At 37.8% G+C, this 144,179-nt stretch overlaps 1 protein-coding gene and 1 long non-coding RNA gene across 3 annotated transcripts; one reads left to right on the top strand and one right to left on the bottom strand.

Moving 5' to 3' along the window:
* Positions 1–56,623: 56,623 nt before the first annotated feature.
* LOC146443337 (uncharacterized) lies at positions 56,624–66,591 on the bottom strand. The gene is made up of 4 exons (XR_014846902.1): positions 66,467–66,591; positions 61,823–61,886; positions 60,805–60,895; positions 56,624–58,022 (listed from the first exon to the last, which is right to left on the bottom strand). It is a non-coding gene; the product is annotated as an uncharacterized LOC146443337 (long non-coding RNA).
* MDFIC (MyoD family inhibitor domain containing) lies at positions 64,366–116,755 on the top strand. 2 transcript variants are annotated; one of them, XM_085042844.1, is made up of 7 exons: positions 64,366–64,457; positions 65,219–65,413; positions 66,552–66,707; positions 78,092–78,223; positions 100,104–100,379; positions 107,496–107,622; positions 113,205–113,395. In XM_085042844.1, exons 2-7 carry the CDS (start codon positions 65,323–65,325, stop codon positions 113,242–113,244), a joined length of 822 nt encoding a protein of 273 aa, XP_084898970.1. In that variant the 5' UTR covers positions 64,366–64,457; positions 65,219–65,322; the 3' UTR covers positions 113,245–113,395. The 2 variants fall into 2 exon arrangements, with proteins under 2 accessions (XP_084898970.1, XP_084898963.1); XM_085042837.1 differs by lacking the exon at positions 107,496–107,622 and having other exon boundaries at positions 64,369–64,457; positions 113,205–116,755.
* Positions 116,756–144,179: the final 27,424 nt, after the last annotated feature.

Genomic DNA, 144,179 nt, shown 5'->3' with positions numbered 1-144,179 from the left:
GGATGCTCTCTAATAACTTTATATCTTTCTTATATTGTGGCATGCAAAACTGCCCCCAGCACTCGAGGTGAGGCTGCCCCAGTGCAGATCAGAGTAGAGCAGGACAATCCCCTCCCTTGCCCGGCTGGCAATGCTGTGTCTGATGCCCCCAGGACAGGGTTGGCCCTCCTGGCTGCCAAGGCACTGCTGACTCACATTCAATTTGCCATCCACCAGGACCCCCTGGTCCCTTTCTGCAGCACTGCTTTCCAGTATCTCATTCCCCAGTCTGTCTGTACAACCAAAGTTCCCCATCCCAGCTGCGAAATCCAGCACTTTCCCTTGTTCAACTTCATATGGTTGGTGATTGTCCAGACCTCTAATTTGTTAAGATCTCTCTGCAGGGCCTCCCTGCCTTCGAGGGAGTCAACAGCTCCTCCCAGTTTTGTATTGTCTTATCCAAAATCACAGTGTCTCATGCCTGGATGTCACAGGGCAGTGAATATAATTCTGTGTGTCTCAAAATGCATTTGTTTAAAGGAAACCCAAGTGGGAGCTACCATTTGGTCGAGTAAGACTTCAGCCTTGGTAAGAGTTTCAGGAGACCACTGTGACAGAAACACTGACTGATGTGCCACATCTTTTGAGTACTCCAGAACTGCATCTTTTTCTTGCTACTATGAGCAAGTATTAATTTATTATCCTTGCACTTCTCTGAGCCCCCCAATATCTTTTTTTGTAGTCCAAAATGTGAAACTGAATAGAGGTAGGTCTTATTCACAGCAGGATGTGCTTTACTTATTCTAGCAAGCTAGCTATGTATGCTTTGTGTTTTTAAATTATTTAGACCTTCCAGATAAGTCAGAATCTGTTTTATCTGAGCCTTGTCTTGTACACTATTTTTTCATCCCACAATACTGCCTTTAGTCATCACAGCCTAGCTTACAGGCTAATAGAGACCTTTGTTCACCTTCTAGCATTGGAAATGCTGCCTTGAGCCTTTTAGAGCACTGGAAAGTCTTTAGAGACATTTTCCAGTCCTCCAAGGCTGTTCAGAAAATTCTCTGGGGATCTGCGAAATTAACAAGACCATACAAGATAGATGAAATTTCCTATAATCATTACATATACTAGGCATGCACTCTGCAGTCAGATCTAGGTTTCTTCATGTGAAAGTGACTATGGATTTTCACTTGTGAAAGTATGTTAAATATTCACAATGCAAAACAAAATGGATTTTACTGGACCCCAAAATAAAATAAGCACCTATAATAATAATGGCCTCCTACTACTGAGATCCTAGAAATATGAATTTGGCTGTCCTGAAGGAGCAAAGAGAAGGCTGAGTTGTTGCAATTGATACCATCTTAGAGCCACAGCACACATCAGTCAGGCAAGGATTCAATCAGAGTCCATTTGCACTGCCCTGGTAGTGTACAGGAACTATAAAGCAGTCCTAAGTAGGCAATGGAGCATTCTGGATTGGGCAGTTTGGGCTGCCAGTGGGAGGTATATTGCTATGCTGCTCTCTTCTAGTTGGTGAAATGGGTCCTCAATTGACTCGTGAATCCTTGAATACTGATGGTGTAATTCAGGGCATCTCTTTCTGCGGCAGCGCAGTCTCGCAATTCATGGCAGCCACCCCACGCCGCAATGTGGAGGGAGCCACCTGGGGCCAAAACATGCCAGGTGGGCACATGGCTGTGGCAGGCAGTGGAGCTGCTGGGGATGCGAGTCACCGTGGAGGCATGGTGATGAAAGAAGTGCAGGATCACCATCTGAGATTTCCAGGGAATTTATTAAGGTCCACAGGGGAGGGTCTAGGGATGGTGAAGAGGGAAGGAGCGGCAAGGGAGGATGCAGGGTGCTGGAAACCCGAGATGGCAAACCCCGAGTCAGGCTTTCCCAGAGGGTTATCGGGAGAGAGAAGAGGGGCGTAGTTAACTCAGAAGAGCCAACCAGGGAAAGCCAGAGGGGAGGAGCCAGAGGGGAAAACCATACACCAATAAGCTTACAGCATGGGATGATACAAATTTCTGCCAGAGAGAAATCTCTGGAACAACATCAATATACAAAAAAATCCTATTAGCACACTGCAACATCTTTCTTCCTTGAAAAGTGGAATTATGTCTTGTGCATTTACCGTTAATCTTGTGCACTTACCTTCTCCTGGTTCTGTAATCTCATGTGTTGTCAATAGTTTCTGGATAGATAAAAGATGCCCTGCTAGGTGCCACATCCACAGCTACAGGCTAGCACACATAGCTGTGGCTTTCTTGTGATCCAAGTGCAGCTCTGTCTCAGCCTTCAGAGTCAGTTGGCTTGCATAAGTCTACCAAATGATGTTGTGAACTGCAGTAAGACCTGAAGTTGTCTCTAAGAAGCATAAATCCCTGGAAAATTCCAGGGGACACAAAATAACTTTGGGTGTAAGGGCTGCAGCTACAAAATGGAAAACTGCAAACTGGCCATCCTGAAGTATGAATGTCCTACCTTGAAAGTATTTTGTTGTTGGACATGATGTTGCCTGCTGAAGGCACACACTTCCATAGAGCAAGGGAAGGCAGTCTTGAAAGGACAGTGTTTGGCCTGAGCAATCTGGTATGCTCGAAAGGAAAATCATGCCCACAGCAGGAAAAGCCTTGAAAGCATTTTAGATGCATGAAAGCATGTTAGATACCTCTGGAAGGCACTTTATTAGTTTTGTGAAAAGCTAGTTTATACTTGGATCTGCATGAGACTTCAAAATCAGTTAAATAGGAAAAGCCTAGTGTTCCCTCTCAAGGTGAGGGCATCCTCTCCTGTCCCTCATTTTTGAGTACAAACAACTGCCACTTGGAGACAGGCTGCCTTTCAAGCCTTTCCATTCTGGAGGGCCCCTTCAAGCCTCCCTGTCCTTCTCCATGGCTCAGCAGCATGACCCATGCAGGAACTTTGATGGTGTGTCCCAGGGTGCCAGACCTTGTGGGATGTACTTGCGTTGGAAGACACAATTCAAACTGAGGAGAGCTCTGGCTCCCTTTATAATTCAGGCAATGTACAAATATCAAAGTGTATCCTCTACTGGTGGAAAACAAAAGAAATATCTCTGAGTATCCAGATGGTAGAACACTGTCTGTGGTCTGCTGACATAGTAAGCTGTACTTTTCATGATAGTTCATGCATTTTATCAATTTAACAGTAAAAAATGCTGGAGTTGGTTTGGGGTTTTTGTTTGGGCTCGAGTTGGCCTCAGCCCCAGTCCCCATCTCCTTTTTCTTTGCTTTAGCTTCCTAAAAATACAATTAATTTTTTCAAAGGAAGGTTAGTGGTTTATGTTTCTGAGATCAATCTCAAAATACAACAGTTCAGTATTCTTCTGTTGTGTATTTTCTCTGTGGTATGGCAATTCCTGCATCACAACTGCTTCCCAGCACTGCTGCTCCCCATAATTTTCTTATTCCTGGCCATCTCTTATTAAAACATTTCATCTTAGTAGGCCCCCAAAAATGAAAACAACCCAGTTGTTTGCTTTTTTTCATGTAACTGCACACGAGAGGGTTGAACATCAGCAGCATAAGGCTGCAGTACTAGTGCTCAGAAAACACCACAAAGCAGAAATAGCTACGTATGTTGCAGACACTGGTTCTCTGTTCTCATCAAAGTAGCTTGGGCCACAGACCAGGAAATGGCACACATTCTCTCTCTTCCCAGGAGTATTAAGGTCACAAAGTAAAATATGAGCTCGAAAATTAACCTTTGAAAAGAGGGGCTGAGAAATGACTTATCATCTCCTGTCCCCATCCTCTCCACAGTCTGAGTACCCAGAACTGCCATTCTCTGCTGGAGGAAGGACCTTGCAGACCAGGGGGTTTCTACCACTGTGCTATATTTCAGACACAGTGTAAAGTTCTCAGCTTTAAGCGAGAAGTTATTAACGCTGTGACATTTGTGCTGCAGCCATCGATCAGCTATGGTGTGATTTTCTTAGTGATTTCCCAGTCAAGCAATCCCCAGATAATGTAAGAAAACATAACATAGTTGTGCTTCTTTTTACGGCTTATGTGACATGACAGTTTTATTCAAGGATAAGATCAACACCAAAACATACCCACTGTTCTATCCAGGTTTTGCCAGTAAATGCATTTTTGGTCTGTAGGTTTTTATTTCACCAATAAGTCTATAAAGGCAGGTTTTGTTCCCTATATGCTGTATATGCTATTTCTCTGTCAGACCAGCAGGTGTATGTTAGATCTGTAAGTCTGTAGATCTTTCAGTCTCACTAAATTCAGGCTCTCTGGGCACACTTGGGTTTGGATTTTTCTGGTTGCCATGCCTGTTTCTTTTCTTTAGAGAAAACACAGCTCAAAATCTATATAAAATTAGAGTTCCCAGTGGGAATCTTAGCTTTCTTTCCAGTCATCATGATGGTGGCATTTTCATATTGGATTCTGCTTCCATTTTAATAATTCACAGCCTGGACAACATAAGTCATCCACCAGTTATCTTTACTTACTTTGTATTTTGTGCTTGTTTAATTGAACCTCTTTGCCTTTGAGGGAGAAAAAAAGTGAGATTTCAAACACCAGACAGGCTTTACCTTTGTTATCAACCTTCACATTTGATGTGGCACTTTTGGCTTTCATCAGGGGAAGACATATAATGTAGGTACAGTCATATACGAAAAAAATAATTAAAAAGTGTGTGTCAGTGGTAACTGGTAGTCTGAAAATATTTTGGGGGAGTTATGTCCAAGGGGTGAACATTTACCTGGAGTGTTTGTAGTAGTGGGCACAGTTGTGTGGTGCCTGGGAACAGACCAGACAGCCTGCAAGAACTGTTGGTACTCACATACACTGGAAGAGCAAGTGGGATGAGGAACATGAGCCAAAAACCTGCAGGGCAGATATCCCTGACACAATTGTACAGCAAACTCATAAATCAAACTTATCTTAGAGCTCATACAAAGCGTGCTTAGTTCACAGTTTTCAAGTTAAATTATTTCAGCTGTTTAATTTGGGGTTTTGTTATTTTAAAGTAAGCAAAGGTTTTTATCTGAGGAGCATGCATTGTCAAATGAAAGTAAAACTTTACACAGGTAGTTCCAGAGGAGATTGAATGTTTTCCATTTTGTAAAATCACAGTGCTAAAAGTATTTATTCCTCAGTACACTTTTGCCCATAAAATAACAAACATATCTATGGTATTTCAGAGTTTATTGGTCTGGATAGACTTGGATAAAAGGCCATATGTTTCTAGTAGGGTCTCTTCAGACCCATAAATGTAATGTTGCTTTGCTCATTCAGAGCAGTGAGATTCAACTACATAACCCTTTCAGTTTGCTACAGAAGCTTGCTATAGAAACACGCTTTTATCCATGGTATCCTTGCTTTGTTTCCATAATGCTAATAATGTCTTCCTTCTTTCTGGGAGAGTTTAAAGATGATTATTACAGCTGGCTGGCACAGCCTCTGAATGCCAAAGCCTTCTCAGCCCTCTTAAAAAATCTGCATTGGGTATTATTCATTTAGTTTTTAATTATTAGCATTTATATCTGTTTTTCCATCTTTTGCATATCATTCAGCTGTTCAAAGGCAGTATTCCCATGCTGCCAGTCTGAAGAGCTTCTGTTTGAAGGCACCAGCAGCCCGGGGAATCCTCTCATACGCTGTCTGTGGCCAATCCAAAGAGCTGCCAATTCGGTTCTACCAGTGCACATTAAACTGATACCATTTTGGAGTCACTTTATCTATGATCTTTAAATAACGAGCTCAAAAAGATTATTTCAGTGTCTTTCTAACATATTATGCTTGCTTTGCTCTCTCTGATAATTCCTTTACTCATTTATGCTGTATTTTCCATTACATATTTACCCTTTACAACCTGATACTCTATTTTCCAAGTAAGCCCCAGGCTGCTGTGATTGCTATGGCTTGAAACCTCCTCCAGAGAGTGTTGTGGTTTAGGGGACGTTAAAGCAGACCTTACCCTAGAGCTTCTCTACCCAGCCCGGTTCAGCGCCTCAGTGCTCCAAACCCTCTGTCCCAGGGCTGGACACTGTGCTCTCACCGGCTGGGTAGCCATAAGGCTAGCTCTGGTTCGTCTGCTTCCACAACCAGCGGTGATAAAGGAGGCGAGGAGGGTCTATGCGTTGTGTCCATGGAAGATGTTTATTCGCATGGTGCAGCAGAGGCCAACGACCTCCCCGAGGCAGAGGTGCCTCGAGGGCGAAGGCCTCACATGCACAGCCACACGTGGTATACAGACATGTGCTGTATAGACACACGTGGAGCATAGACAGCAAAATGGTGGAGGGTGAGGGATTTTATAGGGAAACAGAGAGGGGCAGGGACAGCACACAGGCCCAGTGACCTCTGGGCACAGGGGAGGTACAGGGGCGGAGTTAGGAGTACAGGAACCAGTAGGGGAAACCCGAGGGAGTGGCCAGGGCCATGTGGGGTGGGGAAGGCAGGACAGTAGGTAACAAGTACAGTCATTAAGAAAGGGGTGTGGGGAACTTGCAGCTATTATCACAATAAGAGAGTTAAAGTGCAATTATCAGCATTAGCTGAATAACATAAAAGTTGTGTTAGATGACATCTACAACACTTTTATAATAAATTACTCAGCATTTCCACTACTCCCTCCTCCAGTTTCTTTGTACTCAGAGAAAAGTAATTTCATCTGTAGCTTAAATGGGATATAAACAAAGTTTCTGTGAATTTCTGCCTTGGTTTCAGGGTCAAAATTAAGTTACATTCTTTAAAACTGACCCTTTGATATATACCTGTATATTTTTAAATCCCCAAGGACACTCTCTCTGCTAAGTCTTTATTTCCACTATTCTAATTTATGCTAGTGTCTTTTGTTCTCGTTTTCATCCTGTTTTCCATAGACTCTGCTCACACTGTGTGTGTATTATATATATGGGAGATCTAAGGGCTACAAAACCTGCTGAACTGATTACCTGCAAAAGCCTACCACTTTCATCAAAATACTTTAAACAGATCCTGGTGATTTCTCTAGTGCAGAAACAGCTGCAGTTACAGAAACTTATTTTGTATTAGACACCACAGAATCAACAGTTAAGTTGTAGGAAAGAAGGTAAGAACTTTTTCTAAAAATTAAATACTTCTACAAAACTGACATTTGCACCCTATTAAAAACCAAACAATCCTATCTTCATCTATATTTCTCTGTCCTGTGTAGTCTTTATTTTCTATTGGAGATCATATCTTGACACATATTTCTGCTATGATTAGGTCATTGAGCTATTTTCCTCCATATGGATTATTTGATATCTAGCCTTGGCTTACACTTCAGCCTTAATATAATTAAGCAAAAAATGTCAACCAACACAATTTCTTTTGAAAGCAGTCTGTCTTAGTTGCACAGTTCACACAACTCCTTAGTTCCTTCTATTTGGTTTCCAATTGCCTCTACTTCTTGAATCCTCTAGTTTGAGCTTATATCACATTACCATGCACAAAATACAAAGCCTTTTCTGTATGACAAGTATTTTTTTCTCGACATTTCTTTTAGTATGAACAGTTGAATAGCTTGTCTGATGTTTAACACAGAGTAAGTTTCTACATGGGTGTTACTTCAGAGTAGTTAGAGAACCACAAATGTGCACACCTGTAGACCAAACTCCCATGTGAACTGAACCCTCTTCATAAAGAAATATGTTCAAAACTTATGTATATATGTTTTTGTTTTGTTTTGTTTTAAATGTTTTTGTCCTGAAAATTTTTTATCAGCTACACCTAGTGACTGAATTTGCAGAATTGCATACTGCCTGTGTTTTGCTTCTTGGTTCCTTATAGCTTAGTGACAGAGTGTTCTGTGGGACAAAAGAGTCCTCTGTGATTTCAGAAAATTTTTTGTGGGTGTTACTGCCTGCTGCAGTTGCTGTGCCTGCATAACAAACTGCAAAAGCCCTGCTGTGTGGGTGCAGCATAGGTCAGCAGAATTAGATTTGTTTTTGATGAACTTCCCCCAGTTTCCTGAAAATATGTTGAATTCACTTCAAACAATAAAGTTCTGTCAACTATTTTTAGGATTTTGTTCCCAAAGTACACTTGTAGCTGTAGCATATTTATGCAGCCTTGCTCTTTTTATTTGCTGTCAGTTAAGTATATCTATTCATAAAAATTAAACCCAGCTGGAGTAAACATCAGTCATGTCCAGTTTTTGGTGCATTCTTTTGTACTCACAAGGAAACATCATTAGAAATGCTTTTAAGATCAAAACTTAGTGTCTTTGCATTATGTTAAAGATATCTCTGGTAGTTTCATGTTGCTCAGAAAGCCCACTGGATTTCTGTGTCGACGTGATCCACTTAATGGTTTGCAATGAACAATGCTTGAGTGTCTGGCATGTGCCAACGAAATGGTGTAGAACCGCATTCTTTCTTTCTTGAGCCACTAAGTGCTGTATTTGTCTTCACAACGGGTAGCTCTTCTGCTTTTTTTATGCTTTCAGAGATAATTTTTTGAAAGAAAGATCCTATTCAGAAGCTATTCATTATTTTCATTATTACTTTTTTCACCCTATGACATTCCAATATCAATTTGAAATGTTTTGTAACGTTGCGACAAGTGACACCATGCAACATCTTTCAGAAGAGACAAATCGAAAGTTAAGTCTTAAGTACTAAATTAGAAAAAAATTAATTGAAATGTTGTTTTAACAGTTTTGGATACATGCTGTTGCTTTTACCTGTCTTCTTTCAGGGACTAATGCTGAAGAGGGAATAAATGTTGAAGACTTTCTTGAATTCTTTAGCAGTGATGCCAAACCAGATTATGCAGAGGAAAAAAAAAATCACATTACCATACCATATGTTATCTCTGGTACATATATACATGTAGACATAGTAGAAAGAATAGAATAGAAAGAGTACTTCAAGTCCATACAGCAATTAATGGCATAAATGGTACCTGCAAAAGGTTATGGTTCTTCTTAGTTTCCACTCTGATATGTCTAATTCTATTGTGGACATTGATAGAGAGGAAGATGAGGAAAGACAAATATACATACCACTCAAGACAGGATATGAAAAATACTGGTAAACTGAAGCTTGAGAAACTATTTGAGTTTAGTATATTCTAACATGAAAAAGTAGGAGATGTGATGCAAAGCTGTTATAAGGGTGAAAGCCAACAACACGTAGAAAGGAAAAAATATCTCTAAGAGGAACTGGCTCAGAAACATCATTTACTGTGCCTGGTTAACTTACTAGTGCTTTGAAAATCTGAAACATGTGATGCACACCATCAAATAGGGGATTTCTTAAATTACAGTTGTATGCTAATTACTCACTTTAGGCAGTGGTTTGTCTGAAGCAGCAAATGATCCCAGACTTAGCAAGAAAAAAAATCTTACCACTGAGATGTTGGGGACTGTTAGTCACCAGTGCAAGAATTGCCACTTTTCTAAATCTTGAATAGAAATGAATTCAATAAAATGAGACATAATGACAGATTTATAAAAGCAACGTTCCTTTACATAATGGTTTTCTATTCTAATGTTTCCTTACCATAATCCTTTAAAATTATGCAAAAAATTTATTATTTAAGTGATAGTAAAAAATTAATTAAAAGATTAATAGTTCTGGTTTACCAATTCACTTACCAGGTCACTTAATTATTTAGTTCATTAATTCTGTAAATGTCAGGCTTACCATGAACTCTAGTGATTTGCATAAGTAAGGTTATAGTTCTGTGAGCAATTGCCATCTAACAACTTCAAACAAGAATTTGGCATTATTTTTACACATTTTCATATAGAGATGGGAAACCAATCTAACTGATTGGTCAAGAAGATAGCCTCCAAATTAGTTGATATGAGTGGAAACTTTTTTAGGAGCCACAATTCTCATGAAATAAAAAACCATCTTTGAAGGAAATATGAAGCCTTCTAAAGCTTTGTTTATTTATTTATTTACTTAAAATTTTACTCTTTGGAATACTGTGATGATGGTTCATTGTAATTATCAAAATTATTCTAGTTCTGAGGAGACAACTAAAACATTTACACTATTGTGTAAATTGCTATTGTGATCCAAACACTAGAACTTACATGTATGGATTTGTATGTAAACATGTACATGCACACATATATGTGTGTAAACATATCTAGAGGTACTAAAGAAATACCTGTCAGAAAACTGGAAATAGTCTGAGTAGCCATTAGGTGTTATTTAATCTTTCGTAGTAGCCATCAAAGCAAGACACTGTACACGATGGCACGATGAACCTCCTTTTAGCATAGGTGAAGTTTTCCATTCACTTGGTAAGCCTGAGTGGAGAACATCAATAGCTGGTCATTATGCACCATGTAAAATAATTTGAAGTCCTGTGATGCATAGAGACTAAGTAAGGCCATCTTAAATAATTTTTATTGTGGAATGATTTCTTCCATTACAGATTCTATGCACTGTAAAATAGCATGGGGCTGTAACAGTCACAAGCCAGTGTGTACCCATGTATCTTGTTGCAGTGAATGGTTAAATGTGAAAATGAATTCTTTCTGGCAGGCTAAACTCACGGCCCTCTGTATTAGTGGCATCTGCTATGGCATGTGAATCAGCCTTGCTCTTAGTGGGTGTATGCCAAGCAAGTACAGGTTTCTAGGGGGTAATACATAATCTGTTCAGACCCACTTCTACAGCCCCCATGAGTGGATCTATTAAGTACAATTAGTCTCGTAATTAAGGGCCACAGTATTAGACACTTCAAGGATTATTTTTTTCTCTTTTTGACAACACAGAATCAATCTTGTGACGGCTTCCCTGCCATACAGTCTTAGATCTTGATCAACAAAGAGCGAGGATTGTAGTTAAAATTATGTGAAAGTCAGCAAAGCATGAGATGTTTTAACACGAATTATACTCAATCAAATCTGTGGAGTAAATAGGTATAAATAGAAAGTAAGTAAGTCAGTCGTCTATATACACAGAGGAGGTATAAAGGTGTAAAAAAAGCAAGTTTTAAAGACAAGAATCTTTGGCTACTTTCATCTAGGACACCTACATGTATTGGATATTTCCTGCTGGAATAAATTGCATCTTTTGCAGTATCAGTAATTTTGGGAGCAGCAGTGTGAGTTTTTTATGGTCATGGGAAAAACGCCGTAGTTATAGTACAAAGAAATGTAGATTGGAAGTTTTGTGGATTGATCAGCTACTACGTGATTTCCTGGGATTGCCTATGTGTGTTTACAGATAGAGAGGCAGGGACTAGACTGTTCTCAGTGGCTTTGTAAGACAAATGGGTCATAAAGTTCCTATAGCCTTGAAAAAGTTTGATTATGTTAAAATGGGGACTCTAAAGGAAAATAGCTGAAAAGGGAAAAAAATGAAACAGTGTCATATAATTTAATGTGAAATAACACAGAGCTGACTGTGAATAAGATCCAGAGTTTATGGACATTCAACAATGTTGGGGGATAAACTGAAGTGATTCTCAAAAAATGGCAGATGTTCTATAATCTGCCCATGCCTTTCTTCCATCTAAAAGGTCACAGTTTCATCTGTTTGGTGGTACACAATACTCAAATATTTTTATTAGCTCTGAAACTTTTTGGGGAGAACACAAACCCAACCATACTGAAGCATTTAAAAGGGCTCAAACATGTTTACTTATAAAATACTGTAGCAAAAACAGTTTCAAATTTAATTCTATATTTTAAAATTTAATCAATAACTTTATTGCTTAATTGGGCACTCACCCAATTGATACTGGAAATCTGAGGGTCCAAGCGAACCTTAAATCATAACAAGTCTGAAGATCCTGTAAAAATCAACTACAACAGCAGATTTTAAAAATCACCACAGAATCAGACACAACATTACAGTACTAGTGGCCTTGTTTGTCCTTCTGGTGCTTTGGTTCTTCATAGGTGTTGATCCTGCGTTATCAGAGAGGTTCTTTATGGAATGATATGAACAGTAAAGCATTTGCTGAATAGGACTGATTTTGTTAATGTCAGATTTAAAATTAAACCAGCTGCCTTTCCTCAGTGTCTCAATCATCAGGGATTAGGCAGATAGAAGGATGGACTGATAACAACCTCACCCATTAGATGAGAGAAAACAAGACAGCCTCCCAGCTGCTTGCGGATGCACCTGGTTTGAGTTGGAGGCTGCAGCTGAAGATGAAGTGTGGCTGGATGCAGTTTCTAGTTCCAGGCCAGAAGCCCAGCTGATGTTTACTGGCACACCTCTGCTGAAGTAGCTCTGGTAGCTTATACCAGTTAGGCTATTGCTCAACAGCTTTTCTTGTGCACTAACTTCTGTTGTTAGAATTTGCCTTCATCTCTCTTCTGAACTAAATAAGATAAACCTGATTTCTTAAAAATGCACCATTAACTTTCTAAATGCAGAAACTGTTTGTATGTGTGACTTTATCAAGTATAAAACAAGCTGTCAAAACAAAAATGGTACTTCAGGGATACAGAACCCTCACACAGTCACTTTATATTGAATTATCCAGAGGTCTGAAAAAAACAGTAGTGTTTGGATTAAATGTGTTGTAATTTGTAGGGTGTATTTTGAAATATGGTCTATTTTGAAGGCAGTGGTCATAGACATATCATCAGCTTTCTATTACTGAAAAAATTGAGGAACCCTTAATGACTTTTAACAGCCAATGAGCATATATTCTTCACTACCTACTGGTCGTGAGATTATTTTGGAAATATGCTTCCATCTAATTCAGGAATAAAGATTGGGTGCAAGCTCTGTCTTCTCCATTACTATGGTCAATATTAGGCATTTCTGAAGAACAGCTACCCTGATCTAATAAGGCTTTGAAGGGTGAAGATTTAATAATGCTTGTAAACATGTTGTATACAAATATCAATGTGATAAATTGAAAATTGAGACCATTTATAGTTTTATAAATGTCTGCATGCTAACTGTTGTCATTGTGTTCTATATTGTGTAAAATATGTATCTCCTCAACACCTACTTCCTGTCGTTGGTGTAAAAGTTTTAAATTTCTTTTAATATGAAAACTGAAACCTGAAGCAAAAATATTTGTTCTGAAGAAGTGGAAATATATATTCAATTCTATTTGGAATGGTAGAGCACTACAAAATAATTGTTGGATTAGTATTCAGCCTGTGACTATACACACTATTGCTCAGATAAAATGACAAAAACAAATGTGAAAGTTCTATGAAAAGATATTCAAGGCTGGGAAAGCCTAAGTACAGGGGACATATTCTGTAGTATCTATTCCCCATCTTTCTATGGTTTAATCAAATACCATGTTAATAACTTTGATACTGTAAGACCTTTTACTAGCTTGCTCTGATGTTTTTCTGTCAAGGGCTAACTAATAGTTTTAGCTCTCCAAAGAACAACATAACAAAGATAAGGCAAATGCCAGGAAATGTATTCATTAAATAGTCAAGAGAATGCCAAGGACAAGCTCACTGTGTGTTAGGAGAACATCAATATTTGAGAAAAGGAAGATGCTGCTGTGGTATAACATATTTGTGGAAACTGGAATAAGCATGTTTTAAGCAAGGCTTCTCTTTAATTATTGTCTGAGTTTCACATAAAGTCTGCTTCATCAACTGGATAAATATTTGACTGCTGTTCAGTAAATTGCATTAGTTTACTTTAACTGTATGCTCAGCCTTATTCAGGCATCCTACATTAGGCAATGTAGTGTGTAATGCATCTCTGCAGGTGACCAGAGCTATTCTCTGTATGAGGTAAATTAAAACTCATATTTTAAAAATTAAACATTCTTGCACTTCATGATTTCAATATTTAATTATAACCTGTGTCAGGGCCTAATCTCTGACTGAGTCAGGCATGAAATTAATCAAAAACGAGGCACAAGCTTAGCAGTTCCACTGCACTGTTAAAATAATTTTTTCAGCATTTCTGTGATTCTTACAGAAATTTTATCAGAAAGATGCTGGTGAACATGTAGTTAGGGCAACAGTTAAAAGGTTAGTAAGTAGCCAAAATAATGATGATTTTTGTTAGTTGCCTTGGAAAAATCCTGGAAGAACAATTTAATCCTGAGGTGTGAGTGCACTGAGGACATTGTAACATCAAAGAGGTGATCCAAGAAAAGAAATTTCTTACACTTTCTAAATTGATTTTAGGGAGAAAAGCCAACTATTAAAAAAAAACCACAGCTTTGACATACAGGATAATACATATAACACAGGAGTAGATTATTTTATGTGGAGCTAAGCATACTGCAGCTATAGAGATACACTTTACTTTGCTAAGTTCTTGAGCAAAATATTTTGCTGTAAATGAATTATTTGTAATTATATTTTTGACTGATGGAAAAAGATGCGGAACAGTGAATTTCTTTTTGACTTTACATAATAACCTTATCTTTCCTTTAATTCATTCAGTTCAATGGCGAACTTTGTAGCTGAGAAACAAAGGAAATGGTGAGGTACTGAAAAAGGTTGAAAACAATTCTTGAAGTTGTACAAAATTCAAACTTTTTCTCCAAAGTCATGAGATTGTGCTTTGGTTTTACATGAAAAGTAAAGGTTCGATTGGTTTTGGTTTATTTTGATGGAATTATGTATTTTTTGCAGTATCAGCACTTCCAGAAACAAATCATCCATAAAAACAGGAAGTGCAAATGTGGCCAACAACAGTGGAAAAAATTTTAAACAGGGTCCTAAAAACTGACTTAACTACTTTTGGCATAATATTATACAGGATAAAAATATGTAAACAGTAACTTTCTCCCATCCTGGCACAAAGCTGACTGGTTTCTGAAGGCAGTCAGGTAGCAGGACCCATACTTATTTTATTTAGCTCAGCTTTCTATTCTGTTTAGACATGGGCTGCCTTTGTGATTTTAGGCTAATCATGTGTAACCTCCTTAGTCTTACCTGTTGTTAAACAGCTCACATTGCTAATGATTTGTCTGAGAATTAGGAGGGTGTTTGGTGTATGAAAAATTTCTTATTATTGCTGGAAGATTTGGAAGGCAGTAGCTGGGCACAAACTTGACTGCTGGTTTGTTTATTTAGGAGAAGGAGCTATTCTATCAGGCACAGAAATTGAAGTGCTGCATTTCAAAAGAAAAAAACATTGCAGTTTATTCACAAGAATCTGCTGCCCAAGATGGTCAAGAACAAGGCTAATCCTTGGTGATAGTTTGAGAACCGCCAATTTACATCCATTTTGTCCTTTTGTTAAGACTATTCCTTAGCACTTGAATCCCACTGGAACTGATCACCAAGAATATTTTACACCTTCTAAGCTACCTGGGCTAGCTGCAACTAGAAACCTAGCTGGCTTCACCTAGCCAAGCCAGTGTTCTCAAGGAAAGCCTCTCTCTCTCCCCAGACACACATGGTATGAGGTAGCTGGTCTTGGTAGCATGCTACTATCATTGCTTTAAAGGCAGATGGGATCACTGCTTTCATTCACACCAAATAATGTAAGTAGATGGAGAATAAATATTTCCATCCTGTATTCAAAAGCCAATTCATTCGTCCTCGGGAAGCCAAAACTTGTGAGGGCTGGCATGACTTACCAGGTGGGAATTACCAGACCTAACTGGTTGCCCAGCTTTAACTGAACCACACCACCTACACAGGATTTCCAGTCATTAACGTACATTCTGATGAATCTACCAATAATTTTAGTGCCACGTACTCATCCTTTGAAAGTAATTTAATTTTATTATAACATTTCAAAAAATATACAGAAATACCACATGAAAAACAAGCTATGTGATCTAATGCACTGGTAAAATAAATTATTATAAAGTATATTTGTTTTTAATAATGTTGGACAGCTTCCATTATGTGACATGAATATTACATATAGTTGTTGAGCTGAATCTGTTAAGAAAGGTTTAGCAGACATGCTGAATATATGTTTCTAATAGACTGGAGTAGAGTATAGAAATTCAGAACAATGGTTTCGGTTTAGAGTATTTTGGTGTTGTTAATATATTTTTCTGACTTCCTTTGGGAATTTTTTCTGGTTTTTGAAATCTGGAGTTTCTGTTGTACTTTTGCTTACAGGATAAAATACGTTTTTACAGGATAAATAGGTTTCTAATGTGTTGTGAATGCAAATTATTTCAATCAGTTTGGTGGGATTATATTAGCTGGTGAAACTCCTACTGTCACTCAAGGCTCCCCAGATTTTCTTTGGAGATGCCTCAGCTATTGATCAAGCAGAGTTCATAAGGGGGAAAAAAAACTTAGACCCAGGTTTTATCTCAGAAAAGAGATATTTACCCAGTATGTTGAATAAATATATCAGCTTAGAACAGGCCCAACTTTTAAGTGAACTCAAATAATTTATTATTTTGTAAAATAATGAACATTATCATTTGTCTTTAATTTTTTTAGAGTTGAGATGTTAAAAGTTATTGCAGTGAATGTATGGTTGGTTGCATTTTGTGAGCCTTACACAATTACATTTTTTAAAACTTATCCTTTTTTAAAAATTCTGATTTTTAAGTAAATAAAGTACACTGTATTCCAAATGATAGCTGCTTTGCTTATAAAGCAATATTTACAACAACAGGGATATTGTAATATATGTAGTTATTATTAAGCAGGAGAGAAAGATAACTGAAAAAGTGTCCACTCCCCTTCAAGCAATTCAAAAAGGCTTTTCTTAGCAACCTGAGGTTTTTTTGGTGTAACACACTATTTACTGGGAAACTTCCATAATTTCACAATATTTTCATTTCTAATAATGGCTTAAAACAATTATAGTTTTAGAACTTCTGTAGTCCTCACTGCTCTAGAGGTTTTCTAAATATTTTCATTATCTGATATAAAATGGCTTTCTGCTCAGTATACCATACAAATCTGACCATGAAGTTACTTACTAGGGTAAGTGAAAGGTGTTGGTCTGTGCTTTTATTGCCCTATTTATGGAGTGATTGCTAAACCCAACAGTACCTTATAACCTCATGAATAAATCATGGAATCAGTCACTGTATTTATAAAAATGTCTAATACTTCTTTCCAGTTTCCAGCATCTGAACATCTTTCAGTGACTGAAATATATATTTACTAAATGGTGATCAAATGAAGTTATCAGGGGTGGCTTTTGTCGCTCGAAATGACTGCAAGCAAGGGCTCCCCTGAATTAAGGAACTCTGAATGTCAAAGCTAATTCATCTGTGTTTACACACACATACATACATACACACGTCTGTATTTTCACGCCTGTCTGACTACGAAGTTTATGGGGTTTTTTTTCAAGTGCAGAGGTAGCCTTGAACTGAGCAGCAAAAATCTCACCTTGGAAGCTGTGTCACAGAGCTGTGCCTCCTACTTAACCCTCCCCTCCCTGCACAGCCTTTTGGAGCAGAGGAATGAAGCTTACACACACGAGCAGTGCAGGGAGTTCCTTTGGCAGCAAAGCAGTTCCACCATGGGGCAATGCCAGAGCTGCTGACTGCACCCTGGTCTCACCATGTGCCAGCTCTGCTGTGCTCCCCAGCTCCATCCTGCCCCATTATGTCAGGGGACAGGAACTGGCAGGGACAGCAGTGGGGCTGCTGTATGACAGGACTGACCTGAGTTCATGCTCCTCGTGCCCTGTTGAACCTGGCTCCATCTGAGGCTTGAGTGGGCAGCGAGATCTTGCTAACATGTAAAGGCACAATCAGAAGCATGGCATATGTGCTGGGAAATCTTAATGCCAGCTCCTGAATGCTTTATCATGCTTCCTTCAACACCTTGATATTGTCAGCTATTTCCTTACAGCATGTCTGTGTACATCAAGAAAATGGCTATTTTATCTGCCATTTTGTCAGATGTCATACAAACATAATGCTGCATTAATGTCCCAGAGACTCATAAACTACAAAGTGTAGATTCAGTGCTTCTGATAGGCACAGACTGTTCCTTGGAGATCTTGTAAACAGTTTCTCTCTGATCTGACTTGCCAAATTCTTTATCTATCTCCAGTACTTCATGAATTGTTCTACTCTTCATGAAACACTTGCTCTGGTTCCATTTTGAGAATTTTTATGTCTTCTGCATTATTTTATTGCATATTTCAGGTGCCTGAAAGTAAATCTCCAGAACACATATATTAATAAATGAAAGTCTGGAGATATAGATATATATAGATATAGGGATATATATATATATGTACACACAGAGATAAAGAGACAGAGTACTAGAATTATAGATAGATAGATTCACAGATAGATAGATAACTGAAACCTGGACTTTCACACCATGATAATTTTGTGCACTTCTGTCATGTTTTCAGTCCTTTTCAGACATGATTTTTTGTCTTTGTTAGTAAAACAGGCAGAAATTCAGTGAAAAAGTCCACATTTGCCCCCCACACCCTCTAGTAGTATACGTGTACACTCTAATATTAAACCTAATGACTGATTGGTTTTGGGAGCATTGACAGCATTCATTCTCCACCTGATGGAATCTTCTCAGTGACAGTTTCTGTGCTATAGGCATTTTTAAATAGCTCCTCATACATGAGATCAGAATGGACTCCAAATATAGACAGTTTAAAATGTATGAAGAGAGAGAGTTGCCTTCACATGTAACATTCACTTATCAAAACATCAGGAATTTATAAAAGATACTTTGCAACTAACTGTAGTAGTACATGTAGGTAAATGTATAATTTTCCTTGTAAAAGAGGAGAAAAACTTTCTGTTAGTTTCAAGCTTATTCTCAGAGAACCAGAAGTTCACTTTCATTTACATAATTTCAATTACTTGTTAATATTCTGTTAATATTTGGTGGGCAGAACCAGTATGAGGGGCAAATACATTTTTCTCAGGGTTCTTCATTATCACTGCCTTTCATTTCATATAAAATACCCATTGACAAAGGAAAAGGGAGATTCAGAAACCAATAATGATTTATACATCATATATCCTAAAAGAAAGAATCATTGCATGACCATATGAATCTTTGTTATTAGTTTCTTCCTGTGCAAGTGTCCATTCACACCATGTGGGCAGCCTATTTCTGCTTTTTGGCTGATGGCCACCTGTACCTGCAGTGTCAGTGGAGAGATATTGGAGATTAGCTCAGTTGGTAAGAACATGGTGCTAATAATGCCAGGGTTGTGGGTTTGATGGTTATGGGCCATTCACTTAGGAGCTGGACTTGATGATCCTTGTGAGTCCCTCCCAACTCAGAATATTCTGTGATTCTGGGAATAAACTTAGGGGCTAAATGAGTCTATCTCCAGTTCAGACCCAAAGGCATATTTGCAAGGTAGAGTGGGTGAGCTCCCAGAGGCAAACAAGGAGTATGTCTCTCATATGAGAATAAAACCCCAGAAGATCTGAGTTTCAGAGCCACATTTGGAATGTTATTTGTACACTTGGGCATATGATTGCAGTCTTTCAGGGGAATTTTTTCAACATGGGAATACAGACCCATAATCAGGTTATCTTACCTGCAATGTGTCTGATTTATTTTTCTCTGAATGTGGATGTGATTGCATCATGCTGTTAGTACTCTCCAAAACCTCCAAACCATTCTGGTGCTACCAGACCTTTGGAATACTAGATGAAACAGGATGAAACTGACCCAAGCAAAATTTATTGTAGGAAAATCACCAAGACTAGGGAAACTCAGACATATGGTAACCTTGCTAAAGTTCTTGTTTTTGCTTTAGAATGTTTCTGGTCACATACTCCGGTAAGGAAAAAACAGAATTTCAAAACTTATAATTCACATTCATATGAAATAGCAAAACATAAAGAAATATACCTTTATGTGACTTAGAGAATATTAAAACTTCCATTACCCGTAATTTCTTGGAGAGATCATAATCTACAAAACAAAATTACTATGATGTGATGTGGTAGGTACTTCATTTTACTTACTTAGAATATTCAATGAATAGCTTCATAGAGAAGCACTTTTACATCTTTTTTGCTATGTCCTCTTGCAATGAATCTTGGTTAATATTTCTGTGGTGACTGCAACAACAAAGCTTCAAAAAATAGTTGTAAAGAAAAGCCTGTAATTTATGTTTAGCTATTTTAATGCAGTGGCACTGCAACACATGGAAGGAATCAGGCTGAAAAATGTAGGTTGGCATGAAATAGTATTTAAGAGTGTGCAGCAGTCAATCATGTTTGCTTCAATTTATCTTATAGCTGTTTGAAAATCTCTCTGAGTAACTTGCTTGTCATATGCAAGTGCTGTCTGTGTGAGAGCAATAGAGACCCTGTGCTGCCTGGGGGCTGCTGGGGTGGGCGCTGGAGCTGAAGCCAGGGGTGCTGCCAACCCCAGGCGCTTGTGCGTGTGACCACTGCCACTTTCTGACTGTAGCAGTGGCTCCTCCTCTGTTGAAATATTCCTGGCAGTGTTTTATGCCTTTTATTTTTCTCTAACAAGTCAACAGACAAGTTTACAGACTGGTCAAAACCTGACTCTATGCACAGGACATGTAAAGCAGATTTAGGCACTTTGTCAGAGGTCTCTAATGGGCTTCATTTATCAGCCAAATAGTAAACAAGTAATATGCTGTGGGCAACGTTTTGCTCTTGGCTTTCAGTTTAGCTTTTTAATATGTACTGGCATGAAGCACACTAGAAGACCTTACTGCTTGCCAGATTGGGAATTACTATCTAATGGTTATAACAGAGATTTCAGAAACAGGACATCTGGTGCTTCTTCCTACTATTTTCACTGGCTTTCTGTATGACCTTAAGTAAATAATTTTCCTCCTCTCTGTCTTAATTAACTCACCATCTATATTATAAAGATAATAATTCCTACCCATCTTGGCCTAAATATCAATTATTATTATGCTGTGGCTTTTTTATGAATGTGCATTTAATAAGTAAGGGATATTTCATAAATAAAATTATTTTAATGACTTTTGTTTTGTGCTATGTCAGTTAGATGCTCTCCTCAAATCTGAACATGGTTGATTGTCTCCTATGTCTTAAGTGATTCCTCTGACTTAATCAAAAAGAGCTGTTTCAATGATGATTAGAACCCCTTCATTTGTCTCTAATAGGACCATTTTTAAAATTGGAAAAGCTGTTAGTCCCTCTTCCCTGCAATCAAACAACCTTTATAGGCCATTTGGTATCACAAGTAGCAGCTTTCTTTATGCCTAGAATGCAACCAGTATCTTTTAGTAAAAGAAAGGAAGTTTTAGCCTTTTCTTCCATTTTCTCTGCTTCATTTTCACTGAAGAGATGGGTGGGATACACCCTTGTTCTCACAGATGCCATAATGCCTGAACTTGTTATCCCTTGTATTTTCAAGTGATTAGGTAATTCCTTCTCCTCAAATCAAATTGGACAGGTTTTCATAATACCATGATATAGACTGGCAAATAAACCACAGGATGCTTATTTTTCTTTTCTTGTTTCAAAGTGAAATTCAGTTCAAGAGAAATTCAGTTAATAGACTATGCAAGGGGGTTAAGAACACCTTATTTATCAGACTATTTTTTCAGGAGAATAAAAGTTACATGCATTTTTTTTCTTTGGTTGTGGGTGGCCAATTATGAAGACCCGTTCTGGCTGAAAGAAACAGGGGGAGAGAGGAACTTGCCTAATTGAATCCACTTCATGCAGAAATATTTTGCACTATGGATCATAGGCTCAGGTAGCTGTTTGTTAGCTGTGTGACAACCTGTTTCAGCCGGTGAGCAAGGTGGGGTGTTGATGCTCCCAAGTCCAAAAACTTAGCACCTGTCTAAACACCAACAAAATGCTCTATCTTGAGTCCAAGACACAGGCTCAAACTCCAGAACTCAGACTTCAAATTCTCAGACCTTACAGGAGTTGGACACTGTAACTGAAAATATCTGGAAAGAGACACTGACTTGGCATGAGTCTCAATATACCGGGCAAGACCTCCTTAAGATGCTGCAAATTTGTAATTTGAAACAAGAATCTGAAGCCAACTCTCCACATCTAGTGTCTCTAATGTTTTTACCATCAGGCATCTTGAAAAGAAGGCAGAGTTTCCTCAGTATTTCCTGTTAAGGCCATTAAATATTGCTTTAAATAACTAAATGTGGACTAGGAGAAAGGTTGAAGGCATAGGAAGCAAGGAAATTCTCCCGGGACATAGTAAACTTATACTCATGTACCTGTTCCAAAGAATGCTTAATTATTGCTGGTCACTTGGTAGAGAGACTAATTTTCACCTAATAATTTTCAGCTAAGCATACTGAAAGAGGGAAGTCTGAACAGGACACAAATACATTGTGTTGTCACTTCAGACCCTGTGATATTTCATCTGCTTGTTTGGAAGGTAATTTTCTTTTGATTAAATGGTGAAAAATGAGTCTTTTAATATCACCCATTTAGGATGGAAATGATTTCTCCCCACCCTCTTTTTGAAATAAAGTCGAATATCATCCTGGTGTTACATGGAGGGGCAGCAGGAGCTCTGATCTGGTAAACTAATTTCATTCCTCTAATTTAGATTTAGTTGTAATGCTTTCTTGTGGAACTGGCACTCCCAGTGAGTAATCAGGGAAAGATGGTTTACCTTTGAGTTTAGACCAGTATGGCTTAGGCTGAATAAATGCTAGGTGTGCAGAGTATCATCTAATTGTCTAGTTTTCCCTACAGGGGTCTATCCCTGTTAGGCAAATGCTGTGCCAGCCCAGCAATGGCTTGAACCTAACCTGGGTAATAAGTGCACATGAAATTTAGTAGCTCAGCAGAACCCAAAGCTTTTGACAATCAAATGGTTAACCCTTTCACAGATCTGTTTCTTGGGAATTGAATAAATGAGGGTATTGTAATGTAAAGAACATTTGTTGGCTGAAGGCCACCATGAGGGAGATTAGTGGGGGGTATTAAAGATGAAATTATAAAGTCTCAGTGAAAGAGATTCAGTTGAATTCAATGATAAATGACAGTGAAAGGAAGAGAGGGATATTTCTGAGATGAGCTGTATTTCCCTAAAGAAAAATACTTGTGAGATCAGATTTTTAAAGAAGGAGTATTCTTTTTTTATTATTGAAAAGGTTAGATTATATCATTTTTGAGAGCTCTGTTCTACTGAATGTAATAAAAATTGACATGAAGTGTTTTAAGTTTGTTGATAATTCCATACTATTCTGACCCACTTTATCTGAATATCTTAAAATTCAATTTCACTTGTAGAAGGTATTCTCATATTATCCTGCTATATAGGCTACAAAAGGCTGGTAAATCCATAGATGTTCACGACCACTCATGCAGAAATGAAATATTTAACTACAAGGGTATCTTGTATTTCACAAGTTATTTGCTGACACTTCATTCTCTGATCCTTGTAGTCCATACAAAATGATTTGCACATAGGAAATATAAGTAAATGCTTTACAAATTGACTTTTTGAATATTTTCTCACTACTTCTAATAGATTTTATTAAGTGCCTTCTGCTCTAAAATGTTTCAAATGTTGTGGGGTTTTTTATCATTTAAAAGCACATTGCATGTATTAATCTTCTTAAAGGATTCCTCAAAAACAATTAAAAAATAGGTTTGCAGGTTCTCATAAAAAGACATATGAAAGCTGATGTATATTTATTATGCTTATTAATTTAACTTTTGTTAAAAGAAATATTAATGATCATGCTTTTTTTTTGCAGGAAAAATCCTTACATATTTTACCTATGTCTAAACAGGTAGAAATCACTGATTTTTTGCCTAGTTTGGGTGGTTATGAATATAGAAATCTAACTAATCTTCCTTCTTTAACATTTAGAACAAATTACAGTGCACATTTCATCCAGTAAAAATGCAGTATCATGTCATTCTAAATCACATTAAGAATCAGCTGAAGTTGGGTAGGTGGATGTTGAACTGTCAGATTTTAGAAAGAGTGGAAAAACTTGAGATCAGATTTTCAGCCTACAAATTCAGATGGAAGAATTTAATCAGCCACTTTCCGTGTGCTTCACTGACTATCAGAAGTTCTGTCTGTCACATACAGATGTGGATGTGAATGTCTGATGTGTGTTTCCCAGCTCTACCTAATTGGATAACTACAGAACTGGTATTAGAATAGACAGTTCGTAGTCAGTACTGTACACTGGACAACAGCCACATTTGGAAGAGAAGATATGTATTTTCAGTGTATATTCTGTGTCAATAAATTGGAAAAAATATTTAGCAGTGAGTCAGCCTTTATGTATTGGATTTTAGCATACAGTTTTTATTACAGAAAATAAGCTTCCATTGTTTGTTTGAAAGCCTAACTCTTCCATTTCCATGTATATTAGATAGCCTTTATTTTTATTTTGTGCTTCCTGGAATAGGAGGAGAATAGGATGACCCTTAGCAAATGCTAAGAAATGCTATGAACCACCTCACTCCCAAGATTTTCATTCTTAGTCCTGCCCCGGTAACCCACAGGGAGTCCCAAAGTGTTAGTAGCCACTGTCATGGATAGAAATGTGAATATTACAAAGTTTACCACTGCAAAACACTTTCTGAGCCTGCCTCCTGTACTATGCAAAGGCCATTACCCCATCCAACTCTGCAAACAGACTGTCCTTTATTATGTGTGTGATAGCATTAGCATCACAGACACTGTTCATTTTCTTACCAGTCCCCACTACAGGACATGAAGAATAAAGCTTCGTGATTGAGGCCGATGCTGTTCAGCAGGATTTCAGCACTGACAGGGCAGGTTGAATAGTAACATACATTTCAAACATTATATTGTAAAATTCCTGTAACACATCTGGTCAGTGCTGTTGCTAGAAGTCACAGCCTGACTCCACTGGGCACACTGTTTTGCCTCAGTTCAGTTACTTGCATTTAGATACAGCCTAGGCAGAATGGAAAAGCAATGAGATTTTTGAATAATTTGCTGGAGGGCTTAAAATATCTTAGTAGAACAAGATGACTATCTAAAAAAAATAATTCTCCTGGGTGGCACATTCATGGCTTCATGACTAATTTGAGATGGCATAATTTTAGAGATACTATGACGAGGACAGAGCTGCTGCATCCTAAGACTTCAACCTACTGTCAAAATGTGAGGAATATAAGGACTCCTGAAAGGACACAATACTTGTCATTTAAATTAAAAGTGCCAGGATGGTTGTCCTGTTGTTGAGCTTCTGAAATGACAACATCTCTTGTTTTGTTTCAGATGTTACCAAAACCCATACTTTCATCAATTCAGCTACGGATCATTTTGGAGCCTTTCTGGAATATACATTTCAAATCAAATTGTTAAATAAAGCAGGAGATTAATTGGTTTCTGGTTTCTATTTGGTTTTAGATAGAATTTAAACTTTTTGGTTATGCAACCCTAAACAGTGTGACAAGAAGTTACTTGTGGGGATATTACCTCTCTGTGAGATTGATTGCCGAAACTGCAATTGGAGGATGTATCATGTAAAATTTGCTCATACGAGCAGGGGCTCTGGTACTTGGCGCTCTCCAAAGCAGTTCTTCAAGCTGATTTTTTGCCTAAGTCTGAAACAGTCCAAACAGACCAGTTTTACAGTTTACAGGTAACACAGAAAAAACAAATCTTAGATTCTGATGAAGGCAAATGATGATGTGGAACAGCACTTTAAGGTATGATAGAAAACTGGTGGGATTTTTTTCCTTTTTTTTACCTGTTGTGGAAAAAGCACCTAACAACTTTTTCTTTCAAGATCAAAACAACAAAAAAAAAAGATAAAGAGATGTTTACATTAGCAAGGCCTTCAAGCTAACTTTTTTAAAAGTTAGTTTATTAAGAGGGAAGGGAGTAAGGGTGTTGTAGGCCTTCTGCCCACATTTAGTGCTCTTAAGTATTACACGTACAGCATCATGGCTTCTTTGCCGTGGTGTCCCAGCTATCTACCTACGCATTCCTTGCCAAGCTCACTCTGCCTGCTTCTTGAACCTATTCGCATTTTACTAGTTGTGAAACTAAATGAACAAAGAACAAGTATTTTTAGGAATTTTCTGGAAATCCAAAGTGTTCCAGATTCTTGACTTTTGAGTCAAGACTATTTGAGAGTAGGCGGCGTCTTACCTAACTACTGATTGTACAGAGTGTGTCTGAAGTCTTGATACCTAGGCCTTCCAAGCTGCAGCTATATTTTTACTGCATGATAAAAATAAATTAAAAATTATACTAAGTAGCATTGAGTAGTTTCTGTTGGATTATTACAGTTCTAGGAGCAAAATGGGTTGGATGTTTTGTTTTACTGTCTTACAAACCACCAGGACACAGCAATGCCAGATGGTTGGGGTTTATAGCCAGCAATCTATGCACATTAAAAAATATTTAATGACACTCTAGTCATGCTTATAAGAAGCCTGGATTTAGAAATATCTCAGCCACCAATAACCTGCAAACAATGAATAATCCCTGAGAAAGACAGCCAGAAAAAATAAGAGATTGTGTATACCTTCTTGGAATTATGAACAGATTTCTAACTTGATGGAAATTCAAATGTGTCAAAAGTTGTGCAAAGGAAAGGTGTAGAGAGGCCATATATATAATAACCCAGACACACATCTTTATTGTATTATATTTAAGTTTAGCATGACAAGAAATGTGAAGAAATTGAGTTGAAGTGCAGCTATATATGGCGATAGTGTCTCACTGAAATTTTTCACCTCCTGCCTGGAAAAGGTCTTTAGGAAGTTTAAATAACAAGAAAATGGCACAAATACTATAGTACTTGAGTCACACCAGCCTTGAAGACAACATTTTCATGTCTTCTGAAAGTATTAGAGATCTTGAAATTTTAAGTAAGGAGATGAGAGCAGAGAAGACAGCAGAATAAGTATGTGGGATGTAAAAAATTAGGCAAAGACTGTTGTTTTAGAAAAGCTATTTGTGTACAGCCTGTTTACACTCAAATAGAGAGAGCTCATCAATCATTAAAACTGATTCATGATTCCCAAAATAAGTGCCTGTTTTCTTTAGTTGTAATTTTGTTAAGACTGAATAATCTGCTCTAAAATTTCCCATAAAGACTAAATTTTTGGAAAATTTCAACCCCAACAGATATGTTTCCTCCAAGAATAAGATTAGACTGAAAAATGTGATGATTTACCCAGTAACATGATGGAAAATTAAAAAATATTCACTTAGCCTGCACCTTAAATATTGTAGCACAGTGGCTAAATCACAAGTTAGCTCTTCTTTACAAATCACCAATGACATATGTTTCATAATTCAATGCCATTTACCAAAAATCTGTGCCCCTGGAGAGAAGCACTTGCCAAAGTGTTTTGGGATTTTTTTTGTTTGTTTGTTTTTTGGGTTTCTTTTTTATATTAACCCCTCCCCACTTTAAATACATAATCATGGGAAATTGCAAGAGCATAACTAAGTAATTGTGGTATGTCTTGGCTGCAATATGTTGCTAGTTATCAGGATGTGATAATGTGAAAGCTAGAAAGGAGAGAATTGATCATGAAAGCTTTTTTCTTCACGTATTTCTCATTATAATTAATGACCATAAATAATACAAATGCATTTTTAGTTGTATAGCATTGGAAAATTAGAAACTGTGTCAGAACATCATGGAGCTGCAGAATTACTAACGTGGAAGGTTTTATTTTTATCAAAAGAATGTTAGTTACATCAAGAAATTTCAGTACACTTTCGAAAAGAGCCATCTAGAATTCACTGTTAATGGAATTAGAGAGGAGCCTCATGTAAACCCCAAATTTAGCCCCCTCTGTTAGAAGGAAGCCTGGATCATGAGCCTGGCTTCCCACTTTGGGCGCATTTCCATAAAATTCAGAGGGGTTTAGTTCAACATACACTGTTTAAGATGCATCTAATTCAAATAGCCTTCTGTAGAGAATCTTCAGTGCATTCATCCTTCCACAAAGAGGTTCTCCATAAAAGCTCTCTCTTTCAAGCCAGATAGCTCCTGTACATGAATAACTTTCACCATAGGAACTCACTGAGGCAGCAAACCCTGATCTTAGTGTCTTTTCAGAAATAACAGGCTCTTGGAACAATATTCTCTTAGTCCCCTTCAGAAGCAATTAACTGCTTCCAGTACACCTGGAGCGTATTAAGCCTGGGAGAGGCCTTAAAGCTACAGTTCACATTTCACTTTCAGTCGGGTAAGAAATCAAATAAAAGGAGGAATTTAAGAAGTCAGGTAATGCTTATTCCATATTTCTGGCAAACAAAATATTCATAGAAGGTGCTTGCTTCCTTTGGCAAGAGAAACCCTATTTCCAGCCTAGGAAGCTTCATATTATATGAATATTTAATTTCCCTTCACTTTAACTAGAGAAAATGTATAGTATAACATTTTAAAGGCTTTTCTCAGTTTCAAGCTGTGTGATCTATACATCAACATAAAGAACTATGGCATCTTCTAAGACTACCTGCTTTCAGAAATGACACAGGTGTAGCTATGGACACCAGTTCATCACGTATCAAATTATTAAGTGATAATGATATTTGATTATATACATTCATTAAAACCACCAAATCAATGACAGCTGTGTCTCTCTACATATTCCCCTTTTGGCTTTGAGTCTGTTCTCTGCACATGGATGATTTGGAGAAAAAAATCATATAATTATTTAGTAACCTCTGTAAAATTCCTGTATACCCTCTGCTGAAGTTTGTGCCCCTCAGACTACACCAATTCACAAGGGCTGGCTGGATTTCCCCTTCTCTGAGAAGGTGGGGAAAACCAATCAAACACAAAATTCTCTGGAGAATTGAAAAGACAATAAAGAACATTGAGAACTTTAGCTTTCTTTTCAAACTAGGATAAGGTTTTTGGACGGTCCAAAGTTCTGGCAGTCAAAGAGGACAAGAAATGGCAGGAATAAGCATATCTGAGTAGGTGGCATCGAGCCGACAGTTTTCATATGCTGATCCTGACAATGACATCCCTGTCACATTTAATCATGCTCTAGGTAAAACCACCAAGATGTAGATGAGATAAACCTGAAATAAACTTTTTGCTTTGGTAAAACTGCAGGAATCTGAGACAGATAGTATCCATCTAATTGGGATCTAGCAGAAAAAGTAAAATACTGATTTCTAATATTAAAGAGCCATGACTTAAATGCAAGCACAATGCACTTCAGAATGAATGTGCCCATTCAATGTGGTTGGCTTTATTAGCTAATAGATGCAATAGACAGCAGATCAGCCTCTTCCTGGTGAATGGATGAGAACTGACCTGCATTTCATTCTTGTTCCACAGTTTGCCTTGCAACTGGCAAGGAGCATTTATACCTGTTTAGAGACTGATACTTTTTTTTTTTTTTGGTGGTTTAAAAGCTCCATATGAGGTCCGAATTATGTTCTGTGCAGTGCAAAATCAAACATGACTGAGGAGTCAATGACACTAAAAGAACAAAACTAAGTTGGGAGGAGCTGTTGACTCCCTCAGGGGCAGAGAGGTCATGCAGAGAGACCTTGAAAAACTAGGGAGATGGGCAATCACTGACTGTATGAAGTTGAACAAGGAAAAGTGCCAGATTCTGCACCTAGAATGGGGAAACCCTGGAGGTACAGACAGACTGGGAAATGAGATACTGGAAAGCAGTGCTGCAGAAAGGGACCAGGGGGTCCTGGTGGATGGCAAATTGAATGTGAGTCAGCAGTGCCCTGACAGCCAGGAGGGCCAACCCTGTCCTGGGGGCATCAGACACAGCATTGCCAGCCGGGCAAGGGAGGGGATTGTCCTGCTCTGCTCTGATCTGCACTGGGGCAGCCTCACCTCGAGTGCTGGGGGCAGTTTTGCATGCCACAATATAAGAAAGATATAAAGTTATTAGAGGACATCCAAAGGAGGGCAGCAAAAATGGTGAAGGGCCTTGAGGTGAACTGTGTGAGGAGCAGCTGAGGTCCCTTGGTCTGTTCAGCCTGGGAAAGAGGAGACTGAGGGGAGACCTCATTGCAGTTACAACTTCCTCATGAGGGGAAGAGGAGAGGTAGACACTGATCTCTTCACTTTTGTGATCAGTGAGACGACCCAAGGGAATGGCCTGAAGTTGTGTCAGGAGAGGTTTAGGTTGGATATAAGGAAAAAGTTTTTCTTCCAGAGGGTGGCTGGGCACTGGAACAGGCTCCTGAGGGAAGTGGTCACAGCACCAAGCCAAGAGTTCAAGAAGGATTTGGACAAAACTCTCAGGCACATGGTGTGACTTTTGGGGTGTCTGGCACAGGACCAGGAGTTAGACTCGATTATCCTGATGGATCCCTTTCAAGTCAGCATATTTTTTCATTCTATGATAGAGATATATATAAAATTTGGGTAGATAAACTTTCATCTGGCATTCCCTAATAGGTAATCCTGTCTGTAACACTGGCTATTCAACTTTAATGTTCTTTGAACATATTTTAAATAGGCACAATATAAATGATATTCCCTTCAATTGGCACTTCTCCTGTGACATGCATGCCTTAGAGCATTTTTAATAACTTACAGACATTACATGAATGTAATGGAAAAATGTCTATTGTTCTTCCACTGGACAAGGAACACCTTACCTTTATAAGAGTACCACAATATTTTGTGACTCTCTCAAAAAAGCAGCTCCAGAAGGCTAAGAGCAGAAAAAATATTAAGGCGACCAGGGCATTTTTTTCAATCTTAACAATCTGTCAGGCTAGGCAAAAGCAAAGGGCCATATCACAATATGCACATACTTGTCGACTAAATGAAAATATCAACTTAGCTCAAAATATCTGCCACTTATCAGCATCTCTTCCAAATTTGGCAAGAGATTGCTCTGTATGATTTCAGCACGCTAAGGAGAAAACAACAGTCAGTTTGGAAACATTGGTGAGAGTGAGCACATGGGTCTCAAGGGTGAAACTGAGAGGTTATTCTCTGAACATGACTGGTAGCTTAAAGAGCAGCATCAGTCTTGTACTTATATAATTTCTGTTCTCATCTCTTTTCCTGGTGTTTCAGCAAGGTAAGTAGCTGAGCACTGCCAGTGCTGCCAATGGAAGTGTCCTGAAAGTACTGCTAAGCTGACTCCAGCTCACATCTTCTCCATATTATTGTGTCCTAAATTTAGAAAGGATTTCCTTTTTTTAATCAACAAGTAAATAAAAATGGATAACAATTTCACAGTTTTTTTTGGTTCCTGATGTATTGGGTAGCTAATTTTAAAGACTTACCATAATCCTTTAGAAATTCATTGTTTTAATGAAAGAGGAATACAGCCAAATACTTAAGATTGTAACAGAGATATTGTATAGGCAAAAGAGTGGCACATGAGCAGTACAAGAGATATAACAGAAACTGGAAGAAAAATGTTTTAGAGGCCTGCAAATTAATTTCACTACAACTTTAGGAAAAAATTATATTTTTTCAGGATTCTGAATTTTGCAATTGAGACAGAAAGAGAGAGCTTATATATTTGACAATTAACTTTATCAACTGTAAATGTTTGCATTTACAACTTTGAAGAGAACTTTTCCCTTTGGAACTGTTAATCTACAGTTCAGTCTAGTTGATTGCTAGACAGAAGTTAGACTATTTTTATGCTCTAGTATAATTATAATTTTACATTTCCCTTATAATTTATTTCTTTCTTTTTGTATTAGGTTTGCTGGAATCCCTCTTTCCCAATGCATCAGATTAGTGTATTTCTGTTTTTTAAAGCGACTTTAGCAGAAGAGAAGAAGGTAGTTAAGATGTGGTCTCCGTGAAAGTGGTTTCACTCAGTAAGAAGTTGTCTTCTTTTAGCTTGCATTTTTATACTTATGCCAGGAAGCAAAAGGATGTGGTGTTAGGATTTGAAGATTATTACTTTCATTTTGTCTGCTTCATGTGATGCTTTGTAACATTTTTGAAAAATCATGTACAAAATAAAATAGGTTTAGTGCTTATTTTGGGTACTGACTTTATGTCTTAAGAGTACCTAGCGGACACTTTTTCAGTACCAATGGATTTTTCACCAGTCTTAAGCTTTAATGCTTCTGGAAGATGCTCTTTGGGTAAGTCTTAAGGATGAAATCATGCCAAGGCCTATTCACTTCAAATAACTTGCAGATGACTAATATTTTTGGCTAGATCTTCAAAGTTATCACTCCACTGCTTTTGTATGAGTTCAAAGTGCTGTCTATGAAGTACTTAAGATAAATTTCTGTATATCACAACCAAACAATGGTTAAACACCAGAAGATTTCACAAATTCATCTTTTTTGCTTCTTACATCTAATCATGTTGATAACTTCTAATTGTATTTACCATATAATTACTTACATGAAAAATACTTACAAAGAGGTTGTTTTAGCACTCAGTTGCTCTAACTCTCTCATGGGAAATGCTCTCCAAAGACCTGAGAGACTGAAGAGTTCCTTCCTCAGAGGCAGGATTTGTGTGTGGGTCTTGTGCAGCTGAATGCTCTAGTTGGGTTTACTGCATTATTTACACTCGCTAACTTACTACTCTTGATTCTCTGCTGTGGTCATGGGCATTCACCTGTGTTAAGCACCTAAAACCTGAAGGGAGTTCACATCTGAGAACTGCAGAAGGGAAAAGAGTCAGTCAGTGTCCAGCCAGGAGACAGGTGTGTCCCTTGCCTGGGAGTGCCGACAGATACCCTTATGCATTTCCTACTCCATGTCACTTCCCTGCTTTCTGTGGATGCTATTCTCACATGCCTATTTCTTCAGAAGCTTCAAAGTAGCAGGAGCCCATGTGCCTGTCACAGGGTTACAGATTCCACAGAGCAGCAGGGTAATTACTTTCAACATTGCAACAATTTACTTTGAAGTCCATTAGGTGGACAGAGCCTTGTTAGTTTATCTCTGAAGACTGGAGAATGGCATACAGGGATAATTATTACGAATGGTGGAAAAGACAGCCCAAAAAAATAACACCAGGAAAATTAGAGGTCTGAAAATAAAGGAAGTGACCTTGTAGTGTATAAATAATGACAAACAGTGGAACAAAGGTTGTGCTTTTATTTTGAGAAATGAGAAAAAGACCTGACAATACCCACAGATAAATAGAAGCATAACATCCACAGGAGCCCCAACTGTCAGAGGTCATTCTGGAGTCACATTTTACAAGTTACAGGCATCGAGCCTTCTTTGGTAATATTTCAGCAAATAAAACAAAACTGAACTTCCAAGATTTCTCACTAACTGTAGCAGCTATTCATCATTCTAAATCTCTACTGGCACTTTCAGAGCTTTTCTGTCACAGTCACTGGAGTGGCAGGAAATTCCTGTATGGAGCTTGTCTTTTCACCCAGCAGTTCCAATTACTTCGGTCCTTGACTGTCGCTTTGACAGCATCACTTCTGAGCAATCCAGCAGTGTGATAAAAATTAGGAAACAACAAAAACAACACGTGGCTTTTGAATAGGGTATTTCTATAAAAGTGTTTGAATATGTGTGAGTTAATTACCATGCTCCATGGTCATAAAGCAGAGTGGATTTGGTCATTTGTATTTCTTTTATCTGTAGTCAAGCGTTTCTTCTGCAAGAACTGTCACAATAACTGATTCAATTTCCCCATGTCTTCCTTATGAGGCAGAGTTGGAATTTTTAAACCCTATTTGAATTAGCCTACACTTCATAATGAGAATAAATGGATTTTTGAAATAAACAAGTATGTTCAGAAATTTCTTGATGATTTGATTCACCAACACTCCTATCTTAAATTTGAACAACTTTAGGTATATGTAGAAAACTCTTTTAAAAATATTTTTATACTAAAAACCTGAAATAGAAAGTAGTCTAATTTTCATCAGAAAATACTGTTGGCTGTATGTGTATGCCACACATATGCTATCAATTAACAGCCTGTGTTTTGAGTATAGTCATAGCCTTGCTATTTGAAACAATTCCTTGGAAACAGTTTTTACAATAATAAAATTTATTAATGTACTTGTGTTCACCAGGCTTGTAAAGACCAATTTTTAGCAGAGTCTGAATAAAACAATGACAGTCCTGCTGAATTCTGTGAAGTCTTAAGACTGAGCTTCCCTTTGTTAAAAATCAAAATGTGTCAGGAATCTACTGACTCAGAATAAAATTGCAGGTTACAATTTCACCCTTGGGCTTAATCAAACATGTGGTGTAATATCAAATTTATTGTGTACTTTTGCTTTGAGCTTTGCTGACATTTCAATGCCATCAGCAGTAGAAATGTCGAAAAATGTGATTGTCTTTTTCTGCATTTGGATATGGTGCCACAGTTCACCTTGGCTTTAACAAGTTTCATGATATTGTCCATTTTTAAGCTGATAGAGGCCATTTTAAAGATCATATTTGTGTATATAAAGAATCTCATATCACACTATGGTTATTATCATGAACCACTAAAATACTACTTTTCACATTCTGCTATAGGGTTGATTTAAAGTCCACAGTCCTTGATTACCATATTTATGAATGCAAAGATTATGTGATGGAACATGATAAATATATAAATAATATACTAGATACTTTTTTTCTTTCTGATATTTAATTGCTACATTTTAGACCCCAAAGCACAATTTTTTTAATCTTATTTGAGAAAAGAAATACATTTGTACAAAAAAAGAAATAAACCTGCACAAAATGTATATATTCAGTATAATTTTGCAGATATATTTTGGTTTTTAAGCAGTTCAAAAGCTTCCAAGTGGCTAGGACATGTGCATTACGCCCATGCTTTGGGTTAATGTATATATATTGTTTTACTGTATGTGTATAAAAATAAAGAAAACGTTTGAAATCTTATATTATTCCTGTATTTATTTTGTGAAAAATACGAATCTTCTATATCTGGAATTAGTGTCGAATTTTCTGCTATTAATGCCTAACTTTATTCATGCATCTCAATTTTGTGAAGAAATCTTATTATTTCTGCAAGAATGACATCCTTCTTGCATTTGATAAATAAATAAAAAAGTAATTCGTACTCAAATGCTCTTCTTCAAGTACCTCACATAAACTGGAAGTTTATTTTTGCACTCACTGCTGAAGTAGTTATTATCACTGTATTTTAAAAACACAAGAGGTGAGACACTGTAGGACTATATTGTAATAGCCTCAGATCCAGGTGTCTAACTGCATGTCTGTGTTGGAAGTCCTCTCACTCACATGCTCACATATGGAGGCTATGGCAATAGCAGCTCTCCTGTGCATGGCAAACCCTGAGGCCACTGGAACAAGAGACATGGGGTGGCATCTCCTTACATTGGTGGTGTCCTTCAGGACCCTTTGTCATGAAACCTGTCATGATAATCCCTCATCTGCCGTCTAATCAGGGTGGTGCTTATACTCTCTAAGAGAAGTTTCCACCAGCTAAGTTACCCAGGCACCTGTTTTCACCTCGGCTTGTCTCTATACTGTTGACCAGTGGACATCCCATTACTGCAATATTAAAACTGAAAAATGTGTTCAAGCACAGCATTTGTAAAGAACTGATGCAAAATTTGCTTAAGCATGCACAGGATCTTAGACAATAACTGAGAAAATACAGCTCTCCTGAAAGCCAGTGCTAAAACTTCAGAACTGTGTTTTCTTCGTATTTTGTTCCTGATGCTCTTTAGGAAATCAAATTCTTTATTTTCTTTCTGTAACTATGAAGTCCATATGAAATGCTACTTATTCAGTGTCATGTGAATATCAGTGATTACCTTCTAACATAAGTGCAATTCAAAAGATTATTACACTCTGATTAGGTCTTGTTATTATTGTTTGTTTCTAGGATCCTGTTTTTCTGTAGATCCTTATCTGCTGCCTACAGAGAATGCTGGATAGAACATGAAACAAAAATGAGCTTTAAGTGACATTTACACCTCCTAATCTGAGGTATTTGCAATTATTTTATAATCTTACAGGAGAAGCATTAACAGCTGATTGAGACTACAAATGATGCAGGTAACAGCCACAAGGATGAGTCATGGAGAGCCCACTGTGGCAGATCTGGCTGGGATGCTTCAAATTGTAAGCCAAATGTTAAACATGCTGATGACTGACTAAATTCTGAACTTCTCTTTGGCAGTCCTCCTCCATATGGAATGACACTGTAGCAGTGAGCATTGAATGCTATCACATCAGCCAAATATCTGTGTCCAAATTTTGTCTTGCCTATAAGGTGAGTAAACTTTAGCACCCTGTCAGACACTAACCATACTGTATCAACCCCTTAAGTTTTATTTAACCTTTCTGAATAAAAGTCAATGGCCATCTCTGACCCATGTAACATTAGTTTTGTCAGCGTACTCCAGATTTCCTCTTTATAGTCAGTGTTGCCTGCTGTATTGGTTTTCGTATTTTGTGCTTTCTCACAATTTAATCTGTTGGGGTCATTAATTAATTGTTCCACCTGTTGGGGTCAGAGGCCACATACAGACTCTTCTAGGTTGGAGGATCATCTTGACATCTGGACTGCAGGTTGGCTGTGCTTATGAAAGGCCCAATACAACAATTTCAGCCCTAGCATGCAGTCCTTTATTTCTCTTTAGTAGCCATATTTTCTGCACCATGTGCAACCCACCACCTCAGCAAGCAGCTCTGCACAGGGCCTCTGCTTGTCACCACCACAGTGACCTGACTGCCCCAGTACAGTGTGGCTAGACAATGTATATCGGAGGAAGGTGTCAAAAACAAGGGGAGTTCTGGGAGAGTTGAATGTGCTGTCATGTGTGGCAATATCCAAGTGGTTGCTCTGGGAGCAATCATCTGTTCATCTCTGGGCCAGAGAATTGAAAGCTGATGCTGACAATGTCCTCAGCTCAGCAATACGCAGGGCACATTGTCCCACTGCCACTGGCTGGAGATGATGTGAGGGTCACTTGCACTGAGTCATACTAGTTTTTGGCTACTGTCACTCTCTCTATCTTTGGAACAACCAAGAACAATTTTAAATCCTAGTATATTATCCTAATAGTCTTGTACCACGATCTCCCACTATTTCCTTACTAAGAGCATGTCCTTTAATAGGTATATCAGGAGTTCATTTAATTTCTCCCTCTATTGAAATAAAAGGTGTTAATGTAAATGTTATTGCAAGCAGAATGATAGCAGGCTTTAATTTTTTAGTCTTGTTTTGCAATCAACAGAGAACACTTCGAATAGAGTGCCATAATGTACCTAATTTAAAAATCACTGACAGAAAAACAAAACAAAAAACCCTATTAATTTTGAAAAAGGAATTACAGCAGAATGAAGAAACTTCTAAAAAGGAAGAAACTGGAAAGGACAGACTTAAGAATTAAGACAAACTTGCAGAAGATATTAAAAGGTTTTTTCACACATATATATAGAACAAGAAGCTTGCAAGAAGTAAACAAGAGTTTGTAGAGACATTAAACAGGGTATTTGGAAAAAATAAGAGAGAAGATAAAGATGAAACTACAGCTTTTTGTGTCTGTATTAACCCTGAAGAAACATGGTATCATGTCTGAAGCCCTTGAAAAACAGCTTCTGACATCAAAGCATCTGTTCCAACAAAAGAGTTCATGGAACAAAACTACAAAATTAAGATTAAAAGATAACAGCATGTAGGAAATCAAGAAATTCAGAGTAATTTAGGTATGAAGATGCCAGATTCTTTACCACAGTGTGCAACCTTTTGTTTTGAACTACTTTGCTACCCAATGAGTGGAATTTACATATACATTGCTGTTCAAAAAAAGAAAATTCCAAGGAGGCACAATGAATATTTTTTTCCATTTGAACAGGGCAGTTACAAACAGAATAGAAGAAAAGTATTAGTAGACATGGAAGAAATATGATGTGTTTGAGGGCAATTAGTGTTGCTTTTGCAAAGCAAAGTCACATCTAAAATTTTGCATACAGTTCACTGGAGGAGTCAGCAACCACACAGACAAGAGCAATCCAGCTGCCAAAATTGTCTTGCAATGCCAAAAAGATTTTTCCAATGATCCTTTCCCTTTTTAGGATGTTCCTCTAAAAAATATATGCTGCCACTGAGTAACAGGGAAGGTCTTTGAATAGATGGATAACTGCCAAAAATTTGGAGACAAAATAAGTTTGTACAGTTGGTTTTCTCAGTTGAGGGAGGGTACTAGCAAAGAACTATGAAAGTGCATACTAGGTCTGTGCTCTTAAACATAGTAGAAAATGAAGTGGAAAGGGGAGTGGAAAGAGAGGTTATAAAGTTTGCTAGTAATACTAATTTTTTCACTACAAGAAGGATGAGGACCAGCTGAGAAGAGTTGTAGAACATAATCATTGTTAATAAAAAGCAAGTGAAATGAAATGTAAATAAATGTTAAGTGAGGTTCATGGAGAAAAATAACTTCAGCTCTAACTAGATACTTAAATCCTAACAACATATACAACCTTTTACTCAAGATTGTTATCTTCAAGTTATAAAGAGTAGATAACTGTAGAGAAACAGCTCTATGGAATTGTCATCTCAAAACAGAAAATATTGTTGCACCCCTCTGTAATTCCACAGCATGCCCTTGTCTTGAACACTGTATATACTTCTCATACAGTTTCTTCTCCTCCCTCCCCAATCAGAAAGATACTGAGAAGACAAGGATGATTAGAAATATCAAACCATTTCAATATGATTGTAAATTAAACATCTTATGACTCTTCAGGCTAGAAAAAAGACATTATGAATGTAACAGCAGTTTACAAAATCATCAAGGTTATTAAGGAGTGAAAAAGGGGATGATTGTGTACTCTCTTTTCTAGAGAGAAAAAGCAGCTATCAGATGAAATTTGAATGAGGCAAGTTTGAAACAATAACAAAAAATCCTCTTCATGTAATCAAGTTATTACAAGACATTTGTGGTGTTAAAGTTGATATAGGCTTGAAAAATAATTGGAAGAATGAGCTACTCAAAAGAGCTACTGAATAAGAACAATTACCAAGGTCGGCTAATAATGAACTGCAAATATGTGTGACCTAGCAGAGTAGACTCAGGAAATAATAACTTTCTCCACAGCCCTGCTAAGGAAGACTTGGGGGTGATGGTTGACAAAAAGCTCAACATGAGCCAGCAGTGTGTAGCTGCAGTGCAGAAAGCCAACCAAATCCTGGGCAGCTTTAAAAGCAGCCTGGCCAGTAGATCAGAGGTGATTCTCCTGCTCTACTCTGCTGTTGTGACACCCCATCTGGAGTATTGCATACAGTTGTGGTGCCCCCAACATAAGAACATGGAACTGTTGGAGCAAGCCCAGAGGATGGCCAAGATGCTGATAAGAGGACTGGAGCACTTTCCCTATGAAGACAGGGTGAGAAAGCTAGGACTGTTTAACCTAGAGAAGGTTGTGTGGAGATCCTCATAGCAACCTTCCAGTATCTGAAAGGGGCCTGCAGGGAAGCTGGAGCGGGACACTTCATCAGGAACTTTAGTGACAGGACAAGGAATGATGGGTATAAATCACAGAAGCCCAGAATAAACAGTTGGGAGGTACCCTGAAAGGTCATTGAGTCCAAATCCCAGTGCAGCACAGGACCATCCCCAAGAGTCACAGCATGTGCCTGAGAATATTGTCCCAATGCATCTTGAACTCCATTCAGGCTTGGTGCTGTGACCACACCCTGGGGAAGTGCGCAACCACCCTCTCTGTGAAGGAACTTTTTCTAATATTCAACCAAAACCTCCCCTGACACAACTTCAGGCCATTTCCTTGGATCCTGTAGGGGGGAAACTGCAGCTATTATCACAACACCATAGAGAAGAGATCAGTGTCTGCCCCTCTTCTTCCCCTCATGAGGAAGTTGTAACTGCAGTGAGGTCTCCCCTCAGTCTCCTCTTTCCCAGGCTGAACAGACCAAGTGACCTCAGCTGCTCCTCAATAGCTGTCCCTCAAGGCACTTCACCTTCCTTGTGGCCCTGCTTTGGACACTCTGTAATAGCTTTATAAATGTCTTATATTGTGGTGCCTCAAAGTGCACAAAATATTCAAGGTGAGGCTGCCCCAGTGCAGAGCAGGGCTGGAAAACCCCCTCCCTTGCCTGGCTGGCAGTGCTGTGCCTGATGCCTCTCAGGACACAGGTGGCCCTCCTGGCTGCCAGGGCACTGCTAACTTGTGTTCAACTTGCCATCCACCAGAACTCCCAGGTCCCCTTCTGTGATGCTGTTTTCCAGCATCTCATTCCCCAGCCTGTACATACATACAGGGTTGCCTCATCTGTCTTGGTTTGAAAACAAACCAGTGGGAGATCACAAGTCAAGACTGAAATTAAAAATAAGTGAAATAATACAAGGAAAAGCACTGACAAAGTCAGATACAACCTAACACCCTGTTAGGATGGTAGTAGCAGTCCAACTGAAGTAGTCTAGTTGAAGCGGTGATCCTGTGAAGGTCTAGTCTCCAGCTGAAGATCCAGTGGTAGCTCTGGTCCTCTGGGAACCCAGTAGACAGGGCTAGCTCAGGCAGTTCCAAGGCCAGGTTATATCCAGGTGGGAACACCTGGTTCCTCCCTCCTGGGCAGAGCATCCCACAATGGGATAAGTCCATGAGTCCCACGGTGGGTCCCTGATGGCCCATTGCCTGTCATGTGGGGTGGGTCATTAGCAGGTGATAGCAGCTAACGGCCCACAGCTGGTGGTAATAGAATACTTAACTACATCTATATTGCAACCTAGGACACTCATCCCAGGTGCACAATCTGGTACTTTTCTTTGCTGAAATTCATGTGGTTGGTGATTGCCCAGTCCTCTAATTTAGGTTAGATATTAGGAAGAAATTCTTTACTGTGAGGGTGGCAAGACACTGGAAGAGGTTGCCCAGGGAGGCTCTGGATGCCCCAAATCTGGCAATGTTCAAAGCCAAGTTGGATAAGGCCTTGGGGTAGTGGGAGGTGTCCCTGCCCATAGCAGTGAAGATTGGGACTAGATGATCTTTAAGGTTCATTCAAACCTCTCAACATTCTATGATTCTATGAAATAGAATTGTTTTTGCAGAGGCATCTTCTTCAGGCTAATGCTAGAGACAAGATAACGAGGTACTTTGAACTTGGTCTTACCTGACACAGAGATGAGTAGTCTATTATGTTCTCTCCTTTTTTTATATATTTCATTAAAAGAACCATTCATTTCCTTATATATTCCTATAAACAGGATTATTAACTGCGTAATTCTGTTCTATGTTGTATTTGGCATAGTTTTATTTCTAGGAATGTTTATTTAATTTATTAAGATATGCAAATGTACCTCAGGTTTCATGCTATGGATGGAGACCAGAACATTGTTACTGCAGATAAAAAGAATAGTGACATTTTTGTTTTGAGATATTCACTGTAATATTCCTATTAATAATCAGCTTTTTTTAGAACTAAGATCTGGCTTAAGTCTACTTACGTTTGATGAGGCAGGGATTTCTAAGTGTTTCTGTGTTTTAAGGAGTCCACTAGCCCCCCAAATGAGAATTCAGTAATAAAGTGGAACATGATATATGAGCTACACCCATACAGACAAGCTGACGTTTTGCTTGAGGGTCCAATTTGTCTGATTAACATCTGTGCATATACATTAAGATCCAACTTCAGCTAAAAGTACTTTTGACAGAGAAGCCCAGGCAGGAGTGAGGAGAAGCTTATGCAAGGCTCAACACCGCACCTGCCAAAAGGACAAGGAAGCATGTAGTTGTGGCGGCTACTTCTGAAGTCATGACCAGAAGTGCTTTAAATGCCACAGGAAAGTTCTTTCAGTGGGGAGAAGGGCTGTTTTGAGCAACACAGGAGATGAATTTGGGCTTCTGGAAGTCGGCTCAGGCGAGGGGACGAGATGAGGTCTCTTCAGCTTTATTGGGGGTTACATAGGGGATAGGAGAGTTTGGAGAGACATCTGAAGAGCCCAGAACAAAGGCTCTGCAACAGGTTATAAGGGTACATAACGAGGCGGGTTTACAAGTTTTCAGAACAAATAGAAAAGTGAATACAAGTAATTTACAGTCTAAATTTACCAATGTCTAACTCTGAGATATGCAGGCGTCGAGTGGTTGGGGAGAGATAACGGTCCATACTATCTGTAATACTTTTCTGGGAGGTTGTTGGGATAATCCATTTCTTCTTCACTTTCTTCTGGCACTTCTCCCATTTCATCCCAATCCTCCACATTCTCAAGGGCACTGAGTTCTATCTCAGCTGCTTGGGCCGCAACATCTCCCCGTTTGTTTTCAAATAAAAAGGATAAAACTGCTTTTACAATGATAGATTTGCATACACACAAACAGCAAAGAACAAACGTGACAATGAGAACAACTGACACCAAGGTTTTCACGAGGGAGGCAAGCTATCCGGACAGGCCCCATCCTTGGAACAGCTTCCCCCACCAAGTCTCTGTTTCCTGTTTCAGATTTTTGATTTGTGATTGGATGGTGTGAATCTTTCCAGAAATGCTTTCCCCATGTAGGGAAAAGTTAAAACAGCACATTCCTGCAAATTCTTCACAGCCGTGGCCATGGAGGAGCAGAAGATAATCTATCGCAGCTCTGTTTTGGAGGGTGGCATGTTTTAAAGTTTCTTCATCTGCAAGGAGTTCGCTTAGGGCTTCAGAGGTTGCTTTTGCATTTTTCCCTATCCAACATTCTATACGATCAATTTCTCCAAGGTTGTGGTAAATGGCTGTCCACGGTAGAAAAATAGTTGCAGCTAATTTTTTGCTTCTGGGCCAGGTTGTAATTTCACTATTACATTTTTCCAAGTCCAATTGTGCTACTCCTTGATCTCTTTTTTGACGTTTGAATTGGGCAGATTTCTCAGTCAAAGATGTTGGTTTTTGACTGGGAAGGACTGAATTTTTGGAGGAAGAAAGCCAATCCATTAACTGTTGTTTGTCTGGTGTAAATGTCGCCAATCTACCGAGTGTACATGGGTCTCCTCGTGGATGAGCAGGGATTCCTGCCCAGGCATGGTTGCCGCAAATCAAAAAGAGGCCTTTTGGCAATTGTTTGTGTTGTTCGGGTCCCACTGATCCATGAATTGCTGTGGTCACACACCAATCTCCCGGGGAATATTTTTTGTCTACAGGGATGAGAGAATATTTTATTTTTTCTGGAGCAATGAATGAGATACATTGATCTGCACGGGCTGACCCATGCAGTTCAAGTTCTTGTGGTTCTGCTTTCAGAGGTGGCAACTCTGTGACAAAATTGTCCCAGGCAGCTGCCGAACCCCAGTGGTTATTTACTAATTTGTCTATAAAAGGAAATTCTCTCAGTTTCAGTGGGATTCCCAACAAACAGGACTGGATAGGATCTTCTGCTCTGTCCATGCCTAGACACAAACCTTTTTGTCCCAGAGACTCGGCGAGAGATCGCCAAACGTTAGCTTTTGGTTGGGGTACTATGAATGTTTCAGTTGCAACCATAGAATCCAGGATGATGATGATCTGCAGGAGCTCCTTCATCGTGAAACCTACAAAACAAACATGATTAAACAAAAATAACATTTATAAACTTCAAAGGGTCTTCCCAATACTGAAGAATTTTTGGTTTCGGGAAGTCAAAATTCGCTAGGGAATATATGTATGATTCAAGAGGTATTTTAACTAAAGGGGGATCTTTGAGTCTGATTTGTTTCTGTTGTTTCCAGTTGAGGATTGAAAGTCGTTCCCAACTGGGTTTGAATTTTTGTTTCGGTTTCGCGAAATTCACTCGAGGGGGATGGTGTTTGAAATCTTCAGCTGTGTATGGCTTGACACATTTTGCTGGAACCCACCTGGGCCCGGTAGGCGTGGATACGCACGCGTAACCACGTCCCCAGGTTACCAGGGGAAATGGTCCTTCAATGTTTAAAGTTTTCAAATTCCGAACCAACACAGGTGGTTGTATTTTCAATTTTCCTCTCTTGTCGTTCATGAAGTGCCTAAATATAGGCGGCATGGGCTCCTTGGCCGAGGCATTTAAAAAGTTGATGACATAGAGCGCCTTGGCCAACCGGAGGTGAGGTGTGGTGACTTCTGTTGTGGTCCCCAGCTGTCTGTAAAGTGTTGTTTTGAGGGTCTGATGGGCCCTCTCGACAATTGCTTGGCCTGTCGGCGAGTGAGGGATGCCGGTGACATGGCTGATCCCCCATTCTTCGAGGAATTGATTGAATCGTTGGGATGAGTATGCAGGGCCATTGTCAGTTTTGATTTGCCCCGGGATGCCCAGTGTGGCGAATGCTTGGGTGAGATGCCTGATACAGTCTGTTGTTTTCTCCCCAGAGTGGGCTGATGCAAACATTGCTCCTGAAAATGTGTCCATTGACACATGGACGTATTTCAGTCGTCCAAATTCGGAAACATGTGTGATGTCGGTTTGCCACACTTGACAACTCTCAGTTCCTCGAGGGTTAACACCCATAGGGTAAGTGGGCAGATCGTCGGTGGAACAGTTAGGGCATGCCCTAGTTATTGCTCTTGCTTGTTCTCGAGAGATTCCGAATAGTCTGGCCAAGGCGTGAGCATTTTGATGGAAAAATTGATGGCTCAACTTTGCCTGGCTAAAGTGGTCTGGCGTATTCGGTTTCAGGGCAGAAGCTGCCAATTGATCAGCCCTACTGTTTCCATCGGCGATGGGTCCTGGCAGGTCGGAGTGTGACCTTACATGCATCACAAAATAGGGATGCTCTCGGTGGGACAAGGCTGTCACAAGCCTCAGGAGTAAAGAAAAGATTTTCGGATTGTCAATTTGTTTTAGGACCGAATTTTCTGCTCTCAATGTCACTCCTGCCACATAGGCAGAGTTTGTGACAACATTGACAGGTTCTTTAAATTTTTCAAACAATCTCACCACTGCAGCAAGCTCGGCAACTTGTGGGGACCCCTCGATTACCTGCACATCGGACTCCCACTGTCCTGTGGCGGGGTTCCTCCAAGTCATAACAGACTTTTTGGAAGTGCCTGAGCCATCTGTAAATACAGTCAAGGCGTTGGGAATTGGTTTTTGTGACAGTTTTGGTTTTTCAAACCAATTAAATGCTGTACTTAGAAGTTTGTGTTTTTGATGGCTTGATGTTATTTGGCCAGAGAACCCTTCGAGAGCCATTTGTAGAGGTTCATTGAATTGCATTTCAAAATCCAATTGTTCAGCTTTGTAAGGCACACGTATGAAAACAAAGTCTTGACCTGCTAAGGCACGGAGCCTTAACCTACCCTTTTTGATCACTTTGGATACAAATTCATCTCGGGTAGTTAACGTCTTCGCCAACTGGTGGGGGAGGAAGATCCACTCGATGATAAGCAGTGGATCAGGACGGTCTACACTCCACTGGTAAATTAACCCGTGGATGTACCGGCCTTCCCCCAGGACCACAAGCTCAAAAGGTAGGTTTGGGTCATATCGGTGGGCTTGCCTTTCCGATATGGCCTTTTCCACCTTTCTCAGTGCATCCACAGCTTCTGGTGTTAATTCTCTTGGGGAGTCTAGCTCCCCCCCTCCGATTAAACAGTTGAAAAGGGGGGCCATTTCCTCGGTTGTGATACCCAGGAGAGGCCTTACCCAATTCACGGAGCCACACAGTTGATGTAAATCACGCAATGTGCGTGGAAGGTTTCTAATTTTCAAACATTGAGGACGGATAGTACGATCATGAATGGTACAACCCAGGTATTTCACTGGTGTTGTTTTTTGGATTTTGTCTGGTCTTATATCAAAACCTGCTTTTGTGAAAACATGTGAAACGATTGTGAGCACTTTTTCAACTTCTGGGCTTGTTGGAGCACACACCAGAATGTCATCCATGTAATGCAGAATGCGGACTTCAGGAAACTGTCGTCTCACAGGGGCGAGAACTCGTGCAATATATTGCTGACAAATTGCAGGTGAGTTTTTCATCCCCTGAGGGAGAACAGTCCACTGAAACCTTTGGAGTGGTTCTGAGTTGTTCAGAGAAGGCACTGAAAATGCAAATTTGGCTTGATCTGCAGGGTGGAGTGGAATGCTAAAGAAAGCATCTTTCAGATCAAGGACAGCCAATTTCCAGTCTGAGGGTAAAAGGGCTGGAGATGGTAATCCGGGTTGGAGAGATCCCATGTCTTCCATGGCCTTGTTAATTTCTCGAAGGTCATGGAGAAGTCTCCATTCGTCTTTACCAGGTTTTCTGATAACAAAGATTGGAGAGTTCCACGGGCTTGTTGAAGGAACAATTCGTCCTTTTGCAAGTTGCTCTGCCACTAGGGTTTTGAGGGCTTTCAATTTTTCAAGGGGCAGGGGCCATGGATCAATCCACACAGGTTCTTCTTTCAGCCAATTAAGACGTGGGATAGCGCCCTCCACCACAGCCCCGGTGGAAAAAACCTGCTCTTTAGGAGATGGAATGATAATTTTTGCTCCCCATTGGCAGAGCAAATCTCTCCCCCACAGACTGTATGAGAGGTCCGCCACAAAGGGACGGACAGTGCCTTTTGCTCCTTCTACATTTACACAAACAACTGTTTGGGCACTTCGACGTGCCTGTGCATTCCCTCCCACTCCCATAATGGGTGTGGTGGAATCAGTGAGAGGCCATTGGGAAGGCCAATCTCGGCGTGCAATGATGGTGATGTCTGCTCCAGAGTCCACCAGTCCAGTAAGAGTAATTGTCTTTTCATTTAATGTTAAGGATGCTGTCAGCAAAGGACGAGATTTTGCCAGGTTTTCAGACCAGAATACAGATGTTGCATGTCCTTGGTCAGGGTCTGTTGGCAGCAAATGCTGGAACGTGTCATCATCGGTGTCTGATTCCGATGTCCAGTTCAGTTCTCGGGTCTCACTATTTTTTTCTGCACGCGGTGAGTGTTCGCGTTCATAATTTAGTTTTTTGCTGACTCATTTGCGGCTGGATTAAAACGAATGGAGGGTTTTCTGGCGATTTGAGGTGTAGATTGTTGTGACGCAGGGCGCGAGGTGTTTGGGGTTCCAGGGTGGGATTCCGTAGGTGTTCTCGGAGGAAAAGGAGAAGAACGTGAGAGGGAAATATTGGGACAGTTTCTTGCCAAATGGCCGGGCTGGCCACATTTGTGGCAGGTATAATGTGGTTGTGGATTGGAATGGGATTGGGGTCGGGAAGTATAGGCTTTAGGGAATTGTGGTACTCGGACAGGGGGTTCAAGAGATGGACGGGAACAGGCTTCGATCAGTAATGATAAGGTAATTTCTGTGCTTGGGGGTAAAGACGAGATGATTTGTCTGCATCTGGGATTTGCATTCACAGAGGCTGTTTGAATTATGACTTCTTCTTGCTGTTCAGGATTTTTAAATTGCTTTTCAATGGCTGCTGTGAGTCTGTCAATAAAATCAGTAAATAATTCAGTTTGGCTTTGTTTAATATACATGAAAGGTACTAAGGTTTCTGGTTTTGAAGGAACAGCTTTTAAGGCATGAAGTGCTGCTGTTATTAAATCTAATTGAATTGATTTTGTAATGATTTTCACTTGTTCAATCGGATTATTAAATCCTTCTTCTGATCCAATGAGAATTGACATTGTTAGGTGCTGCAAATTGGGGTTTGTTTTATAATTTGTTAAAAGAGATTGGACCCTCCGTTTAAAATGTGATTCCCAGAGTGTCATTTGTGCTGGTGTTAATAGCACTGATATAATGCTTCGAATGTCCACTGGACAACGGGTTTCTGATTGGAGTATTGAATCTAAATATGAGTTAAAATAGGTTGAATTTTGGCCAAAATTTTTTGCAGCTTTTAAAACTTTTTCTCTCACTGAATGTGGAATTGGAAACCAAGTGACAGCTTGTGTGTTGCCTCTGTGGATGCTCATCGGGGGTGGTGAGGGAGTGGGGGAACTGTGGTTAGAATTAGGAGAGAGTTGTGATTGAGAGGGGTGTTGGGGTGAAGGAGGTGGCTGCTTTTTCTGCCTCCGGGCGGGCGCAGCCATGAGGGTCTGATCCCCGGATGTTGACATGCTGAAGTTCCTGTCAAAATGGCTGCGTCCATGACAGAGTTCTCTGGAGGTGTTTTGTCGGGGTTTGGACCGCCCCTCTGGCGTCATGGAGGAGGCGGTGGACAGGGCTGGGAGAGGGAGTGAAGGGGGTGGATCTAGGGAGAGGGAGGAGGGAGTGAGATCATGGTAGGAGTGGGTTTTGTTCCCGCGGCGAGAGCCGCGGGAGGTTTTTGCGGGTAAACTTGGAGGAGTAGATAGGAGGAGGTCATGACGCGATTGGGCGGAAGGAGAGGAGGAAGGGGAATGCTGGGAAGAAGATGCTCGCGACGAATGCTGGGAAGGGGAACGTCGGGCACGCCCACGGACACCGGCATGATCGTGGCCATGATTGCTTTGTGTGGATTCAGCGCGGTTTGGGGTGGATTTTTCAGCGTTTTTTGGCGCGGACCTGGTTTTATTTTTCCGAGATCGGGGAAAGCGCGGACTAGGGGTAAGAGGGGTTGAGGGAGGAGTTGAAACAGAGCTGCAGTCTCTGTCTGGGGTTCGGAGAGAGAGAGAAACCCGCGGGTCCCAGCGCAGGCAGCCCCTGGGCGTATTTTTACGTTTTACCTGGGGATTTCTCGCTCCTTTTAGGATAGAGGGGTAAGGAGAAGGGTGTTGGGATAAAAAAGGGGAACTGGGGAAAGAAAGTTTTTCGGCAGCAGTTACTAAACTGTGAATTTTGGATACCAGGGGGTACAACCGGAGGGCTAATTTTTCATGTAAACGGCATTGAAAGGAGATTTTCTCAGACAGCTCGTCCCAGAAATCCCCTGAAAGGATGTCTTGTGGGTTTTCGGGGGGACAATATTTTAAAATAAAACGTATTAAAGATGTTAAATGGCTTTTCTTAAAGAAAACTTCGTTCTGAACTAAAAGTGTGGTTAATTTGGACTCAATCTCGCCTCTCAGATTCGCGACTTTAGAAAAAGAGCAGCCCATGCTGTCCAAGCGGGGGGGGTGGTCTTTTTCTAAGCCGAAAAACAAAAAACAAAAACGAAAACAGTTCCTCTGACCCTCCCCCTACAGCGAGACTCGTTCTCTGCCCTGCAGGGGCACTGGGTGGGGATCCCTCTGCCCACTCCCACAATGTCACGGGGGACTTACACCACTCGTGGGTCCTCTTCCGTGAGGAGGTCAGGGGCAAATTAAAGTCGGTTGTCGCGAGGTCGCGTTCCAGGCGTCCACGCTCGCTTTGATCGGGCGCAGGCTCCCACAAAAGCTGGAAAGTTTTGGTGTTGCTCTCAGGTGGAAAATTCACGCGTTGCTGTGGGTGTTTTGGCTTTCCCCTCCTCCGCTCGGCGGCGGCGCGGTGCTCGGCGCTCGGCAGCAGGCTGCAGCCGCGGCTTTTCGGAGGGGTTTGAAATCCGGTTTTTCGCTGTTTCTCCCGGTTTCTTCTTTTCACGCGGTTTCAGCGTCTTCTCCCACGATGTTCCTCACACGATGATCTGTGGTTTTCCTCACACGATGGAATGTGTGGTTTTCCTCACACGGCGGCACCATCTGTGGCGGCTACTTCTGAAGTCATGACCAGAAGTGCTTTAAATGCCACAGGAAAGTTCTTTCAGTGGGGAGAAGGGCTGTTTTGAGCAACACAGGAGATGAATTTGGGCTTCTGGAAGTCGGCTCAGGCGAGGGGACGAGATGAGGTCTCTTCAGCTTTATTGGGGGTTACATAGGGGATAGGAGAGTTTGGAGAGACATCTGAAGAGTCCAGAACAAAGGCTCTGCAACAGGTTATAAGGACACATAACTGGGTGGGTTTACAAGTTTTCAGAACAAATAGAAAAGTGAATACAAGTAATTTACAGTCTAAATTTACCAATGTCTAACTCTGAGATATGCAGGCGTCGAGTGGTTGGGGAGAGATAACGGCTCATACTATCTGTAATACTTTTCTGGGAGGTTGTTGGGATAATCCATTTCTTCTTCACTTTCTTCTGGCACTTCTCCCATTTCATCCCAATCCTCCACATTCTCAAGGGCACTGAGTTCTATCTCAGCTGCTTGGGCCGCAACATGTAGTAATGCAATTTTCAGATCTCCATGTGCTCTCTTTGTTTCCCCGCTCGGTGTACCATTGGTTCATTTTGAAATATGCATTCTGCTGTACATGAAATCTATTGGTGGGTTCCCTATGCCTGTCTTCCCTTCAGACTCCCAGGGACTGGCTCTAGGGGAGACAGTCCCGCCCCTTCCTTTCCCTTTATAAGCCGATGTCTGGCTCAGCTTGAGGTCTTGCATCTCTGGGCTGGCAGCCCCTATCCCATTCCTGCTTCCCTCCCCTTCTCCTTTCCCTGTGACCCTTTTCCCCATTACCCCAAATAAACCTCCCTGCCAGAACAGAGATGGAGTCCAGTTCTTTTCTTAGTCTCACTATATTCCTGCTGAATTGACATGGTTTGGAGACTGACGCCATGCCGCAGAACCTCGGGGGCCGGGCGCACCAGATCCGGTGGGATCACACGGACCAGAGACCCGGTCCGGGGGGCAGCCGGCCTGTGCCACCCCCCCGGGCCCTGCTACACCAGAAGCAGTCTGCACAAGTGCCCTCTGGCTGAGGGCCACAGGGCATTTTCTACTGTGGGTTGGAAAGAGGAGGCTGTCCCTGAGACCCCATTTTTCTGCCCTGATGTATTTTCTGAGCAGTGACAGAGCAAGGAGCTAAAAGTCAACTGACTCCACCAGGTAGCTTCTCCTGCACAGCTTGATAGCAACACCCTAACTTTCACAATTGAAATCTATTTCCTAGCACTTTTCATATTTCACATTGCATGCAATTGAATTAATCTTCAGAGCATTCCTATGCAGTAGGTAAACATTGCTCTTAAAAAAAACATCAACCAGGCAACTCATCAGAAGACAGGAGACAGGCAATGTTAGGAAGGCTTCTGAAACTGCCTTGCGGCTGGGCTCAGAATTCAGGAAGTCTTCATTCCTGTTATTGCATAGAGGTCATCTTGCTCTTTGATGTAGTCTAGAAAATGAAATGAGCTATTAACGTCTGGATACATTGCCCCATTAAATTAGAAACATCTACAAGCCCAGCATTGCACATAAAACATAGATAGCACTTCTCACGACAAAACTATAACCAGACTTTGTTTCTTCATTTTGGATAGTGTGACCTGTGGTCTCACTTTCTCTGTTTGGCTTGTGGTTTATTGCATTATGTAAATTGACATCCACTTAAAGGCCAGCCAAAGTAAAATGATATTTTGTGGTCGGTGAGACGTAAACAAACGTTTGATCTTGCCCTGCCATTTTTCTTAGACCTTCTACAGAGCTGGGTTATAACATGCCAGTATTCATTAAAGGAGATATATCTTAGAATCCATATTGTATTGCTCATAAATATTTCAAGGTACCTGCAAACCTAGGTTAAGAGCTATCTTGTCTCAGGAAACTAAAAAGACAGCTATTGTATGCTCATCTAGTTCTTTACACTACAGGAGTAGTGTAAAGGAGTAACTAACTGGACACATATGAATATTTATTTACAATGCCAACTTTCAACTTTCACCACTGCTTCCACATGCTAGCTTGAAAGTAATCAACTAAACAAAGAAGAGAAAGCAAGGAACCTAAACCCCAAATATAAATTATTGAATACTTTGTTATAAGAACCTAAGTATTTTTTCCCTGTATTTTCACTTTAAACAGATGCTGTAGATACAGATGTAGTCTTTTTGCATTTACATAAAGCTGGTGTTATTAAGAATATCCACATGAGAGGTTACAAAGATGATCCTTGTAAGAAGGTGAATCAGATAGCACATATTGTAATATAGAGTACTTTTTGCTGTAGCTGAATGACACATTTAGAAAAGCTGATACTTTGATGAGAAGATCAACTGCACAGTATTCTCCCAGAATCTTCTCCAGAGTCTCAATGCAAACTAACATAAGGACGCAATGCATGTGTCAAGAGAAATAAACACACATTAAACCAGACATTCATTTTCCTCAAACTACACTCTCAAAGCATATGGAACAAAATACTGGGAAAATATAGGAATGACAATTTTACAGCAAAAGTCACATTTCAGATAAAGAAAAGCTTTTGTATGAAGTTGTATCCACAGTCCCCAGCATAAAATATTAATAGTTCCAGATATACCTCTTTATAACTGAGGAAAAAGAGTTCCTAGGAGAGAATAATTTGATTTAAAAAATCGTGCTGTTCAACAAGTATTTAGTATTTGTAATTAAAAATGTATATCTCTTGGCTAATATGTAGGAACATTGTTAAAATATGTTTGATGATTTTATTCAGGTGTGTGATCAGACCTTAGCATAAAGACCCTTATATAAAATCGCAACAGACTATTGTTGAGCTCATATACTGAGGCATTGAATTATCTTATTTTTAATAACTTCATTGACCTAAAATGCTCTTCCTGTTTTTTGTGTGAGGAGAACTCTAGGTAAATGCTGTATTCACTTGTTCTCTTTTTTAAAAATAGTCTGGGAGGAACTGAATGGCATTGTTCTTCCCCTCGCTATATGCTGGAGGTCAGGGATTTTTGTTTCTCACAGGGCACCTTTGCTTTACTCTGCCTCACCTCCTTACAACGTCCAGAAGAGGTGGCAAGCTGCTTTTGACAACGTGAACCTTACTATGCTCAATGTGAAAAGGGAGCTGGTTGTGGTCAGATGTGGGCAGCAAGTTGTCATTTAGAAAAGAGCTCCCAACTAATGGATAAAGTATTTTTAAGCATGCTAGAATGGTTCCACAGCCAAGCTGTTATAAATGAATAGGCCTTTTGTTGTGAGCCTTGATCTCTTCCCTCCTTCCTCCCTTTCTCCCTCCCCCCACCTCTTTGTCAGGATGAGTCAATATCCTTCTAATTGGGTGTCCTTTCTGGACGTTTTTCCCCAGATTTTAGGCATTAGGAAAGTTCAAATCCTTAAACACATAGCCCAGGTGCCCAGAAACCATTTTTTTTCTTTAACAGATTTATTGCTTCAAGAGGTATTCATTTCAGAAGGCTCAGCAGTATTGTTACGGAGTTTTTTTCTGCACACAGAAAATCTAAAAGGAAGTCAGTTGTACTTCACTGAAATGGCATTATCATCCCAAGAAGGAACAAGCTGATTTGTTATGTCTTTAACAAGAAGCCAGTCAACTTCTAAATCATGTTGTGGGATTGTTCTGAAACCGTGGCCCAGTATGCTTTCAGAGATAACTACCCTGCTATCTTTGTGGTAGCTCTGATTTTGTCATCACATCCTTTCTGACTGCCTGAGGAAAGCAAAAGTGGGTAAAGCCTTCTCTGTCAATAATACCATAGGTGAGAATGGCCAAACTTGAATGCTTTTAGTCAGGCAAGACTAAAAATCTGGTAATGGTGCCTCCTAATGGACACCCGACATGGTCCTGGTGAAGATTATTTACAGGTCTGTTCACTGATTTTGCAAATTCTTGTTTTGAGAGTTTTAACAAATAATAAATACTTGGAATTCACTGGTACCTGGCATCCCAGGTGAATATAACCTTCCCGGGAAGCAAATACTGACATTCTTATTTCAGAGGTAATTAAAAAGAGACAGGCAAAGATTACATGTTTTGCTTATAGACGCAGTGAGAGTTTGTGGTAGATTTTAGAAGAGTTGAGGTTTCCTGTGTTTAAAAAAAAAAGAAAAAGCTTAAAAAAAAAGCAGAAGAAACCATGTTTAAAGAAATGCAGCTGGGACTCAGAATTTTTATGTGCTGAGACCATGTTCACTTTCAGGTTTGAGTGACTTTTAGAGAACAAAATGGAATGCATCATCATATTAGAGTGAAATTTTATACATTTCTTCGTGCAGAACAGAATGTAATGGTTGAATTCTATAAACCATTTATGTGTAGGGATGGTTTCTTGTATGAAACAAGCCTGATGTTTAAGGTAAAGAAAAGAAGCTCTTTGCAAATTAGTATAATATCTCATTACATGTAGATGTGAAGGAATTACCCCACACTTCTATTATGGATTTCTTGCACCTTTCTCTGAAATACCTTGTGTTGCCTGCTCTCTGAGACAGGCTCCTCTAGGAGAATCTCCAGAGTGATTCAACAGGGCAGTTCCTCAGATCTGCCCTCCCACCATGACACCTTGTGAGTAATGGGAATTATAGAGCATCTATGAGCAAAGAGGAGTGAAAATCAGTGCCCTTCCCTCTTCTCCTCCTTCTGAAATTACCTAGAGAGAAGAAACTAGACACTGAAATCAGACAACTGGCAACTGTAAATACAAGTACTCATTTATTTTACTGTGCAGCTATAGTCCACCTCCTGCCCTTGCCAGGATGCTGTTTAAAAACAGTATTAAGTATGTTCACCAATTCAGATTTCCTGTCTGTTATCTCTGCAAATCATTCATGGATATGAAATGAGAATGTCAAAAAGCTGAAGACAGAAAACTGTTAGGGTAAATGAGGCCTTCTATAATTTTTTTTCCCGTAATGGTCAGTGAAAAGGACAAACCTCTTATGTTTGTTTTTTGACTAACACTCAAGGAAGTGCCAGTTTGACAGTGGAAGCAAAGCTACCTGCTTCCTGCTTGGACAGACTCTTCAAACCTGTCTGCCCAACTCTTCAGCATCTTCCACTTTCCTTCTTCATTTCCATTAAATTAAGAAGGTTGAATTTTATACAGCTTTAGACTGATGCATAAGAGTTCAGAGGAAGAGGAAGGAGAATGATGATCAGAGTGTCACCAGCAATGTTTAGATCAGTTTCCCCAGTTCTGGAAATCACCAGATTACAGACTAATGTTCTTGGGTTTAGTAGTTCAGCTTCGAAGACTACCTCCTTTTAACCTGAGCACCAGTAATGCCTTTGTAAAAAACTGCATGTTAACCAAACATGGCTGTTTTATATATAGCAGAATACTGCATGGGAATTATTTGAGTTTCTTGGTATTCACTGTCTAAATAAATATGAAGTAGTATCCTTGCACTGCCCTTTTACTTATTACTCACAACATTAACTAACTAAAAAAAAATCCCCTAAACTCAACTTTAACTTCCTATCCAAGCTCTTAGGAGAGTTTTCCACTAGAACCTCCATTCTAATTCTATATTGGCCTCTTCCTAAGGCATCAATGCTTACTCATCTATACTTTTGGGAACATAAATGAAACAGGCTTGTTCCCACGAGACTGGAGAATTGCTGCCACTCTGGACTTGTTTCCAACATGTGCTAACAGGCCAGTCTGTCAGATGATACTTGTTACCCTTTTACAGTGGCAATATGAAAATGAGTCATAAATCCTAACTCAAATCACATATGTTCACACTTCAGTCTCAGCCCTCAGTTTCTATGCAGGTAACTCCCTTGGGCAATTGTCCTTAGCCTTGATCTTAGGGAGAGGAACATACTCCCGACTTCTATACGAATTCTACCTATGCCTGCCCTTCATGGGACATGAGCAAGGGTTCTCAAGTGCTTTCAAACCTTCGTTTACCCAGAAAAATCTGTATTTTTAATGTTTGTTAAATGCATCTCTCTTACTGGCTGATGGGAAAATAGTCATGTGGCTGGAATATTCCAGCAATAAATAGCTCTTGTGATTATCAAATGCCTCAGTTCCATTTCAGCATTTAAGCACTCTCAAAAGCCATAAATTGCCCCATACACTCTTCCATTGTGAACATTGTCTCTTAATCAAACTGGATTAATAAGTTTAAGAGATATTGTCCACTTATTTGTGAATTTTGGCAGGTTATGGGAATAATGAGCCGGATGTACAGGAGACGTAAAGAGCAATATAAGTTGCAAGTCCATAACTTACAGCTTACACAGCCTGCAGAGAGCAGAAAAGCGTGATGTTAGCAGAGAAAGCTACCAACAGGTTCACAGTCATTTATGTTCAACATGAAAATGTTGACATTATGTCTTCCTGGAAATTGTGTCAAAGACAAGTTTAGACCTGTTCACAGGGGTAGGTTTCAGTACTGTCTGATACTTGGTACTAACTATACTTTTACTAGGAAAGGCCCTTGTATCCCAACATAGAGCTAATGGTTTGCTCTAGAAACTCTTCATGTATTGAGTTTATAGTACTGTGAAAGAGATTGCTAAAATGGTTTAATTCTTGTCATTTCTGAAATTTGATTTTATGTATCAATTATCATCTGTATGCTATTTATCCACACTTGAAGAAAAGTCTAAAAATTGTATTATATTCTTTTCACGTGCTGTAAGCATTCTTTCTGATAGCTGTTCATAGAAGTCCACTGTATACACACCTTACCACTGCTCATTAACTGCATTGGAAATTAAAGTTTTTAACGGCTCACTTATCTCAAAGTACTAAAATTCTACTACATGGGCTACCCCAAAGCACAACATAAGAAAACCCCATGTATGCACAGCAGCATGAAGTGTGTGTGTTTGTGTTTGAACCATAAAGTTGTAATTAAAATATTTTAAGGCAGGATCTTCTTAGTTCCAGCTCAAAAGCTTCAGATCTGTGACCTATGATACAGGCTCTGCTAAGCTAAATATAATGCTGACTTGGTTCAGTAGCGTATGTATTCACAACTGGAAATTAAAAATCTAGGTTACACTAGGGGATTGTAGGTGTAGCCTGTGGTTTGCAAAGATAAGTGAGATATCATAAACTGAAAAAAATGTATATCTTCTGATTTTGCATGGACTATACCCCAGGTGACAATAGTACAACTTTTCTAGAGCCATGTCCCCTTTAATTGACTTAGCTATTTGATCAATATCACAAACTGCACATGGTATGCAGAAAACTGATTCTTTCCCAACAATAGTATTTTATGAGATTAGCTGTGGATTATAAACAGACAGAATATTTTAAGATGAAACTAAAATCCAAAGACAGAAAGACTTCAGTAGAAAAAATCTAGTCATAAATTAATGAAACTAAACATCCTTCACACATTTAAAAATAAATTTTAGTATTGATTAATGCAGTGAGAAGCACAATTCCATTCCATTGATACCAAAGTATTGTCGCTACAACCTGAACTTGAAATTTTCACAAGTTCCAGCATTTATATTTGAAACTGTCAGCTGTCATGCTTAATGAAACTAAGTGACAATTGTATTTCTTTAAATACATTAATATAATTAGAGTTTTTAAAAAAACATTTCAGGGTTAAAATAAATCATAAAACTTCATTAATTTTTGCATGATAAGAAGTCCAGTGTGCTGGATTTTTTAGTAAAGTACTGTAGGTTTGTGCTACTGTTACTTTGTCTCCTTTAATAAATATTGATTAGGATTGAATACTTTATAACGTATCTTTTTCCATTCTTGAGTTCTAGGCATCCACCTTCACAAATGAGGATAAATGCATAATCTCATGGTTTAGTGTAGCATATCCTTTACACATGCACATTGTGAGTGTAGTTAACTATGGGTGTCTAGACAGATACTCAGACAAACATTAATGGGTTATGTATAGAAAACTGTTGAGTATTTTCTTTACTTTGTTTTACCAAATTCCCAGATTTTGTATTTCCCTGCAAACTATATGGCAAATTATTGTAATATTTTTCAAATTTCTGTATCCATGGGTCAAGAATCTGACTTTTTTTCATCAATGTGAGGCCAAAGTCACTCTATTGTTCCCAAGTTCAATAATTTATGTTGAGAAAAAGACAAAATATCTTCTGCTTTAGTTTAAGAAGTATTATACTGTTCTCCTGTGTCATGACACCTTGGTGCAATTCATCAGTTCTCTTTCCATAACAAATATCATACAGGAGGAGAATTTAATGAGTGCTAAGATGCTAGAAGCTATGGGTGTCCTAAAAGAGAGTTATCTTTTTGGTATTAAAAGGGGAAAACCAGCATCTTTAGTATTTCTGCTTACCCTCATGTTTTGTCTTTTCCAACAACAGCTTTCCATCAAGAAAATTAAATGGCTATAACTACTATGTTTCTGAAGAATAACTTTCATATTTTCCCCATTCTAACAAATTATTTAAGGGTTTTTTTTTTTAATTCTTAGCATAACTGAACCCATATACAATGGCAGGCAAAAAGAAATACCTATTGAATATATGCCTTGAGCGCTCCTTCCCATTAATTTCCAGGTGTATATTTTGTTTTTTTCCTCAGTAAGATAAGACCTTGGTAATACTATGGCATTTTGAGAGAGCACTTCAATAACTCTCTTCTAAATTTTATATGACTCTCTTCAGCATTACTCACAAATGGCAATTTGAAGAAGCAATTTACATTTCTGGTGAGAAGTATTTATTGTTTTGGGCTGATAGTGTGGGATGATCATAGGAGGAACATTCCCAGTTTCAAAACAGACAGATGCTAAGGTGAAGAAAAGTGGAGTGGGCTGGAATCTCTCCTGCCACCACTGCAAGTGACAAAGTCATAAGGGAAAATGCCATTAGCACTTGATTTACTCCTTAATTATATTTATGGTGCAAACTGATTAAAAACATACCTTTTATCCTAAAAAACAGGTGTCAAATCTTCTTGAAGACCACAGTAAAAGTGCACAGTAAAAGTTAAACTTAAGAAAGTTTAACTAGGGACTGGAGAGCATTGGCTCAGGTCAGGATTGATTACCACTATTATATAATCAAATCTGACCTTAAAAAAAATTATTTTACTGACATAACAAAACTGGCCAAAAAAATCAGGGAACTGGTCAGAGATCGAGGACTGGAACACCAGAGATTTGACAGTGAAAGCACCCATGCCACAACTGCTTAAATTTTCCTTGGCTGTAAATCACACGTATCAGAATTTTACTTTGACTATAATAAATTGTATTAAGTCAAAAATGCAAATAGTTTATTGAGAAGACATAAAGCTCACTTTGCAAAATTATAGAAAAATATTTCACGTGTTTATGTTGATACTGATTATCAAGATAATTTATTCTGCTGGCATTTATAACTTGGGACATTCTCTGAGAGAGCAGCTAGTATGCTAGAAGTATAAAATAACTGACTACAAACTATCTTATTTTATTTACAATAGTAAAAGAAAAAAACCCCACATCTCTGACCTGTAAAAATGACCCTTATAAAATGATTTTAAAAGTTTACAGAAGCCTGTTTATAGACCTAATAATATAAAACAATGTTAAATAAAATTACACTCTAACATTATGACTTTTACAGCAATTTCATTAATACTTAAAATGTTTCAAACAAACTACAGAAAAAATAAAAAGGAAATAAAGGAATTTTTACACTGTAATAGGCTTCTGCACTAAACTAAAATGTAATAACTTCTTTTAAAGGGAAAACACTAAAATTCCAGTGGTTTTTTTTATACTCCACATACATATTTACATACATACATACATACATACATTCTCTCAATGATATGTGGTAGATATTACACACATAAATGAACGATATTATTGTGCCATCATTCACTGGGCAGGACTGTATCTGCATAGATATGATCCAAAAGTACCAGCTACATGGGAGTAATTTTGAATCTAGCTTGTATTTTCTGATTTTATTAGTATTTTACCTGAGGTATTATTATAGTTTCATGTAATTATTTGGTTTTTGCATAGTAGGTAGTTTACAATTGCCACTAATTGCCAGAAAGCATAACTGAATACTTTTTGGAGTTAATGTCTCTGCTGTGACATCAGAACTATAAAGTAAATTTCAGTATTGCTTATTAAAATAATACACCTGAAATTATTTAAAAACTAACAGTCAGTATGGCAACTATGTCGTCCTTGAAACAGCATAGGTGATTTCCTCTTGTGTCTTTCCAGGTATTCCAGCAACTCTATAGGATGAGGAAGGAAACTGGGCAGAAGTCAAGTGGTCCTTAGCTTTTCTTTTTCTTCCTGGGGAATATCTCTGTCCTTGCAGCATAGTCACAGAATTAGATCAGACCCCGGCCTAAGACTTGTATGACTTTCATTTATCAAAGTAAGAAACAGAGGCAGAAGACTATTTTTCTTCATTCCCTGTTACAGAAAAGTAAAAGGGTGTCTTTCTCCATCCTTACTTGCATGGGTTGCCAGAATGCTCATCTGTTGATGCAGACAAACAGCAACTTTTTTATCCAAATGAAGTTTTGTAAATATGTTATTGTGTAATATTATTTGGTAATTGCAATTCTGTTCCACCTAGAGAATTGCATGTTCCTGGCTGACAAGCCCCCTATTATTTTGGGCAAATTTAGAAATAAACAAATTCATGACAGTTAAAAATACTAGTAAAACTGACTGCGGTTTATTTGTGGTTTTCCTAGGATCTGCATTTTACATGTACTATCTTAAGGAGCACTTGATGTTAAGACTTTAGTCATATATATGGATACCAAAATGAAAAACCAGGAATATATATTCAGAAAATTAAAGGAAATATTGATTATGATATAGAGCAAAAACCCTCACAAAGCATTTTACTTCAACAAAACTATAATTCCCAGAATTGTTGTGGTATTGGTATTTCTTTTCTTTTTATCAGTTGTAAAGACATGGGTGAGAAATGACTGTGCAAGATAGTACAGGTTTGAGTGAGAAGCATGAGCAAATAAATTCTGTTTCTATGTATAGCAATGACTTTTTATCAACGATTTGGTTGTGAATTCAGTATTATGGACTCATAATATGCAAATGCATTTGGCTGTTAATACACATTCACAGCTTACATGTTAGTGATTCCAAAGGAGTTGTTACAATATATGCTCTGAATATGTATAAGGAATAATACGCAATATGTAAGTAAGAGCACTGTATATTATGAAAATATAAGATAGAACACACAATATTTTTAATATTCATTCCCAAGAGAGTGTACTCTCTTGCACCTCAAAAGGAGAAACTGTACTCTGTATTATGAGCTCATATTAAAGATGCACAAAATTAACTAAATTTTTATAGATCTTGGGATGTGTTACCATGATCTCACACAGCAATATAACATACAGTCTTCTGTTCCACTGCATTATTTATTCCATTTGTAAAACATGCTTGGTTTAGTATTCTCAATTTTAAAATTTTTTTGGAAGAGATTGATTAGATATTCTTTTCACATGGAAATATTTTTGGTTTTGTAGAATTCTAGATAAGGTACTTTTATAAACATCATTTGATATTGGCAATTAGTTTGATACTGCTGAGAAAAGGTAATGTAAATTTCATGAATACTTACAATTGGAAGGAATGTGCATGAAATACTAATGTAGAATAATGCCAGGTCCTGATATTTCTCAGTCTGCAGAAGCATAAGGAGCCTTGTTCACCTGAAAATCACCAGAAATATTTAGTTTAATATATATAATGGGGGTTTTTTTGTATGCTATAAATACAGCTTGTGGGATTATTAGGACTAACTATTTCAGGTAAATTCATTAAGCAATTAGAAATTTACTAAATGTCTATATAAATCAGATTACAATATTCTGTGTTAAGCTAGCTACACTTTTTAATCAATATTCTCTTAAAATTCCTGCCAAGTTAATTCAAAAGATGCTGTTGTCCATTACTTGCCTTTGCTGAGATATTCTTTAATGTCAAGAAAAGTTCCAAATAATCTTGAATGCCTTAAAAATCAGTACTGAGTTTGAAAAATTAATTTTTGCTGAATTTTAAGTTTCTTCTGAAGTCCTAAATAAGTTTTTTATTCATGAAGGTGTACTATTAACTGCAAAGTGAAAAGCTGAATAACTGAAGAAAGATACGCAAATTAATTAACTATTGCAATCCAGCACAGCTGTAATTGCAGACTGAACACACTTCTTGACTTATTTGTAAAAATGTAATGAATTTCTAGTTGGCATTTTGTTGTGATGAAATGTCATTTTGCAAGCCTCAATACATGATCTGTTATTTTTCATGAGATCTATATCTGCTTGAGCAAACTACTTGCTTGACCTTGCTAAGGAATAGCTGAAACTACCACAAGCCAGGCCATGTGATGTGTTTTGCTCTAAGCAGGACAAAACTTGTTGAGCTGAATTCATCTTTGTGCAACTCCTTGCACTTTCATTAGAGTTACATCAGAAATAATCAATCTCAGAGAATTCTCTTTGTTTTACTTCATAATTTATAAATTTTAATGAAATCTTTGCCACCTGTGTTAGACAATATTTTACAGAAATCAACTATTTTTTATATTACTTTACTTCTTAAACTTAGTATAAACAGAAAAATAAAATGGACAAAAATACCTCGAGCTGGCAGTAAGCAGTCATTTAGGTTCATATTCCCTTTCTCTCCAATGTGGAGTCCATCCTGTGGCAGAAAAACATCAAACCTGGATAAGGATTGTTTACGGTAGAAAAACCTCTTGCTCCCAGGTACGGCATTACTGGAAAAAGTTGCTTCTCTAAAAGATGATGCATTTCTTTATTCCAATTCTGGTTATGGAAGGAGTTAAATCTGCATGTCTCCAGTTTCACTTTAGACATTCCAGTGTTTATCTGTTTCTATGTTTGTGCTCTTTGGAGGTGCATTTCCTTGGCCTAAAAGGGGATAGTTGCCATGTCAGGACCAGCTGGTGCCTAAGGCACCATCAGTCCCACAGCACTTTATGCTTTATGAAGTACAAATCCTCATATACAACACAGCTGCAGCCAGCTTTGCCCTGGCACCTGACAATTTACATGGCTTTATACAGGATGTTTTGCAGAGGAATAATATACATGGTAGGTCATGGGCACCACAGGAAGCAAAAGTACTCTATACCAAGCATGATAGTAGTGATCTTCAAATTCTCTTGTTCTCAAATTCCTTTTATGCATGTGTTGTGGATATTTATGTTTTTAATCTACATTTTTAAAAAAATATTTAAAAATGTAAGCTTCACTTGTAGGTCTGTTATTTTACAATATAAATTGGCTATAGCTCCAAGTTTTTTTATCTAGCCCTTTTAACTATAACTGTCTTTCCATTTCAGTTATTGTTGCACTGTAAAATATTTGGGACAGAGATCCTGCCATGATCCTAATACTGAAAAGTCTGGTGACGTTTAGAGTAATACACATATGTTAAAAATAAATATTACAAAGTGGAAAATCATGTTCTCAAGACATTGCAGGATATAGCAGAATAATTTGAACTCACAGGTACTAAGGTACGAGCAAGCAATCACAAAAAGATTCAATAAAATTATTGTCCATTATTCAGAACCATTTAAGGGTGTTAAGAGGGAAGTAAAATGTTCTCAGTTTCCTCTGCTCCTGCTAACAGAAAGATATCAGCATCAGTTAAAGCGTAACCTTGAGGAAGGAAAGGGTGTTAGGATGGGGGGGAAATATGAGTACCCAGATCTTCATTGATCCTTAGGTAATAGCTGTTGACCCCATATTTTATTTGAAGAGTTATGCACAATTTTCCTACAGCACTCCTGCGAGGGGCATCTCTGCTATCCACAACTTCTTCCAACACAAACTATCTGATATCCAAAAAGCCACAAACACTAAAAGTTTGCCTTGGAAAATTCAAGCTAGAAATATAGCTCAAGTTTTTAATAGTGTGAGTAAATAACCTCTGCAGCTGTTAATTTTGGAATGTTATGGGTTTTCTTGAAATAAACAACTTGTGTCTTTCTAAAACACTTTCTTTTGTTCAGTGACAAGTCTATTTTGACTTCAGGGAATATCTTTTGTGTGGCTTGTGTAGGAGCTCAGTCTAGGAAACGGTGATAAACAATTCTGTCATTTTGTCCTGAAGACATATGATTATATTCTACATTCTGTGCACTTTTAATAGAAGTGTATTTTAAAGAATCTTTTTTAATAGAGAAAGAAACTCGGAGGGCTTTTTCATGAGTATGGTGGTGTGAGAGTTTTATTTTTGGGGGGGGGAGTTGTTGTTTTGATTAGGAGATTTTTTGGTGGTTTTTTTCCTTTCACGAAATTTTAACTTGCCTACAAACTGTACTTACTTTTTATTTACAAGGCTTTTGAATCTTTCTTCACATCAATCCCAAAATCTGCCTTTAATTACCTACAAGACCTGAATTTTATGGTTTAGCACTGGAAGACTATATTGGAATACCTATGTGCAATGGCATGTAACTCAGTTGCTATAGTAAGATACAGTATATTGCAGATTTGTAGCCTGCTTGAAAGGCTGCTGGTGCTAGTATCCGAACTGCCCACTTCCTGAGAATTTTCAATAATATTTTAGAATGATACATATTTTACAGGAAAGTAATACAACAATTATTTTAGATTTACTGAGTATTTTTTAGAAGTATGTTGTACTGTCAGGAAGTCCTTATGCCAATGAACTTTTGCCTATCTGTGGTATCTCATTAACGGTGACCGCATCTGGACCCATCTTTTTACAATCACAGCCTTTGGTATGCAATGTGTTGTGTATTGCACAATATTTTTAATGTACTATTTCAGTGAACTGTGCTTTTTGTGCATTGAATTCTCTTACCATTTCTAAATCTGATTTTGTTTAGGACTACCTCTGACTGCATCAGTTGTAATGTCTGCTGAAGAGCCTGTAAATTCACTTAGTTGCTTTAAACTCTACAACTGAACCTTGTCAGGGTGCGCTCATCCCATCATCTTTTTAAAGAAGATAAACAGAACGTCATGGAGTTTACCATGTGGGTTTCATAGATAAGGTTAAAAAAACCCACCAAAATACCAACCCTGGGTGGTATCAGCTCTTCATAGGCATTTATTATCCAATGAAATATTTTGGAAGCAGGGTGTGGTTGGCTAAATTATTGCTCCTCCCACAGCTCTCTGCTATGTTTCCAGTTTCAGAGAGAAAAACACAAGCTTGTATGTTGAGAGTGAGTCATCACCTTTCTTTTGCTACTGACTCACTTGGGAGTTTGAGGTAAGTCATTCTACCTTATGTCTTGATCACTCTGCCCCCAGGACAGCAAGGAGGGGACAGTGGAAAGTTATGCAATGTTTTCATAGATGAGAAATGTAGATATTGAGACCAATATTATTATTACACAGTGAAATAATAGCTTTGTGTGCCTCAAATGGATTTTTGTAAACAGAGCTTCTTTCCTACATTAAACATCTTTTTTACCCCATTTTCCCATATAAATGTTTAAAGAAAGACTATGTGCTGCACCAAAAAATATCTTAGATTACTGAAATCCTTTAAAATTGTAGTATTTTTCAGACAAAAGTATATGTACCTTTCATCACGCTTCTCTTTTGCACCAGCAATAGCAACAATAAAACTGTACAGTGGTGCAAAATTACTGATGACTTCTGAAATAAGAGCTAGCTCTGAAGGGTGTGGACTTCACACACAACTGGCTCCTAGTCAGGTATTTACACTTTATCCTGGTTGTTTTGCAAGCATGTCAGGGAAAGACTGAACTTTAAAAAGTTAACTTTTAATACCTGGGCATGTTTCTTAAGATGTGTGGTATCAAAATAAATATCCACCAGTTATAGTATCTTGTGTTAGGATGCTGATGGTCTAAAACTTGCATATTTTATCTTCCTGCTTTTGTTTCCCAAAAATTCATCTAAATATCTCACTGTAATGAGACACATCAGTAAAGCTGGCATATTTACTAAACCATAATAAAAAATATGCTTGTAAATTTGAAATAAAATAGATTTTCAATACAGACACACTTCAGTCGAGAAAGTTGACATACTGTGATAGCATAAACAAGGCAAAGCATGTAGCATATGGACACCAGCACATGAGTGAGGAATAATTGGACTACCCCATGGTGTGGCCAAGAACAGAGCATGAGACTGATGATCACATCAGACTGTGCTATGGGAAAGAAATGTACTTCCTATATGGAGAAAGTCCAGGTAACACTGCTTGGCAGATGGTAGCAGAGGAAGTCGTTTGCACTCTAGGGTTCAACTTTTGAAAACCGCTTGTTCCATTTTTCGTGTTCTCTGAACAGTTCTGTGTGCGCGCTGTGCAGTCCTTGTAATGGCTCTATCTGCACGCTCCCAGCCGGGGCAGGGGCAGACAGGCCGGCCGTGCCAGCAGGGCCGGGCCGAGGGCAGCGGGGCCTGCGGCGCTCCACGTGCGGCTCCCGCGCCGAGGCGCAACTGGTGGCGGGCGATGCGGAGCAGCGCGGCCAACTCGGGAGCCAGCGGCTGCGCCATGCAGCGTGCCCCGCTCCGCCGCCAGCGCTGCAGCTGCAAACCCTACCCGGGCGGGAAGGCCGCCCTTTCACATTCTCCTGGGGTTCTTTCCCCTTCTTGCCTACTTCTGTCTGACGGGTTGCGCTCTCCTGGGGGAATTTACATGGCTGGAGGCCCGGCTGGGGGCAGCGAGGCGCCCCACGGCTGGCCGGCCCCGCAGACGCGGCCCCGCGCAGCCCAGCCCTGCCCTGCCCTGCCCAGCCCGCGGGCCCGGCGCTGGCGGGCGGCGGGACCTGCACAACCGCCGCCCCGAGCCGCAGCCGCCGCCAGCCGGAGTGGGATGTTTCATTGTCCGGAAATGATGGAGGAGTGACCGTAGCGGCGGTGGGACAGCGGGTGTGAGTGCCAGGCTGTGCGCGCCACTGCCCGGGGGAAGGCCCGCGGGTGCGGGGCGGGCGGCGCGAGAGGAGGCGGCTGCCGGGACGGGCGGCGTGGCGGAGCGGGAGCGGCGCGAAGGTTCCCGCGGCCGGGGCGCGGCGCAGGGCCGGGCGGAGCGGGAGGAAATGCGGAGGTAGGCGCGCCGCGCTGCAGCCCGGCTCCGCCGCCGCGGACGGACCCCCCCGGCAGCCCCGCGGCCGCCCGGCTCCGGCTCCGGGCCCCTGCCCGCTCCCGCCCCGCGGCCGCCGCCCCCCGGCCCCGCGGGTGCTCCGTGGAGGCGGCGGGGGGCGCGCCCGCCGCCGCGCCGCAAAGTTGCCGCCGCTTCCTTACTGTCCCTCTTCGGTCCCTCGCCCAGAGTCGTGAGTTTTCTGCGTAAAATACTTTAACGAGTCCTTTCATTTGCTTGTTTCCTCAGGGTCGCGTGTTAGTTTTGTTGGAGAGGGGTGCAGGCTCTGTGTTACTCGGCGAGAGAGCTGGCAGATGTCCCAAGTGAGAGAACCTCTTCCTCCGGGGCCTGGAGGGCCAGAGCGAGCTCCGACTGAAAACAGCTCTTTGATCTCCCTCCCTCGAGGTAAGTTGCTTTAAAGTTTCTCTGTAATTGTTGCGCCTTTATTTGAATGATACATTTACTGTTTTGATTTGTGGGTTTTAACCCCTCTTTTCTTTCCCCTCCCCTGTTTGGTGTATTCTGTAGCATTTTCACTTCACCACTTTGTTGTTTTAACCTGAAATTCTCATGTAAAAACTGGAAAAAAAAAGTAAAAAGGAAGGAAAAAATGCGCTGCTCTGAGCACTGATTATCAGTGCTTGAAAAACTGCAGTTATTCTGAGGCAGATGTTGCTCCTTAAAAATTGCTTTTGTTTTCCTCACCTTTGTGTATGTGTTTAGAAATTCTTTCCTACAAAGCTCTCCTTCCAGGTCTTGAAGTAAGTTACGGAAGCTTGATCCAATAGCAAGAGCGTTATTCAGGTTGGAGGTCACTTGGCTTTTTTTTTCTTAGATTACTTTGTGATGCTGCAGCTAAAAGCAGTTTCTAAGACTATAACTTGTTTCATATCAGCTGTTTAAAAGGTTGTTTAAAAGCACATTCATTAAAGATAAATTCTTTAAGTTGTGTTTTATTTGCTTTTGAACAAATACATGAGTGTTCTCATCACTTTCATGTAGGGCAGTTTGACAAGGTGTATTGCAGGTTATCCTCAAAACTGGGAAGAATGTTTGCCTGTCAGGTTCTGGTCTGTGAAGATGAGAGGTTTTTTTGTTTATTCATTTACAGCTACGGTTTTCCAGAATTCTGACAGGAGTGTAAAAAGTCTCTGGAAAACAGAAAAATAATCTTGTTCAAGAACTGTAACTTTATTCATAACTGGTTAACTGGAGCAGAGCCTGGTAACACAGTTGTGCAACTGTGGATTAAATATGCAGTCTTGTTTTTGCAACTAGGAAAATCAATAGCTATGTGTAATCAAAGTTAAAGACTCATTTCAGAAACCAGAAAATATCCCTAGCTAAGTAAAAAATGTTTTGGCAGACAGACATAGCAAGTTGGCTTATACTTATTGTTGGTTGTTGGGTTTTGTTGGTTTTTTTTTTTTTGGTCCTAGAGAATGACTCATAACTTCTAAACAGTAAAAAATAATAATAAAAAAGATTAAATGCAGAAGATCAAGCATGTGGAACCGAACTGCTAAAATCACATTTTTGCCAGAACCGTCAGTACCTGTAATACATGTTTATTTTCAGTGTGTTGTTTGTACCTGTCATGTGGTCAGCCAGCTGCACTGGTTAAATTTTGCATGTAGGTCATACATCAAAATTACTGAAGTCAGTGAACTACCTAGCATGGAAAGTGGCTTCGTTCTCACATTCAAACTGAGTTTTCACTATGAAGTGAAAGTCCTACGTATGATTGTAAATACATGCTCTTTTTTTTTTTAAATGAAAAGTAAGGAAACAATTACTGATCTTTCCTTGACAAGTAACATGCAGAAAATCTGAATGACACAATTAAACTGCACAACTTTCTTAGGGATCAGAAAGGTACAAACAAATGTAATGATTATGGTTTGCTCACTGGCCACACCTGTTGAGACACATGCTCAATTTCAAAGCTTATGTACAGTTCACATAAAGACAAGGTTGGTTTTTAACAGAATTCAGCATTCAAATACATAATTTTTATTCTAATGGACTTAGATTTATGGATGATATGGATTTTTAATGTGGGTATTTGTTGCTTTTTTCTAGTCTAAGTCTGTTGGGGAAGTGGGGGTGGAAAGAGGAAGAGGTGAGTTCATAACATTTCCAGTCTATATTCCAGAATTTCTGTTGTTAGCTTTGCAGTGTGTGGTTACAGGGTAAGGTAATTCAGATATTCCAGGGCTGAAGAGCTAAGATAGTATGTCTGGGACTTTCAACAGTCCCTATCCTTCTATTCTACCCTCTGGACATCCAAAATTACACTGACTTCTCTAGAATTTGGTGATAATTTTAAAAGCTTTGATTGAAATTCATATTATTGACCTATAAATAACTTCTTATATTTACAGTGAGATGGTTGAAATCTGAGTAGACCTAGAATTAAAGATCCCTTAATCAGAAAAAGACAGCTTATCTTGTACGTAAAATAAAGTATTAAGTGCATTCTAATGAGAAGGAGTTTCTGATTTGTAACAGCATACTTTAAGGTGTTTTTTATATTTGTTTAACTGATACAGATACCTTATATCCTGGGAACAAACTTCTCCTCTTCCGTAGTTGTATGAGGTATCATCAAAAAATACAGACATACAAAGTGCTCCTTTTCCTTGCTATCATATATATTCAGATGCTGAAGATTAATTGTATTTTTCCATGAAAGGAAAATAAACTTTTTGAATATTCAAAAATAGCTATCCCCAACCTAATTAAAAATCAGGTGAACATAGTAAAGCTTAGGCAGGTAGCAGGGATATCTGTCATATATTGTGGACATAATGAAAGCTGGGTTGAGACATAGTTTGGCCTACAGATGTGGCATGCTCTGGCTTTCATGATTTAAAAGAATTTTTCTTTAAGCAATATGCTCTCTCAACATCTCCCCTGTCATTGTTCTTCCTTGTTAGTTCATTTTTGAATAAATGCAAAAATATTAGTGCAAATACTGGACACTGCCCCTCCACGATTAGTGTGTTGTGAGAGAGAGCAAATGAAATCATCTCATCTTCTTTTGTGGTAATGTCAAAATTCGACTTCAGTCTTGAAACCCTTATCTGTGTCAGTGGGGTCTGCTGCTCGAAGAGACACACTGCAGGATGAAAGGTTTTTTCCAATTTCTGCAAACATGTTAATTTCTGCCACATCCTTCCAAAAGTGTAGCTCTACTTGTGCGCTCTTGTTCAAGATCTGGTCATGCCCTCTTTTTTCTGCTGTAGCTCATGGACCTTGGAACCAAATAATAATTACATCTACATACATGTATGATGTAATCAGTGAATAGTGTCATGTCTCTGCTCAGACCACTTCAATTTGGTTGTGATCAGGTATTTCTCAACTGGTAGCTACCAAAATAATATCCCTGAGGAAGGAATGCAGCAATTAGTGACCATTAGATTCTCTGCTTTAAGGAAGATGTTTCATATATTAGAGGTTATGGTGTGGTTATTGCCTGGACTACGGGTAGACTTTTTTTATTAAATCCTCTGCATTTGAATAAACCATGGACATGGAACTGCATTTAGAGAACTAGGCCACACTAAAGAAAATGTAGGACTGTCATTTGTAAAATATTTGGAATGCTTTTATCTTTGCTTATTGGTAACAAACTGTAACCTAGAACAACAAAGGAATAATATTGAGCTTTCGCAATCAAGAAAGAAAATAAAACCAATAATTATAACAATTAACAATTTATTATGAAATTGAGACTGATTATTTCACTATAATAACTCTTTAGGTTATGGAAAGCCACTAGAATTTTTTATTTTTACGGGTAAGGTAGAAGGATGGGGAAGTCTAGTAGAAATATCAAGGGTCAAATTCTATAAGTGGCCATTCTCTCTGGTGCAAATCATCTCACTGTTGCTGGATGGAGATGCAGTTCTGATTTGGTATCTCAAGAAACTATATGCAGCAACTAATACTTCCATTCAGAAAATGTACAAAGTACTCCTCTTCAAGAATGTGATTCAAATCTCTCCATATTTTCTGTGCTTAACTGTTTTCATTATGCGTAGCACTGAAAGAATCTGATGGCTAGATGAGATTGGGTGACAAAAGACTTAATGCAGGGAATGTTTGGACGTTCTTGAGGCAACAGTGATTGCTATCACAATAATTATTCCACTTTACCAGCAATACCTCTGTGTTATGAGTAATATATCTTTATTTTAACGATTAACCGGTGTACTCAGATTGCTCAAACTTACCAAATATTTCTTTTATAATTGTGTTCCCTCTTGCTATCTGAGAAGAGTTGAGAGAATCTGTGTTAATTTGTTTCATTACTGTGTGCCAGTACTGAGGCATTTATTGACTATTACTGACTAAAATATCTAAAACTTTGGTAAATAGATGTCAGATTCCACTTTGTCATAAAAGTACATGTCTGCTTTCAGTTTCATGTGCATACCATTCCAGTAAAGTGATTCATGCCCACATGAGTGTGATAGAGTTTTATTTCATAGAGTTGACTGTAAAGGTCTTGTATCTTGTATTGAAGTATTTTTGTTCCATCTGATACCACAGGTTTATTTTTTATCACAGTAATTATTCTTAAATTCAATTCTGAGCTCTCAAAAATTAGATTTCTCTTTGATTTAAACACTTTTTTTTTTCCCCTAGTAAGTAACATCCAGCAATGAATGTGTTATCCTACTGTTTTTATTTGGATCAGCCATGCAGTTTTGGAGTGCATCTGGTCACCACTGCTTTGATTTGCATTGTGGAGTGATCCTAGGGAGTGACCTGGATGGGATTCCTTTTGCGCAAAATAATCTAAAAGCTGCAGGAATGTGCCTAATACCCTCCAGCCACTAGTAAGCCTTCAATCTTTGCAATTAAATCTGAGGGCTAGTGCAAAGTAGAAAGCCTCTGGAACATTTATAATATGGAATGTCCTTAAAGTGTCTTTCACTGTACAGGCCCAGTTTTATTGGCCCATGCTGTTGCTAATACAACCATAGCTGCCACGTATTGCTTAGCACTTCCATGAAACTGCTTTTGTATACATGTGAAACTTCTGTGGGTGAATGACATACATTCATAACTGACTGCATAATTAGTGTCGTTATTTGTGAAAAGTTTTCACTTATGTGTTTGACCTTTTTAGCACTGATAATAATGCAGAATACCTATTTGCACATTGCTATTCATTTTTAATTTATCATGACTAATTTGTTCAGGGCTGTCAAACTTCTAGTACATTCATAGTCATTCCATAGCTTGCACCTGGAAAATTCTTTGTAAGAGTTTTCCAAAAAAATTGCTCAGTTAAATTGCTCTAATTTTGAGACCCCAATTTTTTTCATTGGCACTTCTGAAGCTGTTGAAAGTTGGAATGCGACATGTAAGTGAAAGTCACTGAAATTAAATGAATCTAAATAATTTTTTTTTAGTTTTAAAACAGTCAAACATCTAATCAGAGGCTTCCAACTCCATAATTTGTGGATTATCCATATTAATTAGTTGTCCTTAATGAAATGAGATTGTTTCAGGCAAATGCTGGAATAGGCATTTTGTTACACAAACTGTTAAACTTATTAGTTATGTAGAATGCCTAAAAGTTTTAGGCATTTCATGAAGTATATGGTAGGTGTTACTGTTAATGATTATTACATTGTGAAATGTGGTGTTATCAGGGTTTCTTTGTGACACTGTTATGAACAGTGGAATTTTCAGTAGGAAGTAGCATCCTCAGTGGTTCTTTGCCAGCAAGGTTATTAATGAGCAAAGGAAGTGTTAGAAATGCAGTGTTTGTCACATGCTCTTGAATCCCTCCCAACAATTGTAGGCTTGAGACAGAGAATTGATTGTTATATTTCCTTTTGGAAACATTCTTTGACTTTTTTATTCCTCATAGGTCTACTTCTGTGTCTGTGTTTATGTTTTATGGCACTTTTTTTTCTTTTGTAATTTCTCTTCCCTTTGAAGGACAAAATTTCATTTGGGTTGATTTGAACTTTGCACATGTATGTTTAAATCTTCATCTGCTTATTACAGGATAAACTCAGGCCTTCTGGGGATTTATGTTTACATCCCAACAGCTGGGTGAGCTTTAGGTGCCTGAGTAAGCTTTGCCCCATGCTTCCAAATCTTTCCTCCGCCCCTAAGCCATAAAACTCTTGGACTGTTAGTGACTGCATTTTTGGAGATCACAGTTGACTCCACTCTGCCAGTCTATTTTGCTTATTTCTTTCTCCTTGATGAGAATGATGCACTCAGGTTTCCAGAAACCTTTTCCAGCAGTTGTTTTTTCTTTACTTGCTATTTGGAGCAGTCTGCCACATTGCTGATGAACAGAAAATGAATGTGTCATAGCGGCAAAGTCTTCAGCTGTTGCATAGAATTCATTGAATTCATTTTATAGACAAACTCATAAATTTTATAGACAAACTCTAAACCTGTTTCTCAAGTCCAGTTTGTCATTTTGCTGGTGCTGCACTCTTTATGATTCACATTCTTGGAAGCAATGGCTGAGTCAGTATATAGGGTTATATGTCATGTAATGAACAGAAATCAGCTGCCAATCACCCTCTGAGGACATGCAATCGACTTAATGTGGGCACTTATTTCCATTTTTGTTTTGTATACGTTATTTACTTCATGATACATTAAGGTGTGACGCCACGTTTGAGCACACAGAGACCCATTTCCGAATAAGGAGATGTGGTGGGACTCATGGAGGCAGCTGGGGAGTGAATGTACAAATGGATGAGCACTTGGAGAAGAAAAGTTGGTTATTTGTCAAAGCCTTGAGCTCTTTGAGGTGTGTCTTGCAAATACACATCCATTACCCATATTTTTTGTATTTTCTATCAGTTTTGTGTATTGATTTGACCTCCATTTAATATGCTCTCCATTGCAGTGAAAAATGCAAAAAATGAAGCTCCGAAAAGAAAGATAATTCACTGGGATGTTCTAAGAATCTTCCAGCAATTATTTTGATGTATGTTCCAGCAACTTCCCAAAGGCATAGAAGGCAGAATTTGAAGGAATCTGGGGAGATTGCCCTGTATACCCTTTTTGCCTAATATGTATAGGTCTTTCTTGACAGCTCTGGCTATTTGTTAAGTTTTCTTTTTGATAGGGCTGTTGTAATAGTAGCCTTGTTGCTAATCCAGACTGCTGACATTATGCAGTTGATGCAGTCCTGTAGAATGTATTTGTCATGTTGCAAAGTGTGTGTAATCAGAGGCATATTTTTCAAACTAAAACAAAAGTTAACAGTCAATATTTCAATACTCTCAAAGGTGAAAACAAGTTTCTGTTCTATGGAATATATGTATTGCTGTGTAATTGAAAAATAAATGTAACAAGATTACGGTAAAATGAATGTATGTACTATAAAAATGATTTTATATACTTTAGTAAAAAATTTCATATTAAAAAAACCCCAGTATTTCACTTTATTCACTTATTTAATAAAGCAGTAATTTTGAGATGTGATTAAAATTTTAATTTTTTTTTCACTGAGTGGGTTACCAGTTGTCTGTATCATAGATATGATTTGGCTGTTAGCCATCCCAATTCTATACTTTGCCAGCATCTCATGTATTTTACTTACTTAAATCCTTAACTTTCTTTAATCTCTGGACAAGTAGAGTTTCTGCCTATGCTTACCTTCAGGATAAATCACTGGGTGTTCCGTGTGGGTGTCATTCCTTGGGGCTTTTGACTCGGAGCTCTTCAGCTCCTTGGCACTGCTATTAGTTTAGGGAAGTACAGAGCCACACTAGTTGCTGGTTTGGGGCTGAACTGTGGTAGGTAAGAAGTCTGTATTGCTTTTGTGACATGACCTAGAGTAACTTACTGTGGTTTTGAAGACAGATTGGATTTATACTTTAGCCCTGCCAGACTCAGAACATAATGAGTCTTTTCTTTCCATTATTTGAGCTGTTAAGAAGAGCATCTCTTTTTCTTGGCTGTCAGTATTGGAGGTTAGCCACATGAGAGTGGAAGGGTGCGCTAAAGGAAGCAGAAGCTAAAATACTAAGTAAGTCTCACAGAAAGAATTTGTAAGGGTAAGCTTGATTGAAACAGAAATTTGAAACTTCAGATTTACTTGAAGATGCAGTAGAGAAAAGTCATACTTGTCTGTGGCCAGATCCAGTTGTTAGTATTTCTGTCAGAATAAGCTCTTTGTGTTGATTCTTCATAAACTACTGTTGTACTATTCTTAGGCACCTAACTTAAAAGCATCAACAAAAGAGAGGAATGATCTTGAGGCTGTCTTCATGTGTGACTGCTTGTAATTGGTATGTTGTCATGGCACCTCTAATATTAAAAAAAAAAAGAAATTATGATCCCATTATCAAGTGTTTGTTATAAGAAAATAATCAATAAATTCCATTGTACAAAAACTGAGACATGGCACATATTCAAGAAAAAGCACTGAATCAAGGCACCAGTGTGTGTCTGTTTTCAGTGGTCTGCTGCATCAGAAGTGATTTGTGGAAAAAAAAGCTCAAATAAAGAGATCGTAAGGTCTAGTATTTCTAAAGCCCCATTGTACTAAGTCTGGGTGTGATGGTGTTAATGTTCTTCATAGCAGCTCCTGTGGTGCTGTGTTTGGAATCAGTGACTAAACAAGGTTGGTAGAACACCAGTGAGGTTGGCTGTTGCTGAGCGGCACTTGCACAGCATCAGTGAGTGTTTCCTCTTTTCCCAGTTTTCTCTTTGGTGACTAGACTGGGGGTAAGGAGCAGAAAACCTCAAGCATGGGTTTGGGAAGGGGAAACAAACCCAGCAGCTGGCTCAGGTTGACGAGAGGGCTATTCTGTGCCATACAATGTCATGCTCAGCCATAGAAACTGAGGGGAGGAGGTTGTAGGGGAGGTAGCTATTGCTTAGAGGCTAGTTTGGGCATCAGTCTGTTTGTGGGAGATGGTGAGTGATTGCATCTCCCGTTTCTCTTCACTTATTGAACTAAATCTTTACCCACGTGTTTCCTCCCTTGGGTCTCTCTGTTCTCTTTCCTTGTCCTACTGGGGGCTGGGGGAGGAAGGAGAGGCTGGGTGGTCCTTAGCTGCTGCCCAAGGTGAGCTCACCACATCACAGAACAGCATCTATCAGGATGAGCTGCTCCAGTGGGCAACTCTGGAGTGCAAAGTAAGATACCAAACGTGTTTAATGGTGTAGGTTTCTGTTATGGGCATTTATGGGGAAGTTTTCATGTGAATTCAGTAGATCAGAGAAGACATAATGAATGTTAATTGTTTTGAACTTTCTATCAAAATTGTTTGTTGTTCAACTGCAGCATTGTTTCTTTTTTAACTTTTTAATAGTGCTTCGTCTTTCTTGTTAACTGCCACTATTGTTGACATGGTCTTGACTGGCCATTTACCATATCCAGCTAGAATAACAAAAGGGCACGTGAAACTAGTGCACTAGTGAAACTAGTGGCCTAGACAGTGACGAAAAAAAAGAGAAGTACCAAGCTGAAAACAAGCAGAGGGATGAAAAAGAAATTTGTGTGAATAATGATGACTGATTGTATTCTGTACTCCTTCAGATTTCTTAGATAAAAATGTAATCTAGAACACTGAGGGCCCCATAATATTAACATTATTGTTTCCTTATAGCCGTTCATTGTTTACTAAATGAAATAATAGGGTTCTGCAAAGTCATATCCTATACAAGAGAATTGTATACAGCAACTCTGCAGGTCTGTACTAGCACTGCTGGGTACATGTTGTAATTTTGGCGTCATTGCTGTAGTAAAGTAATTTAAGAGCAAAATCTCCTAAAATAACTCATTTAAGCTTAGTGTTTATGGAAAGCAGAGTGCTTTTACACTGACTCTGTCAGGACACTACTTATTTTTATTCAGTCTATTCCAGAACACTTTTCAGAGATTTTTGAAATGCATTTGTACCTAATACTTAACTGCACAGGCTAAGTCATCAAACTTCAATACAGTCAATTTGTATTTGATAGATATCAGGTAGAAATAATTTGTATCTGATATCTGTCAAAGGGGTTGAAAAACTCTATATGTTTTGGTTTGTGGTTTTTTGTTGTTTTTTTGGTTTGGTGGGGGTTTTTTTGTTTTGTTGGGCTTTTTGTGGTTTTGAGGTTTTTTTGGAGGGTTTTTTTGGTTTTGTTCAGGTTTGGGGGTTTTTTGGTTTTTTTGTGGTTTTTCGTGGGTTTGTTTTTTTTGTTTTTTGTTTTGTTTGTTTTTTGGTTTTTTTAATGTTAATAGGATGAGTATCTACATAAGATTAAGTCATCAGGGCAAGGGGCAAAACTCATTGAAGTCAAGCAATATCTTCCCATTCATTTCAATAACTATGCCAGTCCCAGTGAAACAGTTCCTCTCAGGATGGGCTTGTGGAAATACTGACAAGTTGTTGGTGGGAGGGAGGACTGAGAGCAAAGTATCACAGAGGTAGCTAGGTCAGACATTTCAGAGGTGGAAATTGATAGGAGGGGAGCAGCCGTGCTTGAAGGCATATGCTACTATACATACAAGATGGCATATATTATTTTGAGTGATGTTCAGTGCCTCAGTTTAATAGGGTGGATAACAAAGGCAGAAAGTTAGGATTTAAAATCAAAGTTCTCTGGGTTACATGAAGAAACTAACCTTTACTATGTCACCAATAAGTGCTTTTTCTGTGTCTCAGGACTGGAATAATTGCTTTGCTAGAGGATATGGTATCATTCATTGTAATAAGGGATTTATAAACATGTTCTTGTTTGAAACAAATAAATAGACCTAACAGACTTTTCAGCAGTTGCTCATTTAGATTTACTGTAAATATTAAATGTGGTAGCTATACTCAAAAAATATACATGAGACTGAAAATATTTAGTGTTTTACAGATCCCTTGAGTAAGTAATAAAAACTGATAATCTGTTGTTGTGAATAATGAACGAAGTAAATCCAGTTTTGAAAAGGTTTCTTTGGATGACAGTAGGAAAAATCAAGAGGGGAAAGATCTGTGTGTGTGAATTTGATTATTAAAACATTAATGACAGTGAAGATGAAAACTGTCACTTACCTTGGTTTGAGGAAATTCTGGTCTGCTTGTGTTAACTGGCAAAATCATCAAGACAGTATCTCTTATGTTGTGAAATAAGCTGAAGAATCCTTCAAAGAACCTTACTATGGAATTTTCCCTACATCTTACGTATACTCGGAGAGAAGAAATGCTCTTTCTTTTCATTATTTGCTGAATGTTGACTTCTAATAGCAATGGCTTTTAAAAACGATTTTTTTTCTAATGAAAAATAGGTAATTGTGTTAAATTTTTTCTGAATTTTTATACTTGCCACTTTTGACATTTCAGCTATATTTGTCTTGGATTATGTGTTTAATTGTAAATAATAGAGAACAGAATTTTGTGAAATTATTATAGCTTTATATGCTAGAGCCACATATATGTGAGTAAAAAATAATGGTTTTTTTGTGTGACAAGGCTATTCAAATTTTTATATGAAAATTTTGTAAGGTAACTAAATATAAAAACAAAAACCCTTCAACTATAATTTGTTACAGAAGCTACTGAGTATTATTTTGCACAATTAATTACAATATGGCTGAAAGTCTTTCTTGAAGAGAAATTACGTTGTTCTAGACTAGCAAACAAATGGAAAATTAGCTTCATTGCAAGTTAATTCTAAGGAAACAAAAGGAGATTCTAAGACAACTTATATTTTATACTCCTTTACTTTTAATTTTCAAAAATGAGTTTTGCTCACATAGAGTTAAAAATACTGTAGAAGCTAAAATCATAAAATTTCTTTTGACTTAGGAAAAACTGACCAAGAGACTACAGTGGCAGAAGATAAAGACAAAAACCAGCCTTCCAGTAATCAAAGTATACAGGCAGAGATACAAGAACAGTCCATCTGGGGAAATCGCACTGATGGTGACCTCATCAGAAGTAAGTATTTCCAGAACAAATTGCTGCCGTTGAGGCTTGCTTTCACAGTGTAACAGGAATACTGCCTGTTGACTCTGTTAAATGTGTGTCAAATGCAATTGTCTTGCAACTGTAATGCACATCTACTGAATTTATTTCCCAGATTGACTCCTGTCAGCATGCATAAGCAGCGAGTTTAAAGAAAGTTCTGATTCGAGTGGTGCAGTATAGCATTGACCTCAGTAGCATCTACGTTTTTAAAGCCTTAGTGTTCTGTTCTACTCTTATCATTAGCAGTGCTATAGATAGTTCTGCAGGTATGCAGCTGTGCTAGGTGTCATCGCCCTCAATTCCCCAGGTTATACATATGAGCAGCAGAGTAAACTGTGCTGAAAGCAGTTGCTTCCAGATGCACTGAGGACTGGTCAGGTGTAAGTTTTTTAGGAGTTTTGAATCCTAAAATAGTTCTTTTCCAGACTGGTAGAAGGCTGTAACATTTTAGACCTAGGCTGTGGAACTGTGGAGTTTTTAGTTAGTTTTTACAGGTCCACATTCCTAGTGTATGTCCTGCATGCTTTAAAACATAAAGGTATGCAAGATTATTTGCATATTCTTGTCTTGAAGTGAAGATCATATGCTGTCCATTGCACCCTCCTAAGGCAAAATTTTTTCTTTCATCTGCCAGAGGTAATGCTGCTCTAAAATTTTGAATGCTGGAACGTTAGTTGATCAAGGGAGGGGCAGCATGAGGAACTGTTACCTAATTACAGGGTGTATTCAGAAAGAAAATGGACTAAATGCAGAGTGGTGCTCCAGCTATCTTGAGGTCGTTGTCTGATCACACACTTCAGGGTTAGTCTGTCTTTACAATGCACACTATAATGTAGACAGAGGGGTAAATTCATATTTCTGAGCCTGCTGTTGTCAAAACTGATGATCTTTTTCTGAAGTTATCTGTTTCATTTTAGGTTGATTTTTGTTTGTATTGTTATTTTGCTTAGCTGTTTTTTAGTTTCATCTATACATTCAGCTTCTGTAGAACTTTGTATTAGCATTTGAAATTCTTTACGAATCTTAGTTAATCCTTTTTTTTTTCTAAATAATGAGTCCCAGTTATACTTACACCTCTAATGCATTCAATAGTTATATAGATCATTTACAGGAAACTTGAATTTAACATGTCAGAAATTTCTCTGATGATTTAAAATATTTCTTAAAGGGCTACAAACAGGAAGAATTGTCCTGCACAGATTGAGAGTTTACTTAGTCCCAAAAGATTACTATTTTAAATGTAATTGTCGCTGGACAAGCAATTGCTTTGTGCTTATGTAGAGGATGTGGAAGGGTGTGTATGGCATCTTCTGCTTTTGGAATGGCCTCCTTCTCATTCCCTCTTCCGAGAAGCTTCCTTATTCCCAAACCCGTGAGAAAGCAGATTTATTTTGTAGCAGTTGGCAGCATGCCTGAACTATGCAGGAAAGGACCAAGGACTGTAGGGTAGTGCTGTGCTTCCTCTAATCTGTGTTCCACGAAGACATACTGCAGTGGCTGCACTGGGGAGTGTGAAGAAATGATACATTTTTTTCAACATACAGTAGAAATTGCAGCAGATAGTGGAAACCCCTATTAAAATGACTTGATGATTATATGTAGTTATAGCTCTGTGATGGGAGGATTATTTGCTGCTGAATTAAAAAAAAAAAAAAACAGGGAAAATGACAGAGATACAATGAAATGTAGAGGTAAAAGGTACTGTTCCAGTGTGCATAACTCTCCTCATCCTGGCATAGCTTTACCTCTGACTTAGTGAAAAGGAAGTGTAGCTGAAAGCTGCAAGTTTCTAAAATACTTAGTCTTAATAAGGGTGTAGTAGAGGCTTTATTATGAGTTGTGTCTGATTGAATGCTATGATGCAAAACTCTCCTTGCTTCAGGTTTAAACCTTTAGTTTAGTCTTCTAGATGGAAGAAACAATTAAGGCGAAATCAAAGCAGTTTCTTTTCATTTTTGGGGATTTTTTTTTTTTTGGTGGGGGGGCTTATGAGTAGGGAAGTTTGTCCTTTTGAAAACTGAGGAACAGTGCTTGATTCAGTTATACATCTTGTAGTTTGCAGAAGTTTTACAATTCAGTACACCTAGTTACCAATGTTTGAAAACCAGAACAAGTGCAGCAAAGAGAAGCTTTCCTTTCACAAATATTACTTAGGTATTTCATGTTAAAAAATAAGTATTGTAGCTCAGAATGGTCTTGGTTGAACCAGACCTATTACCCTACCAAACTAAAGTTCTCAGACTTTAGCGTATTGAAAGAAGTTTGAGGTTAAAAATAAACAGTGTTTTGATTATTACAGTATATTTTAAAACTCTTTCTTTAAATTGTTTTAAACAGGGCATACTTCACAACTGTTCACCACTATCTGCATGATTCAGTTTCTTTTTTTCCCATACAGATTGTTTTCCATTCCCACAGTTGATACATACTCCATTTGTCTTAGCATTAGCTTTTACTTTATAAATGTTTCCAGCATTTAATTTCCAAGGTTTTCCTTGTTTGCAGCTGTTTTATCCTGCTGTTATATGGAATTAGATTAATCAGTCGGTTTTACTGGCACACTAACAACGAAGTCCAGTGTTAGAGCCCCTGTAATGACTTCATTATGTATGATTTCTCATTTGCACTTGTGAACTCAGTTTACCAGGCAACATCAATAAACTAAAATGCTGCCCCCATTTTCCACAGTAAGATGTTTTGTGTTCACCTTGCTTTGCCCTTTCAGTCCTTTTCTCAAGCTCCCTCTTTTAACCTCTAGAGATTGCCTCCAGGTTAGCCTTTTCCCCGTCTCCTTTGGAGCATCCCTTCTCCCCATTAATGAAAACATTCATAATATCCTAGATAAATGGTTAATCTTATGGGAAGCCTTAACCAGAGGATTTTTTTGGATTTAAAGAGAGCTTGAGAATCAAAACATTAATGTATACTGACATATAAACAAGGAAGGGCTATGTAAGAAGCCGCAGTTGTGTTACTTTCTCTAGTAATTGTTAATACCCTTGCATAACTGTTACTGGAAGACTATTCAGTGGGAGGGGGGTCAGGGGAGAGCCACAAATATCTCAGGAATGACTGGAGTAGTTGAAAATATGCCTTATTGTGGAAAACCTCCTGGAATTCAATCTGTTTAGTGTTAATAAGGGGAATAAGGACGGGCTTTGCCTAGTCCCTAAGAAGCATACCACAACAAACAGAAATTTGGTAACACAGTTCTTCAGCCGTAGCAAGACAAAGGGAGAACTAGATACCATGTCTGAGAGTTCAGTTAGACTAGGAATAAGGTGTGCGTTTTTTAACAGAGTATTTGAGAACAGGAAGAGCTGCAAAATACTTGGTTGTTTTAGGTGTGTTAAATTGGCTTTACTCATCACAAGGTCGCAATTGCTATCCTTATCCTTCAGTTTTAGAACCTGAGTAAAGGACAGTCTTTCCATAGTGGTTCCCCCAGTTGGAATGACATCTATTTTTCAGCACAGTCATTCTTCAAGAAAATGTTGAAACCTGTTCGCTTCCCTTCACAAATGCGCACATATTTTTTTATTTTATTTCTGGCTGTGGAGGTTCTGCTTTTCAAAAGAGCCTTAGAATAACTCCATCTGCTATCTTTTTTGGCAGTGCATTTTAAATATCTGCAAACACCTTCTGCTTATTTTCATTGTATGGTCTGGTGGCCCATAATGGAGTGGTTCTGCTTCTGTTATCACTCACTGTTGGCAAGTGAGGAAGAGTGCATGTTAAAACATGCAGCAGGGTAACCTGTGGCTATAGGAGTGAAGCCATAGCAGTTTTTGCTGCTCTGTGTTACTACAATGCTCTGCTTTGTTCTCTCAAAGCGGTATGGGATTTTTTTTTTTCCTCCTCTTAGAGAAAAAAAGGCTATAAAGATGGATTTCAGAATATTTAGGCAGAATTTTTGCAAAGGGCACTGGGTTATCTTCAATGTGTGTTGCTATGCAGGAAGGGAATGTTTAGGAGGGAATAAAATGCCAGTCTTGAACACTATTTGCTTGTGAGGATTTAATCTCCTTTCTGGTTCTCAAGCAGAACCTTAGCTATGTGATATTTAAGAAAACAAAAAACATCTACCATAGATTCAAATTGTCATGAATAATTGATTAATAATAATCCAATTCTCAAGATTAAATACCTAAAATATGCCCATGTTTTACAGATAGAAAGGTCATTGCTATCCATCATTTCCTAGCTTCAATTGCCTCTTTCTCCTCCATGGAACACCCTCCTGATAAGAGTGGTTCTTCAGAGAAAGGGATGTTTCTTTCTCTGTGTGGATCAAACAATTTTACATGTTCGTGTGACCACTTTTATTTACTATATTCTTCTGAAATGTAAACCTAGATATTTTTATCTTTTTGTTTTCTATATTTTTATGTTGGCATTTTCACTTTACATGATTATTTATTTAATTTTAGGGTCTGGAGATTCCCTTCTTTGTCTGACTGAGTGATTTCTGTAGTTTAAGTTATGCTGTTCGTGTTTGGGACTTTTTGTTTTCCAACAAGAAGTAGATAATCTGCTTTTAGGTGTCTTTGTTTTGTTTGATATTAATCCAGATATCTTTATTTGGCCGTTTTGTGATACGCAGTTATCTTGCAATTATTGTGATTTCAGATGATCCTGTTTATTCTGCCTATGAAATGGTGCAACGTGCTTGAGTTAAATAGTTATTTTCAGAGCTGGAGAGTTTGACAAATACAGTCTTCTTGCAGCATACCAAAGTGTGTGACTACAGAAATTGTGCAGAATAGATTAATTGAAATTATTCAAAATACATTGCTGAGTTTGAAAGGTGTATTCTGTTATTTAAAGAAGTGATTTATGTATAATGTTCCAAATACACCCAGGTATAAAAATGTGTGAACCTATGAATCAACTTAAATAGTTCAATACTCATACAGCAGCACAGATTTTGATATTTAAACCTTCTTTAAAAAAAGAATAATCTTTGAGAAATCTGGCTAGTAGAAGTAATAGAGGAGTAGGGGTCCTCTCTGAGAACTCCAATCCCAGAGATTTGCTAATCATCTGCCCAGCAGAGAGCTAGCCTGTGTTACTGGTGTTTCTCCCTGATTCTGGCAGTTCTCTTACTACGCCTGCTCCAGAAAAATTCTAAACTGACTTCTCAGGCCTATTGAGGGGCCTGGTGAGTTGCACAACCAAAGCCTTTCTCTTTGATTTTCATTTTACCCTCTCCTCAGTAGAGAGGGATTTTCACAGATAGCTGTACCATTACAGTTACAGTATTTAGAGTCTGACTGGGTCTTTGGTATTAGCCTGGAGAAAAGGAGGCTCAAGGGAGACCTTATCACTCTCTACAGCTGCTAGAAAGGAGGGTATAGATAGATTGGGGTCTGTCTCTTCTTCCAGGCAGCCAGCAACACGACAAGAGGACACAGTCTCAAGTTGCACCAGGGGAGATTTAGGTTGGTCATCAGGAAGAATCTCTTCACAGAAGGAATGATTAGATGTGGAATGGGCTGCCCAGGGAGGTGGTGGAGTCACTATGTCTAGAGATGTCTAAGGAAATACTAGACATGGCCCTTACTGCCATGGTCTAGTTGACATGGTGGTGTTCTGCCATAAGTTGGACTCAGTGATCTCAGAGGTCTTTTCCAACCTAATTGATTCTGTGTGATTCTGTGTGATTCTGTGTTTACAGAAGTCACTGTGAAATGACTCGAGTGTTGCTGAAATTAATAGTCCCTTGTAAACAGAGTGGCTGTGGGATGCATATTTTTTCTGTGTAGCCTCTTCCCTTCAACTCTAGGTTGAATGCAGCTAATGATGGACTGAGATGGATGAGGAATTTGGATACTCTGTGGTGACTCCATGTCAAGAAATAAACTTCTTGCTGTTGTTGATCCATTTACAGAGCAGTAGTCAAACTTGAGTGAGAGCTTTAAACTGTTCCAGATGGCCATAAGATAGAAGTATGTGTTCTGCATATCACTAATAGCCAGAATTACTTGGAGCCTTTTAGCTTCTGTTCTATTTTACTTCTGACTCTCAAAACATTATCTGAATTTATGGTCTGAGGCTGAGGAAGTTTGGATGGCAGTAATCATCAGTACCAGACAAAGGTGAAATTATTTAAGTAGCATGAAGATTACTGTGCTTGCTGTGTTTGGGCCTGAAGTAAATTGTATCTTAATTTCAGAATATTTTCCTGTGTTGTACTGGTACTGTCTCAGAATTAATAATGCTGTTATGCCTATATGAGGAAGAATAGTTGCATTCTTTTTCTGATTAGTTCCTCATATAGGGGAAAAAGTAGAATATGCTTGTAGTAGTTCCTTAAAGGGGGAGAATAATAAAACTTTTGTCTGCATTCTATGTGAAATTATATTACCAAACCAGTGTGGTTTTAGTCTCCTATTTTCAGCAGTAACAGTATTCAATTAGCCATATTTAGCAAAGAAAACACTAAATTACAAAGTGTATGAAAGTATCATCATCTAAGACATACTTTCAGGAACCTGTCTACTGGCAAAAATGTATTGAACTTAAACCGTAGCAAAAGTCCTCTTTTTCTCGTTTTAGATTTAATTTTGTATTTGCTGCTATGGGTGTGAAAAGCTTGGATTAAGTTTATGCAGCTGAAAAGTAGTACTGTGTATTGTGTTTACGTCAAAATAATTAAATTAATTATTCAAAATTCAAGAGTCAAAATAGTTTTTAATATTTTTGAGTTTTTTATTTACTGATAAAAAAGTGAAAGAGGAAGAGGGACTCACAGTCACAGCAGAAGCCTTAGCTAAGTAATCATGTTAAACATTTTTCTTCTTTATGTAGCTACATGCAGGAAAGAGAGGTCTGAATACTGTTTAGTTCTTATGCATTCTGATAATACTGTAACTATAGTGCAGAAGTACTCACAAGTACCTTTCCCTGAAGGTATTTTTATAATAGACAAGGAAAAACAGGAGCCTATGACCTGTGGGTGTGTTGTTGTGGTGTGGTTTTCTGTTTTCCCTTAAAAAATTCTTCATGATCCAAACCCGGAGGAGCCTTTCGAAAAACATTAAAATGTCAAACAGCTGTGGTCACTCAAGCTATTTCTAATACCAATTTTGTGAACTCATTTTACTGATGAGGTAGGCCTCCAGATATATTGAGGCTTGATTTAAGAGAATGATTAATTATTTGCCACCTGAGCCTTAACTCTTTTTGAATGAACTGTAGTGTTCTGACATGTGAAAAACATATTTTTGTATGGAGACTGCTCTTGAAGTTTGTGGTTATAAAATTCAAACCCATGCATTCTAATGCAAGAACTTTCAAATTCTGAGTTTGTCTAGACCCATGAATTTTAGAGGCTTAAATTTTACTTCTAAACTTCCTTCCCTCAAATTCTATGCAGTATCTCAATTATCATATTTCTATTTTGAACTAAGAATACTATGACACTTTTTTGGAGAAAATTTAGCAGTTGTAAAGTTAATTACAGCAGAATTTCAAGTAAGAAAGAGACTATTTCCTGTTGCAGAGGTTCTTCAAGTTTAAGTGAATTTTATTGATTTATAGCTCAGATTTAAAGTTGTATGTTTGCATAAAAAGTTAAGAAGTTTGCTTTTGAGACAAGTCAAGGGGAGCAAACTCCTAGGCAAGCCTATAAAAAACAGTTACCTATGAGTCAGATTTGGCCTTCGGGGCAAGTTTTTGCTCCTGAAAGGTGGCATAAACCATTTGCCTGTTCCTTGGCAGAGCAGGGGCAAGCCCCTCTTCAGGTATGGGTAACTCTGAAATACATCTTCAAAAATAAATTCTCTGAGCCTGTTACAAGGCATCTACCTTTCCCCACCTTTCCCCACCTTCTTTCTTCATTAGTACAGGTGCATATTTGACTGTGTTCCTTAAGTTGCAAGTTCAAATAGAATTCACATTTTGACACACAGGAAAGCAATGGAAAATTATTACGCTGACCAAAATTGGCCATAAGAGCAGTGACAAACCATAATGAACATCTTTAAGGTCTGTACAATTCAGAAGTACAGGAGATCAGTGAACAATATTCTTTTTGCTTGAATTTCACAGTGAAGGAGACTAAATTTTGGTGAGACGATTTGGGATCAACCTGCCTGGAAAGGCTTGTCTTAGGGATCAAACCCAGTTTTTCACAAAGGTGATGCAGAAAAATATTTGGATTGTGAGGCAGGGTAGAGAGCTGACCTTGGATAATGTACATGTAGTTTTCTTAAAGGTGATTTTATCAAATTACACCATATCACTTAGTATTTCCCAGCTCACATTATAACTATGACTTCGGGAAGTATTTCCCTACCTCAATATATATTGTTTTTACTGTGTGATGACTTTTTACAGACAAGTTATTATCATATTTATAATGTAAAATCAGTATTGGTAAATATTTTTGTACAGTGACAGATCTTTCAGTGGGACTACACACTAATCATGCTGTGGAGTAACTAGCAGTGTACATTAAGGCAGCTGAAGTAGCTATAAAGATGTTTGTGTTTTGTGAGAGTCTTGTTTACGGCCATTCTGTGTTCTATTCTGTGCTGGATCAAATCTTGGAAACTTGCAGCTAGTATGAGTTTTGTATTTACAACAAATAAGACAGTGTTTAACTTTGGAAATATGGAGGGGAGAAAAACTCACAACACTTTTTAAAGAAGGAATTCTAGTAAAAGGTATCTTTTTTATGCTTTGCTCTCCTTGTTCCATTCCTTTGACTGTTACTTAATATAATTCTCTGTCCACTTGATTTTCTGATTCCCATTTGTAGCACAGTGTTATGCCTGAGGAATCTTTTTTTACAGTTTAGTTGACAGACTCGCTTTTAAGTGAATCACTATTTGGTTTTGACTGTGTTATAGGGCATCTGCTCATCTAGCATTATGAGAAGTACAGTGAAATCTGATTTGCTGTGGTATGCTCTCTCCTTGAGCAAGAGAACACCTGGCAAAAGCTTTTGTTTGTTATCACATCTGCATCCACACCAGGGATTCTCCTGTGATAGCTGAAATAGGGCAAGAAGTTCAGGTCTCATTATTAATATTTTGTTGAATATTTTTGGAACAGGTCCTTATGGAAAAGGAGAGAAGACTTGTTTTATAGCACAGGGAAGGTTTTGATAGAAAAAATACACTTTGCTTTCAAAATCTAGAGATAGAAGTACATTTCACAGTGACTATAATGGAATGGCACTTCTCAAAGTATTGATTTTTAAAATTTTGGAAGAAAGTAAAGGGTGTGTATCAGTGATAGGGTGGAGTCAAAGTTAGAAGAATGCTGACGGCTTGTTCACATTTTAATTAATTGTTCTATATTCTCTTTCCCATATTTGTCTTATAAAGTAAAAAGACAGAGAAAAGACTGACCCATCCCCATAATAATTATGACTCCAAGCCATTTTTCTCTTTTCTGTTTGCATAATTTTCTCTAATGCCCCCTTTTCATATTTTTCTTATTTGTTTGTCTGTTTGCTTGCTTGAACAGTCCTTTGTTTCCCCACTTCTTTCTCTGTTACAATGACATACTTATAAGCAATGACAGTAAGGTTGTGCTTAGAGGCTGACTGGAAATATTACAAAGTGCTTCAGTATAAAAGCCTATTTCAGCATCTGTGTGTTAACATCAACACTTAAACTGTTTTGTAAGTAGCAATGAAGCTTCTTGTTAGCATGAGTAATCTGACTGTTGGAGAATTAACAGTGTATTAAACATTTTGTATAGATACTGTGCAATTCAGGCAAAACCCCCAGCTGTTAAATTTTACAACACATGAAACTCAGTTCCTAGAGCCATGTGATTATGTGAGATGTAAATTTTCATAAAATTAAAAAAAAAAATCTGGTCTTAGTTTGTAGCTACTGACAGAAGTGAAAAGTTAAAGACTGAAAATTGAGAATGCCAATAAAAAGGATGTATTTAAAAATAAAATACTCATGATTTTTGAGTAGTTTGGCTTCTCAGTACCACACTATGTGCAGAAACAGGGAATTTTGGCTAAATTATCATAATGCTAATTAATTAAAAGGTGATAGGGAATTATTCTCATTGTGAGTTGTTAGTTCTAGCAGCCTCAGAAAATGTTATGGCACAATAAAATGTAGCCAGTTATGCTGAAGCAACATGAAAGAAAAGGGTGCTGGCATTAACTCCAAATGGCAAATAAAATGTCAGATTGGCAGGACTCTGCTAAAGAGTGGATAAGGTAGTATTAAAAACAGTGTAGTTCTGTCCCTGTAGCAGTTGTTTGAGTGGTTTCCTAAGTGTTTTTGTTTGGGGCCAAGAAATGTGTGAAATGAGTCGGAGATGTTTGCCAAGCAGGGAAGAGCTGTGCAGCGCAGGGGGATGGAGGCAGCAGTTTGGCTCACTCCTCACCAGCCTGCTCAGTGCTGCTGTTGCTGATGATGCCATGAATGATTCTGTGTGGCTGAAGGCTTGTGTCAGCAGCAGGGGACGGTTGGTTGTGTTTGATGTAGTTGCTGTCTGTGTTATGCTGTACTTCGGATCTTTTTGGGTAAGAGAAGTTTGCTGTCTCAGCTGTGACTTTTTAAAGTTTTTGAACTGTAAAAGGACAAAAATAAAAAGCTAAATTGTAACAATTTCACTTAAAATGCTGTTTCTTTTCTGTGAAATCCTTCAGCTTATTGCAAAACCTTGTAATGAAATGTTTTTAAAATGTATAAGTGGACATTTTTCAGTATTATGAATAATACTGACACAGCACAGATTTCACTGCTGTATCTGCACTGTATTAAAAAAAAAGTAATTTTGATTAGTGTGCAGAAGGATTTTTTTGTGAGTAAGGGGAAGTATGTCTTCTAAATAAGACAAAACAAAAGGTTTTCAGAAAAAAAAAAGATCTTTGTTGCATGAAGCACTGATTCAAAGCATGGACCTCATTCAAATTTAAAAGTGTTTTTAAACAAAAGGTGAACCAAATAAACTTCAGTGGGTCAAATTACATAGTTGTGTAAGTTGAAAGAAATTTTTTTAATAGAGAAAAAAATTATATGAATGCTTTTAAACATATTGGAATGAGAATAATCCCTAACTACATGTTAGAGATAAAAACTAGTATTCTATTGTTATATTGTTTGGGTGCAACAATTTCATAGGGAATTATATCTTGCTTCATGAACAGAGTGGAGAATCAGAATTTTGGTTTAGTTGTGGAATGAAAGAAAAATGTTTTACAAGTGATTTCATCCCATTGAGACAATTTATCTGTTTCTTCAGCTAATCTGATGCTTTCTCCTTTGAGTTAATATATTTGTTTCACTGAATTTTTTGCTTGTAGCTGTTGGTCACTGATGTGACACTGTGTTTTTCTAACAGGACAGATTTGTAACTGTGTGGCTCAGATATCAGAGCTTTCTTGTGCATTGTTTGAGCAGCTTATGCTTTGCTTCCTTTCAGGAAACCAAGTGCATCGTATTTATAGGAAGTTCAGTCTTCACCAGGCACAGTCAGCAGTCTGACTTCTGCACTGCCCTAAGGGATGTACCGATGAGCAACAGGCAAAAGTTCATTTAGCTTTTTTCTTCTTTCTATATTGAATTCATGTAATGGAGGTCATGTATGAACACTTGGCCAGTATGGGTGGGTTTTCCCAACCAAGTCAGAAAGAGGTCCTCCTAGATAATTTTGGTAGAAGATGGTAAATAAGCAATTAAGGAAAAAATATTTGCCTTTTTTGCTGAGTATTGGTGACAATACTCATGTTGAGTGCATTCAGTTTTGAATTAAACATACAAACCTCTTATTTGAAAAGCTTTATATTCTGAAATATTTCACTACCTTTCCTCTTAGCATATGAAACAACTGTTTTTGAGTCAAAGTTAAACAACCTGTGGGGTGGGGAAAGGAAAAGACAGTGAGCTCTGATACAGTTTCAGCCTTTTTGCTCATGGCTTTGAATTTAAGGAAGAGAGAAAGAAGAAAAATTCAGTTTTTCAAGGACTCTGGTAAGAACACTTTTCAAAGTATATTCTCAAGAATCTTACTTGTACAGCTTGCACAGAAACATTTTGGGTTAGGGTGTGCCTTACTACTTAAAGGCACACCAGAATGGTTCAAAAGACGAAAAAGAGCTCTCATGTCTGGGTCATCCTGATGCCAAGCCGGTGCATTGGTGGTGTACAGGATCCCATGAGACAGCAGTGACAGTAGCTCTGTCTGGACTTTCTGGGTGTGATGCAAAATCCTTTGGTGGCCTGGGGTCCCTGGAGTGCTTTGGGATGGGGAAGCCCCACTGATCCAGCCCATGGGCATAGGAACCAGGTGGATTGGTGAGGGGTGTCCTGTACCCATCTGCTGGACCCTGTTTGCCATAAGGGAATTCCTGCAGCTGACGAGCATCCATAACAGAGACTAAACCTTCTCACTGTGTTTAGTGTTGTCCGTGCAGATAGATGTTTCTTCTCTTTCTCCTCACACTTTGCTTTTTCGGGATCAGGAAATAGATGGACATTTGCTGCTCTCTCTACCGTGTTTCCACACCTTTTTTTCTCCTACTGGCAATTGCTCTATTAACTATGCAATCTGTAGTAGTGAAAAGCTGGATCATAGAGAGTTATTGTTGTGGACCTCAAGTCGTCACCCTGCTTCCTGACGCAGAATTTCCATTTTCCATTATGCTTCTATTGCTGAATGTGGCTGATTTTTGGCCTGGGCTCCAGGATCTTCTCTGACCTCGAGCAGAAGGGGAGCTGTTGCTTCAGTGCTAGATCACTCTACAAGTATGAAGTATTTATCTTTTGTTATATTTCATTGCTTATCAACTAATGATTTATCATTTAGTTCTTTTCTTACTTGTAAAATCTGTAGCAAGTACTTCATATCTACTGGGATTTTACTTGTGATTATTTTTTGTTTCTTCCATACTCTTTTCTGCCCTCACAGACTAAAGTGGCTCAGCTCACTATGTATTTTTTCTCTTTGTGTCCTTCCCCTCCAGTGCTGTCTTCTTCTGGGTGATTCCTATCTGCTCCTTTTTCTTTTGATGTTTTTGCTCTCCTGTTGTTTTAATAATGTAAAATCCCAAGTTTTAGCCTGGTATTTGTAGTAACTGTCCATTTGCTTCCCCTGTTCTGTTTTTCTTGCAGCTGTATTTTTTTTCTTCCTTTCTTTGACTTTCTGGTACACAGTATCAGCCAATGCCAAGTTTAGCACCAGCTATAGGTTGCAGAAAGAATAGCAGAGAGAAAATAAGTGCAGCAAAGGAATCAAAAACTTAGTTATCAATGTATACATTACTGTATTTGTACTGATGTTCTGTGTTTTCCTGCTGTCTTTTTATATAATCCTCTCTTTATTGCAGTTACTATCTTTTTACTCCTATGTTTTATTTTTGCAATTAGTATTGTTAATAGTAGCATTCGGTATTACTTACAATTCTAGAGATTACAAAAGATAGTGCACTGAGACCAGGTGATCACACTTGAGGTTGACTCACTCCTCACCACTTTCTAGAATCTTCTAGCACTTTCTAGAATCTTCTGAAATTTTGTCACTTACATGAGTTGCAGTCTAGAAATCAAGGGAGCAGTGAACATTAAGGGAATTGCTCATTCCAAGTGTTTCCCTTCAAGTTGTTTTTAAAACCAAGTGCAGCCAATTTAAATGCATTTTTTTGTATGAGTTTAGCTGACCACTGTCTGGACACTCGGTATGTATGGTCAGTGGAAAATAGACCTGACCTCTGAATATCTTCTCACTCAGAGGCGAATGCTGAATGGGCTTGGCTGAGAGACTGTTGCCTCACCATTCCACATTCTTTCCTGCGGTGAAGCAGAATATAGTTTGTTAGTGGTTGCTGGGGTTTTGAGGAAGGGAGCAGGAGGTGCTGGAGGCAAGAGGACCTGTTTGTGCACTTGCTCAGGTTACGGCTGTTAATGACATGGAGGTTATCTCTCCTGCCTGGTGCATCCTGCTGTGCCGCTTATGAGGCAATACCCAGCAAGTGATATCCTGTTGTTTGTAGCTTCTCTTTGATGTTTTTTACTTTATTTGGGAACAAGTAACACAATGGTGAGGGGCATCAAACCTGTATCAAATATTTGAGACTTAATGTCTCAAATTCCATGGGACACCAGTGTGTCTTTATGCAGTGGTAAAACTAAATGTTGTAGTAGGTACGAATAACATAACTACTGTAATGTCATTCCAACAGCTTGGATTACCTTCAGTGGTTGATTAACCTTTCTTTCAAAATTGGAGCCCCAGAAGGAAAGCATTCTGTTCCTCAGTGAGATGGAGTGTTTTGTGTTCCTAGTGCCCTTCATCATTTCAGGGACTTTCTTCACATGTATTAAATTGCTGATTATTTGTGTTGAAGAAATAGATTGATTTAATTACTTAAAGAATTAGCAAAAAGCTAACTCTCTAATTCTTAATGCGTTGGTTATGTAGTTCTCAGATCCAAGTTCTACAAGCCACTGTGCATTATAAAGGAAGATGTTAACAACAACCAACCAAACAAAAAAACCCTAAGTATATGAAGGTGCCCTTTAATAAAGTGCCTCTGTAGAAAACACAAGACAAAATAACTGAACATCTCACCTTAAATAAAAAAAATTCTTAAAAAGCAAAGGAGAAAAAAAACCCAAACCAAATGCCCCTCCAAAACAAAAAACCCCAAAAATCAACCCACCAAACAACAAAGTAGCTGCAGTAGTAATTAATGATCTGTTAAACTCCACAAATATGCCCTAGGAACGTTGGGATGACCACTAATAAATCTGCCATTCCACATCTGTACAACTGTAACCACTGCAGTACATAGTTGTAATGCTATGAAACATAAAAGCAAGTAGTCTTTTCCAATCCTAACAGAATATATGAGAAGAAAAATGGGTACAGAAATGTTGCAAGTGGAAAGCTTGCAGTAAAATTTCCCACGTTTGAATTCAACTTTATACAGGAATTTATTCCCTAGGTGTATGGGTGCCTGTTACCTATAATGCCCTGGTTTGTGTTTGGCTCTTGGTATTTTGGGGGGAGTGCCTGTTGTTTGTTCTCCAGAAGTGACAAACTATGCTACAGTAAGAGCTATATTTAACTTTCTGTAGGTGTAGTTTAATAATCATTGCATTTTGTGAATTATCTTCATTTCTAATTATGTTGTGATCTACCAAGAATTCTCAGATCATCTGCAAAGTTTATCATTGATGCCAATATTTGCAGTCCCAGAAAAAACATTGCTAATGACAGCAAGATGTGTGTTTGATAAAGAATAATTTACTGACAGTCTAATGGTAATTAGAAGCCAAGGGGTTTTTTGATTCTGAGATAATTGTTATAAGATAGGTAACTATAAGTGTTAGGGATTCACTCAGTTCAGCAAAGATTTAAAATTTGCTGTTGTAATTGTTAAAGAAAATCAGTGGGCATTTGTTCATCAAATCACATCAGGAAAAAGGATTTGTAAATGGAGAAATTCACTCCATCTTTTCAGTTGGAATTCTTACCAACTTTGTAAGCCCTGGCTACCAGCCCCTTTTCATGCTTCCCTGTAGTAACTGAATCTTTCTGGGTATGTCAAAGACATCTTTATACAATTCCTGCCACCCTTCAAACAGTGTGTAAAGTCCTGCAGTGCTTCCAAAGGAAGGCACTGCAGGTGGCTTTGCACAGATACAAGAGTACTTTGGGCACCGTCTTGTGCACTTGTGGTGCTTCTCAGCCCATAAACATAGATGCACACATGTTTTTGCCATTCTTGTCCACCCTTCACCAGCTGAGAACTGATGGGATAAAATGTCTTTTCCCTTTATCCCCTGCCAGCCTTCTTTCTGTTGTACCAGATGTCCCCTGGATGTGCTCTCAGACGTATTCTAACAAAGTGTTCTCAGTGTGGGTCCTGTAAAACTCGTACCAGCAATTTTACTACAGTATTTTCATTACAAAGGTCATCCCGTTTCATAATAATATATTGTATTCATTTTGAAGATGTCCTCATGTCTTACAAGAAGCAATTCTAAAAAGGTGGTTGATGCTGTTAGTTGATACTTTGTTTTCCTTGTAAAGTCAGCATGGTATAAAAAATTCAGTGTAAAAAAATGATTTTAAAAGATAGATGGTGCCTTGATGGTACCTTGTTATTTAGTTAATGTATGCCTTCTGTGATATGGTAGCTGCAGTATATGCTATTTATGTCCCAGAAAATATTCAAAAATAATTGCTGACAAAAGCCACTTCACAGGTTGACTCAGAGGTACATCTTATAATCTGAATGTTAATATTCTGGATAGCTAGACAGAGAAAACTATTGATGTAGTTTAAAGATCATATAGAGACTAGTCAGGATTTTAGTTAGAGAATTGAGGACAGGGAAGGATTGAGATACTTGAGTTCTCCCAGTTTCACTGAAATTGTATGCTTATTGAGCACACAACACATACAATATGTGATATTTTTGAAAATGTATGATTTTTTGCTAGTCAGTTGGAAATGCTGCCTTTTATATCTTAAGAATTTATGTTTTTTCCAGAAGCAATTTAGAATCACCTATTTTACCCTAGAATTCAGGCAGTCCCTGGTTTTACTGCACAATTCTTGACTGTAATTTCTATTTTTCCCCTTAAGTCAGTGTTACAAAGAAGCACTGATAAAAACCAGAGGCCTGATTCTTAGCTCCCTTACATATGGTCTTTTCCATGTGATCCATGCAGAGGGAGTAGGAGCACTGAGATCAAACAGTTCTTTCAACTCAAATTAATGTGTAGATCTTGGCTTTCAGTGTTAGTGGACCAAATCAGGACTTCCATATTTCCAAAAAAAGTTAATCCTATTGTGATTGCAACTGTTTTGGGAAGAGAGAAATATTAAAAATACTGTCAAGTGAAACAATATATTGTACTTTCTCAATATTTGAAAATACCATTACAGTTTTTACAACCAGGAGTTACTCATTTTACTCCTCCCACATCTACCTGCAAAAATAGTGTTACTGTGGCCTGATTTGTCATCGTAAACTATTGTGTCGTACACTAAGAAAAACATGGTTCTTACCTCTATGGGTGCTCAGTCAGATAACCCAGGCTGTAAACTGGAAAGTATTTTTTCCATCGCTCTCATTGGCCAGACTAGCAAACTCCACGGGTGTCTGTATCAGCTGCCTTGGAATTGCTTTTGATGTGATTAGGCTACTAATTAACTGTCTCAATTCTTCACTCCCTCCTGATGTTTTCTTTTGATTCACTTTGACTCAGAGGAGTCTGCATTCAGTATATGTTTGTTTTTGTGTTTTGTCTAAAATCCCTAATGATAGCTTAAGACTGTCCTCTTTTGGTTGAGAGTTTCCCTCTGTTGACATATATTTTTCTGTTAAATGCATGCAGGATTTTTCTTTTAAGAATAGCTGGGACTTTGCAAGGTGTAAAAACAGTGTACAGTCAGGGTGCATGTATACATGCATATTCATTTAAAGTGTGCTAAAGGTTTTACAGTCTGAAAGAGAATGTGCATAGTTACTTCAAAACCATCAAATACCATAATAAATGTTTACTACTTGAATTCACCAGATAGTAACCTTGCAATTAAATTATTATGTAAAGTCAGTTAAATAACAGCAGAAGTTATTGTATTAAGGCCCACTTAATACGATGCAAGGAAACCAATGACAAGGAAGTGGTGAAACACGCTAATAGATTATATGCCATAGCAATATATTGCCTTTTTATTGCTTTTCCACAGGCAGCAGATTCATGTGCAGTTATTACTACCTACATTATCTGCTAGTTTTCTATCAAAAAAGATTCAGTCTATTGAATCATTAATCTAATATTTATCATTCTTATTGAAAATCCACTAGTGTTAAAGCTGTATAAAATATTGACTTAAATCTACTGGTTTTGCTAAAGATTAAAAACATATTAACCTGAAAAGCATGGTATTTCTTAGGACATTTTGAAACTACTCATTGTAGATGTTTGAAATGACAATTTTTCTATGTTGTTTGAGGAATGATTTTTTTCTTAAATCTTTAACATATAGTAAGTGACCAGTGCCATCCTGATTTGACGATGCTGAATGTTCATCCAACACACATTTGAAATTTTGATGTGTATTGCATTAGTTAGTGAATATCAAGAATAACATTTTTGCTCATACATAGAGTGTAAAATGGGATCTTTTGTAGCAGCACACGGCCTGTTTAGAATGATATAACAGGCGCTGAATGTTCACATATCAAACAAAATGCCATCTTTCTGTAGAAAAGAGGTGTCAAAAAGTTTCTTTGTACCTTTAACGCATGTGATTATGTAGTACAAAATGCAGAGTTTGTAAAATTTCTTGAATATACAGGCAAAAAATGAATAATTCAAAACAACTCATAAGTTCTACATTCTATTGTATCTTTTATAACGCAGGCAGAAGATAGCATTGTGTTCCCAGTAGAGCTGAATTTGCACAAGTTACACCTCGGAAAATGCCAGATGGTCTATGGTCTACTTTTGAGAGCTGTCACATATGTAAAGATTTGAAAAAAGAAAGACAGCTGAATGAGAGCAGTGGATCATTAAAGAGAGAGTGAGAGTCCCTGGGTATCACTGTGTTTTAAGAAGCATTGTGTCGTTCTCCATATTACACCCTTTTTTTTTTTAGGATATACACAACCTTTAAAAAATAAGGTAAAAATATTTCTGTTCTAAACTGAGTGGTTGTGGTTTTATCTCAGAACTGTCAATTGCTTTTGTTCTTTATGCTAGAATGCGGTCATATGGTTCCTAATTGGTTTCAAGTGTGTTTTAACCATAAGATTCAAGTCTCCCTAGTGCAAAATTATCAATAAAGTTAAAATAAATTTAAATTGAGATAACTAATCCATTTGGGGTTTTATTCCATTTTGATTTGACCTGCATATCACATGTGAATACTGTAAAGCCAGTCAGCTAAAAAGTTGTATGTTAATGCTAAAAGACTCAAGTAAGAGTACTTTGGGAAGAGGATTAGTTAATAAAAAATTAGTATTAACCATAGAAAAGTCCCTAAACCCTCAGTAAAAATAATACTAAAAGCAAAAGCATATAACTGTTTAGATTTCCAAGACTTTCAATTAACCCACAGTTAAATAGAAACACACCTAATTTTGAAGATTGAATTTTGGATATGTTGTCAAGTTACTGCATTGTAGCAAAGCCCCAAAAATACATAAACAATTTGGAAGCTGCCACCACCAATTTAACTGGCTTAGAAAAGGTCATTACTGTCAGTTTTATAAACTAGCATCCAGACATGGAGAATTTTTAAAATAGTCCGTTGCTTTTGTTAATTGAGGAAGGTTAACTGCTCTCAAGTAATTCTTGTTCATTGGTACACCTGCACTACTCCATAGCAGGTAATCATAGGCAGTGCAGGGTGAGGACACATCATTACATGAAACATGAGAAACACTGTTCCTTAATTGCAAAATTTACATTTAAGTAGGATAATGAAGATAAAGCTATGGGGTACTGTGGACATAAACACTGAATTTTTGAGAGTAAATTTTGATACCTAAAATCAGCAAAGAATTTTGATTGTGGTTAAGTCTACATTGACTACTTTTAAAATGGGAGGAATAACTTTTGATTTTTAACAAAACTAATTTTGCTCATACATGGAAAGAGAATCTACACAAAATGTTCCTGGTAGTATACTTTTAATAATACTCAGAGAGGCGGAAATTCCCTAAAAATTTGTTTTGGGACATTTATGAGAGTTTGGAAATGTTAACCAAATTGGAAATGTTAACCAGAGTATAAATTGAAATCCAAAGTGAAGGAAGTGCCTTTCTTGTGCTTCTGTTCATAGATTTTGCAAACACTAGTGCAAAATTAAAGGAGAAGCAGTTTCAGCATTGTCAATAAAATAGTCTTTGGGTGACAGTTCTTCATGTATCAAATAGTGTGCTCCTGTTTTGTTGACTTGGAGCTTTGTGAGCAGTTACTGCTGGTAATGGAAGGGAAGGATTTATCTTTGTCTTCGCTGTAACATCTTCGGGGAGTCTAAAACATAACTGTTGCCCCCAGCCCTCCCTTTCTTTCCTGCAACAGAAAATGATCACTTTGGTCAAGTAGGTTCAAGCAGAGTTGCTCTGACCTAGATAGATGTGGGTAGTCAAGGCTATCTTCCAAAAACCTTAGTGGCAGTGACTAAAATATCAGGTGGCAGAAAAGCATGAACCAGTTCATATTTAAACTGTTATGAAAAAGTATCCTTTCTTGCTTGTGAGTGTGACCAGGACATAAAGTTTAAGATTTACATGAAGTTTAATCTGGAAAAGTTTATGGTAGTGGAGGAAGCAATCTGAGAATGGTGACAGTTTTCTGTATAAAAGGAAAGTATTGAGGGTTTGTTAGGCATATTTGGAACTGAGTCCTTTTAGAGACCATGTTGGTCTGTGTGTCCCAGTAGTACTTGTTGGAAAATTTGGTAACTAGTACGTGAAGTGATCAGTGGAGAAGGTTCTTTCAGAGCAAGCTAGCTATAATTATCTATATGTGTTGTTACCTTGTACAGAGTGTATGCTATATGTGAATCTATAGTGTGAAATCATCTGAAAATGGATATGAACCATCTGAAAAGAGAATGAACTGCAGCACTGTTTTTCCTTACTGCTGGCACTAATTTCTAGTCAGTTGAGTATTTAACAGTGTCTGGAACATTTTTAAATAGTTGTAGATTGGACTGTCTGAAAACCTCTTTATGCCCAAGCATGATGCAGTAGTGTTTTGATTAAGAGAGGTGATGGGGCTGATGCTTTTTTATTGTGAAATTTTGCTGTGTTACAGTGTGTACAGTTTTCCCCCACAAAGGCTGGATTTTTTTTTCTGAATAAGAATTGTTAAATTGAACCCACTGCTTTTTATTACAAAGCTTTACATAATATGCATGTTTTCTTTAGTTACAGACTAAAGAAAACATAGGCAGTCCCTTGGCCATGTTGTTATAGATATTCTCCTTTATGATACAGTAGCTCAGCACAGAATGGTCAAGTTTCATGCTTACTCATTGGAATGAGTTTATAACATGTACTTTGAGAGACTTAGCCAGGTCACTGCAGATTCTTACCTTGACAGGGTTTGGTTTTTTTGCCTTGACCATTTTAGTGTTGCTATGAAATCCCTAACTGGCACATTACAGCCATTTCTAAAACTGTGATTCTGAGTTGAAGAATATGGAGAGGAGGACTCTGGCTTTCCATAGCTGTGTGGTGTTTGAATGCATGTTCCTTCTAGTTACCTCCTCCACAAAACCAGATTTTGAATGGTTTTGTGCTTCACGGTAATCTATGATCTTTATGAATTTAAGCTCAAACTTGTTAGTTACATGGATACTCCAGTTCTGTAATATACTGGTCTGTGATGGCTGAGTGTCACAGGACCCCTACCACGTCACTGAGGTTATTTTCTGAAGGCTGGCAGGTTGGCCAGCCTGCATCTTGGCCTGTTACTGTGGTCTGTATGTTTACTCCTATGCTTTTTGTCTCATTTGGGTATGTTTCGTCCATTATTCATTTGATTCCCCCAATACAACTTTATCTCAGTTTTGCTACTTTTGGTCCCTCTCTTGACCTTTTCCCTTTCTTCAAATTGTTTGCCTTATTCTTTCTGTGTAGTTCACAGAACCTTTCCTTGCATTGCCAGATGGGTAGTCTAGGCCTCATGCAGATGTGAGGTGCTTTTTGAATACCTAATAATTGTTTTTAATCTAGAGATTTTTTTTTTTTTACTTTTTTGTCTTGATTGGGGAATGTTGACTTGTCAGTCTGTTTTTAGATCAAGAAGAGCAAGAAAAGTTGCATTCCGAGTCTAGCCTAAAGTGTTCAGTTATCAACTTACAATTTAAATTAACCCTTTCTTTCTTGAACTTTAAGCACAACCTCAACGTTTGCCTCAGCCAAATACTTCAGCACTGGAAAGGAGTGAGGAAGAAACTGGCAAAATCCAAAATGGCCACACGAGTCTGAGTAACGGAAGTGGAATTCACAATGGGGTCAAGCACATGCCTGCAGACAACAGAAAGCTTTCGGCTCCTGTTTCAGAAAAAATGCACAGGAAAATTCAGTCCACCTTGTCTGTCAACAGCAACAGCAGCAAGAAGAGTAAAATGAGCTCTGTGTTTTCTCAAAAGCCAGGTACTTCACCGGAAGGTAAGCCAATATTAATAAAAAAACCAAACTGAATAAAGACCAATGAAACCTCACTAAAAATTATACAATCAACTGAAAATAATTGAGGAGCATGACTCGTGCTCCACAAGCAAGTAGAAGTTACTAAGATAAAAGACAAGCTTCTTTCTCAAAGAAAATATTAAGTATTTGAAAGAAAGGGAAGCAATGGGAGAGTTCATGCTTTCAAACGTTTGGTCAACGTGATCTGATAATGTTTTAGTCTCTGTACTTAGTATCCTGAACTGATAAAAAACTCCTGTCAACATAGGCACATATACACCAGGAGAAAACATGAAAGTACTACTAGTTCAAAGCATAGTTAATATTTTAATCCAGGAATGGCAGGCTCCATGAGGGTAGACTTTGCTTTTGAAAGGTTCTGTTAGCTGATACCCGGACTAGCAGTGAGGTCTGAACACTGGATAATAAAATAATCAACCTGTGCCTCACTGGTCAGTGTGCCATACGCTATATTTGGGATGTAGATAACGTGCACAAAAAAGCTTCATGCTCCTTCTGCACAGCTTAAACAAGCAAAAGTAAATAATTTTTCTTACATTTTATCTGTGTGTCTTGTGTTCTTACTGCTTGCATTTACACTCATGGTTCCAGAGTTCCTGAGCTTCTTCTCAATCCACTGTGTTCCCATTAGTACTAATATACTTTGCTATTGCCCTTAACAAGAGGACTGTAAAAGCACTGGAAATTTTATTGGTTTGACGCAGACATAGATGTGACTGGTTAAAAAAAAACACCTCCAGAGGGAGGGGACAGACACAGATTCTTAGAGAAATGGGAGACAGTAGTGTTCAGTGAAATGGAGGGAATTCTCAGCCTAGATGAAAGAAAGAGGGATGAAAAGGACCACATGTAGTGGTCTGAATGAAACCTACTGGTGTCAGTGAAGTGACTGCTCTTGACTTCAACTACTTTACTCAAACTTACTCAGTGAATCTGTGTAGTAATATCAAGAACAGCTTCACTCAGACTCTTGCATGGGCTGGTACCCCTTGCTACGGTTTATTTTCATATTTATCTTCAAGAACCTACTGTTACTTTTCTGTTGCACTTTTAGTCTTCTAGTACTTCTTTCCAAAATCACAACTTCATGCTTCCTGTATTCCCTTTTCTGTTTTGTGAAATATTCTTAAATGGTTTTCCTTAGTGCACTTTGAAAAAACTGTATCTTAAGAGTTCTAGATCTGGTTGTGTGGCTGAAAACAAAGTGCAGGCCTCTGAATTTAAAGAAATTTAAGCTCTGAAAAAAATGCAGTTTCAAAGAGGCAGTGCCTGCCCTTTTCATTCCCATATACAATTAATTATAGCAAACATTTCCTTTTTTCTTGTAAAATTATCCTGTAATAAAAACAGTTGTTGTGTTGTTGTTTTTATTGTTTAATATATAAGTCAGATTACTAAATGATTGAGGAGAAAATTAATGATACCTTCAGATTTAGCTTTAAATTGTAATGTCTGATTTTAATATCCAACGCAATGGTGTTAACTGCATAAAACTGCCATTATACATATTTTTATATACAGTAAAAAATGTTGTTATGCTTAAAGGCATATCTGATTAGAATATAGATAAATAGTGTCCACACTGTATAACTCGCATTCTTTCAAAGCATAGAAATACAGTATAGTCCTAATGTCACATGCAGTTTCTTGAGTCATCTAATAGCTAAGGTTAAACATAGTCAACATTGTACATCTGGCCTTGTAATGTTCTCATTTTGAATGTGAGAACTTGGATATATGCTCTAAATAGCTTGTCCCATTCTGCAAGTATCTGCAGCCCTAAGTTTTCTGTTACTAAATCTGAGCAAAGCACAGGTTCATTGTGCAGTGATTAGAGTATGTCTGGTGTATTGGAATATGCCTATAAGGGAATATTTGTTTTTTAAAATTATTTTCTGGTTTTGAAATTTATTTTGCTTTATGGTTCTCTGACAGACATGTTTTATATTTGTGTAAACACATCTGCATGCACACATGTACAAACCTTCTGACAGCTTCTTCAGCTTTTCAGTAATGTACCCTATGGGGCTACATGACACAACTATATAAGTAATATTCTTATCAAGGTGTTGTCTTTCAGGAAGTATCAGTACTTTATTTGTTCTACTATCCCAATTTTTTAGAAGGCGTACAATCAGAGAGTCTGGCAGCAGTCACTTGACATATCTAAATTAACACAAAGAAGAGCTCACTGTTCAAGGGAAAAATGATTTATTGATAACTTAAAAATAATTGTGTTATTACTACAAGTCATGTTAACTTGTATGACTTATGACTACTTCTGGAAGAATGCACTACAAAAACCTGACATAACTAGCCCAGTTACTTGTTCAAAAGAGTGTAATTGCATTTAAATCAGCAATATAGGTATATATATATACATATGCTTGATAAATACATCTAACTATCCTAAGACAGAAGAGTATATTAATAAGCTCAGTGATTGAGAATTACGTAGACACTCTTTCAAGATAGTATGCACAATTTCATTTGAACCTGACTTCTACAGCTTCTTTGCATAATGAATATTTTTGGGCAAAGAGGCATTTTTCTGAGCAGTTGCCTCTTCTGATTCAATGACAGTTCTGTAGAAGCTGTTGACAAGACTTACAGGAAGATGGAAAAGATACAAAACTACTGAAAATTATTTGCAACATTGTTTAACTACTTGGCTTTGCTTTTGCTTGTATCATGTTAACCTTCTAAGCCACTGGTTACTGCTGATGAGCTGCTGGGTTTGAATTTGCTTGCGGTGTGTATTTGTGTTCGGGCACGTCTATTTAGTATAATAATTAATTTCTGGGCAGTTTTAAAAATAGTCTTATGCAGAAAGAGACTGTACTGTGAGTATTGAACAATGAATCGCCTGAATTAACTTACCTACTTAGTTTACTATAGCATCCATAAAGTTTTAATAGAAAGAACTAAGATGAACTTGTACAGTTCCAGATATTTCAATTCACTTCAATTTTGCTATTCCTTTTGTAGTACCTTGGATTTTATATTCCAATTGCTAGCCTTGTTTGTTTTTTTAAACCTGAAAATACACACCCTGTATTTCTACTTCATCTGTCTTGCCTTCCTCCTAAAGTGTTGTGTTGTGTTGTCAGTCAGGAGACTAACTGAATTAAGTGAAGGAAAGTGGCCAGAGAAAAGAAATAGATTATGTCCTCAGAATGAAGAGAAGTGAAAATTCTGGTCGTCAAGCTGAGTTTAAACTATAGAAAATAAAGTATTTTTCTTTTTTTTTTTCTTATTCCCTCCCAAAAGCTGAATTCTTCTTGATTCTTCTTAAAAGACAAGATATGAATATTTCTGGAGCACCACACTAAGTTGTAATGCAAGGTTTGTCCAGGTCTGGTACTTTGCTCTAGAATATTGTATCTGTTGACAGAACAGAAATCTGGAAGGGCTTGAAGCAGGATAGAATCAAGAAACATGATGGGCTTGCCCCCAGTCCAGCACAGGAGCATCTTCAGGCTCCTGATTATTTTAAATGTAGCATGCTGCTTCATGTACTGCAGATTTCAGTGTATATACTAGAAATCTAAATGAAGTTCAGTATTGCTTTGCCCTGGGTAGCACATCTTCCCATGAAGGTTTGCACTGCTCTTGTTGGTCTCCAGAGTACTAGACAATCCTAACACAAGCTCTGAAGCCTCCAAGTCTGCCACCCCTCAAAAACTCACCCACCACAGTTAAGAACTCTTTTATTAATTGTTCCAGCTGCAAACTCCACTTGTGCCGTGGGTCACATCTTGTGGATTTTCAGAGCTGAATTTGCATAGGAAATTCTTAAAATGTAGCAGATATTTTGGTAGCAGTAGTATAAAAGCTTTAAAATCTCCCTTTATAATTGGGTCTGTAGTATATGAAGCCATGTCAGCATTCCAGAGTATGCTGGTTAGAAACACTTTCACATCCAGTGAGACTTAGGAGGGTGTGAGTGCACTCCCCAGCTCTGCTTTTCTTCTGCATCTATTATTAATCCATATTGTCCCTGAAGAAATCTTACTCAGCTCCATAACTTACGCTACAAAAAACCAAAGGAATTATGAAATAGTTGGAGTGTCACTCCTAAAAAGCAGTTTTTAAACACTGTTTCAGTTCTAAAGATTTTTCAAAGGGACTAGATAGGTTTCAGTGAATATTGGGAATAAAAAATTTTAGCTCAAAGAAATTTTAATAATATTTTGAATTATTGATGCCAGAGGTGTCACAGTACTTCCAAAACTCTTGTTGGTAGGCCACTAGCAAAGAGAATTGTTACTGTCTTGCACCTGTTTGTTATGAGCAGTGGAGAAAAACACCTTGGAAACATGAAAAAGCAAATGTAATGAGTAAATAAGTAAAAAGAAGGCAGTCTAGCTGCTGTGTTCAGATGCGTCAGTACCTGTCCATGGCAACTTAGAGAAGAGAGGGGGCCTAAAGGAGACAGCAATGAGGCAGCAGAACAGTAGATCTAAATGTCAGGAAATGAAAAAAAATGAGTAACCGAGTATATACATATGTGTATCGGAGTAGTGGAAGGTAAGTAATAATGACATGCAGAGTTTGAGGAGAAAAGGGAAGGGAAGAAGTTGGGCAGGGAGAAGGATGGAAAAGGAATTTCTTGAAGGGGGTGAGAGCCCAGGGTAGGTGATTATTATTTTCTAAAAACCAAACCCAAGTTTCCCTACCAAATCCTTACGAAGCCTGATGTTATGTATTTTTTGAATCAAAGCAATCATTTATGAGAAGTTAAGGATGGAGAGAGGGTATACAGGTTTTAATTCCATTTTGACATGGAGCTGTGACTTCTGGTCAAGTTGTTGTGACCTTCAGAAGTTACTGTGTTTGGCAGGGAAGTTCCCACTACTCCAGTGACTTGCTAATTTGAGTTTAATGTGGTACTTTACATACTCAGAAGGCTTTGTGCAAATGCAGTTGCTGGATTCATTTGGAAACAGTAGATTGTTAAACTGTGCTGTGAGAAACGTGGCCTCACTACTTAAATTTTTGAAAGAGTTTATTCACTCTTTTTCAGAGTACAAATAACGATACAAGGCTTAGGGTGGCTGTCTGCCGTTACCCAAAGTGAAGTGCAGCGCTGGGTGCTTAGCCACCCATGTGGGGTAGCCAGAGGCACAGCCTCGGGCTGGGGGACACAGCTTTTATAACCCCAACCCCTCCTCCTTCAGGTGCTCTGATTGGCTTGTTGTCTTCTGATGGATTGGCTGCTTGCCCTGCCCTCTTCTGTCTTAACCATAACACTTAAAAATTAGACATAACATGTTAACAAATAACCATAACAAAAACCTCATAACCCTTTACGAAAGCCAACTCCGTGATTTCATTTATAACATGTGCTGAACAGATCATGAGCCTGGCTCCTTTATGGAGAGAGCTACTCTTTATTCCTTCCTTCTCAGGCTCCATGAAGTAGAAAGGCACTAGAAGGCATCTTCTTTACAATCGGTTTCTTTCAAGAAAGGTCTTTAGGAAGTGTAATAGGGCTAGATGCAGCAGTGAGCTGGATAAGGAAAGCCTGCAGCCTGGGGGTGAGATTCTGGGGAAGGACAGGCAATGCAGACTTGCCACCATATTTGAGTTACCAGTCATGCTTTTCCAGAAGCAAAGCCTGAAGCAGCCTTTCTGAACTTTCTGGTCTGTGCTTCTTGTGCTACTGAGCTTAGAGATGCAATGAACTATTTCACGCAAAGTGTGGGTGTTTTTTTAAATCCAATGTTTAATATTCAGCATTTCAGGGTGCATTTGAATGAGACATCCCTCTCCCCCCTCCCCCTTCTTTTTAGTGTAATGCAACATCATCTGTTCTAGATTTCGAAGCCAAGCGTGGGGTTGGTGGACACTATTTAACTCATGCTGCTGACTACATTAATTTATTAGAATATCCCAAGTGATACTGATGGCTTAACTGAAGACAAAGCAAGTCCAACAAATAGCCTTTGTGTTAAGCCAGGGTCTTAAGAGTCACTAGGTGCATATACATGGAAAGTAGTGAGTAGTTGTCTTAGCATGCTAGCAGACTTCTATTTGAAATAGGAGTGTTTTACTTAGGTTTATATAATTTGATATAGGAAAAATGGCTTTCAGTAAACATTTATTTTGTGCACATGATTTTCAGTAGGATTGGGTTGGGGTTTTTGCCTCTGGAGGAATGCAGAACAGCAGTAAGTTTTCTTTTATATACTTGATATATATTTGATTGGTATTATTTACGAAAATTCAGTAAGAGTGTGCATTAATAGCCTACAGAAGTATCTGTTGGCCATCTCTCAACCTTTTTTTCTTTAAACATACATACACTTCTGAAATCCATCTATACCATTAACTAGTATTTAGGCAGCTACTTGTTAGTATCCTGCAGTCTCTCTACTTTAGCCAAAATTTTAATTGCTATGTTTTAGAAATTGGTTCAAAGTGAATTTTTGTCTGAGCATGAAGTGCTAAACAAGGGTTTTTGTTAGACAAGGTTGTAACAGAACACAGTTTTCAATCAGGCAGTGGGCAAATAAAATTATCATAATGTCAAATGTGTGGTTTTTAAGAATGCATTTTGAAGATAGATGTGTTTTAAGCATGGTTTACATTGTTTTTTGCACAGAAGTCTTGAAAGGAAAGAATCCTTTAACAGGATTGAGTGGAAAACAGGACCTGTAAGAAAAAAAAGGGTCTTCAAACAGCATCTATTTCATAAGGTCATAGTCTAGCTAGCATCTAACTTGTCTCAGTATTTGCAGGGATGAGCAGTGTCAATGGAGGCTTCATATTCTAAGGAAGTCATAGGTATTGGAAATTAGCAGATTTCTTAGTATTATCTGTATGTTTGAAATAGATCATTTTACACCTGAGGCTGTATCGGTATTGAGAATTTAGAATATAAGCTTTGATGTATGTTTCCATGTGTTCAGTGTGATTTTAGTTTTCTTGTTCAATAGAGATAATATAGTTTCTTTTTTATTTTAAATGCTGGAATATCGCATATACTAGGCTTTGTAACTGTGTTTTGCCCTGTGTAAATAAATGCTACGCTATTATCTAGAAATAACCATACTCCATACAGCATGTCAGTTTGTTCTTTCTATCTTTTCTTATTTTCCTGTGAGCATTTTCCTGGGTGCAGTGAGTTTTCTCAAAAGAAAGGGGCTGGGTATCACAGGCTGTCCATGAGCCCCGTGTGTTGCAGGAGCAGTGGGAGGTACGACAGCGTGTGCGCCGCTGCTCGGTAATTCTGCTGCTCACCCCTGTGCGCTGCACCCTCTCAGAGCGTTGTGCTGGGGAGCGCTGTGGCTGAGCTGTGCCGCTCTGGCTCTGGGCTCTCAGCCGCTGGCGCTGTGCTCATCCCGGCGCTGCCCGGCTGCGGGACGCCTGTAGCACCTGCTGGGGCTGCTGTTCAGGGCTCTGCGGGGGCCGCAGTAAACCCCTGCTGAAGACCTCAGCTGTCACTTTGATTGCGGGTTTGCCCTTTTTGATTCTCTCTGTGAGACAGCAGAGTGCCTGGAGATTTGTTTTGAGTTGTCTGAACTTGGTGAATATAGTTAGTAAGAAGCTGACCAAGGTCACCATCCTGTAAGTGAGCTTATTTACCACTGCAGACATGAAAAACTTTTATCATATGTGACCTGCCTGCTTGGTATGAAAGCTTTTTGAATCCGTTTGTGATGGATTAGTGTCAAACGTTATAAAAGCAGGGCATACAGCCTTCACACGCATTTCTCTGTACATTTTTCAGTTCACCTTCTGCATTTCCTATACAGTTTTGATGGTCGATAGTTCTCTTAAAAATCTGTTTCTTAAGTATTCTTCTCATAAAAATGAAAAAAAGATGATACAAGGGAAATTGAAATAAAATAAATATATATTTCAGTATTTTAAAGGAATTGGATAGCATGGTAATATCTGTATGCAGAGATTTTAGAAGTAAAAAGTGGTGTGCACATGCAAATGTTTAAAGATATGGACAAACATTAAAATTGTTTTATTGTTGATACTGTTTCTTTTCCTTTAATGAGCATAGCTGTTATAACTGGGCTAAGTTAGAAGTGGGGCCTTCTGGGCTTTGATTAACAGTATATAAATAGTTTGAAGAGATCTTAGGCCTATTTCTTGTCTGGATATTGTCTGTGGTAACATTTAGAACCCAGATAAAGTAGATGTTACATGTACTGTATGTGGTATGTGGTTAAATCAGCACAAAGTAGTGGATGGGTGTGTATAATATAAAGCAATAAAAACTTGAACATGTTAGTTGGGTTCTATTTGCCTTGGCATTGTTTAACAGTTTTGATGAAGTTACGTAACAAATCTGTGCCTTTTAGGGATGTGCCAGAGGATTAAGGAAACACCTGGTTTTAAAAAATGTGATACGGGATGACCTTTTTAACTTCGGTCTAACTTTAATCTGTGACAAAATGAAAGAATAATTGACGATAAGCTTGAGTATCTGAGAGCTCATCTTTTTCCCCCCAAATGCGAGTTGGTATAATAAAATGTACCAGCACTGCCTACAAAGCAAGACTGTTGTAATTTATGCCCCTTAGCGCAGTTTACGTGAGCTTGGATCTAGTCAACAAATGTGATATAGTGCTTCAATGAAATCAGAAGCATTTGGTAAAAGAACTAAGGTAGATATACTGGTTTGGAAATTTTTTTTCTTTTAAAATATGCCTCTAGACAGTGTTCGCACCCCACATCCTCACTTTCTTATAGTCCAAATCTCTAGTGCAGCATTTCTCAATTAGAGAAAAGTATAATATAAGTATTGAAAAACTATGGAAATTTGAGTATGGTGTGGTGTAGTATAGAAGTTCTAAGAAAAAGCTTATCTTCATTAATGATTTTCCTGTGTGATGAGGCTTAAGTACTTCCACAAAGAGGGAAACTAGTTTAATGAAAACTTAAACCTCAAGAAACTTGGGAGTTAACAGTACTGCATCATGGACATCAAGGCTGATGGAGTTTCATCCACAGTAAAGATGCACCCCTTTTGCATTAATTGATGCACCTCTTGATTGCATTAATATATCTAATGGGAAAAGAAGAATGAGAACTACTAATTCTCAAACAAAAAGGAGCGTAAAGAAACAGATAACTTCAGGCTGGCACCAGTGTCATAACTGGCAATTACTGTATCATTTCCGTATTCAAAAAGACTATATATTCAAAGTTTCCAGAAAAGAGCTTGTCATACATAAAAATCACCAAGTTTATAAATACATAAATCATGTTTAATTTTAGTTGGATTAAAGTGTTCCACTCCTCAGTCATCTGAAAAAAAACCTTCGGATTTTGATGGGGTAAGGTTAGAGAGTGGTAGTTAAGTATAGTCTTCATTCTTAATGTACTAAAAGGTTTTGAAATAAAATAGAATAAAATGTAATTTAAAATATTCTTCCTGGTCTTATAAGCAGGAAAAAATTATTGGAGTGTCTTGTGCACACAATGAAATATATTATATTGGTCTCCAGCATGGTAATGAAAAAGCTGTGGTCATCTCTCTTGGAGTGAGCTTTTTATGGCACCTTCATGGCTGCATTCCACTGATCATAACAGCAGTCAAAGGAAGTTGGTTTTAGCTGTATAATGTTTTCTGTGGAACGGACAGGTTGCTGTAGGGATATAGATACTAGGGAAGGATGAATTTTGTGTGGCAGGTAGGTTTGTTATTATTACAGAAACACAGTGTAACTGTATCTCTTCCCTATAATTGCATCTGTATATGAAAAGCCAATAAACAGGGGTCTTACATGGAAGTAATTATTCTTCCACCCATTTTGTCCAACTGCATTACAGCCCTTTAGAATCATGATTCTGAATTCAGCAAGTTTGGTAGGACTAGGTAACAGCATGCTTTGTCATGTGTTAAATAATTGTTACCTGGATAGCTATTAAAAGTCAATAACATGAAGAACATAAAAGCATGATTATTTCAGGTTTGTCCTTGAGATGTGGATCAAAGTTTATGTTCATTGTACAAATGAGTCATTGCAAGAATGAAGAGAGCACTAAAGGGTATCTGTACTTTATGTTAATTGTTTGTGGAGGTTAAGTAAAATTGTTACATAAAGATTTTCTGAATTTAATATTAGTTTTGCCATCTGGGGAGAAGGAAATAAAAATAAAGGGTAGGTAAATAAATCCGTTTAGTGTTTCAGTCAGTGAAGAAGAGATGAAAAAAACCCACACACTACAGAGTTTCCGTAATACCACAAATGGCCAAAATATCTTACAGTGTCTTGGACCATTTTTGATAGGTTTTACCTTTGAAATACCTTTATTGGAATCAACACAGCCTCTTCTTGTAAGATTGTGTGAATTTTGTGGATTTTTTACATAAGGAGGAAAAACTACTTTTGAGGGTCCAGAAAATGCTTTCTGAGTTCAGTCCCTTTTATTCATCTGGGAACTCTGTCCTTTGCCCATCAATAAAAATGTATTACAATGTCTGTGAATGTGTATTTTTCTCCCTGCAATTTTACATATCCTTGCATAAAGAGGCGAGATTTTTTGAACATCTTATTTACAATGCCTATACATGCAAAGTTTTATTATGGTGTACTAAAAAAAACCTTGTAGAACAGCATTTGTTGTTGTATTAGCTGCTTCAAGCTGTATTTTAAAGATACAATATACTAAAACCTTAGTTCCTCAAATATGAAGGTTTCTTAGATAGAACTCTTGGCTTCTTTATCTTTTTCCTTCATATTAAAAGAAAATCTGAAAGGATATTTTACCTGAGCGTATTTAACACCATCTCCATGACAACCAGCTAATTAGTCGCTATCAGTCTGGCTTTGGTCCTCTTCAGTGAACTGATACTCCCCAGCTTTTTTTCACATATCTTCTGTGTTTTCTATGAAGGTCATTTATTTAGCGACATTATGTCTTTGGGCAAAGAAACCTTTTAATACAAGAAACAATTTTCTTTAGACCACCTTAAACGTACCTGTGGTTTCCTCTCTCTTTTGTTTCCTGTGCTGTACCAGGCATACTTTAAGGTTTGGGTTTTGGATTTTTTCCCCCCTTCTTACTTCTTTTGATATTTCCATTTTTTCCTTTTGGGCATAAGGGTTCAGTAGTACATTATGACTGTGACCACACTGGAGTACAGGAATGTCCAAGCTTAGTTGGTATCTTAAGTAGTGTAGTAAGTAGGGGTGGGCTAAGAGGTCAAGTAGTTCCTTTGCTTCTTGGGACACATTTGGCAGGTCTGAGCCTCTGTCACTGTACTGCTGTAAGTATTAATGCTTGCTTGTGCAAGTCATCGCTGCACTATCCTGCAGAGTTTCTGCAATGCTAGAGGTATTTGGAATCAATCAAGATACTTGCAATGGCTACTGCATACTTTTTTATGTTTATAAATTTTTTTATAAATGTATTTGTAAATGTTTATAAATGTTTATAAATGTACTTGTTTACATTTATAAATTTGTATTACTCTGGCCAGTAATTGCAAGTTTTCCCCTATGACAACAGTCTTCAGCCTGTGAACTGTAAGAACATAACATCTGTAGAACAGAATATCCGTAGGTGATCAGACCAGTTGTCCATATAGCTCAATATCCTATTGTTCCTAGCAGCTTCTCATGGAGGATACTCATGATAAACTGTAGGGACAGGGAAAGGCTGAGATTATGCAGGATATTTTCCCCAGAACATTTTCTCAATCTTCACATATCTGTGGCTGAAGAGTTCAAAGTTTGCAAGCAGTAAAAAGAAGGAAAGCTGAGGCTAGGAAAGGAGATTATTTCTCCATCCTGAACACTTCTTGAATTTTTAAGTTTTTATTTCTGAATGACTATTTACTGCCTCTTACAAACTGAATATTTTGATATATATGAATTTATACATATTATGTACAATTGAGTATATCCCTCAGTCCTTCAGTCTCCTTTTTACTGGCACATGTTTTGTTCCAGTCCTTGTTTTCCTGTCATGTCTCATGGATGTATTAATTGTTTGAAGTTATTCCATCAATTTACTCTTTGGGTGCTATATTTTTTGCAGATATTTTGTGGGACACCTTAATTATCTCATATAATTTAGTAATACCTCTAAAAGCTGGATATTGGTGTTTAGGTGTAATTATGAACTCTCTTGAACATTGAAGCAGTACATTAAAAGGATTGCCAGTAGATGTGTGCAGGAAAGCAACAGAAAAATCTGTGTTTTGACTGAATATTTTGCATACTGTTGAAAGTAAGAAATGCATATAACATGCTGTTATGGTGGTTTTAAGGTGCACATAAAACAATAAAGAAAGCAACAATGTTGAAGCAACTCCTTTATTTTTCTTCATAAGTATCAAAACAACAAAACAGGTTTAGAAGGGTGAGACAAACTGGGAAAGGCTGGAAATAGTTTTAGGTAGTTTCCCTCATTAGTTGTTTTTCTTTGTTTTTTTTGAATCAGTTTGTGTAAGAATGTATAACAAGATAATGGATATGGGTATTTTACAATAAATGACTGAGAAGATTGATCTAAGCAGATATGAGCAGTTTAGTACTTGAGATTTGCATGAAGAGAAGTGCTGACAGGAAACTTGCACTGAGTTGGAGAACAGTTAAGCTGCAGAAGTGACCGTGAAGATGGAAAACATATTTTTTGTGGGAGAGTGTGTCTACTCTGAACTGTTTCCATTCAGCTGCTTATTTGACATTGTGATATATCTGGACTTAAAATTACATAATAATGATTTTCTCTTTTTTCTTTCCTTTTTGTTTTTTTTTGTTTGTTTGTTTTGTTTGTTGATGACATGCCACTGAACTACTACATATGAAGATTGCTGTGTTCATTGTATCCTGGCTTGCTTGTTCTGTGAATTTCTCACCCTCTGTAACATTGTTCTGGGACAAGCATCCTGTGGCATCTGCCCATCGGAAACCTGCTGCTGTTGCTGCGGGGATGAGATGGGGGATGACTGTAACTGCCCATGTGATATGGATTGCGGCATAATGGACGCATGTTGTGAATCTGCAGATTGCTTGGAGATCTGCATGGAATGCTGTGGGATCTGCTTCCCATCATGAAATATTTATCTCTTTCTATTTTATTCTCTATAAAACTGGAGAGCTTTTCTTTAAATACATTTGAAGAAAGACAAGGTAAGATTTTCACACTTGCACTGTTAATTCCCTTTACATAAATATTTTTTTTTAAAAGCAATCCTCAAATCTGTATTCTAACACAAATTGTATAGTTTTGTATGTGAAACTAAAGCTACATTCCAGATTCCATTTGGCTTTGCAAATGGAAGTTTATTGAAACTGAACTGTAGACCTGATACTGCAGGCCATATGAAGGCAAAATTGCCATTTGAATCGAGTGATAGATTTTGGTCAGAGAGCAGACTGCAAGGCAAAGCCTTAAGTATTTACCTTTACCTACTTTATTGTTTAAACACTCAAATGCCTCTGTGTATAACATGTCTTTACAGGCATTCTGAAAATCAAAATATCTTTATAGCTCTGTCTTTGGGTTGAAAGCAACTTTGCTCTATTGTTTTAAACTTTATTCAAAAGCCAGCATCAGAAACCTACTGTTGGTTTTGCTATAGTGGTCATGTTGGCAAAATGTCTTTTGTTTTGAATATCTCACTGATTAGAAAGCAATTCCTGGTATTTTCCATTGTCAAGATTATCTGACAAACTAAAGTCAAATATAAGTTTTGCCCTGGACTGGAATAGTACCAGGATTTCTTTGTTATCAATCAAGACAGAATAGAGAACCTTAAGCATTTTACTTCAGTACTATTATTACTTGAAATGCTTCTTTTTAGAAAAAGACTTTGGAAATCTGTGTAGGCATGAAATATATCCTTAGAGTAATAAACTGATAGACAAACAAATCTTCAAAATTTGGCTGTAAGAGGGAAATTACTAGAAGTTAACTCAAGAATGTAAACCTGTACATTAAGTAGCCTGATTAGTGTCACATAACTTAATATTTATTTCTTTACTGTGTGAGAAACATCTGTAGAGGGTGGCAGAATTTAAAGAGTGTGAAAACCAAATTAAAATTGACTTGATTAAGGAATTCTGCCACTAAATGCAAAAAGCAAGTGAAAAAATGTTTATTGTCAGATACATTTTAAGTGCTATTTTCAAATAACTTCTTAAAAAGGACATTTCAAAATATATGGTATGCTTTAAAAATAAAAGGATTGGGATTTAAAATGTTTGAAAAATACACTTAGGATCTGTTGGACCCAGCTATTATGCCATTATGTAATAGGGATTACGCCATTAAGGTTTTCCAAGAAATATCTCTCTTGTAATTGTAATTGTGGAACACATAAAGAGATTTATGGCATTTCCAGATTTGGGGAATCAAAGTACCCGTTTTCTTTATGGTCTGCTAATTTCTCCTCTCTGTGTTTGTAGCTCATGAACTTTTCTGTGTAAACTGCTTACACATCATGATCTCACATACTTAAACTTTTCTATTTACACTTCAGTTACCCCATTTGTAGACTATAGATTTGTAGATCTCCTGAATTCAGTCCTCGTTACGAAAGTCATTAATAGCCAATAGCATATGCGTGTTGAGTGAATTGGCCATAAATGTTTCTTTCTACTATAGTGAATTCAGCTTATGCAAATGTGACAAGCTAAAGATCACAGGAGTGTGAAGCTAAGTCAACAAATGGTCTGATATTAACCAAAGCTGCTTCTTGTGAACACTGACTAGTAGTGCCTACTACTGCAAGTTATCACTGAAGCCAAATCCTCAACTATACTAGGGAGCTGGGAAGTGTTACGTTTTGCCTTAATGTACGCAGTGTTGTGGTATATTCTGATGCAATGCAGATTCATCCTCAGAGGGTTTCCTGATCTGGTTTTTGATAGTTGCTACGAGTATTATTTCTTATTATGAGGTTTTTCCCCCATATATTGGGCCAGATTCTGATCTGTATTGCATAAACCAAGTGCATTTCCATTCATGTCAGAATTTTCCATTGGTTAAATTCCAGTTAGAGAGCACAAAAATATTATGGTAATAGGCAGGCTAATAAGGAATCATATAGTTAAATTGATAAATTCCCAGTGCTCAGAATCAGGCCCATGGGGCTCAATTATGACTCCTAAAAGGATGAACCGCATTGGGAAGGGGGAAGAGGTGCCTTGGTTGAGTGGCATTGCCTGGAGGCATTTTGTCTTTGTAAGGCATGATGCCTCTGGGGAAATTGGGGGCATCACAGTGAGCACTGGGACTCAATGCACCTTGGAAAAAGTCTAGACAGTGCTTTGTCCATTGTAGGTCTGTGGTTGACACCACAGTTGTGGGAACATGTTCTCTGGGGCTAGACAGCACCATGAACTGTCTTTCCTCGTGTCCTGGTCACAGAGAGGTGAATTATGGCTGTTTCTTGTCTGATTGTGCATTTGGGACAGAAAGGAGGACTTCAAGTCTCTTGCCCTGCCCTAATATTCATGCCCTGCTGGAGCAGTTCCAGTTCAGTGCTTGGAAAACTGCACATTTGTATATCGTGCTTTTAGTGAATGCTAGGTCTTATTAAAGATTACTTTTACCACAGGTTGATATGGTTCAAAAGATAAACAAATAAAATACCAATATAGGGAGTCCTTTTCCTGTGTAAAAGTTATCTATACAGTTTGCCCTGCACAAGCCCTTGTTTCTACTTACTGGAACTCAGTGGGTTTTTGATTCATTGAAATTATGAAAGCCTGGGAAATGTATTTACTGTTAAGCAATCACTTCCTGTACTGTTAAAATGCAAACAATAATTATGAGAACTTTGTTCATGCCTGTGTGTATATACTCTTTCTCACACACATGGACACACATGCAGATTTGTGATCATTTGGGAAATACTAGGAAGTGAAAATAGTGTTATTAAACCTCATAGTGATTAGAAGTATCAAAGTATTACACACAATTGAAAAAATAAAAAATTGTGTATTTTGTTTGACATTTAAATGTAATCTGCTACTGTTTGTCATAGAGATATTAGCACTTTTGAAAAATGTATCTTTGTAGCAGAGAATATTAGCATGTAGTTTAAGGAATTCCTTTCTATATTTATATCCTTAAATTCTGTTTTGTAGTTTTCACTCTATAAACAATCTTGTAAGCACCTTGTGTAATGAAAACAAGCAGAATTAGAAGTCAAATGTGAAAATAGAGTTTAAATAAAATGAAAACATTAGAACTTTACTGTCTATTTTATAATAGTTCTGGTGAACTTGTACAGTGTTTCAGTTTATAGTTCTGCAAACTGGCCCATTTGAAAAACATGCTGTTTGTATTTTATATCAATTGGGTGTGCTACTTGCAAACACTATTTTGAAATAAAGATCTTTATTTTGAAACTTTGGGATATCATCTTCTAGTCTTGCCTTGTTAGTCCTCTGAAGAATAATTTCATGTCTTTTTGTGGGTTTTTTTGTTCTGCTTTAACACTTCCTAAAGGTGTTGGCCTTTGGCTGATTTGCACAGAGGGTGAAGCAGTCTACAGATTGTCTTACAGGTGGAGCTAAACCAACTCAGGCACTAGAAGCTGTGCTAGCATGAACCTCCAGCAGTAAAAAAGATTGTCGTTAAGAGGGAAAATTCATTCTTTGGTGAAATTGGATTAATTAGGTGAAATTCCAGTAATCATTAAATTTTATCAAAATGAAAATTATTTTATTACATCCACAACAAGTCTTTGGTTTACTAAAAACAAGCTGAACCAAGAGTGTCATCGGCTCTTAGTATTCATAGTATTTTTTTTTCATGTTGGCCCAAACTGAGTGTGAACATTGTTATGCTACTTTAAAACAGCAGAAATGACATGTCTGCAATCTTTTACACTGATTTTTCTAGATCTTTTCCCCTGCAGAGGGTCCCAAAAATTTGCTTCTCTGGCTTTTACAGAGGAAAGATGATAAAACTGGCAGAAATTGTGTTTGGGTGTGTATCATGAACTCTTGCATTGAGACTATGTGCCAAAGTAATTGTTTTAGTAAAAGAACTGATAAACACACAGACAAATAGCACCATTTGAGACCTATTTTAGTTGGTTTAGCCAGTATCCAAAAGACGTTTCTAGAAAAAATGGCTCCTGTGAATAAGGATCAGAAACATCTAGAGGCGTTTGGATTGAATAATGATTCTATTTCAGCCATAGTCCTCATGTTAAAAACTGTTTGTTGACTTTGATTAATCACTGATTTTATAATATTCTAAATGAGAAACTTTTCTGAGCTCTTTCACACATTGAGGTTTTTTTTCAAATTATGTTAGTGGTTGCAATATTTGATGTACGTTCTTGGAGAGCAATGCCAATTCTATTGGTGTATCTCCATGATAAAGCTCTTTTTGTCTCCAGTCTTGTAACTTTCCAAAAGGTGACAGATCGTAGAATGAATCATGTACCTGAAATCTTACTATTGGCCCCAAAACTAAGTTAAACATTAGGGAACTATCTACCTGGTGTCTTGTCTTAGTCTTTAACTGAGTGCATACACCATGTAGTGGAAAACTCCACATGGGTGGTGGTGACAGTGGTAGCTCTAGAATCTTAGAGACATTAATCTTACTTTTTTCCTTACCTTCCAAACCTTTTGCCAGTTCTTAAGACTTCCAAAGAGAGCAGGGAGACCTTAATGCAATTTTAACATTGAAAGAAGTTCATTAAAAATAATACTCTGCACTCACTTCCAAGATGGCCATGTTGAGTGTGCTCAGTGCACTTCAGTGTGAAGTAGAACACTTGTACAAGTTTAGCCTTCTCTTAAACACTTGCTTATGCTATTTACCAGTGGTTTGGTGCTAGTGTTGTAAAAGGATGGGTTTTTTTTCCTATAGAAATCTTTAATATGATGGGCTATTTCTGCTATAGTTGAAAAGAGAACATTCTCTGAATTAATCATTTCCGACAGTTGTTGAGTTTGATGAGATGTTCTTAATCTCTTTATAGTTTTTGATCATAGGTTCATAGAATGGCTTGGGTTGGGAGGGACCTTAAGCAATATATGGTTGCAACCGTCTTGCCATGGGGAGGGACAACTTCAACAACATTAGCCTGCTCAGAGCCCCATCCAGCCTGGCTTTGAACACTTCCAGGGATGGGGCATCCACAGCTTCTCTGGACAACATGTTCCCGTGCCTCATCACCCTCACATTGGGAATTGCTTCCCAATATCTAACCTAAACCTCCCCTCTTTCAGCTTAAAGCCATTCTCTGTTGTACTATCACTACATGACCTTGTAAATAGTCTCTCTCCATTTTCCTTTTAGGCTCCCTTCGCGTAACTGGAAGGCTGTGGTTAGGCCACCCCAAAAAGTCTTTTTTCCAGGCTGAACAATTCCAGTTCTCTTATCAGTTCACCACACTTAATGAAACACTGCATACAATCCTGTTTGCTTATTTTATGTATGCATATTACAGCAATTGTTAGTACATTACCCTCCAGTATTCATAAAAATGGAATGTAAGATGAAAGACTCTATAATACCTTTTATACATTTAATGGTACCTTACTGATTTTTGTTCTGGTATGCGTGTGCTATTTTAACTGACAAAATACTCCACTATAATTGGAGCTCTTTATATCATCTCAGTAGGGTATGTAATTGGTGCCCAAGCACTACACAATTCCTCTTCAATCAGTGATGTAGGATTCAGAAATTTGTCTCATCTCCAAGTTGTGCAAAGTGACCACACTGTGAATATGCTGTACTCCAATATGTTTCATGTTACAATCCTACTTTTTTAGGCACCACATCTGCAGTGCCTACCATTCTTTCCTTAGCTTTATCACAAGGTAGTATATTTGGTTTTGTTTTGCTTTTAAATTTTGGTTCAAAGAGAATTGAAAAGGCCTTCATTATGGAGGCCTGGGACAATACCAAGATACATGTTGCACTGTAAGTTATTTCTTCATCTTTTCTATGTTCTCTGCCAAACGCAACTTCTAGTCAAAGAGACTTGGAAAAGTGATGTCTTTGGAACTTTGGACTTAGCATCTAAATAACTGTAGCTCAACAGTGTTGAAATATTTGAAAATAAAAATGTTTCAATTATGTCTTTCTTGCTCAAATAGAGCACCAGAAGTTCTATAGTTCTATCAAGATGAATTCTACAGAGTCTTGCAAGCTGGCAGTCTTCAAAAAAATTCTGCTTATAAGACAAGCACGTTAGATTCAAATTAACACATTTTACAGTAGTATATATATATGCTACTGTAATATAACCTCGCATATGTATATGCTAGGTTTTTGATTCTGAACTACTTTCAGTTACTGAGGACTAACAAGAAAAGCTGGGAAGAATAAATGTGTTAAACAACATGGATTTCCTTTCCTCCCTAGGAAACGCAACTCCATTTGTCTGTTTCTTCATGTGAGGAGGGGACACCTTGATTACATATTTAATGTGGACTAACAGCAGTGGTTTAGAATCCACAATAACTTCAAGGTCATTAGAAGTAGCATGTGAAGGATAAAGGGAAATGTGTTGCAGGGATCCCACTACTCTTGACAACTGCTCTCCCTGCCTCAGTAATCTGCTTTGCAGCTACAAAGCTTTCATGGGGTTAAGTTTAAGAATATTAAGGTATCCATGACTGAAATTTTATATTCACTCTTGTTTCTTCAGAAAGAGTAATTAGACATATTTACACAATTACATTTTAGTAAACTATTATGTCAGCTTAACTGTAACACATATTCTGGTTAAAGTACATTAAACAGCAATCCAAAAGTAATTTAGCTGCTGAAGGTATTATTTTCTATCTAATTATTTGCAAATTAATGAATAAAATTAAATTCCAATCACTGTAAAAATGAAGCAATGGTGAGAATCAGAACTACAGATTAGTTAAAGCTATGCAATGCATAACAGAATTAAAGCTGCCTTTTATTCAAATTCAATGCTTAAAAAAGAACAAATCCATCATCTTGAAATTTGACTTGTAGCTTGACATTAAAAATAATATGAGTAGAATTTTCAGTGGGGTAAGCACAAAACTAGTTCAAGTAGTGTCACTCTCAATTAATGTACTCAGGTGGTGTGCCCATTAAAATTCCCACTTGTGGGTTCAGCTCTCTATGCAAATGGGGTCATTACCTGGAGAATTTAATTGGGTATGACACTGGGAGTAGGAATTTTCCTTTCAAAATAAACCTTCTTGCACACATTTTCACTAGAAGTTTGATTGTTACATATACTTCATATTGTTTGGCTCTATAAATATTTACCAAAATTGAGAATGTCCTCACTTACTTACTCTTTTACAGGTGATTCATAATGCATCAAAACGATTTTTAAATTGTTCCATTTATTGCATATGCAAGTCTTGTTACAAAAACCTGTGGTGAAAATTTATTTTTTGGTGTTAAAATGGTATTTTTACATGTATCACACCTTTTTAAGCTGATATTAATTTTTATAATATTTGAAAACACAACCATAATATTTTTGTAGTATATGTACTTGTAAATAAAAAAAAATATTATTTCATCTTGAACTCCTCTCTCACTCATTGTTTGGGAAGGACAAAAATACATTTTGTTTTTGAGTAATATTAACTTCCAACTTTTGCTGAACATTACTTTGCATAATCACTTGTGTAAATAAGGCTAATGCCAAAAGGTATTAATCCCAAAATGTGCATACAAATCTTGTAGAAACACAGAAGTACATGGTTGGAAGAAACTTCTAGAGAACTTCCAGTTCAGCAGTCTATGTTGGAACAGTGTCTAAAAACATGTTCTTGGAAACCTCTGATGGAGTTTTGGACACAAGTGATAGTTGTCACTAGTTCTACAGTAGAGTCTTACAGATAGAAAGCTTTTTTCTTACATCCCATTTAATCTTATTTTCATTTCTGCAAATAAAACAGATGTACCCATGTTCTGTTCCCACTGGATATGTAGAACAATCACCATTCTCTTGTCATAACCTTTCATATATTAACCTTTCATATAGTTTGTATACTCCTGCTGAGTTTCTCTTGCCTAGTCCAAGGAAATCTAGTCCCAGTTCCTTCAACCTGTTTTTTCAGTGCAACATTCATTTCAGATGTTGTAAACTGTATGAGCTATACTTCTCATTTCAAACTATGACAAGACTGAGGGAGTAACTCATGAAGGGATTTTTTTTCTGCTTTTAAGAAACACAGATGTTGGATAGCGTGTTAAGAGATAACATTCATGTCTATAATATGCACGGATTTCTGTGGCATGAAAGTTGACAGTATTTTACTTGCACCTTAACTTCTGTAAAGGAAACAGTCCAAAGAATTGGCATTATGATCTTCCACATAAACCCTTGAAAGATTTTCATGGGATTTGCAGAACAATTTTTAAAATTTCCAGGATGGAGACCTGCAAGTGTTGTATTAGAAAACAAACTGAGAAAATGAATTGACCATGTCATTAAAGCTTATCTGCCTTTGTTACTTCTGTATTTTCACTCCATCTCAGCTTTCAGCTTCTTGCCGCTCTTTTCAGCACTTGGTTTACTAACCCAGCATCCTCTGTGTTTTCACTGAAACTTCCTGTCCAGTTCTGTTGGGTCTCATTGCCTCTTCAATGCTTAATACATATTGATGAAGGAAAAAAAAGCTACAGAAGAGTGATGTTTTTCTTATTGAACTTAACTGAAACCTTTTAGTAACCTTGCAATGTGGTTTTAAGATAATAGGTGAGAGTGGATTTTAACATAGACAAATTGTGTTTCAAAAGGTTAGTGCTCCCTTACTAATCTTCATGTTCAAAAATGGTAATTAGAATAATTTTATTCTCAGAGAAAATCTAATGTATGTCAGTGAAGTTTTACAGAAAATACTTCTCACTTATAATTCACTAATGAGAATAAAAGTTTGATAAAAATAATTATTTAGCCACAATATGCCTGAGTTCTTAACACTTTTGATTTTGGACTTATATGACATCCTGATTTGCAGTATTATTCTTTAATATGTACAGGTGATGTAGACTGAAACCAAGTAACTGTTAGGTCTCAAAACAGTAGTTGTCAAATGAAAACATGTTAAAAGGGTGATTTTAGAGAGGTTTTGAGGAAATTGGTACTGTGCCTGCCACTCTTCAACATTTTAATCAACGATCTGGAAACATTTCCAGCAGAATTTTTAGCTGAATTGGTAGTTGATGGAACAGTAAATAAAATACATACCAGTACAAGGTGCTTATTTAGAGCAATCTGAACCTGGTAGGATGCATCTCTTCTGAGAAAATGTTTTTCCATGCTATGAAAGAGAAAGGAAGTATTCAGAATTTACTTCCTATAAAAAAAAGATTAATTTTAAACACTTTGAAAAGATTTGTGGATCATGGTGAAGAAGGTACTGAGCAATGGGTTTCAGTTGACGTCCTGCAGCCTTTCATGGTGACCTTTCGATATTTCAATGGATAATGCAGTGAATGGAAGCAGGGAAGAGTGTGTGCTAAGAAAATCAGATTCAGAACATGCTTTGAGTCCTTCATGATTTGAAAAATAGAAATAGTACAAACCAGAACATTGGAAATTACTTAGAGATATAAAATCACTTTAAAAAGAGAGACTTTCAGAGCTTATTCTACTCAAGTTTATCCAGCCGAAGACCGAGCTGTGACTTCATCACACTGTGCTGGTATCTTCACAGGCACAAATTACAGTGCTTTGAAGTTTTTCTTATTCTGCCAGAGAGATATGGAAAGAACTCAAATCTAAAGCCAAACAAAAATTTATGATGTCCAATTTCTTACCTGAATGTACCTGTGAAGATAGTAATGAGCTGAACAAGCTGTTAAACCCAGCTTTTGATTACCCACCTCCTGGTAGTCTTGGTCCACAATTGATGCTTTTTTCAGAGATAACTCTTACCTTTAAAAGGCTGAGTGCATACATGCATATATATGTGTGTGTGTGTATATACATATATATATATATATATATATATATATATGTATAGATATATGTTTTTATATATACACACACATATGTATACCCTGTACGGAGGAAAAAAAAACATTAATAAATGCTGAACTGGACAGAATTTTATTTCCCTTTATCTTAGAGAGGTTAAATGAGATGGTACAGTACTACCTCATGGATTTTGGGTCTAGTGACAGGAATAGATTACCCTAATTGTGTGAAGGGGGTTTGTAGAAGTCTTACTTTCATCAAACATTAAGATAAAAGAAATACTTTTTTTGTGCCTGTGCAGGATCTCCACAACACAAATAGGTATGTCCTCTCTCACAGTAATCGTCTGGGATAATATGTGGTTACAGATTATTTCCATACCGACATTCAAATATGGTGAATGTAGGTTATAGTTCTGGACTAATAATTCAAGTAAAGATTAATTTCTATTTCAAAAATGTAAAACACATTAAATGTTAATTTCAAGGGCAAAATGAAATTGAAGTTCCTAAGAAAATACCTTAAATTGGATGAATTACCTGTAAAACAAACATCATAGATAAAAAGTGAATTTGCTTAATATAAAAAAAGTTAATAAAATGGGCTGTGAAAGGAAGATAAGCAGCAGTGTTAAGATAAATAGTTCGCTCATACTGAAATAAAGCATGAAAGTTCATCTATGATATAGAAGTTTATGGAAAATTTGCAAGACAAAATGCATTCCAGTGTATTAAACAAAGGACCAATGGGATTTGTGTGTTGTGAGCTGCCAGCAGGCTCATCATAACCATTACAAGTCCACTCTGAAATGTTAAAAGAGCAAAAATACAGAGCTGGAAGGTCCAATTCCTCTGGGCTGAGACAAGGAAGTAGATTCTGACTATTCTTTGTACACTATCCTTCCACACCTTGCAATGCAGGAAATTATAGAGCAGGTGAAGAGGTCAGACGTGTGTAGAGACTTTACTGTATATTTCACTTCCCTGCTCCTTAGTTAGAGGTTAAGAAAATGCTGTGTTACATTGATTCAGCTATAATTTTGCAGTCCTTTACTCCAGGAGAAATTTAGCTCACAAACTATACCATTAGATTTATTTATTTATTTATTTCCCTTAGGCTTCCTTGGTCCTGTGTTATTCTTAAGGGAGTCAAATGATAAAATGAAAATTGACCCCTATGGAAATCATTAGTATTTGTAAGACTGTATTATGTGACATGGGGATTTCTCCAATGACCAAATGAATTTTACCCTTTTCTTATCCTGGTTTCCACAGAGAAAAGGGTTTAATAATCCACTCTGATGTATATGCTTGCATGTGTGTTTATCCATTTTCTTACTCCCTACTAAGAACTTTTATGCCTGTTGATCTCACTTAAACAAAATAAAAAGTGAAAGTAAATGAAAAAGCCTCAAAGAAACAAAAGCAGAAAGATTGATCTTATTCTTACCCCCATGAGGGGACACTGGCAGAATTTGGTCAGTTCCTGTAAGCTGTCAGGGAATCCACAGAAGGGAGACTTACTAAAAATATTTAATAGTGGAAAAACCTACAGTTGAAGTTCACATTTTATTAAATGCATGGTAATCAAGCTGAGAGATTGAAATCACACAAATGAACTCTCATACATATGAATACTTTAAATTACTTTCAAAATAAATCCTACTTAGTCTCCTGTTTTGTAACGTTTACTTTTGGAAAAGTTATGGTATTCCTTTTTAATGATTCAAGATTCCACCCACCCCGAGTAGCTTTCTAAATCCGTTGTTCTAAGGTAGTCTTGAGAAAGAAAACTAGAAAGGACTGAAAAAATAATTTTCTAATGGCTAAGAAAAAAAAAGACTGAAGGACTGAAAAATAAACTATGCTGTTATTAACATATTTGCTTGTTTGTTTCCTTTTTACCAATAACAGTTTTTGACTCAAGACTAAATTTTAAAATTTTTTATTCATTTATAAATAAACATTGATTTATTTTTGAAATAAATATCTTGTAATTAAAGCAATAAATAATATGCTGCATAATTGTGCTCCAAATTAGCATTAATAAAGTATTATATGTGTAATTTTTACAACTAGAAGTATCTCTCTGGTTGTCAGATTTTACTGTATACATAGCTTGATTGTTGCAGAGTAGACATCTGCCAGAAACATTTCAGTTTAGCATGATGAATTTACTGTAACCCTGTCAAAAATTACATAGCAATGCTGAAGTATCGCTTTGAATATAGGTTGAAAAACAGAAATAAGTGTGTTGAGAAAGGTTTTCAAATCCTCTCAGAATCCAGTCATTACTGCTGTTACGGCTGGGCACATAGGAACGCTGCTGCTCCATGGGGGATTCCTGGGAAGTGAACATTACTTACTTAATCAGGGTAGTGAAAGGCAAAGTCGTGTTGACTGTAGGTGCCCTGCGTAGGTTATCAGCATCCCAGCGAGGACGCTGCCGCACAAAGGGCAGGCAATTTGCACAAAAGTGTGAAGGCTTCTTGAGGCCTTTTTTGTGAATTAAAAAGGGAAGGGTACACTTGTTTGCAACATTCTCTGTGGTGATTGTATTTCAGATGCTTGATTTTTTACTAATTATGTGTGAAACGCTCTATCCAGCATTGCTTGGGTTAATATGCTTGTTGAAGTCTTGTATCTGAATTATTTGGGCCAAATTCTGAGCTCAGATAAACAACACAACAGGCAATAAGGAAAAGTGCATGCTCTCTGGTGGCTTAATGGTAATTCTCTAGGATCCTGACATTTCAAGAAATAGTCTACCAGAAAAGGTAAGTACTCCTGCATCTTTGATAAAAGATTCTTCAGTGTCATATGTGGTTTAAATAAATGTAGGATATCTCACTTTTTTCCTCAGGTTAGATCTTTTTGTATTTTCAATGGAGGCCAGAGGTATTCTAGCATATTTCAAATAGAAGCTAAGATACCATCCTGGGATGTTCTCCAACACCATATTTGTATATTTTATAAAACTATTATTTATGAAAGGGAATTATAAATCTGCATCTGCGTAGGCCCACCATCTGCCTAGCTGTATGAATATTACTATAAACTTCAGGTAAGTCTTGGAATTAAGGGAATAATATCAATACATAGTCTTCTTTAATGGACTTTTAAACCATAGACAGCAGAACTCATTGTTCATATGTAGATACAATTAGTGTAAGTTATTATTTCCTGACATAAATATACTAAAAAACAGACATGCATTGTTTCCTCTGTTATCATTTTCTATTGTTAATGTTATTTCAAACACTGTGTAAAAAGGTCTGGCAGAAGTGTAGCAAGGAGTACTTTGTCTTTGCTGATTTGTATAAAAAGACTTCACCATTGAAACCAATATTAAATGGAGGAACCTGCATTTCCCTCTTACCTTTCCCTTTTCAGAATTGTGCCTCAGAGTTCTGGGACAGATGGAGCCAGGCAGTTTGAGAGAAAAAAACCCCAAACCAAAGTGAAACCAAAACAAAAACCTCCTGAGAGGTGATGGCCTGGAAAACTGGAAAGCATGTTCAAAAACAGCCAAAGGGAGAATTTCTTCGTTCTTTTGGAGAGCTTTCGTGAGATATGTGGGAAAGCGCCTGTCTGAATTTTCCTTTCAATATCTACAATCACTGTATTTATGTCTGTAAAACGTATTGCTATGTGACTGTAAACGTTAATATTTGTACATGCACATGAGTTACTCTCTAACTAAATATTCTTGCTTGGATTGCTTATGGCTCACATCCTACTCAGCCTTGCTCCTGTGAATTACCAGCCAAATATGCTGACGGACTGACAAGCCACCCCATTCTGCTACAGTTGAATTAGGGCTGATGCATGTTACCCACAGTGCTGCCTGACAAATTGAATCATCTGCTCTAAGTGATTTTGCCTGTTTCAGAGTACTGGGAAACTCAAAGGGCATCAAGTCAAATTACACATTGATTGCTGTTTGCCCTGTAGCTTTTGCACACAGAAGGAATCACATACAACACTTAGAAGATTAGTGGAGACTGCATCCAGGGAATATCACATATAAGCATGTGCAAGTTGGACTTCTCTGGTTGGTAGTAGCATCGCAAGTCTAGCCATCCAGGAAAGAGCAAAATTGATGTTAATGTGTGCTTCCCAGTTGATACAGATGTAGACTTCATTATCCTTCCTATAGAGCTTCTACTTCACGACTTGGCCATACTCTAACTCATGCTTGGTTTTAGATTATTTTTTCTACATCAAATAAACAGAATGTCAGAATATCACAATTAGAATTATGTCTATATTTTATTAATGTAGAAATACAAATCCATATGTATTTATGTTTACAAACTGCTTTATATTAGAATATCTTTAACAACAGACATCACTGATCTGTGACTGTATGATCTACAACTATCCAGATTTTGGGTGACAGACAGGTAGCTGGATGCCTGAGAACACAGCTTTTATTTTCAAACTTTTCTTTGGAACCCCAAGACAAAATATTTGTTTAAAAAGGCATAGCAAAAATAATTTTAAAGAAAAAGTCAAGAAAACAAAGATACTAGTATAAAAGGAGGCTGTATCCAGGTGAGAGTTGGCCTTTTCTGCCAGGCAACAGGGGGTAGGCCAAGATGACATGGTCTTAAGCTGTGCCAGGGGAGGTTTAGGTTGGACATTAGAAGAAATTCTTCACAGAAAAGGTGATTAGAGATTGGAATGGCTGCCCGCCATCCCTGGAGGTGTTTAGGGAAAGATTGGACATGGCACTCAGTGCCATGGTTTAGTTGATGTGATGTTCAGTCACACATTGGGTCTGGTGATCTCAGACTCTTTTCCAATCTAAAGTAAGTCTGTGATTATGTGAACTGTTTATTGCAAAACTGACATTTAATAGACAATGCAAGATACTATACAAATTGTAGTGATATACCAGGCATCAGCACAAAGACTTACCTTTACTTCATTAATTGCACTAACTGGGGCCCTTTTCTTCCTCCTTCTTATGCTGACAAGCAAACTTTACACAAACTCATAGAGTCATCAAGTTGGAAGAGACCTCTAAGATCATCCAGTCCAACCATCCACTCAGCACTATCAGTGTAACCCCTAAACCACTGACCAGCACCACCCAGTGCCAGATGCAAATGCCTCTCAAACATGATAAACTAACAGCATGTTTCTCAGAGAAATGTTGTAACTACGAAATAACAAGCCTCTGTGTATCTTAGTTTATTGATTTGTAACTCATGTAGAGTAGGATGAAGTTCAGCACAGGTCTCTGCATTTAGGCTTTTCTGAAAGGTCTTCAAGTCATTTAGTCCACTAAATGATCATGAAGATTTCTAATTTCTGTCTATTGCTGTGAAAATTTCTTATTTTTCCAGTTCTCTTACAGTTAGCTATTAAAAGCCCAATTTCTCTAAAATTTTGTTTCTATTTCTAAGAAACCACTCACTTGCTTTTTGTTCTTGGTGCTTTCTCTTACAGTCATAGACATAGATATGATATGTAAACATATCACAAAAATATGTTTTATCACTGAGGTTGCCAGTCAATGAGAGGTGACAACAAATGAAACTGAGGGATTAATATTGTTGTATATGTACAAACTTCAGGGTTGTTTCCTGTCACATTCTATGTTTTGAACAGATCCTTTAGTTTTCCCACCAAATGTGTACTACTCAGTCATGATCAACATTTTAGGAAGAATGTGCTGCTCAGAACTCTTCCTAACGCAATTTCTGTTTGTTTGCTTAGGCTGAAAGCCTTTGTGTTTGATTTGTTTTTTCAGTGAATTCCTTCCACAGAAGCAAAAAAAACTTTCATTTCTAGTAGCTTTCTTCACCAGATATGAAAGTGGTTTGTATTCAAGGACTGATAGTCTTTTGACTTGACTTAAAAATTTATTGTATCTGTTATTTAAGGTCAAATGTCTCAGTAAAACCTTCCACAGAAGTGACTCGTTAACTTGTACTTTTATCAGGTCCCTCCTGCAATTTTTTTCCTCCAGCTTTCTTGATTTCAAAAATGACAATGATGGTATTAGAGATTTCTGGGAATTCCTACATTGTGATGCAAGTTGTGAACAGAGGGGTTTTTTTTTCTAGTTCTGCTTCTGGGCTGCCTCTGATCTTTGTAATGTACAGTGCAGTGCTGTCTTCCCTAGGCAGTTCTCTTATCATTTTCTTAACTTGCTCTTCTGTTCCTTGCATGGGGGTAGCTTGTGGAGCTATGTAAAGGAATCATTCATAGTGATGCAGTAGCTCAACTGCAGAAAAACATTTCTAAGGATTCTACAGAACTGAAGAACTATGAACATTTGTCCTTTTTATAAGCTCAAAATAAGGAACAGTGAAGGTCCCACAAGCCTCCAAAAAGCCCTCCATCTTGATCTGTCAAGTCAACAAAACTTGTACCTCTTCTAAATGCATTATTCTTCTTGTTCTGTAGAAACTAATTTGTTTAGGACGGTATCAAGGTCAGAATGAGTAAACAAAAAGACTTGGACCAAAGCCACATGTTCATAAAAACGTATTTTAAAAACTTGAACACCTTTTCTTTCCTCCCCTTCCCTGCACGCACCAGCAAATCACCATCCTTAGTAGAAGGCAATACATAGCAGGAGTAGATTGCTGCTCTCCCTGCATAAAAAGATATTTAATTTTTGAATAAATACCAAATTGTGGGGGATTTAATATGTTTTTCAGTTGTTGTTACTATGTGAATTGTTGAATTTGATCCTCTTGATTTAAGTTTTTTTGGAGTGCATTCCCTGCCTCAAATCACAGTTGTGGATACTGGAGCTCCTGTGGGCCAGACAACCTGCCTCCTCATGGGGCTTGCAGCATGCATCCTACCAGCTGGCATTGAGAGAAAATCTACTGCTTCTTATCTTCCTCCCACTTTGCCTTCTTTGGTACGCATGCTTGCAAATATTTACTTTTTATGTTGCTTTGATTTCTTGTAGTAGCTAATTTGGGCTTGGGCCAGTGTTTACTAGCAAAGAAAGAAAGAAAAAAAGAAAGAAAGATATATTCAAAGATATTATCACATAGATAATATTTCATCTTAAAAAGTAACCAGTGCTCATCCTGAAGTATTTGAATCCTGTGCTTGAGGCCACAAAAGACCTTGCAGAAGGAGCTTATGCTCCTATGTCTGTGTGCAGGTCTGTACCTATAAGCTTGATCATAAATTATTGACTTTGTTTTCTGCTTAATACCAAGTGTTTCTTACTTATCACGAAATTATTAGAATCTTAAACTGAACCTGCAACTTTTCTTTTGCTGTTTCATTTTCTATAGTGTTGCATTTATATATTAGACTGCCTCAATTTGGTAGGACCAAATTGACTGCTACTTCAAGAGGCATTTTGAACTTGCTACCTGGAGTTTTGTTATGCCTCACAATGAAGATTTACATTATAGAATTACTATAAGAGGCAGCCAAATTAAGAATCCATCAAAAACTGGCAAATTGTCCCAGTTCTCCTTATATTTTACTAGTGTTTTTAACAGAAGTATTGTTGCTATTTTGAAACCAGACAAGTACAACACTTGTACTTGGGGCAGCCAAGTACACCTTTCCCAATAATTTGAAAACCATATTTTCCCACAGATGGTTGAACAGTGATTTTGGGTTTGCTTTTTCCAGTGTAACTTTGCTGTGTCTTTTATCTTAATTGCCTTTCTTTACCTTTCTTTTGCCTTTATTACACTGTGTTTAGACCTGTTTTTTCATAGCTATTCATGACAGCCTCTTGTCTTTTTACAGATATTCTGCCCTTATTCTTTTCCTCACAGCATGGCCAATCAGCCAGTCTTTCAGAGAGAAGTTAACTGGAGTGTAGCAGTGGCCCTGGCTCAGATGAGCCTGGGCGACTAGCTGCATGAAGCAAATGACACCAAGGAAGGGCCCTGGGTGTGAAGAGACCTTTTGAATAGAGTGACAAAGCAGTGCATACCCAGGACACCTTGTAGCTGGTGTCCTCAATATGCATCGGACAACGAATGCATTGGTCCTGCACATCTCCTCTCCCCTATCCCATTTTGAGTTAAGGGCTAGAAAGTTCTTCTTTGTTCCCTCTAGCTGAGTTTCCCCATTGGGTTTCAAATTTTTGTACCTTCCCTCTTCACGTCCCCATTGCCCTGCGTCCCTGTCAGTCCTGTACCTCTCACGCTCCTGTTGGTCCTCCTGTGTAAACCCCTCCCATGCTGCTGCCCCTCTTAACCCCTCGCACGGTCACATTCTGGGCTCTCGAGCTCCGAATCCTGCACGTGTCCACCCGCCGCATTCCTCCCCAATCTCATCTGCCTTCTCCGCCCTGCTGCTCCTCCCAATAAAACCCTGGATTCCAAACCCAAGAGACTGCATTTCTTTCATCATCACCTTTGTCTCCTGCTGGCCTCCGTGCCCGGAGGATCTCCACGCCTCCACCCACGAGTTTCACTGCTGCGCCCGGCCGGCGCGTGGTCATCACAGCGGCTCGCCAGCTTCGGTGTGGCTTCGGGACTTGCTGCCTGACCTGAGCGGAAGCCACACTGGAGCTTGGGTACGTTTCCAGTTGTTGAAGGACAAAACCTGTAACCTGTATTTCAACAATGTGTAAAGTGAAGTATTGTAGTCAATAGTAAATGAATTGTTTCCTGCAGCTGGAGTCCTAGTCTTGCATTACGCTTCCCATAGCCAGAGCTACATGTAGTAGCTTTTAAACACTGGTGGTACTGCAGCCTGTGGTTTTCCAATTGCAAAACTCTCCTTTTGGCTAAACTTGAGTTTATGGTAGTCATCACTAAACTACCAAAAGAGAATGCTCTTTTACTGTATTTCCTTTTGGAATTGCTGCTGGGAAATCAGTGAAGCCCAGTCTGGTTATTCTATAGGAGATGCAGTTTCTGTATTGAAGGCTGAAGCCCATTCAACTTAATTCAGCAGTGCTGCTCTCCATTTAACGAGATATCCCATTCCCCTGTCCTGGGATATCTTCCTCTCTGAAATTAGCTGAGTTCTCTAATAGTGGATTTATTTAGCTGGTAAAAATATGCTACTCTTGTTTTTTTAAGAGCTCCACGTGTTAGTGTTCACTTCCTATGTTGCTCTTGCAGAAAGTGCCATAGTCTTAAACCCTCATCTGAAAAAGTTATGAGCCTGTCACTTTTTTTCCTCTTGATTCACATTTCAAAGAGATTTGCTTCTTTTTATCATCCTGTCTGCGTTCCCATTACAATTTTACATTATGATATTGAAGCAGCCTTTGATCGTTTTGTAGTTTGAGTAGGTCCTTGTGTAATATGCTCGCTTGCTTGTCTAGTAGCATGTTCACTTGGTTGTCTAGAAGGCTGCATGTCAGTGACACAACCTGCACAAGCCTAATCTCATCTGCCTTGGTTTTCTGAATGGCTGCTGTATTTTGTCTGATGTCCTGTATGAATTGTCTGAGTGTTTGGCTGAGCCCCTTCAGATAATTAATGTATTTTTCACTGGGTATTTTTATAAAAATATTTCCTCCACCCTTACCTACTTTTTTTGAATAATAAGAATTGGATATGCACAGAATACTGTCACTACATCTTCCCATTTGTTTCCCACCCCCTACATTGACATGATTTTACCAGAATAATAGAAAAATGAGTGTTTGTTATGCTACAGATAGTTAGCATATGATAATGAAAATTACTTTTCTGTTATCAGTAATACTCTGTTTAAGCACTTGTGTTAAGTTTTGGCATCCCTGTACAGGGGATTGTTATCTTAGAGATCTTATGAAACAGAAAGCTGCTTGTTATATTGGTAGAGGTCAACTACACAAGTTATAAGTTTGACTGAAATGAAGAAACTAATGAGGGAGGAGCAAATGTGTGTGTGAGCGGCAGAATCTTTTAAATTGTGTTTATGGGCAAATACCACACACTGCCTCCCCATTACAGCCATTAGACTTGAGTTTTGGAGGCTGTTGATTTGTAAAGTATATTTCTGATAAAACAGAGTGATGATTTTGGGACTGTTTTTTAATGAGGAATATATGTGAGGTGAATTTCTGTGTATTCACATGTGTATTCAGAAGGAATTTAAGAGTAATATAATTAGGATTTGCAAACTTCCAGGAAAATGTTTTTTATTTTATTTTACCTATCACATTTTTATTTTCCTTTTGGTTTTGTTTGCTTTGGTTTTGTTTGGTTTTGGTTTTGTTTTATGGTATTACCTTACAGAAAAAAGCATAGGATTTCTGCTTGCAGTGTAATACTTGGGACCAGTGATGGGAAACATGAAGCAGCCAGCAAAGTTCCTGTAGGGAGAGGAAGGGGAAGGAAAGGGACATAAACTTTCATTTTGGCTGCATTCTGCATAGCCCGAAAGCCTCAGGGAAACTTCCAAGTGTTATGGTAGGTAGGCTACAAAGTACGGATCCAGTCTGAAGATAACCAAAGCACAGATGAGGGTGGGGAGTCTTGAAACTGATTAAAAGTAATCACAGCCCTGTGGCCCGAGGCATGCAGAAAACAGAACTATTAATGCTATCTGGGAATCCATATAATGTCCTACATAGCAATTGCCAGTAAAGGGAAAAATAAATTTCTCTAGCACTACTTCTTGAAGCCAGGGAATTTCTTCTTTCTGCTGGTATGTTGAATGGGAGAATTGCCCTGAAGTGGCTCGGGTGTCAGCCCTGATGCTGGTGTGAAGGTGAGGGCTCTGTTGCACTGAGCGAGGTTTCTAAAACCAAGGGGTGCCTTGACTTTCTTAAATGTTTCTTGAGTTTCTTAAATGACAATCCAACTTATACCCATCTTAATTTATACTCCAATAGAAGCTATACTGAGAGATAGCAACATCTTATATTGTGCTTGATGTATTGCAATATATAGAATAACAGTGGGAGGAAATTGCTGAAAAATAATTGCAATGAGATATTTCAATAATGGCTTATACAGAACCTTCTGGGAATACCCATATACTGTTGATTTCAGTAAGAATATTTACTGTAATGAAGACAATAGAGCTCTATTTTGAGTTTCATATAAAGATTTGTGTTGAAAAAAAGAAAAAAGGGATGAATTGCATGACTCAGTTGTCTCCCTTGAATTATCTTTACCATATGTGGTTGCTCTTAGAATTAACCAATTTATTATTTTCTAAAGAGCAGCTGGGGAACTGTTTAATATAAAAGCAATGTAATTACAAACAGAGGGGCAGAAGTAATACTGTTTAGTCACAGTTTAGAAACCAAGCCTCTATTAGTTTGCTTCAGCATTTATCTCAATGGGGTGTTTTTGCCATAGCACGTTTATTCCACCTGTTGGTAAACCTATAAACCTCTTCATTCATATTTCTTCTATATTTTTTTTCCTTTTAATATGGAGCAGTTTCAACTTGCTTTAAATAAGTTTCCTATTTTCATGCACACATAAATATAGATCAAACCACAAAGGACACTGAGAGATTTGGAAAAGAATTTAAGAAATGTAGTAATAAAATAAAAAGATATTTGAGGAATTTTTTTAAGGTCACATGTTTATGTATGCATTTTAAATTCTGAAATTGTGTTAGTCCTTGTGAAAAATGTTTCAGTATTGGAAGATGTACATGTGTACCCTCTGAATAAGTCCCTGACTTTTGTGCTTAGTACACAATGTAATTATGTGTGTGCTGGGTAATGATGCAACCATTGCCACTGGGTCTAATTGACCTACATAGATGCTATATATAGTACCTGCCCATATGATTGTAAGGGTTAAAATTATAGAGAATTATATTTTTTTATCATAGGTGACCATTGTTTTTAAAATTAATGGTCATAGTTTTGGAAATCAGGGTATATTCACACTTAGCAGAAATAATTCTGTGCAAGTGCCATAAATTGTTACTTTTTTGCATTATTTAGGGTAGCTCAGATAGGGTGCTTTGAACTAGAGGACATTTTTTCTTACTTTATTAAAAAGACTGAATTTTCCTTATTTTTTCTATGTTGTACATTTTATAGTGCTTCCTTATTAAAGCCTTTGTTTTAAAAATGGGGCAGAGAGACTCCTGATCTCAGCAAATATCTTAGTGAGTATACTTTTGCTCTGGGGCAAGCACAACTTAATATTCATAAATCTTGAAATGCAAAGGCAAAACGTGAAGAGAATCAGTGTAGATTCTCAAGCAGTAGGTATTGGGGCTAAATATCTGATGTGAACAACTTATCAGAGGATTGGAAACATTATGAAAGTATCATGTAAGAGCCACACTATTTCTAAGTTTCAAAAGAACTATGGAAAGCTCCCTAGTACTAGTTGGCATTTCAATATAATATGGTTAAGAAGAAAATACCTCATATAAATAGACTGCAACGGAGTAACATGAAACAATAAAGTAGAAACCAGTGCAATAGAAGTAATTATTTGTAATGGTGCTTGAAATCTGAAAATCAATTAAAGTTTTTTAAACTGACAGGCACATACTTCATAGTATAAAATACACAGCAAATCAAGTGTTGCATGTGTGGTTAAAAAAATGTTTATTTCTGATTGGTGAAAAGTCTCAATAGGTGCCCATGTTATGCACTACTTGCTCCATGGCCATGTTAACATTAACAGTCATTCTCTTAATTTTTACTATGGACAGAATTTGAAGGCAACTATAACAGAAAATAGTTCATACCAAAAATCCATCCCTCTGACTGAAGCTCAGAGTTGTGCTAAAGATGACCCAAGAGGAAAGCGAGCTGTGTTACATATTGATGACTAGGAAGTCAAGACTGGGATAGATCAACAGCAAAAGTCAGTTCCTGTGTCAACATACCTTTGGGAAAAGCATTCTGCCAGCAGTTCTCTCCCTTGGATACTGAGGGGAGTCTACACTCAGTTTTGTGGATGAAATGGAAACAGGATGGTATGGAGGTGGTGGGGAGCAGCCTGGACACAAAAGCCTGGTCTAGAGTTGTACACAAAAGATGTGATATGGAGTTGCCTTAGCTGCTTCAGAGCTAGTGGGATTCTGATTGGAAAAGTTCTGTGATTACCCTTAAGTGACTTTGGGAATGGGAGCTGTTTTTCAGTGCATGATGTGTGTCCCCTTCTAGGTTTCATTCAGAGAAAATATGTATTGCTTCCAAGTCATTTATGAGGCACCTGTCCTGCAAGCCTATTCGCAGGCACAGAATCCTGCTTCTTTAGCACAGTTCATGCCTGGGAACTTCCACATTTAATGACCTATGTCAACTAGCCACTTTTTCGTTGTCATTTTAAAGAATTCTATTGAAGATGAACAGGAAGGAACAGAATCCATCTTTCACAGCTGTGATGGTTTTGCAGGTCTAGCTGCATTAAAAAGCATTAAAACTTTTTTTTTTTCCTTACTGAAGTCAGCAGATCCCACTCAGAATGCTCAAAAGGACTGGCTCTGTGGAATAAAACCATGCTATTATTACTCAGAAATTGTACCACTTCAGGATAGAAGAGAAAAAAAAAAGACTTGAGGAGTGCAGGACTACTCCATTTTACCTGTGGCTCATTGATGTTAGCTAATATAGTTTGTCAAATTCGTGTTCCTTTGGTGATAGTGATATTATAATCACTGGTGATATTTTCTAGAATATATGACTTTAATTTCTTTTCTTTGTGCAGATATTTCCTTTTTTTTTAAATTTATTTGATTTTATTGAATATTATTTGAGCACGTTGATACCAAATGATAAACTGTATTTAAACTAGTAAAAACTGTAGATCACTCAAAACAAATAGGTGAAACATTGAAGTTTCTCACTGCGGGGGGACGGCAGGAGGCAGTAGCCTCACAAAATGAGGTCCCTGGGGTGCGTATCTCTACCAAGTCTGGGCCGGGCAGCCCCCGGGTGAGCTTAGCGTGGCGTGAGGCTCCGGCCACAGAAATTCTAGCAGGAAACGTGAGGTGAGGCAAAAAGCCATACTGGACGTCGTCTCCGGGTCTGCCAGGGAAGTTTATTAGGGTCCTTAGAAGGGGTGCAGGGAAGGGAAAGGGGAAGGAAAGCGGGGGAAGGGAGTAAGGGCTGGCAGGCCCAAAGATGGAGACACCGGGCTCCTGCTGGCATCGGCTTATAAAGCAAGGGAAGGGGGGTGGGACTGGCTCCCCCGGGAGCCTATCCCAGGAGGTCTGAAGGGAAGACAGGCAGGGGAACACACCAATAGATTCCGGGTAAAGCAGGGTGCATATTTCAAAAACAACCAATAACATACAGAGCAGGGGAACAAAGGAAAAACCCTCGCTGAGCTTTGCAGGACCACGTTGCTACAAAACATGACACTAAAATGTGTGGAGAGCCACTTCCCAACTCTGGTAAAGGTCTGTTTGTATTTATCTCAAAGCAGGGAAAGAAAAACAAAGTTTATGTCCTCATAGGACAGGTTTTGCAGCATTTTAGGAGTATGGTCATCCCAATAAACATTGAAATTACAATAATAATAATAATAATAATAATTGTTGTTGTTGAAACTACACCTATCTGTCTATGTGCACACAAATTTTTCAGTGTTAATTTTGGAGATGTGAAGATTTTATTTTTCTGTTATTTTTTTTGAGTAACAGAGATTTGAAATTACCTTTGCTATATATTCTGTGAAACACATCATGCTCTAGTAGGTAAAAGACTTACATGCCTCATATTTCCTGTACATGGTTTTATAAGTTGTTTAAACTTTTGGGGTGTACTAGTGTGGTCTGTCTGACCAGCAAAATTCGGAGCTCAATTATGGAAATATGCTTTAACTAATTTCTGGCGTTTAAGCATCAGTAAGGGAGTATGGGCAAGTTTATGAAAAATATTAATTTTGTTCTCTGCCCTTAAATCCCAGGGTGAATGTATGTTATTTAGCATATAGAAAAGTGTGGAAGACTTTCAGAAGAGGGCTAGGCAGACAAGTACAGGAAAGGTTTTGGTCTGGGGAGTGCAGGAGAACATGAAGACCTGTCAGTCGACGCTGGACTGCCACCTGGTGCTCGTAGGGTAGGAGCTGCCTACCTGGGCTTTTCCTAGCCCTCACCTTCCAAATTAATTGAAATCAACAAGAGAACTTGCCCATTTTCTTAATTGTTCATAACTTTAGAACTGCATTATCTGAATTAATACATTTCTTAGCAATGTAATAATGTAAAATGACAAACTTTGTTAGGTTTAAATTGTATCTTTAAATTATTTAGAGGTCTTAACTATTCATTAAAAATCACTTTTATAAAACATGTAATTGTGTTTTTATAGAAGAAATTATGTATATTCTGAGTGTGGCAACACTGTAGAAGTTTAAATAATTAGCTGTTTCTGAAAAATCCTTTTGACGAAATATGTGTGGGCATGGTTTCACATGGCATTAGTTGTCTCAGATTGTTTTCTACAGAAAGAACGGCCTAATGCACTGAATTCTGTAAATATTCAAGATGTTTGCTTGAGTCTGTCAGAATCCCATGGGTTGGATGGATACATCAAATATTACTCTTTTCGTACAAGTTGGGGTTCCTGGTTTTTTTATTTCAGCTGTCAAAGTGAAGCAGCTGGGCTCCTATGGGCTGCAGAAGCAGAGGGGCACTCCCAGAAGGCAAGGCATCCTGCATGATATTGGCCTCCTAAGACAGAAGAAAAACTGAATCACCTCTAGAAATGGCCATTCCTGCCACTCACTGTAGCCCTAGAAGACAGATTAGAAAAGTCGAGTTAATGAGAGGAATTTCACTCACCCTGTCTTATTTGGAAATTTCTACCTTTTGATATAAAGAGCATATCTCAGCTATGAGCCATGACTGGCTGATGCTGCATATTAATTTTCAATACATTTCCCTCCATGCTATGAAATAATCATTTAATAAAGCTTTCAGGGGCAGTGTGAACCTTAGTAATATAGCTTTAATAGATCTGTTGCCTGGGAACTTAAATCAAGGCTTATGTCCAATGCCAGTATTAAGGTAAAGACTCCCAAAAGCAGCTGTGTCCCTTGTGTAGGTCTTAGACGTTATGAACCAGTTTTGGTCATATTTTTCTTGGTGGGAATGTTGACAATAGTGCTCAGCACAGACCTCTGATGGAGAAAAAAAAAAAGGATCCCAGTCTAGAAGAGATATAGAAAATACCAAATGACAATATTTACACTGATGAAATCCATCTTGCATGATCTGGTTGCAAATCATAAATTATTGAAACATACTGTATTACTTACTTACAGTATATTCTATTTTTTCTCCTCCTGTTGCTTAATGCTTTTGAAAATTTTGTACATTTATGTGGTATGTTTTCATACAAGAAAAACTAAAGTCTTTTTGTAAGTTATGACCTCGTTGCAGTTTTTAGCCAGGGAACCAGATATTGTTATCAAAAGGGGCTGGAGACTGATAACTCTGTTGGAGCTTTAGAGAATATAGCGTGAAAACAGCTGTAGCACCATTCTGGGTGTTGATACAGTGGTTTTTCTACTCTGTGCTTACCTAGTGCTAAGATGGACGTTGGTGATAACCTTTACTTCACTTCTCCATTTAGAGACAAGAAAAATTGTTGAATCTTTAGACTCTATGAACGCCACAGTCCCTCTGTGTTGAGATTTTGTGCATGGTCTGCAAACAGAGGAGAAAGATTGATAGGAGTATTATTATATGATTTCCAGCATTTCTGCAGAGGAAAGTTTTAGCCAAAAGATTCATCACAAATTCTTGATGAAATAAGTTCCCTCATAATGAGGTTTGAATTAGTGACTGGGTACACCTCTGCTTAGAATAATACTTTGTATTACAAGGTCATAATCATCTTCAAAATCTTTAGGTAATACATATTTTCTGACATGTTCTGTGTAACATAAATAGCAAAAATGTGCACTTCTAAGTTGGATAAATTCTGATTGGATGAGACTTCATTCTTTATTATGTATAAGCAACATACATATAAAAGTAGAAAATCTTATAAAAATTTACTATTGTAATTTTTAGTAGTGTATTTTAAAATATCTGGACAGAACATTTCCTAGTCATATGCATCTATAATAACATTACATTTGAACATGTAAACAAATGCAAGTTCAGCACTGTGACTAGAATGCCCAGCCTAAGACTAATATATGATCAACATAATTAGTCTTTTATTGTTCTTATAACAAAATAAATTCAATAGCAGTGGGTGGAAAAGTGTATAACTTGGAAGCATTTTCCAACTGGACAAATTTCAGATTTGAGGATAACATCTTAAAAGACTGTACAATTAGAGGATTAGAGGTGTAGGACTCTCTCATAGTTGACAGCCCATCAACTAGCAAATGCTTTAATGACACTTTAATCAATAACAAATAAGTTTTAAAAATCCCCATGACCTTACAGGTCTTTCAAATCTTGAGAAAAAAAGGTAATCTCAATCCTTGATTTTCCTTTTGGCAGCTTCTGCAAGGGAGCTGGAAAGTGTCTGTTAAAAAGGAATAGTTCAACTGACACAAATTCCTCTTGCTTTTGTCTCCAAGTGAGCTGCACTGTGAAAGGACATGAAATGTAAATGCACTGCCTCAGAGATTTACAGTAAAAGATAAGGTACAGTCTGAGGGTAACTATTAACATCTCCACTGTACAGCAAATACTCAGAATGGTCAAACATTGTTGTTCAAGGAACAAGCAAAACAGAGCTTTAGTGTTTTTTAAAGGTTCTCTGTAGATATCTAAATTTTTCATGTGAGTTGTCTTTGTTGCTTTGTTAAGAGGTGTTATTAGAGCTGCATGAAGAAACTCCAAGTTATTCAGGTGTATGAAGACATATGCAGCAAAAATATGTGACAAGAGAGGAAAATGCCCTTACATTCATTGGTGATTTTTTAATTACTATATTCTGATTTTAAAAATGATGCTTCAGTTTAGCAGGAGAGATTCTTCTAACAAGCTGATTTGTGTTTGTTTATGGTTCAAACTTTCAGAAAAAAGTTTTAAGTTGTCAAATTTGTTTGAAAACTTACATGTTTGTAGTTGTGCACGCAATTTTTCCACATGGGGGCCTGGATAGGGGCTTATTCCAAAGTTCATGAAAATTGATGGTAAAGTAATCCACATTGATTTCAGTGGACATTAGGTCAGGCCTTATGCACAGATATAGCTAGTTGCCAACTGGAATTAGAACATACAACCATTCTGGTAACTAGTATTTCATTTGCCTTTATATATCCAGGCTACTGGACTGGACTCCTGAAAAGTATTGAAAATCTTACTTACTTGATACCTTCATGTTGTGGTAGGTAAAAAGAAAGCTATATTGTGTATCCTAGTTAAACTCCTAAATGCTGACCCCTCTTTTGGGGTAGAGGATGAATTGAGTGATCTTTTCAGATCTTCATTTGTTTTCTACTATTTCAATTGTGTAAGTGTAAGAATAGCTGAAAAGTGGTCTCAAAAGGATTTAAAATATATGCACTGACTTACCCTCTTTAATTTTGATTAATTCATCCCTTTTTTACATGCTTTGCTGACAACACATCTTTAAATTCTTTCATTAAGAGAGCAGATTAAGGGAAAAAATTAAACTTCAAAACTGAATTTCTGCAGCAAACTTTTATTCTCCAGTGTAATATGCCGGAATGTACAATTACAGATGGAGTCCTGCTAGGAGAAAGTTATGGCCACAGAGTAGAATTTGTTGTCACTTACACTGGACTGAGTTCACTGACTTCAAAGAGGTCCATGTAAATTTAAAATGTTGCACTTGAGATGTGAATACAGACCACAAACTGGCATTTCTTGAAACTATTAATTCAAAAGGAATAATACCATTAAATTAATTAGAATTGCAGTAAAATATGAAAGAGTATATACATAATTTTATTATTTACTTCATTGAGTTGAATATGGAAATTGAATCAAAAACCCTATTCAGAACAAAGATGTTTTTATTTTCTTTTACAAAATACAAGTGTATTTTGACTGCTGAAATTTTGTGGGAGCTACATGCAAGTACAGAGAAGAGATGGGACTGAAAATTTCTGTTCCACCACTCTTCAGGACATGGTGTAAAAGTATCCTGAAAGAGATCTGTGAAATATCATCAAGGCCTGGACAAAAAGAGTTTAGAAGATATAGTAAAAGTAACTTCTTAATCCAAGTGAAGTCTTTTTTCCCTTTCTTTTCTCTCCTTCCACTAGAACAGTGTGTGACTGAAGACTAGAATCAGGATTAATCTCACCTAGTGCTGTAGATCTATATCTGAATGAGTTACCACAACAATTTTGGTAGTACATGGAGAGAAATAGGCACCTTTGGGTAAAATTTATCTGACCTGTTTTAGAGAAATTGTGGCTCAGAGGTGACTGCTGCTCCCACTATGAAGAGAGTCTGGGGTCAAAGGAGTGTGAGAAGTTATATTTCACTATTTGTTATTTTTTCAATGGCCAGCTGGGTTTGTGACCTAAACCCACTTCTTTATTCATGGAAGAGATCTGGTTTTTGTATTAAAAAAGGATGTAAGAACCATGTGTCAGAAAGCTGGAAGGCTGCTACTCCAGTGCTTTTGGTACAGAGATTAGAAGGGCGGTAGGTCATCTTCCCTGTCTCTCTACTAATGAATGGATAGCTGGATTGCCTGGCTACATTACATCTTCTGGGGATTTTCTTGAGTCAGATTAGCTAAGAAAGGCTACTATTTTATGTATAATGTCTTCATCAGGCAACAGTCCTCTGGCAAAGGAGACTTGGAGGACAACCTCTCGGCAGACAATATGACAGGATTTCCATATGAAAATATTTCCACCTCTTACATTTTGTTTTCTATTTGAAATTTTCCATGGGATAAATTTTCTGTGTAATTCTGACTGCAAATATATTTCAATGAATGTTTTCCAGTGTTCTACTTTTTATCCCGTCCCAAAGGGAAAAATGGTTCCAGTTGTCCAAAATAACCACAATGAATGAAACTTTAGGCCTAATTAGGACATGAAAAAATTCTGAATTCAGCCAACATAAATGATTTTATTTTAAACATTGATTGTTTTGTACAAATATTTTGTTCAAGCAAAACAACTCTTAGAAATAAAACTGAATAATATATTTACTCAAAACTCATTTGATGGGAAAATCAAGGCAGTTTAAAAATAATTTTATTTTATGCTCAACAGATGAAGTTTTGACTTTTAATTGGAAAACCCAAGTATTTTAATGAAAATCGTTCTCTGTGGGGATGAGCCACATTTCCCACTTGTATGTAAATTTCTATTTTCTAAATAAGATAGCAGCCATTATATAGCTTGTAAGAAGAGTGAAAGAGTTTTCTTCTTCTCTAAGCCACTGCAGATTTCACCGCTGGAAAAGTAAGTACTTTATTACATTAAGTTAATACAGATTAATCAGACTATTTTACAGTAAAACCTGTAGAATATGTCATGTATCAGAATTACACCTCCTGGTTTCCAGAAAATTGTAACAAATTTGCAGTTGTTATTTCTCTCAGAATGAGAACTCTCTGGTCTTCCCAATTTACCATCAGGATGTGAATGTTGCACACATGACTTCAGATGATGCTCATGGCTTCAGATGGTGCTTCTTGTTTGTGTTGCCTTGTTGCCACTGCCTGCTCTTCTCCCCAGTCCTCCTGGCCCACGAGGCTGTGTTTCCCCACATCTGAGTTGAAGGATGAAGGTCTTTGGAGTCCTTGTGCTATTCAAGTTATTGTGTCTTTTTAGCACAAACACTGCACTTTCAGTTCATCAGTAAATTGTCTACTGTACTGCAGCACTGAACAAGTGGGCAGTGGTAAAAGCACGAATTCCAATGGCCTCAGGGAGGAAGGAAAAAGGCAGATCTGTAGTGTAAGAATGAAAGACACACTGGAAATAGACAAAAGACATGCTCCAGTGAGAAGGTAACCATGGATTTCAGTTTCTTTTGGATATGGCTCAGGTAGATTACACAAGATATGCTATACAGTACATGATTTGTTGTGATAAACATGTA

Source organism: Lichenostomus cassidix, chromosome 1Aa, assembly GCF_008360975.1.
Source record: "Lichenostomus cassidix isolate B80296 chromosome 1Aa, HeHo_3.0, whole genome shotgun sequence".
NCBI lineage: Eukaryota > Metazoa > Chordata > Aves > Passeriformes > Meliphagidae > Lichenostomus > Lichenostomus cassidix.
The sequence above is the reverse complement of the archived record's forward strand: the minus strand, read 5'-3'. Positions and strand labels throughout refer to the sequence as shown.

Excerpts from the sequence above, each read along its gene's own strand:
- MDFIC (XM_085042837.1), top strand. The coding sequence starts at position 65,323 with ATGGTGTGGCCAAGAACAGAGCATGAGACTGATGATCACATCAGACTG. Across the intron at positions 78,224-100,103 it reads TGATGGTGACCTCATCAGAA|CACAACCTCAACGTTTGCCT; the intron begins GTAAGTATTTCC and ends TTGAACTTTAAG. Across the intron at positions 100,380-113,204 it reads GCCAGGTACTTCACCGGAAG|ATTGCTGTGTTCATTGTATC; the intron begins GTAAGCCAATAT and ends CTACATATGAAG.